The sequence below is a fragment of the Chionomys nivalis genome, chromosome 10 (genome assembly GCF_950005125.1).
Source record: "Chionomys nivalis chromosome 10, mChiNiv1.1, whole genome shotgun sequence".
Lineage (NCBI taxonomy): Eukaryota > Metazoa > Chordata > Mammalia > Rodentia > Cricetidae > Chionomys > Chionomys nivalis.
In genome coordinates this window covers 25,315,304-25,459,482 of record NC_080095.1, presented here as the reverse complement: position 1 = coordinate 25,459,482, position 144,179 = coordinate 25,315,304, and the positions used below count along the sequence as shown (strand labels likewise).

The following is a 144,179-nucleotide window of genomic DNA, read 5'->3' as shown; positions in this document are numbered from 1 at the left end:
CAAGAGGCCTTGAAATCGTGGGGTAGTTGGAAGCTGGTACTGGTGGAGCAGCTGCTGGGTATGGGCCTGAGTAGGATGTGGAGTAGGGATTCGAGTAGGGCCCTCGATACACGGGGTTGGTTCGAGGGATGCACAAATACCCGCCATTCTGGTTGACACACATCATGTCCCCACGGCAAGCCTCAGGGATGGTCCGGCATTCATCGATATCTGCAAAGGACGCAGAAAAGACAAGTGTCAGTGGCCTCCTGCATGATCTGGAGCTTGTGCATACTGAAGCAGAACAGACAGAGGGGGATGACCCTCCAGAGCGTCACCCAACTCCTTACAATCTGATGCTCCCACGTCAGCTAACCTGACTGAAAGTGACCTGTGCTACCAAACATTCTCTTTAAGCCCCATCCACAGAAACCTGGACTACTGTTGACTTCATTTTTTATTGAAAGAATACATTTGTAACCCAGAAAAAAATGTGCTCTTTAACATATAGGAATATAGTAAATAAAAACACCCTTGAATTAATCAAAGAAAGTCACAGTAAAAGTAGAGACGAGTGTTTGTGCATATAAAATTATTCCAGGTACTATCCTGTGTGTTTCCTAAAGTCTGAAAAGAAGAGAGCAGGCCTAAGAATCATTCCCATTTCTATTCAAAGTAATAGCTGGGCAAGAGGGAAAGAGACTTTTGCGCCCAGAAAGACAAGACTTGGCTCAGACCTAGTACTTGCTGAGAAAGTAGAACATTGCTTTCAAGTCGGTTCACGCGGTGCCAGCAAACAGGACCACAACTAGCCCTGCTGGAGAACAGCTCACGCTGGAAGAAGAGTGGTGGTCTGTCTAGAAAAACCAGGCTTGCTAGGGCGGAGTCAAAAGAGGCCCCAACTCTGGCTCCAGTGGGCAGCAGACCTGGCTTTGGGTGCTGGACCCTGTCACTAGCTCTGGAGCCTGCTCTGTGTGGACCTGGATCCAGGCAGCTCGCCCATGTCATCTGAGAAACCCATGCCAGCTCCCATCTTGAGAACGGAGAATACTGTGATTCAGAATGCAATGGTCTGTTCTCTAGTTAGAGTGATGGGCTGGACGAGAAGGCCCCTGCCCTCTTTGTGAATCCTTGAAGCGGAGTACTTCATACGGTAAATGCAAGCCTGAGTCTGGGTGTCCCAATTCATTCTGCCAAGCCATTTGACACCCCTCTTATTCTCAGTTGATGCGACTCAGGAAAAACAAAGGATTTGACCTAAATCAAATCTAATTAAAAAGCCAACTATTCTCCCAGTATAGAGGGCTACACCTTACCCTCTCTACATTCTCTGTGTTCCGTCCACAACATGCCATACCTGAGCTTCCTTTTCATGCCTGGTCATTGTGCTGTTCCTTCCCCTGTAGATTGAGATTTCTTGGGTTCTATTCATCCTTCAGTACCCAGTTCAAACTGGATCTTCACCACTCCTTGCTGAGTCTGGGCATAAGGCACCCCCCTTGCCCCTGCTTTTCAGGGTCCATTGCTGTTACCACCACTCAGTAATGATGTTGTCCACCAGCACGTCATTACAGTCACTGAGTCTAAGCTTCTCTCCACTAGATGTCATGGGAGAGAATGCCCTTCTTCAAAGTACTTCCTCGTTCCTGGGACCTGAGAATCCATTAAGCCGCAGGGCTGATTCTATTCAGGTTACTATTGATCAGCCGGCTTTGAGATGGGAGCATTCATCCTAGATTACGTACAGAATGCCCAGTGTAATTGTGTGAGTGGTTAAAAGCAAAAGCAAGAGACTTGGTCAGAGATGCTACAGTCAAAGAAGGGACCCATAAATGTGAAAGACTCTTGACTGCTGAGGGTTGGGAGACAGGCTACAACCACAGAACAAATGCAGTTTCTAGAGTTCTAAGAAGGGCCTCCCCAGACAACCAATAAGGATGAAGGACATAAAACCTAAAATTTCAGGAGGGCGGCTCCCACCAACCACTCCCACGAGCAAAAAGGTGCTCTTTCTCCTTGAGTCCCAGAGGAACACAGGCCCACCAATACTTTGATATTAGCATGGTAGACGGATGTTGGGCCTCTAGAGGACTCTAGGATCTGAAACGTGCACCATTTAAGCTAATACGCTTATGAAACCATGTGGAGGCAGCACTGGGGAAAAGATCCAACAGAAATGCTTGTTGAAAACATAGGCCAATGCCTAGCACAAGCACACGAGCAACAAGGATGCTATTGGCTTATTCCTTCCATCACTGTGTTCTTCCAGACAACAGCTGTGGCAGAAACGTCATGGCAATTGGGTGCTCACCAAACATCCCCACTGAACCAAGGACTGTCAGTATCACATACCTAAGCACTGTCCTGTCTGGCGGTCCAGGTCAAAGCCATTTGTGCACTGTTGCTGTAGAGAGGGAGAGAGAAGAAACAGGCCAGGTCACTTGATGTGCGTTCTTTGTCCCTATGAAAGCATCGCAGAGCATTTGGGAAGAGGAGTAGAGGGGAGAGGCATACATGACACCCACACAGGTCTCTATTTGGAAGTGTGTTCTTAAAGTCACTGCATACTTAGAGATGTTTCTCAAACCCCTATACCAGTGCCTCATGAACCCTGCTTTCATCCTTGTAGATTTTGTCGTGCCTGAGTGATGAGTCATGAGTCATGGCCACATATGAAGCCACAATGCAACAGCCCTAATTCCAGGGACGGAGACACCCCCGTGCTGTCCACCTACCTCTCCTCAGAATCCCAAAATAACTCTTTGTTCCCTATGAAATTCTCCCCAAGTCTCAGCTGTATTTATAAACCAAAAGCTACATAGATGTGACCACTTTTCTAAGCAAAGATGATGGGGACATTCCTTTATTTCAATTTCAGCAAGGCAGTGGCTCAAAGGACACACATTGGCAGTCCCAGAGAGTTGTAATTTTACCTGTAACCTGAGCTAGAACTGTATACACAATTTTTATTTAGTTTACTTTTATTTTCAAGACAAAAATTTTATTGTGTAGCCCAAGCTGGCCTTGAACTCATGGTCTTCCTGTCTGCTTCCCAAGTGCTGGGAACATTTGTGCTTTGGGTTGTGGGCTGAGCCGCCTTTCCAGCCTTGACTATAAACTTTTCAAAAGCTGAACCGGGAAGAGTTCGAGGGCCCCTAGCAGGTGCCTGGCGTCTGATACAGGTACTCCTATCTCTAATCATGCCGCTAGCCTCAAGGTCAGGTTTCCCTGGGCTGCGGGGTGATTGTGAGGCTGCTGAGCTTGGCCTGGGCTACGGCTGAGGGTTCCAAGCCTTAGAGCCAGGGCAAAGGACCCAGAAGAGCCTGGAGTCTGTACCACAGAACCGATGAGACCAGACTCCAGCCCTGCTCTCCGACTCAGTGCTGGGGTAGAATGGGCTCAAGCCTCCCGTTTAGTTGGTTTCTTATTCTCACTGGGCCCTTACTCTCTTCACCCCTTCCCTCTGCCTCAGTTTCTCTCTCTAAAAAATAGGGTACTGTTATTTACTTTAAGTGGTTACAAAGAAAAAATATGTTATTATATATGTCTAGACTAATTTACATGATCTTGTGACCACTGTCTTCTTCAGGCCAAGATGTTCTTGTATATAACCCTTGGGGCTAGATTGACAAGGTTCCTCTGAGATCTAAAATTCTAAGATATTCTTCTCAAGCCCTTACTATCTTCAATGGCCTGTGTGTGTCTAATGGGCTTTGCATGTACTTCATAATTCTTCCCCTTGCCTCACCCCAACATATTTTTTCAGTGCTAGGCATCAACCCTTGAGCATTCTGGAGAGTTTCTCCGCCCTGCCCCACCTGCAGCCCCTCAGCCTTAGATGGGGCTGACTTTATTTCATCTCTAAGACTGCACACAGAAGGTCACTCTGCGTCATCTAGTCCAGTGGTTCTCAACCTTCCTAACACTGCAACCCTTTAATACAGTTCCTCACGTTGTGGTGACCTCCAGTCAGAAGATTATCTTTGTTGCTACTTCATAGCTGTAATTTTGCTACTGTTATAAATCTTTGTGTAAATATCGGTATTTTTCTGTGGTCTTGGGTGACTGTTGTGAAACCCTCTTCCAATGGGTTTGCCACCCACAGGTTGGGAACCGCTGATCTAGGGAACTCTCCCATATTGCTTAGGACTGACACACCTGGTTCAGCCCTCTGTGTAGCTTCACAAATGAGACACTACAGCTTCTCTCAGACCTTCACCTTGAACCCAACCATACTGTCCCTTTCACACTCCTCCCAGGAGAAGGGATAGCCCCCAATCCAGGTAGCTAAATTATTTAACCACACACACTGTATGTTGGGATGTTTGGATAGCCTCCACGTCTCCCTGTCCTCCCCACCTTTTCCACTAGGTATTGTATGGATGGAGACACACACAGACTCACCCCTGGGGGGCCTTTGCAACATTCTGGGGGCATCCTGACCAAAAAACAAAACAAAACAAACAAAAAAACCCACCACATTGAACTGTCAAATATTTAAGTTAAAATGAATCTCCCTGAAGGACACAAATAAGGTGGCAAGATTTGATTTAAACAGACTTGGATTAGGAGCCAGGATGCTGAGACCCAAGACCAGCTTTACCACTTGGAGCCTACATCACCTTGGGCCAACCTCAGCCTCCCGGTGCCTGGGCTATAATCTGTGAACCATGGAGTGTCTCCTGTTCCTGTGTCCTGGGATTCTAAAACACATCGCTGGCCTCCCTTCCCCTAGTTTTGTGACATGCTTCGGGACAATTTGAAACTTTACCTGTGCATTCCCATGGTGTGGAAGCCATAGCGCCAAGATGGCAACTGTGAGTATCCTGTGGGAGGCGAGAAACCAAGAGTGAGTTCCAAGGGATGTTTAAGTCCGGAAAGCCTGGGTCTCCTGCTGCCCGGGCATTTAGACAGTGGCTTTACCTTGTGCTTGCAAACAGAGAGGACACACTCAGCAGAGCCCAAGGGAGAACCCAGTCCCTAATCACACCACAAGAACAAGCCCCTTAGGCTTTGTGTGTTGGAATCGTGAGTTAGGTCACATGCTGAATACAAGAGTTTGCTACTTAGGAGCAAAGGGCCAAAGACCCAGTTGTCTAGGTCTTTCATCATTCTGCATAGAATCTGCACGAGTTAAGCATTATTTAGACATGATTGCAGAGTCAAGAGCCACTGTGTCTTTAATCATAAAAACTAGAATGTGAGGTGCTTTGTGTTCACAAGAAGTCACTCAACCAGAACTTGGAGCCCTCAGTTCACATATGTGAGGACCAGGTTTGAGTGGTCCAGCAACCCAGGGTCCACCCTAGCAGGTAACTTATGAGAACCTCCATCCTAAGGGTAAAAGACTGAGCAACCCATGCAATCCCCAGAAGAAGAAAGACAGTGGGAAACAGCAGGAAATGCCATAACACCATGGCTCAGCCAACATGGCCACCCACAAGCCAGTAAACAGCTCTGCCTGTGGGTAATTTGGTTCTTTGCTGTGGCTAAGCTTTTGTCTGGTGAAACTGTGGTCACCAGTATGCTTTAAAACTTCAAAGTCTGTGTCACTCACACCCAGTAAGATGCCTATTTGTGCATCGTGTTCATATCAGTGTGTGTGAGTGTTGGCTTGTCTGGTACAAGTGCATATGTGTGTGTGTGTTCTTATGGAGGCCAGAGGCTGGCATCCGATACCCTCCGGTCACTCTTTACTGAAGCAGGGCCTTTCACTTGCACCCAGAGAAATCAAACACTCATATACATAAAGTAATGTTTTTAATCTTAAAAAGAATCACAGAACAGAAAACAGCCAATGCAGGAGGATGTGGATAGAGCATAGCTCTTGTGCATTGCTGATGGGAATGTAAAACTGGTGACCCAGCAGGCCCAGAGCATAGTCCCCAGAGAACCGAGCACAGGACCAGACAGACACATGTACTATGGTGTTCACAGCAGCACTTTGAACAATAACCAAAAGGTGGACACAGTGCCATCGTCCATGCAGTAAACAAAATGCAAACACACACACACATACACAAGCACAAATATTATTCAGACCTAAACTAACTGGAACATGATACAATATGAAAAGCTGGGCACATTGCTATGTGCCTGTAGTCCTAACTGTTCCCGAAGGCCAAAGTGGGAAGGTCACTGAAGCCCAGGAGTTCAAGGCTAGCCTGGGCAATATAGTGAGATCCTATCTTAAAAAAAAAGAATGAAAAGAAATTAAACAGTACAAGAAGGCAGATGAGATGGCTCAGCCGGCAAGGGAACTTGCCTTCAAACCAGATGATCAGGACTCACATAGCGGAAGGAGAGAACCACGTCTTGAAAGTTATCCTTTGACCTCAACGCAGGCACCATATGCTCCCCCCCCCCATAGCTATAAATAAATAAATAAATAAATAACATGTAACTAAAAGAAAAGGAAGAAAAGGTGTAACAGCCGGGCTGACCGTGAGGACAGCATGCTGTGGAGTGAGTAGGTCTCACACAAAACCACACAGAATTCAGCTTGTGTCACATACCCAGAGTTTTCAGACTGGGAACAGAAAGCAACATGGTGGCTCCCAGGGCCAGGAGAGTGTTTAATAGGTACAGAGTTTCTTTCATTTTTTTCCTTCTTTCTTCTGTTAGTTTGTTTTGTTGCTTAGGCTGCTTTTTTTGCTTTTGAAACAAGGTCTTACTCTGTAGCCCAGGATAGCCTACAACTCACAATATGGCCCAGGCTGTCCTAAATCTGTAGCAGCTGTACCTCAGCTTCCTGAGTGTTGGGGTTACAAGCCACAAATCATTACAGCCAGTGTTTTCTTTTTTTTTTTTCTTTTTAAGACAGGGTTTCAAATGTAGCCCAGGCTAGCCTCAAACTGGCTCTGAAGTCCTGATTCTCCTGCCTCCACCTCCCAGATGCTGGGGTTACAGATGTGCACCACAACACAGGGCAGGGTGCAAGAGCTGTTTTGCAGAATAAAGAGTCATGGAGCCATCTCGTAGCACAACGCAAAAGGTCTGCAGATGCGGGGATCTAGTGTTGTTCAGTCTGATAGCATATATCGGACAGCCGCTGCTTGAGCCCAGTTAAGGGGCAGGAGCTACGGAGCTGCCACCCACCTGAGCTAGATGCTTTGCAGCACGGGCCAGGAAGGAGGGTTGACTTTGATGAAAGTGTTAGAAAACTCAATGTGTGCTGAGAGTCAGGCTGGGGGAGGGGCAGGATAGTCAGAGAAGGCGTCCTGGAGGAGGTGCTCTTGAATGTCTCTCTCAGCATGGCTGTGAACTTGGAGACCTGGTTGACCTGGTTGGAGGCTGAGGCTTGTAGCCTCCCTACACCATGGCTCTATAGTCCCCGCCTTCTCAGAATGAGTGCTCAGAGATTACAAACTCATTGACATCCCTGTCACATGGCTCAGGAGAAACAGCAGTGGGTGCATAGGGGATCCAAAATTAAAGCGGCATCCTGATAAAACTGAGCCTGATGTGCTGGAAGCTTCAAACCCACTTCCTTCATGTCCTCCTGCATCCAGTCCTGAGCAGACGTGTTTCCGTTTCGTCTAACCACCTATGCGAGCCAGGTTCTCCAACACTGGAGACAGCTCTGACCTTATAAAGTGCACAGCCAAATCCCGGGACTTTTTGATATTTGCAAGAGCCAGACTTTATATCTGGAAGGAATGAGAGAACAATAACAAATTTATTTTCCAGTCTGTATATTATGAATTTCAATGTTTTCCTGTTTCTTCACATGAAGTTTCCTTTCAGGGGGTTATAAAATCCTGTCTCGTTTATGTTGGAGTCAGGACAGCCTGACTGTATGCAGTGGAGTTCAAGAGCAACTGGAAAAGGCACGCTAATCCTACCGGCTTCTCCCCCTACCCCACTCCCCATTCCTTTAGACTAGAGCCAACCCAGGGCCAGCCAGCCTCAAGCCCAGCCTCCTGGAAGAGCTGTGGCTGGGTCCTGGGGGCAAAATAAGCTGCAGGCTAATGGAGAGGCTTTCCAGAAGGAAATAGTACCCAGCTCTGCTGCACTCACATCAATAATAGCTGTACTTTGTCATGAAAACCCTAAAGAAAACCTCCAAAAATGAAGAATAATTAATACCGGAGAATGGAATCTGCGTTTCAAGCTTTCCTTTGGAATCTGGGTCCGCCATCCCCCTCCCCCGCCCCCGCAGTACCCACCCTCCCAAAAGGAAAGTGAATGAAGACAGAACCTCCAACTCTCAGAATTGTCTGTCATTGATAATGCATTGCTGGTCTGGGAAGCAGGGTGACAATACTGCTATGGCTTACCATAATATGGCTCAGTTTGTATTAGCATGCATGCACCCATCCCACATGGAAATACACGCAGAAAAAGTGTGCAGATCTGTACAGGGCAGCTATGTTTTCAAGAGATGCTGGAGAAAGGCAGAACAGATGTCATCCTTAAAGTTCCTCAAGGCTCAAGGATTACTTGACTGGAATTGCAATTTCCGCAAAGAACAGCAAAGCATTTGCTTACGTGCGTCTCTGTCTGCAGTGTCCACTGTTCCTTGGCTCGAAAGTTCTAGGTCCCATGCCCTCTGTGAATCGCACACATAGAGCAAACGCAGCCAGGAGTGTTCTGAGACTCCCTGGGCTTCGGCTTCTCTCGCAGCCTTTGCAGCAAAGCGATTGCTGGTGCCTGGTGCCTTAGCCAGCGGTTTCCCAAATTTAAAAAATATGTAGTGTGATATTTTGTAAAGTGCGCAAAAAGTTGCTACCCTTTCCAAAAAGAAAGAGGAATGACACAGAAAGGTTGTCTGCAGCCCTCTCGCGATGCTGGCTCCTGACACTGTTAGAAAAATCCCCACTCCCAAACGAAGCCTTCGAGATGGAACCTTGAGCGAGCGGCGCAGCTTTTTGTAATTAACAGTGTCATTGCATCACTAGCTAAACTCTTTCCCAGTGCCCTGACACGGGCGGAATCTCAGCCATAGCCATTTTCCACCCATCAGGTCTGGAGTTAGGTTTCCCGAGCTTGGAGAAAGACAATCTCTGGAGCCTCCGGACCTACCTTTTTAATCCTGGCATATCCAAGATGCGCGGGAGGAGAGGCGACCCAAGGAAGGCAGGCTCTGCGGGAGGACCCGGGCGGTTTGATTCCGGAGGGGCTGAGGGCTGGGGCAGTGCTGGGTGCTGGGAGCCACTGCAGAGCCCTCGCCGCCGGCACCTGGTTTCGCTTAACCCCCTTCAGTAATTCAGCATTAAACCAATTGGAGGAGGAATGTTAAAAATGAACACTTCATTTTCTAAGTATGTTAAACAATGCAAATGGGGCCTCGGTCTGGACACAGCTGGTTCAGATTACAGCGCTCACCAACTGGCTAGACTCCTCACAACAATCTTGGGGCGTCTGCCAGGGCCAAGTGCTCAGCGCTGGGAGGGGGGCCCAGCAGAGCGCGGTCCTGGGGGGCGCCAGGCCTCCCCTAGGCGGAGCAGGGCGCGTGAGGGGGAGTGTCGTCAGGCCCTGTAGAAGCAGGAACTTGAACTCACTACCAGGGACGTGCAGGATGCCCCCAAGCAAGGATGTGGAGCAAGAGCAGATTGGAAAGAGGAAAAGAAGGGAGGCTGTATGAGATCAGAACCTCATTGGGGACGGCTCTCCTTGGCGGCCCTCACCTCATTCTCCTTGGCTTTTTCTTGCTTTGATTTGAATTAGTGTCTCTGGTCTTCAAAGTAAGTAAGAATGGTAGACTTCACATGGGCCCTGAAGTCCTCTTTCCTCTCTTCCCCTCTCTTCTCCAGGCTTCTTCTCTCCTCTCTTCTACCTTCCCTCCTTTTTGTTTTCTAGCACAGGAACCCGCTCTATAAAGCGTAAAAGTGCCAAGGACACTACTCTCCAAAAGACATGACCAGATTGCTGCCCTGCAAGCTCTTCCGCGCCTGCTTCTTTTGGGCCCCTCGAAAACTCACTCTAAAGAGGGCCCCTCTCCTTCCCACAGCTCTGAGTAGTAGGAACTGGTTGTTTCCTTGGAGATGGGGGTAAGAGAGGTCGGGTGACTTCTCTACCATACAGCTATCAGAGATGCCAGCGAGCCTCCCAAGTCCACATCTTTATTTAGCCTTTTCTAAGGATACTTGCTGTTTTAAGGAAATGGAATCCCACTCTAAAACCTCACTAGGCTAAACAAGGGCAGCTGGACGTGATGCTGTTGAAACTCGGCATCCAACTGGCGTGATCGTGTGTGTGTGTGTGTGTGTGTGTGTGTGTGTGTGAACGTCTAAGAAGAAACCACTTTTAGGTCCATCTCATTCACAAGGTTGTGCATCCTTCCCATGGTTCCAATAGCCAGGATTATAAACAACCTAAGGTCCATCAGTATGGCACCAAGGGAGTTAAATAAAGAAAATTCCAGGATTGGAAGATAAATGAGTCATTGATCAAAACGGCTAGACAGCCAAGCATGCACACTGACCAGCTCCATCTATGTAAAATCCCAAGTCAGGCAGGGACTGGGAGGGACAAGGAAGCCTCTCAGGTGCTCCTGGTGGTAACTTCTGACCAAGGTGCAGACTCAGCCTTCATGAAGTTGTGCTGTAACAGTTTTTCAAATGCTAAAGAGGCTCCTTATACACTAATATTGGATAATTTCCAATATATTTTATATTTCAAATAGTAGAATGTTGACAGTCACATAGATCAATGTAATAGATTAATATAAAAAGTCTGACTGTGGGGCTGGAGGGATGGTTCAGCAGTTAAGAGCACTGCCTGTCTTGCAGAGGACCCTGGTTCACTTCCTAGGACCCACATGGGTTCAGGGGATCTGATGCCCTCTTCTGACCTCCAGGGGCACTGTGCATGTGCTGTGCACAGACAAGCAGGCAAAACACCCCTACACATACTATAAAACTTTAAAAAATAAAAATAAACAAATATACGTAATCTAAAGCTTTGTAAGAGTATGATGTGGAAGGAAGAAGTCAATAAGCCCAAAGTATCCAAAGTTGTGGAGCTGCGGGTGAACCACACCACGTCAGGGTTACCGAGCTCTCCTTGCACACAGTTTGTAAGTAAACAGTGTCACAGGTATATAAAGACAGGCAAAAGCATGGTGTATAAGGGATATTACTGACTTTGGTTTCAAACCTCCACGCTGTTTATTTCAAATCCTGACCACAGTTTTCTCCCCTTCTCTCCTCCCATTCCCTCCAATTACTTCCCCCACCTACCCTCCCCTCAACCCACTTTTCTGTTTCCATTCAGAAAGCGGCAGGCCTCCCATAGGTATCAACACAGCATGGGGTTCCTCTTCCTCCCCAGTGTGTAAGTGGGTGCTTGAGCATGCTAGGTAAGAGCGCTACATCCCCAGCCCACGTCCTGGGTTCTTTCAGCTGGTCAGCAAGTATCACGTGACTCCAGGGCAACCTTGTCCATCTTCCCCCCAGGCTGCAGCCACCACCTGGTTGGTACTGAAGCTGCACCAATGAAGACCAGCTGTGCCTGACCCTAACCCTAACCCTCTAACCCTAACTGACGGCCCTCCTCCATCCTCTCAACTATAGAGTGTCTTACATACGTGCCCCTATTACATTTTAATCTACTATTAAAACTCTTTTTCTTCACAAATTCTGTTATCAAAAGCAAGAAGTGTGACCCTCAGCTGTGCTGGCACAAGGTGACTTCTTCGACACGGTCAGTTCCCTGTTGTGGGATATTAGTTGAAGATGTGTTACATTTGTTTATGCTGTGGAATATTTGTTTAATGATACAAAGATGTGTTTTATGCTGCATTTGTTTAACTCTGTGAAGCCGCATTACTTTGCCTGCCTAAAACACCTGGTTGGTCTAATAAAGAGCTGAACGGCCAAACGGAGAGGGAAATCAACAGGGCTGCCAGGCAGAGAGAATAAATAGGAGACATGAGTACGAAAAGGAGCCAAAAAAGGAGACAGAGAGGAGGATGCCAGGGGCCAGCCATACAGTCACACCATCACACAGCCAGCCACAAGTAAGAAGAAAAAAGTATTATAGAATAAAAAAGATAAAGGCCCAGAGGCAAAAGGTAGACGGAATAATTTAAGAAAAGCTGGTTAAAAATAAGTTAAATCAAGGTCGAGCATCCATAATTAAAAATGTCTCTGTGTATTTATCTGGGAGTTGAGTTGGGTGGTGGGTGCCCAAAGGGGGAAAAAAAACTGAAGTTCTCCATGAAGCTGTTGGAAGGGCCAGGTTCCAGAGTGGAATTCTCTGTCGCTGGCCTCTTCTCTTTTCCCACAGCTTGAAGCAGCATGTGAGCAGGCGCCACATCCTCACCTCACTGCTAGGTTGTTCAAGCACCACCTCAACTTTCCTACGTGTGTGCCAGTCTCCACAATCCTGACTCTCCACCCGCTGCAGTCCATGCCAACCTACTCCTTCTACCTCACAAGCGTCGCGCTTCCACGGGGCGGTCATCTGGTCCACAGACTGAGAGATTCTGTCAAACATCTGATAACATCAAAGAACATCACCCCAGCGCTCACTGCTCACCCTAATCTATTTTTAACAAGAAAAAGAGGATGTAGGTGTAGCAGCTCATGCCCTTGACCCCAGCAATAGAAGACTGAGCAGGAGGACCCCTGGGAGTTGGAGCCAAGCCTGGGCTACACGGGGAGTTCCAGGTCCATCTTGGGCTACAGAGTGAAAGCTTGCTTCAACTGTCACCTCCTGTCTTACAGAAGGGGAGGGGAGGCAAGAGAGAGAGACAACAGAGACAGAGAGACATGGAAATTAGGTCTTTGTGTGTGAAGAGCTTAGTGACCCTTGGTGACCCTAGCTGGCCTCTCAGATCACTTCCTTCACTTGGTGTTTTTCTTCTTCCGTTGTAAAGTGGGGTCCCCCACACCTTCCCACTTCCCACCATCAGAATCAAATACCATTCTAACTATAAACCGTGGCCCAAACAGAAGAGCTGGCCATCTGCAAAAGGGGCCCTTCTTATCCTGCTTCAGTTGAATTTGTCTCCATGGTGAGGCTGCAAGACAGATGAGTAACTTTTCTTGGATTTGTTTTTGAAGTGGCGTGGCAAATTTGGGGAAGCTCAGTTACATGTTTGACAGTATAGATCATTATCAATGTAAAACATTACCTCCCCGCCCCCCATGAAAATGAATTCCATCAAAATGCCTACCTAGGAGTAAGTGTAGAAAGGGAGCTTACTGAATGTCTGTCTCTATTTTGTCTCCACCCCCTCTTCTCTGGTCTCCACAACTGCTTCAAGTGAAGATTCATTTGCAGATGAAGAAGCAAGTCATTGGGTAAGGATGTAGAGCAATGGTAGAATCTTGGCCTAGCTGCTCAATGCCCTGGGTTCCAGCCCAGAAGAAGGGAGAGAGGGAGGGAGTGGTGGAGGGAGGAGGAAAGGTGAGCACCTGAGCAATGAGGGCTCACAGATACAGCCACAGACCTGTTGGCGCTGGAGCTCTCTCTCCTCCCGAGTTTACCAAGCGTGGGTTTCTCCAAGATAGACAGCCCAGCTGGTAAAAGTGCCTGCTGCCAAGACTGATGGCCAGAATTTGATTCCCAGACACTTGTGGTAGAAGGAGAGATGGGATACCTCCTTCAAACTGTCCTCTGACCTCCAAACACATCCTGGCCTGGGTTTGTCCACATATATGCACACAAACCACTGAGCTAATTAATGAAAGGGGTATATATAAAAAAATAGATGTCATAGGCCTTTGTTCCAAAAGATTCCTTGGAAAAAGCAAGTGTGTTAGGGGGATGTTTCATTTCTTCCAAAGACTAATGACTTAGTAACCTGACAGGCTACTGGATAGGGTGCAGATTCCTAGACTGTGCCTCAAGACATGCCAGAGACATGCCACATCAAATTAGTAGGTCGGCCTGATACAGCATCCGTAGGTCCAGTTTTACTTATCTCTTTCTTTAGTTTTAGTTATATGTATGTATGTGTATCTGCATGTGTGCACGAGAGAATGTCAGCAGAAGCCAGAGGTGCTGGGTCATGTGGAAATGGAGTTGAAGGCAGTTGTAGGAGCTGGGAACCAAACCCGGGTTGTCTGGAAAGCAGTGAGGCCTCTTTCCTGCTGAGCTGTCTCTCCACCCCTAGAGTTTCATTTTCTCTCTAATCTCTAGCTCTCCTGGAGCATTGAGACATTGCTATTGAACATAGGAATGCCATCTACTTACTTTTAAAACAGTACCATCATCAATCAATTATCCCTGTCTTCCTGCTGTAGGCATTTTTTAGGAACTGGATATGGGGGTGGGTCCCGATCCCCTGATTCGTTAGTTTGCCTGCTCCTGTGCCAGGCCAGTTTTATTTACTGCCACGCAGAACAAGGTGATGTGGGATTCCCCTCTGTGAGCTGTGAATATGTTTTACTATTATTGGTTAATAAAGAAGTTGGTTTGGCCTATGGCAGGCCAGAATATAGACGGTGGGATAACTAAACTGAATGCAGGGGAAAAGGAGGAGGAGTCAGGCCGATGCCATGCAGCTGCTGAAAGAAGACACCAGACCTCATGAAAATACACAGATTAATAGAAGTTGATTAAATTAAGATATAAGAGCTAGCTAGGAATACAACTGAGCCATTGGCCAGTGTTGTGATTAATATGGTTTCTGTGTAATTATTCGGGTCTAGGTAGCCAGGAAATGAAAGCACAGTTTCCTTTTACAACCAGGCGCTACTCTTGCACAAGACTCAGATTCAATTCTCAGTGCCCACAAGGTGACTTACAACTGTCTCCAGGTCCAGAGGTCCAATGCCCTCTTCTGGTGTTCATGGTACTAGGTATGCATGTGGTACACAGACACACATTCCAACAAAATACTCATACACGTAAGAAAAGAGTTTTAAAAACCTTTTAAATGGCATTCTGCTATCTGATTACTTTTTTTCCTGAGTATTGATCTGTTTATGAGAATCTTGTGAATTGTCTACAGGTATTTATTTATTCTTCCCACTTTCCAAAAACACTATATTGGATGCTAGAATTCTATTTATTTTTTTGAAAAAGTAGTCTTTTGGGGTGAATTGTCCTCAAGAGGCCTCCCAACAGAAACATGCTGTAGTTCTCCAGTTCCTAAGACTTTTCAACATCCTTCATATGAAGTTTCATGAATTCTTTTATGGAGTTGGCCATTCACATACCTGTCCATTTGCTCACCTGTCCATTCGCTTACCTGTCTATTCACTCACCTGTCCGTTACACACCTGTCCATTCGCTCACCTGTCCATTCACTCACCTGTCCATTACACACCTGTCCATTCGCTCACCTGTCCATTACACACCTGTCCATTACACACCTGCCCATTCACTCACCTGTCCATTACACACCTGTCTATTCGCTCACCTGTCCATTAGCTCACCTGTCCATTCACTCACCTGTCCATTTGTACACCTGTCCATTCACACACCTGCCCATTCACTCACCTGTCCATTCACACACCTGTCCATTCACCCACCTGTCCATTCGCTCACCTGTCCATTCTCTCACCTGTCCCTTCGCTCACCTGTCCATTCGCTCACCTGTCCATTAGCTCTCTTGTCCATTTGTTGTCTTGTGAATTTGCTTACCTGTCCATTTGTTTACCTGTTCATTTGCCCTCTTGCCCATTCACTCACCCAAGTGCTTCCTAAGTGCAGTTACCCATGAGCTCATGAGCTTTCCATGTCAGACCAATTTGGTTTGTTTTGTTCATTATTTATTCTCTGTGTGACCACAAGATAGTTCTTTAAGTTCACTGAGCTTCATCTTTCTGCTATAAAATGGGGCAAAAATTTATCAGTGATCAATAGTTAGTGCTTATTAGCGTACACCAGTGCACATGGCCCTCAGCAAAACCAACACACACAGCCCTCAGCAAGGATTAGGTCCCACTCTTTTTATTCCTTCCTTCCTTTTTTCCCTCCTTTCTTCTTTCCTCTCTTCCTTCCTTTCTTTCCCTTCCTTTCTTCCTTTCTTTTCTCCTTCCTTCCTTCCTTCCTTCCTTCCTTCCTTCCTTCCTTCCTTCCTTCCTGTCTCTCTCTCTTCCTTTCTTTCCTTCTTCCTTCTAGCTTTATTTTATTTATGTGTGTGAGTGCTTTTCCTACATGTCTGTGTGTCCTGTGTCTGCCTGGTACCCCTAGAATTCAAAAGAAGGTGTCATGTCATTGGAGCTGGAGTTACAGACACTAGTGAGTAGCCCGATATGGGTGCTGAGACCCAAACTTAGCCCTCTGTAAAAGCAGCAAGTGCTCTTAACTGCTGAGCCATCTCTCCAGCCCCTGCTTTCTTTTTAAAATACAGGTGCTGGTTGATTGAAAGTTCAAATAGAGGTGGACAGGTTCTCAGGGTGTTAAGAGAGGGAGGCATATGCAAGGAATTGGTACCAAAACCAATGCAAAAACTAACGTACAGAGGGGCTATTTACCCCAAAGCATGGAGGCAAAAGCTGTCAGAACCAGGGCTTCCTACCTTCTGACCCAGGATCCTTCTCCCACTATTACTTTTGGGCTTTACGTGTGTTCGTGTGTGTGTGTGTGTGTGTGTGTGTGTTAATTCTGTTTATTTTTCTGATGCTAGAGATTGAACCCAGAGGCTCCAAGCATGGTAAACATGAGTAGGATGTTGGGATATTCTGCTCATGCCTGGAATTTACTGGTAATTTGGCAGACCATGAACACACCTGGGCTTTTTCTATATTTTGTTGACTGTGATTTTAACATATAGTTCTGTAAAACAAAGAAGTTTCCATGGAGTTCCAGAAATGGGATGCCTAAGAAGCCCGGTCAGACACCACACCAGGCAGCCCCAGCCTGGAGGCTAGAGGGACACTGGAGACCGTGCCACAGAACTCAGGAGCCAGGGACACTGGAGACTGTGCCACAGAACTCAGGAGCCAGGGAAACTGGAGACCGTGCCACAGAACTCAGGAGCCAGCCCACCACAGGCACTGGGATTGAAGTGAGAGTCAGTTGGCCAGGGAGTCTGAGGAAGAATGTCTGTGGGACACAAGAGTGAGCACATTGAAAAGAAAAGGCAAGGGGCAGCTACAGAAACCAAGCAGAGTGGCATTTGGATCCTGACCTGAGCTTGCCACGGTGTGAAAAGGAAGACCTTTGACACTGTCAGAAGGCATGGCTGCCCAGTGAGTGCTGGACAACCATAAGGAATCACTCAAGATGCACGCTAAAAATTAGCGGGAAATTAGTGGTTAAGGTTTAGTCATGCATACAGGTTTGTGGAAGTTCTGCCATTTTTAGTTTTCTGTTTGTGAAGGACAATTTATTTTTAATTAAAAATTTGTTTTACATTTAGTTTGTGTGTTTGAGTGCACACGTGCATGTGGGGGGGGTGCGTGCATGCCACACAGTACCCATGTGGACATCAGAGGACAATTAGTGGGTACAGCTCTCTCCTTCCACTATGTGGGTTGCAGAGATCAATCTCAGCACCAGGCTTGGCAATAAGCACCTTTACCTGCTAAACCGTCCCTCCTGGCAAGGATTGTACTTCGGTGAACCAGGCATGGTAGGGTAGCAGAGGTTAGGCAGGAGATTGGCCACTAAGACTGAGGTTAGCCTGGGGTAAGTAGTGAGTTCCAGGAGAGAGAAATTCTTCAATTTTTCACTTATTTGTGGCGAAGTATGGTCTTTTTCATCTCTCACCGTGCGTGTACATGTGTGTGTGGGGGGGGGGTCAGCAGACGGTACTGTGAAGTTAGTACTCTCTGCCCGCTTTTCCTTGGGTTCTAGAGTTTACCTTAGGTAGCCAGACTTGCACAAGTGCCTTCACTGGCTGAGCCACCTCACGGGCTCCCCCTTTTAAGTATCCATCTGCGTGTGCACACTTGTGTTTCAGAAAGTCTGTCAGGCAGAGGTCAGCAGAGGAGGCAGGGTATCCTCTATTGCGCTCACATTTTCCTCTGAAGCAGGGTTGTTTCCCAGGCCCTGGGACCTATGTTATGGATACCAACAGTCCCAGCGATCCTTCTGACTTGCATCCACTCAAGCTGGGGTTACGACATACAGTGGCTACCGGCTTGTTCCATGGATCCTGGGATGTGCACTCCACTCCTTGGGGCGGCGCCATTGAGCCATCTTGTCAGGCCAAAGTATGACTTTTTCTTTTTCTCCTCTCCCCGGATCCATTCTCCTTTGCTTTGATAACGTGATTCAGACTTATCGGCAATGTCCATGGACCTCTGGATGTTTTGTCGACATGGTAATCTGTGGATCTGATGCCCGATTACTCTGCCTGGACCACTCGAAGGAACATTCCATTCTAAAATGTCCATCTGAAACTGCACTGGAAGCTTGCTGAGTGTGAAAACTTATGACCACAAAAGGAGACTCGACATTTAATTTCATCTTAGACTGTTTAGATGTAAGAGTCTTAAGGCAAGCTTTGCTGTGCTAAATCTTCCAGGGCCATAGCAAGATGTTGATACTGGGGCTAGTCTTCTGTGCCTGGGATAACAGACGTGGAACAACAGGAAATGGGATCAGATTATGAAATTCTAGTAAGAAGTCACCTGGGTTCAACCCAAGTGATAAGGGTTGCGAATCTGGGACTGGAACTGAAACTCTAGAGAAGCTGAGGGACAATGCACACCTGGCTACGTTCTGCAGCGTTCAACAGTTGCAGAAGCGAGTGGAGTTTCCTCATTTTTAGACTCAGACATGGCCCGTGTGACCTCTATTTCCACTGCTCCAGTTTGTTGTGACGTGCGCACACATCCCTGCTTCTTCCTGTGAGCGAAGGATACTGTTGGGCTTTAGAAGATCACATTCAAGCAAAGAAGATGCCAAGCATAGAGGCTTCTGGTCCAGGTCACACCTACAGGTGATAAAACAGGAAGCCCCATGCCTCTGTAGCCTGGGTCTGTGTAGGCATCTCTGTAAATCCAGACACGATGGAGTTGTAGTTACAATCGTAGCACTCCTGGAGATGTCAGGACTGGGCGAGACACTTACTGTTTGATGTCTACATCATCCTACACAGACTAACTCCAAGACTGCCTCCTTATTTGGTGTGGTTTTAAGATGTGCTGCTGTAAAAATGCTTAAAAAAATGTAGATGGGAGTTCGAGCTGAAACAAGAACTGGTGGGCTTGGATTGATGTTGGTACAGCTGGTGGCAGGCACAGAGTTTGCTGTTATTCACTATGTATGTCTGTGTTCAAAGCTCTTATTTCAAGCCTTTGCTAACACGGCACAGCTTACCCTGTAATGAGGCCCAGAAGCAAAGGCTCATCTCTATGCTCTGCATTCTTTGGACACTCCTGAGGTTTCCAAACTTGCAATCGCAGTTCCAAGTTTTTGTGGGCCAAATGCAGCATCTTGGCCCACTTTTTTTCTCTCCTTTTGCTAAACATGAGCCATACTTTCTTCTTCACATTTCTCATTATTTCTGGTTGAAAACCAGGCAATTCTGGATATAGTATAGTAACTACTGACTCTTGACTAAACTATCTAAGCCAGCAGTTTTTCTCACCACAGGAAAGCACAGCTGCTCCTTCAGCTCTGTTTTGCTGTAGGAAGTCTTACAGCTAGTGGCTACCTGTCCACTGGGGCGTGGCCTCTTATACTATATTTTCTCGAGAGAGTATTGAGCACCGAAGACACTCCACTTGGAGCTTGTTTTCTTCTTGGCAAAACTGGTCTTTGGGCAAAGAAATGCCCATGCCTCAACCACTGACAAGATACATGATATTTGAAAATGGATAAGCAGGGCTGTCAAATCTTGCCAAGACAGGGTAAGATGGTTTTAAAATTTTTCCTGCCTCTGAAAATGGTACGTCAGTTATTCTAGGCCTTAGCCAAAGTTGGTTGCTTCAGCGTTGCAAATGAGACTTTGGGTGATTGCCCAGGTAGCCAGTTGTCTCTGTCATTTGTTGCACATTTTTGAAAGTTGCTTGACAGCACTTCCTGTTTACTCAAGTAATATTATTTCCCTTCTCAGATCTTCAATGGAGTTAAAGACTAGATAGTTGTAGTTACTTTCCTTTCATGACTTGGTCAAGTTATTTATTATACAAGACTTAAACTAGTTAGGATAGGATAATTTTTAAATATATTTTCTCTTATTGTATATCATTTTGTATTAGGCTTAGAACTCTTATTTAAAGAAAAGGGGGAGGTGCTGTAGGAAGGTTTACAGCCAGCGGTTACCCACCCACTGGGGTGTGGCCTTTTATACCATATATGCTGATGTAGAGCATGCATCTGGCCTCTTTTCCAGCCTCTCTATTTGGGTTGTGGGATTCATTTTCTGATCTCCGTTCAAAGAGAGAATTCTGATTTGTGAGTCTACCCCTAAATAAATAACTGTCTCTTTCTCAATTCTGAGCTCGTGTGGGATTTCTTTTAAGCATCCATTCACACAGTTTTATATTCTTGTTTGAATTTCTAGTCTGACTTCCCAGGGCTAATCCTGCCGAGACCAGTACTCACCCATGCTTGTTCTTGCTCAACCTGCAGAGTCTGAGGCTTCCACACATAGTAGAGGGCTGTTTGGAAGCAAGGCAGCCCATCAGGTCCTCATCTCCCTCCCAGTCACACTGTGGCTTCCCCCACCCAGGATCTCATCACCCCAGACGAGCTACAAGGCTGCAATGGATTCCCACTGGCCCACCACCCACCATCCTTCTCCTGCCTTCATCCCCAGCCCTGAGCCTAGGCCGTTCTGCCACAAAGCTGCTGCTTTTCATGACTGACTCAGAGGTATGGGTGAGAGGAGCCATAGCAGGAAGGCACCATATTCCAAGAATTGCACACAAAGTGCAAGAAGCTTTGAAGGAACTGTTTTCAACTTCTTGATTGCCCTGGTAACCTTCCCCCGTCAACTCCCAGAGCCTCCAATGGCTGCTTTCTTGACAAGTTAGTTCGCTTTCTGCAGGAAGGACTGGTTGATCTCTCCATAATGGGCCATCCAGGTCCCCCTAATAGCTACATCGCGGTATTTCACACACACTGAAGAGTGACAGCAAGGTAAATCTCAGCAAGCAAATCTGAAGCCCAAAGTAGGAAATAAACTGGATATTGTGACCTAGACTCGTGACCACAGCACTGTGGAGACAAGAACAGGAGGATCTATGCAAGGTGCTGTTTCAAAAACAACAAAACAACACAAAGGCTGCCTCCATGGTTAGGGGTGCTGAGCTGAGTGTTCTTCCAGCGGATTCAAGCTCAGGTCCCAGCACTCACCAACCACCTGTAACTCTAGCTCCAAGGGATCCAACACCCTCTTTTGGCAACACACACACACACACATACGGGAATAAAACCTTTTAAAAATGATCAGGTAACAGGAGCAAAGAGAACCAGAGGCAGACCGAGTGGAAAGCGGATGTCTTCATTCTGTGAAGAGCGGGCTCAGCAGCCGCATTGCTTCCCCCACAGGTGCCAACTACTAAGCACCTCCCTGGCAGAAAACACAGCTGAACAAATGTATCTAAGACTCTGCTGGCAGCAAATTTACGAGGTGTGGCAGTGCTCTGAGGAGAAAAACAAACTTCCTAATGATTTTTTTTCAAAAATTCAAAGGACTAAACACCCCATGAAAGCTTTAAAGATAAACAATTAACTTGTCCATTTAGAATCTGATAAACCAGTATGGTGGCTCAGGAGAGGAGGTTGCCTGACAACTTCAGTTTGATCCTTGGAACCCACATGATGGAAAAAGAGCTCCCACCTGCTGCCCTGACATTCACACACACACAAAATACGCTGAACTGTAATAAAAACAATTTATAATTTTATCCTGATGGTCCCTGTTATTCGAGAAAGTACCTGAGTACAGACTTGGCTAAGGGCCCACGGATGATGTCAGAGTTCCTTCCACCCTAACAGCCCGCACAGGAAACACAAGGTTTCTTGCTTTTTCAAAGAAATGATGCCCCTTCCCCAGCTTCAGGGGCTGTGCTCTCTGGAAGCAACACGCCAGTCACAGTGAGCCAGGCCTGGGGGAGAACTCACAGGCTTTGTGTTCCGGGGTGACGACAAAACAATGCACCTTGAATTTCTGGGCTATCTAGAAGTAAATTTAACAAACTCGGTATGAAATTCAGCCAAATACTTCAAATCACTGAGATTTAGCTGAGGGCCAGAATAGTGAACTGAAGTTAAAGGTTGTTGGAGCTGAAGAATGCATAGAGAGACAGCTGGACATTCTCAGTTAGGCATCATTACAGGAAATGACTGATATCAACCCCAGCAGGCCCGAAAGGAAGACTCCATGGTAGAAACCAGTGCAGAAAACCAACTAAGGGTTCAAATGTTTGCCTCAAGTGAGCATTTTTAAACAGCCCCGTCTCCAAGATAAAAATTGCTGCAATTATAAAGAATTATTAATTTATAGGATGTGCCAAGTTTTGGCAATCTGCTTGATACTGTTACATCTTAATTCACATTGCCTGAGCAAGGAAGAACAAGGCTCAGTTGCTAACGTTCTATACACCACTAGAACTGGTCACGGTGACAACCACTGTCTGCTGTCATTCACTAGCTAGCTGCCAAGATATGCTCCTCCCATTGGACTGCCGGCCCCAAATCAGGGCCCTCTAGCACTCAGCAGTGTGACCCCACGGATGTTCCTCACACTGTTCACTCACCTGTACACGTCTGTCTCACCTGAGGACAGACATCACTCCTTCCTTCTCAGACTTCCCACAACACAGCTGCGTACAATCCACCCGCTAGCTGCGCCTCTTTCACTCCTGTTCAGGGAAGGGAGTCTGCCATCTGAGAACTCCTCCACCGAGGTTCTCACGGCCTTCCCAGTCTCACAAGGCCCCTTCACCCCTCCTGTCAGCAGAGCTACCTCCCAACAGTCCTCTCCCTGCCACTCCCCACCAGCAGAGTTTGTTCTCACCATTCCATCCGCACCACTCTACTCAAACCCCCAAGAGCAGGAAAATTACATGTAATACACATATGAACAAACTTGTCACTGTTCTTTATCAATTACAAGGCTAGCAAGGTGGGTATACTTCAGATGTGAGCAAAATGAGGCCCTCAAAGTAATTCTGTTAACGGTCACACAAGATGGGTGAAAGTCACAACTCCGATTTGGCTGTCAAAAAAAAAAAAATTCTCCAATAATGCTATCACACGAAGAATTAAAAACAGGTTCTACCGGGGCTGGAGAGATGGCTCAGCAGTTAAGAGCACTGGCTGATCTTCCAGAGGACCCAGGTTCAGTTAATCTCAGCACCCACATGGCAGCTCACAACTGTCTAACTTCCAGTTCCAGGGGATCTGACACCTTCACACCAAAGCACATAAAATAAATTTAAACAATTCATTTAAAAATAGGTCTATGTCTAAGAGAAAATGAAAATGCATTAACTACCTTGGAGAAAGACTAAGCAACCAGTGATCCACACTCTTTCCTCTGAAGGGAAGCGAGGAAAAGTCCAGCTAAATCCTCAGACTCCTCCTTGCACACACAATCCTGAAGAGTCTAAAGTAGTCCGTACTTAACATCTCCAGGGCTCAAACTGAATCCCAGCAGCAGACATCCTCAGTCAGCAGAGGCAATACATGGAAGTCAATTCTCCTCCTAAAGAGACGCCAACAGCTGTTTCCCAAGTGTTTTTATTATGGATGAAGATACAGCCAACTTAAGTCATTTTTATTTGAAGAAATTTTTTTTTTTTTGCCTTGCAATGCTCCTGAGAAATTCAAGAGTGCATTGGCTTTAACTCTATATAAAACACAACCGAATCTCATGATACAGTTGGAAATTGCTCACATTGCTATTTTCCTATAAAGACAATGCATCAATTTTAAGTGATTAAATCATAATAAGTTAAGATGTAAAGATTGGCAAATCATCACAAATGTCAACATTACAATGATCATTATTTTTACATAGGAATATATAAAATAAATATTACCTAACTTAACTGATATTTACAGAAGATAAATTTTTGTTGCTAGATGATGCTTTAAATGCTTCAATATATGAAAATTTCTTTAATTTAAAAACCCAGTCCAAATGCAGTACTTTCTATGGTTTTCATCTCTTTGCCTGGGCCTGGGCCTGCCCCTCCTCCCCATAGCTGACTGAGTAAGCTGAAGGCTCTTGAGTCCTTGGAAGGTTAAAAGAACTAAAGGCTTTTCTTGGGTGATACTTGATGTTTAGCTGGCTAGCTGCGTGCCATCTCTTTTTGCTTATGTGCTTTGGTTTCCCCCTTTTAAAAAACAAACGAGAATGCCAGGAAGGAAAACTCACAGACATACATGATTACATTCAATCAGCTCCAATGGCAGAGTGAATGCTTGACTGTGTATTTCGTTGTACTTGAAAACCATTAGGAATGTTGTGAAGAAATGTGCCTTCCAAAGCAAAACTCAACCATAAAACACTGCTAGGTATACAGAGATATCAACAGTGAACTTACTGCAGTTCCAACAGTGCGGTAAACCTGTGGCAGCTGCAAATTCTACCGAGTGCTGGAAGCTGTCAAGAGCAGACTTACTGCAGTTACCGGTTACCGCTAGCGGGGTCCTGTGGGTAAGACAAAGTGCATGCTTCTCGCTTTCTCTGCTAAGAAGTTTCCTTGAGCAGATGGTTCATCTCTGACACAACTTAGTTCAAAAAAGCTGATGAGTCATGTCTGGTTTAGATCAATGAACACTTAGCATGCATACAACACAGACATTAGGTACTGCAGCTTTCAGACAAAGTCATATATTTCAATAGCAGCCATGTAATACCATGTTCTTTGATGCCTGGGTGTGGAGCCCATCATGACAGCTTCCAAACTGAGGCCAAGTGAATGGGTGGGGAGGGCAGGTTGTTTCAGTCAAGGAACTTCAATGTCATAAAATGTATTTTAAATATAAAACACATTGTTTACATAATAAAACATTTTACATCTTCCTTTTCTTAATATAAAAACTAGCTTTTCGGCTGCCTCATGTGGAACTTAATTTTCTCATCACACAATAAATGACCCAACTAGTGAGCAAGAGTAAAGGAACATACAAATACCTGTATCAGTAGGTCCTCAACTTACCGTTGAGGCTTAACTGCTTCAATTTTGGGGTGTGCTGAAATGATACACATTAAGCAGAAATCATGCTTCAGATTTAGAATTTCTCTTTTCTCAATGCTGGAAGCATTAGAAGCTGTGGCTCCCAGTCAGCCCCGTGGTCCTGAGAGGAAGCAGCCTTGCTAAGTCAGGTTGGCTGACAGCTTAATTCAAGATGTTTTAATTACAATGGGTTTACTGGGCTGTGAGCCCACTCTAAGTTGAGAGGTATCTATAACGTTGGTGAAACTGGTGGGAGCAGCTTAACATCTCTCTGATGGCAATTTTTTCTAACATAGCGGAGAAGTGGACTATAAAGTTAGTTAAGGCCACAGGCGACACGAGGAAGCAGCGTTATCTCGGTTACTCAAGTTTTCAGAAAAAAAAGGTATTTTAAACATCAACACACCATTAAAACTGAAACCTCCACTCTTTGAAACACACAGCTTATCAGATGGAAAATTCACAAACAACCCAGCTGAGCTCTGACGGGTGCCAGGGCTGTGGACATTTCTGAATTAGTCTGCTTCCCACCCTTCCTTGCTATACAGGCTCTTCTGTTTTAAGGGCTTATCTGGACTTACAAAATATGCAAGAAATGGCTTTTCAATGCACAACGTCAACAACTAATATAAATATGAACATCCTGGTACAAGAGCTGTGAGTCAGGACTCTTTTCTTTCATAATGGCTTTGTGAAAAAGGACAGAAGCACTTGCTTTCAGTTCCAAACACCTGGTGCTGGAGTACGGCAGGGAGTGCCACATCCCAGACAGCCGCAGCTCAGAACGGGGACAGGAGGTGATAGGTCTCCAGGTATTGCTGGTGTAATAAATACTATGGTGTAAGGGTTATGTGGATGCAGCCATACAGTGTAACACTTACAAAGAGTTACATGATTTTGTGCAGTTTGCAAGAAAACCTTTAGGTCTCATTTGTTTTTTGGTGTGTGTCCGTGTTTTGAGGCACGGTCTCACTATGTTTGTTGCTCTGGCTAGCCTGAAACTCATTGTGTAGAACAGGCTGGCCTCAAACTCCTAAAAATCTGCATGCTTCTGCCTCCCAAGTGTTGGGGCTAACCACACGCCCTAGGAACTGCTAGAAACCTGTAGTTTTAGGTGGTACTTAAAAAAGGACAGTTCAGCTTTTAAAACTAAATGATACCATGAGTTACTCATAGCATGTACTCCACAATAAAAGGAAGCAAACTACCGGTCCATGAAACAACATGGATGGATCTCAGAGACTATGCTATGTGCAAACACCCAACTCAAGAGGATGCACTAACATGTGATTTCATTTCAATAGCCCTCACGGAATAACAGAACTACAGAAGGTTAAGCGGGGCAGCAAGAACTATTAAAAGGCAGCTCAGGGGACCCTTTGGACGAAGAGTTGGGTATTAACTGTGGTGGCCAGATGAATCTACACACATGCTAGAATTGCATAGAACTACGCACCCACTTTGCCTCAGGACAGCCACAACCTCCCAGGAACAGCTCTGTTTTCTCCCTACACAAGGTCTCTAGAGGTGGCTGACGCACACCGCAGAGCATCTTCTGCTCTGTGCTGAGAAGCCTTTATTAGGCACCTTTGGGGGTGGTGGTGGAATAAATTCCTTATTTGAGAAAATGAATAGCATGCCCTATATGAAATGAGCTTGAAAGTCCGAGGAGACAGCAGACAGTTACGCTTGCCTCTCCTTTTTAGAGTTTTGTAAATTAAAAAAAAGTAAACCAAATGTTTCTAGTTTTAAATTAGGTAAAATGACAAAATGAATAAAAAAGCAAATTACATAGCAGTTCTTACTCTTCTGACACCTGCAATTTCTAAAAGCATTATGAATAATTTTATTAACAGACAAATTACAAATTACAACTACAACTCTTTCCAGAAGGCCACTTTGTGATAAAGTTCACACATACAGTGTTCATGGTTTCCTTAAAGTGCTGTACAGTCTGGCGTGGAAGCGCCCTACTGCTTTAGAAGGTCTTTGAGTATAACGCCAGCGCTGTTGTCAGGTGACACTGGCAAAGGTGTAAACGTGGGGAGAACATCCGACATAGGCTTCAAAAGAAGATGCCCAGGCCCACCAGGTCCATGTCCAGCTGGGTTAATAAGGGGCACAGCTGCTGAGCGGGGCGCCAAGAATGGACTCAGATCTGTTCTTCTTCCTGTCCTGGGTTCTGTTATATCTAAAAGATAAGATAAAGATGATTTGGCTTCTACCCTTCACAAAGAGGTTAAATGAAATGACCCTGAACACATTAATATTAAGAAACGTGTTCCAATAATTTTATAAAACTCACCAACATGGTTGTTGGTGTCTGTTGCTGGGACAGGGGTCTACTCAGGCTGGCCATAAACCTAACAGCAGAGGATGCTCCTCCTGTCTCTCCTTTGAGAGCTGGACTGTGCTACCATGCTCAGTTTTCACATGTGAGTAAGCAATTTAGCACTACTATCAATTTTAAAATTCACCCTGCTGATCATAACACTACTATTTAGCACAGGTTCTGGGCCATTCTTTATTCAAGAACACCAACAGATCCTCAAATCCTAAGCAGAAAATACAAACTATGGGCCAGCAAGATAACTCAGCAGGTAAAGCACCTGCTGTGAAACCTCTAACCCTGATGACCTGAGTTCAACCCCAGAATCCATGTGGTAGGAGAGAATCCAACCCCCAAAAGTTGCTCTGACTTCCAAGAGTATACAGGAGTACACGTACTTACACACATATAGACACATGTACATACAATAAACAAATAACATTTTAAGAATACCAATGTGTATTATAAAAACCTCATCAAAGTTCATTTCTAGTCATTCAAAACATTTTCTGATATTTAAAAAAAAATGCCACATGTACTTTAGGCTTCCATATTTGGCTACCTATTAATTAAATTAATATGCCACTGAGTTCTGGATCCTACAGCAGACTCTATCTATGAAAAGGAGATGTGGGAAGACAGAGATTCTTGTGCTCATAGATAAGCAGGGGGGAACCAGAAATGCTAAACACATGTGGTCCTTCCTTCAAATGGGAGTGGGGGCGTTTAACCTGCTTCTGCCCAAAGGCTGGGGATTGGTGTAGTTAATATCTTAGTAACCTTTGTAACTTCTGCGTGGCCAAGACCCCACTGGATCCTCCCACAGTTCCTTATAGTGTGCTTCTCAATCTACAGATCCTGTCTTTATAGGAGCTACAGGATACGGTCAATCTACAGAGCCCATCTGTGTGGAAGATGTCATATGGACTTTACAAAGAGCTTTGATGTAATCATGTCTTAAGCTTTATTGTGCACAGGGACTTAGTCATTTATCGCCAGAAAAAAATGTCACCAAATTGTGCTCTGCTTAAATATGCCTAAAAAAACTACTCAGAGTCAGAGAACTAATCTGGCTTCTTGCCTCCTGCTGAGGCACTGCAGGTCATGGTGGTCCCAGAGACCCCAGCATAAAGGAGAAGAAGTAAAGAGAAAGGAGTGAGAAAAGAGGACAGAGGGCATGTGTATGTGCAACGATACCGACAGAAGAATTTGACCCTCAGACTCTGCTGGATAACGGAAAGCTTCACTGGCTGTAATAGTTTTGTAATAATGGTGTCTTGTTGCAAGGCTACTTTCCATACCTACCTGAAAGACGATGGACTTGTGAACTTGAGTTCCTAGTGATTATGATAGCTATGGAAAGGCTGGCATACCATACTATAGTGATACAGAAGTAATTAAGATTAATTTGCCAGAAAAACAAACAATATATGCATACATGACTCATTCATCTTTTTAGACATTCAAAGGCTGGAGACCATTCTCAGTGGCAGGATTTCTCTATCGGCTTGGAAAGCTATAATTCATTTTCACTAGAATAGGCTTACGACTGGTTTTAGTGGCTAGAATTCTGGTTTATGACCTAAGAACACTAACAAATCCATTGGTGAGAGCTAAGAAAACCCTGCGAGGTCCCTTCTTATGCAATGGGAAACTAAAAAAGTGGACACCAAAGACAAAGATAGAGACAGAGACAAACTCATCATATGCATCAGTAGCAGAGCACAGCTGGAGTCCCCTGCTGGACTTCCTGTGACACAGCTCTCCACACTGGAAGAGCTCCTAACAGTGTAAACACTGGACACTACTCTCTACACACTGTGAACACAGGTGGACACTAATCTCTACACTGTGAACACAGGTGGACACTAATCTCTACACTGTGAACACAGCTGGACACTAATCTCTACACTGTGAACACAGCTGGACATTAATCTCTACACTGTGAACACAGGTGGACACTAATCTCTACACTGTGAACACAGCTGGACATTAATCTCTACACTGTGAACACAGCTGGACACTAATCTCTACACTATGAACACAGCTGGACACTAATCTCTACACTGTGAACACAGCTGGACACTAATCTCTACACTGTGAACACAGGTGGACACTAATCTCTACACTATGAACACAGCTGGACACTAATCTCTACACTGTGAACACAGCTGGACATTAATCTCTACACTGTGAACACAGCTGGACACTAATCTCTACAGCAGTGAACACAGCTGGACACTAATCTCTACACTGTGAACACAGGTGGACACTAATCTCTACACTGTGAACACAGCTGGACACTAATCTCTACACTGTGAACACAGGTGGACACTAATCTCTACACTGTGAACACAGCTGGACACTAATCTCTACACTGTGAACACAGGTGGACACTAATCTCTACACTGTGAACACAGCTGGACACTAATCTCTACACTGTGAACAGTGTAGACACAGTTCTTCACAATGATGAACATAGCGCGGTGAATACAGCAGGAACACTAAGCTTGTGTCCTCCATGCAAACTCTGCCACAACACAGTTCACCTCTGACTGATACATACACTCAAGCTGAGTTCAACTGAGGAAGGAAAGGGAGATGGTGAGAAAGAAAGCAAGAGAAAGAGACGGTGGGAGAGAAGAAGGGACGTCGGGGGGGAGGGAAAAAAAGGGAGAGAGAATGATAGGAAATGCAGATAAATGAGCAGACTTTTCGCTGAAGAACGTGAGAATCTCTCTTAAGAAACTACGACCTAGTACAACATGAAAAGACAAATGTCCTCAGCAGTCTGTACCTCCTAAGTGACTTTTTATTGAATTCAGCAGCCAAACCTTTTATCTTAATGAGAGATAAACTTTATTACCTCACCTTCATATAAAAGTTCAAAAAACCAGAAACATCTGTCTAAATAACTAAAGAAGTTTTAAAAATTATAAAACAGAATTTATCTAATATTTTATTCAAATTTAACTACGGTAAGTGATATGAACTATAAAGCATATGATATATACCTTAACTCTATACTAAAATATGAGTCCAAATTAAAATATGTAAATTTAAATTATATGGAAAAAAAAGAGAATTGGTTCACAGTCTTGTGGATAATTCAATTTCAACTCCAGAAATTTTACTATATGCCAATATCATCAGTATGAAATAAGAACTTTACAACTCAGCGGGACCAAAACTATATACATATGCAGCCACCAACCACTTCCTTCCAGACAGATCTTTCCACGTAAGGGCACTTGTCCACAGTCTTTGGATTAGGTCAGTTAACTGAACCAACCTTACATTTATTATTTATGTGACAAGGTTTGGTTACTGAATACAAGAAGTCCAAAGCTGAAAATGATTTTCAAACTATGTGCATCTAACTTTGATTAGTAATGACTGCCATCAAAGAGAAATGAAAACCGGCGACAAAGCAAAGATGTAACCAGTTCACCACCATTTCCAGGAGAGTAATTCAAACTGACTTACACTGATAAAGGGAATAAAATCAAATGCCTATAAGCACACTACAATATATACGATCTGGAGCTGAGTGGAAGTCACCAATGAAAGGTTTCTCCTGTAGACAAAAATGATTCTCACAAAAAATTATTTTGACATAAAAGTGAAAGCATTTTATACTATTGACATTAATTAAAGCACGTAAGAACCAAATTTGGTGACGTTAGAATTTTGGAAGCAGTATTACATATTTAAAGAACACTGAAAACTTAGTGTCACCATAAATCTAAGTCATAAGTTAAACGTTTGGCTTTCAGCACTGAGGTTCACCTTTGGCACTTCCGGGCATGCTAGTGTGAACGTTCCTTCTCCCTGGAGAATCCAGTGGTTTCAAGTCATGAACAGACAGCTTTGGAGGTGGGGCAGATGGATGAGATTCTGTTTCCAGAAATTTAACAAAAAGTTCTGAAAAGGACTGAAAGAAAATATTTGGTTATATTACTATGATTGTATTAGATGATGTAAAAAGAAATCTGTCACTATGCAAATGAATGTGATATTTAACCATTTCATTATTCGTGCTCAGCAAGAGCACAACTGGGTCTTACACTATTAAACACAGACTGCTGATTTGGTCTCAAAGGTGTATTGGGCACACTTTTCGATCCTCCTCCAAGCCATCCTGTCATCCACCGAGTAACACCTCCTTGATCTTCAGCAAACAACTGCACAAACATTTTCAAACAGAAAAATATTACCATATAAGACAAGAAAAATAAGAACCTCTCTTATGTGATTTCAGGGAACAGTAAATCATGCTTTATAGTTCAAATTCTAGTAAATGTTTCCTACTACTGACAGAAGATATAGAGAAAATATAATGCCTCCTAGGCACAATCTGAAATAAATGTTCTGGGCACAATTACATCTCAAAAATGTCAACAATCTGATGTGAGAATTAGTTTGTAAGTTGTAAACTAAAATAACATCAATACACACTGAACAAATCTATCTCTTTGATTAAGAAAATTGTATTAAACCTGTTATATATACATTAAAAAGAGATCTTCTACTATGCCCCTAGTAAAAGTAATTGTGAGAACAGGATGCAGCTCAGTGGTGGAATGCTTCCTCAACATGTGAAATACATGCTAGGTTCCATGCCCAGTGAAAGAGAGAAAAAGAGAAGAAAGGTGGGGTGGGGGAGACCAGAGAAGGAGAGAACTAAAGAGAAAGGGGAGTTAGAGTGGTTTTGCTGTCTAGTTACCTGCTCCATTTCCTCCCTTTTAACACCCAGGATGCTCCCCATCAGTTGTAGCACTTCATGACGCTGATTTTTAGGTGCATGGAAATGACCAATGAAGAGGTTTCTCATAAGGACTCTAGGAAAATCAAGGCAGAAACAGCTTAGGCCTACCTAACATGGCCTACCTTACTAACACAAGTATACCCAAACTTAAACATTTACTTAAACAATGAGCGGCTTAATTATAAAAACTGAATAATATGGTATTCTAAAGAGGCTTGTTAAAGAAGTCTAACTAGGAATATTTCAGACAATCCAAAATGCATACTTTTTTAAAAATCATTTATTAGCCCACCAAGTCTTCAGACTCATAATCAACTGAGGAGGTATCTCATAAGCAATTTTCAACACCTGACTAGGTGATTCTCACATGCAACAGAAATGAAAATGGAGATGTTACATGTCCCCAACCATATTTACTAAAAATTTTAAATAAAACCTTAAATTTTAAAATATTAAGTGAGATATTATTGCATGGATAACTAGATTTTAGACCTAATCTGATGTGGGAGTTCCCTTTGTGTGCTGTGATTACCATTAATGAACAAAGAAACTGCTTTGGAACTAAAGCAAGGCAGAACTTAGGTAGGGAGGGAAAGCTAGGCTGAATGCTGGGAACACAGAAGGGCAGAGTCAGAGGAGAAGCAATGGAGCAGCCACCAGAGTCAGACATGCCAAAACTTTGCCGGTAAGCCACTCCCACATGGCTCTACACAGATTCATAGAAATGGGTTAAATTAAGATATAGGAGTTAACCAATAAGAAGTTATAGCTAAGGGGCCAAGCAATGATTTAATTAATACAGTTTCTGTGTGATTATTCTGGGTCTAAGCTAGCTAGGCGGCCAGGAACCAACAAGTGGCCTCTTCCAACCTTTAAACATTTAAACATGCTAGATATGTTTACTTAAGGGTAGTAAAGAGGAAAAAATATGCCAGGTGGAGGTGGCACACGCCTTTAATCCCAGCACTTGGGAGGCAGAAGCAGGCAGATCTCTGAATTTGAGGCCAGCCTGATCTACAAAGTGAGTTCCAGGACAGCCAGAGCTATACAGAGAAGCCATGTCTCAAAAAAAAAAAAAGAGAGAGGGGAAAATATTAAAAATAAACCTTTTACTTTCTAAGTATTTCATGTATAAGCAATAATTTTTTTTCTAGACAGGGTTTCTCTGTGTAGCCTTGGCTATCCTGGAACTCGATCTATAGACCAGGCTAGTCTTGATCATACCTGCTGGGATTAAAGGCATGTGACACCACTCTGCAGGAGTGATTTTTCTTTTAACTCTTGAATATGGTTTTTAGAAAAGAAATGAATTGGGAGAAACAGACTTTAAAAATAAAAGTAGGTAAGTTACTCTACTGACTGTCGTGACAACTATCTACACCTCACTATGTAAGAAAAGCAAACTGTTTCTTGAAAACGTGGTCAGGTGTACACCTCTATGGTAGCTCCACTGTTCTCTGACAGCAATTCCTGTAACCCAGGAGGAGTCAAAAGACAAAGCTCACTTGTCTACTTTTCCTTCTGTGCTGCTCACTAAGTTCATCAGTTTCTTCTGTGCATCGTCCAGCATCTCTTGGTGGAGCGCAACTGTTTACAAGGAAGTGGATAAAGACAGCATTAGCCAACCAACCTGGACAAACATGCAGCAAGACCTATTTAGAAATGTATGTGCCCTATTCTACTAGGAAATGGCCAATCACGGTCATCTTTTCTTTGGTTCAGGAAACCTGGGCAGAAATTACCTAGAAGGCAAGGGATGCAGTATCCCACGTCTTGTCTCCAGTAAAACGATCAGTTCCTTAACAGAAGTGTAAAATCACAACAGGTTTCCACCCACTCAGAAATGCACAAGTCAAGAGCAAACTGTCACCACTGCCTTCTCACACGATGTATTTCCAGAACAACTCTCACTTAATGGGAAACAATGGAAAGGAGAACTTTAGGTTTTCCATGCTCTGTCTTCCTGGCTGGGCTCTGTTGTTGGTGAGCCAAAAGAGTCTCTAACCAGCTAACACCATGGCTTAGGACAGCTGACAGAGCAAAGCACTCTGGGGGAAAAAAACGGCAATTCATGAGCGCTAACATGTGAATCATGTTACAATGCTGTTGGCCGACTTAAAAGTATGTTTAGGTGATTTCTAAATTTATACTTTAAAATAAGCAAAACCTGTAAAATGGTTGGAATTTTTAAAAGCAAAGTTTAAAACGAAATCAAGAGATGTCCTATGCACAAGCTAATCATGCCAAGGATCAAGAGCTCTTGGCTGAAGAGGCTCTCCATCCAATAGTCTCCACCTTCCACTTTGAAGCGGGCAGCAGAGCTGAAAGAGGTGCTCAATGGCTTTAAGGGGAAGCACAAGACATCATCCTAGAAGAAAGCAGAGGAGACTGCATGTAAGGTCCAATAAGGGAGCACATGCCTACTCCGTCCCTGACAGGAGCTGGTTAGCTGAGTCCCTGGCCAGGCACCAGGCCTGGCAGTTACTTTTCCTATTCTGTGTGCCATTTCTCTTTATGAAGTCTATCTAATTTATCTTCTTTTTGTTTTTTTCACACAGTACAATGAAGATTTACTCCTACCTCTTCTAAGAGCTTTTATGGTTTTGAATACAAAATTTAGGGCCATGATCCTTACCAAGTTCATTTTTGTGTGTGGTATGAGACAGGTGTTCAATACGGCAGGCACCCAATTCTCTTCATGGGAAAGCAGTTGCTCCAGTTTCATGGTGAAGTCCCATGCTTTTGGCACCATTTTGAAAAGTCAACTGACCATCAACGTCTGGTATATTTCCTGCTCTTGCTTCCTACAGAATCCTGCTTGTTTTTCTCCCTCTGATGAAGAGTTCTCACTGACAGCTCTACTGACTCATAACCACTCCTCATTCTGAAGTTCCTAACTTCCTTCCTCTCGTGACTTTCCTCCAATACACATTAGGTCTCTCCGTTGTCTCCATTCTGTCCTATATAATGACTAGAATGCTAACTTACAGTACTAAATGAAAATATAAAGCATTCATTCACGTTAAAGGTTTGCAATGGCTTGTGGTTCTCTAAATTGCAAATTTCTGAAATACAAAATGACATTCATATAATAGGCTAACTTTACCAAAATAGAGATGCTTGCCATATTATAAAAACAAAGGTTTGTTTTTGGATTTTTATATTTTTATATAAAAGTTTTATATTTATTTAAAACTTTCCTATCTTTCCAAGAAGGAATTTAAATTGTATATAAAAGGTGGAGGAGGGACCTATTACTGAAGTCTGACTCAATAAAAGACATTGTTCTAGATTCTTCAAGTACTTTACACTATGGGCATGTGTCGCTTACCTAGCAAAATTCTAGATGTGACAGAACTCTTGGCCACAGGAAAAACACCAGATCAGCAAGCTGGAGCAGGAGTCAGTGTAAATCACCTCCTCCAGCACTACAGATGGCAGCCGAGAAACAGCCCAGCCTTCCCCACTGGATGCACTTGTGCCTGTACACTCATGTAGAGGCTGACGGGGACGTCAGGTATCACTTATCACTCTCGCCTTAGTCCCTGGAGACAGGGTCTCTCACTGAAGTGAGAAGGCCTTGTGCTCTCCAGCCCCACAGTGCTGGGGTTATGGGAACAAGTGTAACCATAAGGCCTGGTTACATGGGTTCTAGGATCTAAACACAGGTCTTTATGCTTGCATAGCAAGCCCTCTTACCCATGAGCCACCTCTCTAGCCCTGCTACCTTCTCTTTTTCAGTGTGTCTATTACTATTAATTTTATACTGATTATACTTCAAAGTGATAATAATTTGAGGTCCTATTATTAAAAATATATTATAAAAATTAATTTAATGGGGTTCAGTGGTTAAGAGCACTTGCTGCTCTTGCAGAGGAGTTGAGTTTAATTCATGGAGCCTACATGATGTCTTACAACCATATGGAATTCTAGGCTAGGGAATCTGGTGCCCTAACGGACATGTACTCACATGTTGTGTATAAACCCATGGAGACACACACATATAAAAATAATACTCTTATTAAGATTTTGCCTTTAACGGGGGCTGGAGAGATGGCTCAGTGGTTAAGAGCATTGCCTGCTCTTCCAAAGGTCCTGAGTTCAATTCCTGGCAACCACATGGTGGCTCACAACCATCTGTAATGGGGTCTGGTGCCCTTTTCTGGTCTGCAGACATACACACAGATAGAATATTGTATACTGTATACATAATAAATAAATAATTTAAAAAAAAGATTTTGCCTTTAAGTGGGTAAGTATTTTACCTGCATGCATGTCTGTGTACCACATGCATGTAGTGCATATGGAGGCCAGAAGAAGGCAACAGATCCCCTGGGACTGGAGAAGAGATGGTTGTGAGCTTCCATGTGGGTGCTAGGAATCAAACACAGGTCCTTTGGAAGAGCAAATGCTGAGCCATCTCTGCAGCTCCAATAAGTAATCTTAACAGAAAATGATTTTTTATTCTTTTTTTTTTTTGCTATTTCAAGGTAGTCATTAAAAACAAAAAATTACATTAGGCACAGAAGTACATGTTTGCAACCCCAAGAACTTAAGAACCTAGGGCAGAAGGACCCTGAGCTACACACAATGAAGCTTGTCTATGCTTTCCCAAGAGAGATGAAAAGAGGGAAGAAGGGGAGAATTACATGGGACTCACCGTTTATATGTTTTACCACAGAAACCATATATAAAGCTACATTACACTATCTCCAGTTGAAACAAACAGGAAAAACAGAAAGTGAGCCACTAAGCCAGATGGTCCAGCAGGTGAAAGTGCTGCTCTGTAAGCCAACGACTTCTCTGGAATCCACACAAAGGTGGAGAGAGAACTGAGTCCACAAAGCTGACTTCAGGCCCCTATATGCACCATGGCAGGCCTGTGGACACACCCAGTGTACATCATATGTACACAGAATAGCAACAAATTAAAGTGCTTTTTTTCTAATAAGTTGGGCACTGTAGTTTGCACCTGTGGTTCCAGATGCTAAGGAGGCCAAGGCAGGAGGATCAGTTGAGCCTGGGAATTTGAAGCCAACATGAGCAGCATAGTGAGACCTTATCTCAAAGAATCCAACCAAACAAAAGGCTTGCATGATGAATAAACAGTTTCAGAGTAAAACTCATAAAGCAAAGATTCTAATAAAGTTATTTTTATATAGTAAGTCAAAAAGCCAAGGCATTGTTTAGGTCAATTGACAAGATAAAATTGTCTTGAACTCACTATTAGTCCCTGACCTAATGCAATAGGGGATGCACATGGCTTTTTCAAACTCACAGGCTTAAATGTACTTTGACATTTGAGTAGAGAAAGGAAAAGGGACCTTAGAACTTAGCAGACAACACGGGAAGAAATGTATTAACTTTGAGAAGTTAGAAGAAAAGGAAGTTACACACCCATTCCAAGTCCCCAAAGACTCATCTTTTTCTCCAGCAATACTTGCTCTCCTCTCCTCAGAAATTCTGAATATTTCTCTACAAAAACTGGGCTCAAACCACAATTTGAAATCAGAACTTTCTTTATATGGGCAGGCAAAATATTATTATTCAGAAATGGGTTCTAGTCCAAATACAATAGTCCTGTGAATAATCACACACACCCAAATAATTCTTTGGAAATGCAAGCTGGGCTGGGAAGCATTTTCAGGCTAAGCAATGAATCAGCTGAGATGGAGCCTGGTCTGCAGAAAGCATGACACGGAGTGCATGACACAGTAAATGTCTCACAGAATTTCTTACAATCAAAATCGAATGTGCAAGAGTGAGTGCATCCTAACTTTACATTTCACTTGTGATTAATGACAGTGCCTGTGACAGCATCTTCAGAGAACATCTTAAAGCCTATCATACTCGCATGCTCCTCTGCTTATCTCATGACTGAGTACCTATGAGCAGGTTTACTCAACAGTCAGCTGAATGAGATAACTGGGAAGACCAGAACGAGAACCCAGAAACCCAGACATGAACCAGGCATGGTTTGCCTCTTTTAAAATGTGTTTCTTGCAAAGGATTCTGAGAGAATGGAATAAATGACCAAATGTTAATTTTCTAAATAGTAAAGTGCTATATACAATGGAAGTGTTCTTTCGTCTGATTTCTTTTCTTCCTTCCTTCCTTTCTTGAGACAGGACATTGCTACAGAGCCCCAGCTGATCTGGAACTGTTCTGTAAACCCAGGTTCACCTCAAACTAAGAGATCTACGAACCTCTGTCTTGGCTGCTAGGATTAAAAGCATGCATCACCATGTCCAGTGTTCATCTGGTTTCTTAAAATAACAAAATCATTGTTAAATTTTGCTTAATCAACAACAACACATCTCACATTGGTTGATATTGATATTCTGTGACTTTTTTTTTCCTTATTTTGCATTTTTCTCATTTTTAAGAGTCAAGGCAAAGGAGAGAACAGGAGAAAGAAAACAATGTTTGAAAGATGATTTTATTTCTTTGTGTAATTATCAGTAAGTAAATTAGGTATTGCTGTGGAATAATCTTTCTGTATATTGCGAAGATATATCATTCTGATTGGTTTAATAAAAAATTGAATGGCCAATCGCTAGCAGTATTTTCAGAACACAGGAAAGAAGGCAGAGTCACCAACGGATATAAAGGAAACAGACCTGCAGTAAAAAAGGTTAAAGCCACGAGTCATGTGGCACCAGGTAGATGACAGAAATGGGTTAATTTAAGTTATGAGGTATAGTCAGAAGCAAGCCTAAGCTAACAGCTCAGCTTTCATAATTAATAATAAATCTCTGTGTCATGATTTGAGAGCTGACTATATATATATATATATATATATATATATATATATATATATCCACATTAACCCTTGAGGAAGCTTAAAAAGGTCATAAACACACAACAATGGAGCCAAACACAGCTTCCCAGTCCCATGTCTCTCACACTGACCACTGCACAGACGTGTCTCCCAGCAGCTGCCTGGGAGCCTGAGTGGCCAGTGCACCAGGAGGTTATCAGCCTTGGCGGATTTATGATTTTCTTCATGAAGACAGAAAAAGTTAGATACACAATAAAGTAGGTTCAGACAGGAAAACATAAAAAACCTCTAAACAGGCTACAGTTTAATAATTTGCATAGGCTTAAGGAAAAATGGGTAGATTCAGACAGAAATAAATAAATGGCTGAAAATAATAATGTCTTTACAGAATGAGTGAAGTAGTAAGAAAAAAAGAATAAGCCAGGGCTGGAGAGATGGCTCAGTGGTTAAGAGCACTGCCTGCTCTTTCAAAGGTCCTGAGTTCAATTCCCAGCAACCACATGGTGGCTCACAACCATCTGTAATGAGGTCTGGCGCCCTCTTCTGGCCTGCAGGCATACATGCAGAAAGAATATTGTATACATAATAAATAAATATTTTAAAAAAAAAAGAATAAGCCATGTAGAGATGGGAAATACAAAGGGAGTTTGGATCCTGTATGTTATTGTGTTGTCTTTTAATTTTTTGATCGCTGATGAACAAACAGCTGCTAAGAGACATTGGATTGCGGAAACTATTAAATTAAACCAACCTATATATTTTTAAAATATCTTAACTTCAAACTGGAACAAAAATATGTTGTGTTGGAGAAAAGGTTATGCTTTTGTTTTCACAGCAAACAAAAGGCTGTGGATTTGTTCAAGATTAAAAAGGATCAGATTTGATTTGGGGAAAAACCCCTGAAAATCGTGGCTATAGACATAAAGAAATAAACCTAAAAAAAAAAAAAAAACCCACAAGATAGGTAGTGTATATTTTACCTGCTCAAACATAAAATAAAAAGCCATCTTTAACTGACTTGTGCACACTGCACATTTCATACTTGTGTTAATGGAGGTATTAACCTTTGAAAGCATGTGGTTTTTCAGAACCAGGGGCCCAGACACCAATGAAAACAGGTGGTTCAGGTGATCCAGCCTCTCAGAATGACTCTGTTGCAGTTTCCTTAAAGTTCTGCACCCAGAACAGTTTCAAGATTGCTGACTGAGATAGTCCAGCCTCATAGACTATTCTAGAAAAGACCTGACTATTGCCCTAGTTTTCTCTGGGTCCCCCAAAGATTCCCACATTCCCAGACAACAGGAAGTAGTGTAGAGAAGACAACACCCACCAGATTCCCAAGGTGTGAAATGGATGGTTTTGGTCATTTGGTTGGTTATGGATGATTATTATTGCTTAAGGGGTTGGTTACAAGCTGTTATTGGTAATGGTGGAAAAAAATTTAACAAAGGAAACTAGATTCAAGGATCTCATTCTGAAAAGAAAAAGGGGGAATTTAGAAATGATAGGATAAAAGGGTAGATTACTGAATCTACTCTTAAACTAAAAAAGCAACTACCAGTCTTAAGTATTTTACATTAGTATGGATTTTGTATATTGGTACAAATTTAAGGTTTTTGTTATACTGCATATATGTTTCTATTCATGTTTAAGGTATTGAACATATGTAGCTCATTTAAAAGGTTATATAAAGTTTTAGTCTTTGAAAGCTATTTAGGACAATAAATACTGGTTAATAGTCATCTACTAACTATCAAACTTATAGTCATTTTAGGTATGTTTTCAAAGTCATGCAGAGATATATTTTAGATAGATAGGTGATCTTTAAATATTTCAAAGACCTACAGAATATAGCACTTAAAATGTTTTGATTTAATATTCTTTCTTTATAATATAAGACTTTTCATGCCAGTGAGACATGGCTACTTGTGGCAGCACCAATCTACTTTAAAAGAAAGATGGGCATAGAAGAATCTCCATATGAAGTTTGTTTTCTTTATGGCACAGGCTAGCCATTTGGGCAAGGGGCTGCCCTTGCTTTGACTGCTGACAGTATGATGTCCAAATTGGACTAGCAGGACACAAAGAAAAGCAACTATCAACCTTTGCCAAAACAAGGTAATACAGTGCTTCAAAAATTCCTGCTTTGGCCGGGTGGTGGTGGTGGTGGTGCACACCTTTAATCCCAGCGCTTGGGAGGCAGAGGCAGGCGGATCTCTGTGAGTTCGAGACCAGCCTGGTCTACAAGAGCTAGTTCCAGGACAGGCTCCAAAACCACAGAGAAACCCTGTCTCGAAAAACCAAAAAAAAAAAAAAAAAAAAAAAAATCCTGCTTCACAAAGAAGCCTGTCAGATATTCTAGGCCTGTGAATCGAAAGATGCTTGCCCCAATGCCGCAGAGGAAAACTGGGTGACTGTACAGGCAATCAGTCAGCTGTTTCTGTCATTTCTTTTAGTTTTGGAAGTTGCTTGCTCTGTACTTCCTGTTTGCTAAAGTAATATATCCTTCTCAGGTCTTTGATAGAGTTGAAGACTAGATAGTAGTAGTTATAGTTTTCCTTAGTTATAATAAAAGATAAATTAGGTACAGAACTTGAAACTCACCAAGGCAAGAAAAATAATAAAGTTATTTCCCCCAAATTGCCAAATACAAATGAACTATACATTGGAAATTCTTTTTTTTTTTTTTTTAGTTTTTCGAGACAGGGTTTCTCTGTGTAACAGCCCTGGCTTTCCTGGAATTAGCTCTTGTAGACCAGTCTGGCCTCAAACTCACAGAGATCCACCTGCCTCTGCCAGCGGAAATGTAATTCTTACCTGAAAATTGTTCTCAATATATATAGCTTTACCGTGTAAGAGTTAAACACTTTCCTTTTTACTTAGACAAAAAGGGGAAAATGTTGTAAAATTATTTTTTGTATACTATGAAAATATGTCATTCTCATTGGTTTAATAAAAAGGTGAATGGCCAATTGCTAGGCAGGATTTTCACACAGGATGCTAGGAAGAAGGCAGAGATGCCATAAAATGCAGAGTGAGCATGATCCAGTGTGTAGATGAGGTAAATGAGCCTTGGGGCAGCACATAGATTAACAGAAATGGGTTAATTTAAGTTACAAGAGCAAGCTAAAAATAAGTCTATGCTATTGGGTGAGCTTTTATAATTAATAAGAAGACTCCATGTGGTTATTTGGGAGCTGGCAGATGAGACAGAAAAGTCTGACTACAAGTATTAGATCCTACTTGCATTGGTAACCTTAACAGTAATTAATTTTATTTGATTTTTAAATATGTGGTTGTGTGGGGGTATTATATGTCTTAGTTAGGGTTTGTGTAGTTGTGAGAAAATACCATGAACAAAAACAACTTAGGGAAGGATTTATTATAGCTTGTAGTTTCACAACAGAGTCCATCACTGAGGAAAATCAGGGCAGAAACTGAAGGTAGAAACCATGGAAGAATGCTGTTTACCAGCTTGCTCCTCATGGCTTACTCAGCCTACTTTCTTATAGCATCCATCCACAACCACAAGGCCTGGGGGGCACCACCCACAGTGAGCTGGGTTCTCCCACATCAAACAAGAAAATGCACTATAGGCTTGCCCACAGTTCAATTGGGTCATGACATTTTTCTCAATTGAGGTTCTTTTTTCCCAAATAACTCTAGCTCATATCAAGTTGACATAAAACTAGCCATCACAGTGTACATGAGTAGAAGTGCCCAATGGAAGCCAGAAGAGTATGTCTGGTACCCTGAAACCAGAATTAGTTGTATAAGTGTGGGTACTGGGAACCAAACTTGAGTCCTCTACAAAAGCAGTACATGCTCTTAACCAGTGAGCCATCTCTCTAGTCGCCAAAATAAACTTAAAGTTGATACAGTATTAAACTTTATTTGGATTCTTCATTTAACCAAAGCAAAAATTAGAAACTAGATGGTCTTTGTGTGTACATGGGTGTTTACAGAAGGCCAGAGCTTGACATAGGGTTTCTTCTTTGACTGCTCTCTGTCTTATATTTTGAGTCAGGGTCTCTCATTCTGAACCAAGAGCTGACTGATTCGGCTAGTCCAACTATACACATTGCTCTGGAAATCCCTTGTCTACCTACCTCCTAAGCACCGAATTACTGCCTCTCAGCATTCATATGGGTGCATTGCAAATGCTTTACCTGCTAAGCCATCTCCAAAACTCTAGACAGTCTTTCAGTTTTGACTTTTGTTTGTTTGTTCTTGAGACAGGGTTTCTCTGTGTAGCTCTGGCTGTCCTGGAACTCACTCCCGTAGATCAGGCTGACCTCAAACTCAGAGATCCACCTCCTCTGACTCCTGAGTACTGGGATTACAGGTGTGTACCACCCCCAAACCCACCAGTCTTTTTATTACAGAATTTCAACTCGTACAAAATGACTTTTAACACTAAATGTTTTTTAAAAATAATACCACATCTATTTGTAATTTGAAACTGCTTTGTCTTTTAAGCATTTCTTTCTTTCTTTTTCCTTTTCTTCCCCTGGTTTTTCAAGACAGGGTTTCACTGTTTGGCTCTAGCTGTCCTGGAACTCACTCTGTAGACCAGGCTGGCCTCAAACTCACAGAGACCCACCTGTCTCTGCCCCCTCCCCCCAGTGCTGGACATTAAAGGTGTGCACCACCACCACCTGGCTTCTTTTAAGTATTTTCAACCTATCAACCTATCAGGGAGAATTTTAAGGTCTATACAACATGGTAAATTTTGCTGTTTTGTTTTGCTTTTTTGTCTCATCATAATTATTAACTGCTGAGTAAAAGTTAACTTTATGATTTTTCCCCAACAGGGTCTCATCATGTATCCTAGGCTGACTCTAAACTTGCTTTAGACAAAGATGAATTTGACCTTCCAATCCTCTGGCCTATCCCTCCTGAGTGCTGAGATTTTAGGCATGTGCAACTACACTTGGTCTAGTCAGTGCTGCGGACTATACCCAGGGGCTTATGTGTGCTGGGCAAGTATTCTTCCAAGTGAGGTATGTCCCCAGTTCCCAACATAACTCTTAAAATTCTGCTTGTTGGAAATAAATTCAATTCATTACTACAGTAAAATTAATGAGTTCCTCTACACCATAATTGATTGGAATTACTATGTATGTTTGGGAGAAAGAAGACAGAGAGGCAGTGGAGAAAATAGGAGGGGAAAGTGAGGGAGGAAAACATTACTAAGATTTTTCAGCAGTGGGAATTAATCCTACTAAGAGTTAAGTATTCTACCACTGGGCCACCCAGAGATTTTATATAATTATATGTGTGTGTGTGTGTGTGTGTTCATGTGTGTATGGCAGGTGGGAGGTATGCATACATGTATGTGAAGGTCAGAAGCAACTGTTGGATGTTTTCTTGAAATTACTTAACACCTCATTTTTTACAGACAGTGTCCTACTGAACCCCGAATTCACTGACTCAGCTATACTGGCTGGCCAACAGAAGTCCTTCTGCCAGAATTGAGGTCTGACTCACAGGTCCTTCTGCCAGGACCTCCCCAGCACTGACATTACAGGTGAGCCAGCATGCCTGGCTTTTATGTGGGTGTGGTGATTGAACTCAGGTCCTCATGCTCACAGGATAAGCACTTTATCAACTGAGCCTTCTCTCTATCCCCCAAGCACATAATAACATTTTTGTTTGTTTGTTTTTTGAGATAGGGTTTCTCTGTGTAACAGTTCTGGCTGTCCTGGAACCAGTTCTAGTGAACCAGCCTGGCCTTGAACTCACAGAGATCCTCCTGCCTCTGCCTACAGAGTGCTGGGATTAAAGGCATGTGCCACCATCGCCTGGCTATATAATATTTTTAATGCCAGCAAATCAAATATGCATTCCCTCTCTATTAGTTCCCCTCAACCTTTCATTATTGATTCAAATAACTTATAGTTTCCATATAGAAAGTTTTAAAAACATCCTTATAGAGTATATGCTTTATAAAAAAAATTTGCATAGACAAGACATATCCCAAAAGAGGACTAAATTTATCACTGAAAAGGAAAGCTGTAATGCTTCCTCCTGTTAGTGAATGCTACTACTGCGTCAAACTCCAAGAACACAAGGTTTTCTAGACCTCAGCACCAACCTCATTTCCTACTGCAAATCACCATGGATGGTGTCCCCCAAGGAGGGACCTGCCCTGCCCACACAGGGGTTTTGTTCTTACTAAATGCCTTTATTTTCATTGCTACTCTATAAAGCTTAGTATTTTTCTAAAAGGAAAGACTATTTACATGTAGAAAAGTTACAGATAATACTAGGAAAGGGCAGAGCCCCAAACCATGAAAACAGAGCAGTAAGCAGCAACAAAATTAACACCTACAAAAACCAAGCAGTGCAAGGTAAACAGCATACTTGAACCTACCACACAGGGCCTTTACAAAGCTCTAGAAAGGAAGCCAGGACCTATTATATGAAAATCCAGATTTCACCATCCCTTGCGAGACCTAACATCTTCAGCACTCAGCTCACAAGCCTGTGCAGAAATAATGGGGTTGAGCTGAAACTCTGCCACCCATATAAGAAACATTTCAATTCACCAGTTTTTACCAGACCTGTCCAATCTGTGGCCTAACATAAAACTGTTACCTTACTTAAAACACGAGATTATTTTGGGGGGGTTGGAGGGAAGGTAAACCAACCATACTGTTCCCCCTGTGTGATTACGATGTCATACTGTAAAGTCAACAGGTTGGACCCACTTGTGTCCTTCTCCCTTGCTGTTTTGGTATTAACAGTTGACGACCTGCTTGTGATTCATGACTGTTTCATCTTCCTACACAGTTATCACTTCCACTCCACCTTCCCAGTCCTGCATACCAACCAACCCACCACACCACACCACACCACACAATCAAATGTATGCCACCTTTCAACATTTTCAGAGTATGCCACCTCATTTCATGTGAATTCCCCGTCTAGAAAGATTTTCCCTAGCTACCAATCTACTTAGCCTGTACATATCCATCACTTAAGAAAAGTCAAGTCACTCTTAACTTTGCTTACCTTCCCATACCACTATTACCAAGTAGAATGGATAACTCTTTCAAAACAATTTTAAATTTTGTTATTATTTCGGATAATTTTGTTCAGTGTGCTTTATTTTACAATGTGGAATCCTCTAGATCCACTTCCCCTTCTCTACCCAAATAAATTACATACTGAACAACTCAGCCATTACTCAAAAAAAAGGAGAAAAAGTATATAAAAATATTTTCATCAGTATATAATTTCTCCTTTCTGCTTATAGAAATTAGTTTTCAATTGCAACTTCTAAAACATTGTTCAGTTACATATTAGTATCAAATATCAAACACATTTAAAATGTAACTAGAAATACAAAATAGCTTATTTACCTAATACACTTTTTCCCTTAATTTAAATGTTGGCATTGTCTAGCATACCCAGATGTTTATACTATTACAAATAACTTTTAACCATTTACGGCAACCCAGAAAATTGCATTTGGTGCTTCTTATATGTTTCCTCTAAAACTGTCACTTCTGCCAAAAACATCTATAAAGAACTCTCTCACAAGATTTGGGTAACAAAGCGTCTGGGAATGTATTTGGCTTATGTTCAACAGGACATTATATGTTTTCTTGTATAAATCATGTCCTGGAAAATGGAATGTCTTTATTTAAAATAATAACTCAGGCACACTCAGCATTGTAAAGGTAGTTCCTTGTGAAACATTTTAAGCTCCTTTTGTACCTGTGACTTTAAAACATGTTTTTATGCCTCATCTAGCACAGTGACTGTTACTGCTCATTTTATATGTACTTCTAGACTTTCTAAAATATTCTGAGGGAAAATTTCCATTTCAACTCATACAGATATTTTAAAAAGTAGTCACTATTTTTAAAAAATTAGTTACAAAAAGCCTTTAAGGTACAAGTATAGGACTTGGGATACAGCTGACTTTCCCAGCATGCACAAGACCTTGGGTTCCATCCCCAGCACAAAAAACAGTGAAGATGCCAGGCAGTGGTGGCACACACCTTTAATCCCAGCACTCAGGAGGCAGGGGCAGGCAGATCTCGGTAAATTCAAGGCCAGTCTGGTCCACAAAGCAAGTTCCAGGACAACTAGAGCTGTTACAGAGAAACCTGTCTTGAAAAAACCAAAAACCAAAATAAAGCCCTGAAAATATACGGATAAACTGGCCAGGTAGAGCAAAAGATGTTCCTCGTGCTAAGATTAAATTTCTACTGCCTACGAAAACTTACTTTTCTTTGCATACCACAAAACTCAATTATTTTTAGTATTAATTACCCAATCAAAAACTATCATACTTTTCAATTTCATTTTCATTCAAGAAGAAGTTTGAGAGCAGTTAAGGAAATGGAGCAGGGGCAATGTTAAGAGCAATTAAGGAAATGGAGAAAGGAAAACACGCACCTACATAAATGACAATGTATGCATCTTTTAATGTCTCAGCTGTACTAGGTTTAAACAGATGCTATTTTCTCATCAATAACAAGTCCACAGGAATCCTCAACTCTGGTGAACTAAGGATAAAGATACCATCCTACTCAGTTCACAGACAGGTGGTGCACTGACTAAAAAGAGCAGGGCAGCATGGGAAAGAAGTTTTTGCAACTGTGTTAAAGAGTGTTCCAGGTGAAATGCTGAAAGACTAATCTCCAAAAGGAAGGACAACAGTAATCCCTCTACCAGTCAACACTGCCTATTAAAACAGAGCATCTACAGGATGCTAGGGTTTCTCGTTTTGGGGGAATGAGTTAGCTTAACTAGTTCCTATGGTTTAAATAGTTTTCACACTTGCTAGGTAAAAACCTACTAGTGGCTTAATACTTTCTTCAAGTCTCCGTCCCTTAACAAGAGAACTAAATACACCACATATGGCCACTGTTGTGCACAACTGTCTTAAATTACTACCTTATGATATTCGTCACGTGCCATTTCCTTTGCTCCTTGAAAAGGGGCCTGTCTAGTGTTCTACACAGCAGCCAACATGAAGTCAAGCAGCTGGTCTTTATTAGGTGCTTACTGACCAGTAAAGCGCCAGGCATCTGTCTTTATGTTTCTCATAAAGGGCCCATAAATGCCCTCAGTTCATAAGCATGGTTGCACGTACCTGACATTAACAATCACATACTCTCAGAGGGACTGACGTCATCCAGGCTGTACTGCTTTAATACTGGGGTCATATGTAACCACACTTTTCTTATGTTTGGACAGACTGAATCATATCTTGGTAGTAGTGATATAATCAACCATTTTGAATAAAACACCACTTTTTAAAGTAAATTTCCTAATATTGTCTAAATGTTGAAACAGCAGATCGACTAATCGTTAGTCTACAGAGGCTTAGAAATAAAACAATACTTTGCCTTTACAATTCAAGTCTGTGTATTTTCTTGCAACAAAAACCAATTTGTCTTTTTCAAAATTGTTTCTCCTGGCAAAAACTTACGTTGTCTGGCCAACTTTTGTGTTAAAAATAAAATACAGTATTACAACATCAATCAACATGTAAAGTACTTAATGACTTATAAAAATATACAGGGATGCTTTTTGAAATAAGTAAGCCAATAAAGAATTTACTTATATTATCAAATCAAAAATACAACATTGAGAAAATAAAACTGCATTTGTGTTTAGAGATATAAACGTGGCACTAAACACTTTGATAGTGTGAGAAAAACATTATTAGGAGAAGCTGTAAAAGGCAAGGATGATTTGAAGACATAACAACCGTCTCAGTGTTCCCCTTCCTGTCTGTGCCACACTAGCTCCCTCAGCCTTTCCAAATACCAGGTGTACAAGCTGAAGCAAGCAGCACTTTCTCGCTAAGACTTACTCCCTAGAATGAGCCCAAAGTTCCTACTTACTAATAGTGAATATTAATTATACATTATATATTAGACAAAAATAAGAACCCAGGTGACCTACACTGCCAGCTACAGTGAAGAAAAACAGAATTATTTCTACTCCTAGAAGTTTAACTAGGGGCCTGGGCAAACACCAAATGCAGTTAAGTCACAGACTCTCACATCTGACCATGGCCTACTGGAAATGACTCAGGTGACTTCTAAAAGGGGATGTAGCCGTAGACATGAGGGCACACAGCATCAGGCTGTCAGAGCCCAATGACGTACTACAGAACTCACCTTTTTTCCTTCCACTGATCTAGCTCAGCTCTAAGACATGGCACCATGGTTAACCCTCTGCTGCTCAGTGTTCTTTTTGGTTCACCATGTCTTCCAACTAATGTAGTTGCACTGGCTTTCTATCTGACTAGGCTGTGTTCCCAATACACAGTTCTCATTAAGAAGCCATTTCAGCAGTGAGAGTTCAGTATGAAGGGTGTCACAGAGAACAAAAGACAAGTTGGACATTTTATAAACACTGGAATACAGAACATGGGAAGATCAAAGCTTTGGTACAAATAAAGAGACCTGCGAGGAAAGCTCAATTTCTGTGTCTGTAAGAGCAGGCTGACGCTACACACTTAAAGTTCTTCATAAATGGCAAATGAGTGAAGAAATGACTAAGCACTCTAGTCTATGTTAGGTCAGCTATTACAGGTACTGACTGGTTCCTTGCTGCCTATTTTCCAGTCTCAAATTCAGAGCTCCTATGCTGATCCATTCTCTTGAAACAAAACCTCAGAATGAAGTCTCAGAGTGAAGTTATCCCAGTGATGCCAACTCCCTTGCACCTATTACTATTTTGCTGTGTCCACTTGGGATCCCCTGGTCTAGGCCAGGTTATTTAGGTTGTACCTATGGGCCAGTGATTCCTGTGGGCTCATGTGCTAAGTATCCATGTCACTGTTCTTGTTTTAACAGTATCTTTGTTCCATCTACTTCTACGTGTGCTTTCTAACTTCTATTTTGTGACACATGGTATCTATTTCTTAACTGCTGTGAGAACAGAGACATCTACAGCCAATGTATTCCTAGGCTCCATTACAACTTCCTAATCACTTCAAATCATTACCAATTAAACATAGCCCCAGAGGAACTTCAAGTCCCTGGCTACTCCTAAATGAGAGAATAAATTTAATGATATGCTACCACTGTTGGCTGTTAGGCTCAGCACAGCACTGTGAACTACCCTACCACATGAGGTTCAAAGATAATCCTAAGTACAGGAGATCAGTTAGAGAACTGACACAACTGAGACACTTTACGAGCACCAAACCCAAACACGCTGAGTGCCTGGTGTAAAGCCCGTCCACAACAAAATCTAGTAAGTTACACTCAGCCAGTCACGTCACAAACAGTGACCTAGTATTTTTACTTGAGAATATGCCCCCTCTAGCAGATCAGATGGCTTTGGGTGTAGCATGAACTATCAGAAGACAAAATCATAAAAATTGCACCTGTCAAATCAGTCTTCTTGATCAACAGAACAACAACCAAAATACAGTCATAGCACCATACCCAGGAGAACTAACCAGGGCTATCCTAATGACTGGTTTCATTAGATTTAGACTCAAACAGAAGCAAATCGTACATGGGAATGGGAAGTGGAAGTCACATATCATTAGCCTTACTCAGCTGTGCCAATGAATGGCAGAGACCACACTTGATTCAACATAAGCACTGTTGCAGAGAACAAAAAAAGACCTACTTTGCTTTTTAAGTTCTTCAATATGTTCCTCTTTTAGATCTAACTGTTCTGTCAGTCTTGAGGCCGAATCCAAAGCAGCATTTGCTTCATCCAAATGTTCCTGGGAGTAAAGGGGAAAAGGAGGTTATTAAAAAGTAGTGTATGCAAACTACGGGGCTGGAAGACACTTCAGCATCGTCAACAGCTCAGCCAGTGATGACACTGCACCTCTGTGACCAAGGCAGCTCTGTACAACCTACCGACCTCATGCTCTTACAACACATCACTGCCCTTTTAGAGAAACTAAGGAAAGCTGCTACTAAAAAATAACATAACAAAAAACTTTAAAGTAAAAATAACAAGATAAAAAAATTAAAAAGATATAAAAAGTCAGTGGTGGCTTATGCTTTTAATTCCAGCACTCAGGAGGCAGAGGTAGGTGGATCTCTGTGAGTTACGAGAGCTAGTTCAAGGACAGCTAATACTGTTACTCAGAAAAACCCTGTCTCAAAACCAAAAAAAAAAAGTCAAGAAATACAGTAACAAATGTTTTATTCTTTTAAATCTTTGTAAGTTAACATATATAATGGGATGTTTCATTATAACTATCATTGCACATCTTTGTTCTGTTTCTACAAAAGTTGGATCTACTCTTATAAGAAAACCTCATGGCATACTGTTTGTGTATTTCTCCTGTACTGTCTTGCTATCAGTTTGTGTGAGCACCTTGGATAGTTAGACAGGAATCCTTTGCTCTCTGAGCAATGAAAATGAGGTCAATCGTTGTTCTACTGACTAGCCTTTAACTCCTTTTTAGTGATATACAAAGAGGTTTTCCTTTACTCTTATAGCTTCTTGAGTTTAATCTTAATTAAGATCCTCCTAATTTCTAGACTGTGCACTCAGTCTAGAATTTATTGTAAGAGTTTATTTTCTGTATTTAAATTTTTTTTTTTTTTTTTTTTTTTTTTTGGTTTTTCGAGACAGGGTTTCTCTGTAGCTTTGGTGCCCGTCCGGAACTAGCTCTTGTAGACCAGAGATCCATCTGCCTCTGCCTCCTGAGTGCTGGGATTAAAGGCGTGCGCCACCACCGCCCAGCCTGTATTTAAATTTTTAATATAGCATTTCTCAATGAATATATTTTGACAATTCCTAGCCTATTAAATGTCAGAAGAGCCACCCAGTCTCTACACCATCAAAATCAAGCATTCTCATATCCAGATGTGGTAGCATAGTCTTGTACCCCAGATGCAGGAGTGTTCTGCCACCCTGAGCACAGCAAGATCCTGTCTCAAAACAAAACAAAACAAAAATTACTCTCATAAGCCAAGGCTCCTAACAGGTATGGATTCTTGTTTTGATATAACTAGAATTTATTTCTATATATGGTGTAAGATGCAACACAACTTAATTTTGTCTGAATGGACAGTTTGCCAATATCACTCATTTTTAATTTTTATGTTTACTTTGAGAAAGAGCTTTAAGATACAGCCCTACTTGGCCTAGAACACCCTACACAGACCAAACAGGCCTTGAACTTACAGAGATGTGCCTGCCCCTGCCTTCTAAGTGCTGCACTTACAGCCCTGCCCATCCAATATCTCCTGGAGTTAAAAGTAGTTCAAATCAGGGTCTTTCCATCTCTGGCCACCATCGGGGGAGGAGCTGCTCCCTTGTCCATGCTTCTGTAATGAATAGTCCTGCAAAAGTGCTCCAGATTCCTGAACAAGAGGAATGAGCAGATGTACAGCACCAAGACCAATAATCTCAAATCCTGCAACTTTTTCCACTACAAGCTAGTTCACCACAAGACAGAGGTCATGTAGTCATGAAACACAGATATGGTCAGCGAAAACCAGCTACTTCTTACGTAAGGACAACCACCAACAAGAATGCACGGGCACACTCAGCAGCATCAGGCACAGGATCTGCAGAAACAAGTACTGCCCTGATATGGGCATGGAGCCATCTACAGGGCCAGTGCCATTCTGTGAAGCCAGAAGCCTGGGGTGGTGAAGGGGAAGCTAACCCGTACCACCAAGAGGTCCTGAGCCCCACAACCCAGAAGCAGTAAAAAATCCACTGACTTTTTCAACAACAACAACAACAAAAATAAAATAAACAAAACAGCTCAAATCCGTTTCATTTTAAATTCTCAAATATATTCTGGGCTCCACCTCTGGATTCCTCCTTTGTTCCATTGATCTAGACCATACTGTACTGGCTCTATTTTGATACAGTCCTTCCTCACAGCTTTTCTTTGTTCTAATTTTCCTTGTTATCCTGAAGAATTTACCTCTAAATTCCAGGCCACAGTTTTGGTCTGAGACTTGTCTGGTGTGTTACCTTGGATAGGTTACAGTACCTAGTTATTCATCAGTTACTATGAAGGTCATTTTGCAAGCATGTGTCAAGTCCTTAAGGAAAGCTCATTCCCTGAGTAATCTGGAGATCTGTGGCTGGACCAATCATAAATTCTTAAAGACAGAGACTAGGCTTCCCCCAAAATGACAAAATCCCTTTGATGGACAGCAGCTTCTTCCTAAGCTCACAGAACTCCCTCCAGCTGTGACGGCCCTAACTGCCTGAACTCAAAAGCTCTGTACTATGCCTGTGAGTTCCAGTCAGGCCTTTGATGTGGTCATCCCATCTTGACTGCCAGCCCTCCAAACTCAACCAATCATGACCAATTTCCTGTAATCAAGTTCACGTGTGTCTACATATTATACATATTAATGTATGGACACATATACTCCTTATTGATTCTGCTTCCTAGGGTTTGAACGCTGATGGGGTCTGAAACAAAAAAAAATTAAATAGAAATATATTATTCCAAATCAATAAATCTAAATTTGGTATTAAAAAATTTAAATAATTTTTTTAAAAAATCTAAACATTAAAGAAAAACCCAAAGCACAACTTCATAGTGTTTATATGTACACAGTGGGTTTGCTGTGGTGGAAGTGGAACCCAGGGTATCACAGGTGCTATGCAAGTAATCTATCATTGCACCCCCGTCCCAGACCTCTACAAAGTCAGCAAAAAAAAAAAAAAAAAAAAAAAAAAGCCTCTTTGGACATCAGCACTTATATTTTGTTGTTTTGACATTTGTTTGGATTTTTATTTTGCTTATTCATCTTTTATCTTTATTAATTTCTTCTTAAGTTTCTTCTGGCATATTTTGATTTTCTAAAATTAATAAATTATATTTTAAATTAAGAAAAAAAAACTAGTTTTGTAAAAAAAAAAAAATCCAGACTTCTACTTTAAGAATCTAATAGACAAGCTATTCTAATACCACTGGTCACAATTAAAAGTATGATCTCTGAGAGTTTGAGGCCTGCCTGGTCTACAAATCAAGCTCTAGGAAATCAAGTACTACATAAAGAACCCTGTCTCAAAAAACAAAACAAAAAAATAAAATATGCCTTTGTAGATACATTGATAACTTTAATAAGGCAAATGGAACATAGGAAAGCAGGGCCTATGGAAGGTGTTTGGGTCACTAGAGCACTGTCCTTCAGGAAGAATGAATGCCACTGCTGCAGGAGTGGGTCCTTATAAGAAGGACAAGTTCAGGCCCCTCCTGCTGCATCTCTTTAGTTCTACAATGGGACGATGCAACAAGAAGGCCCTTGTCAGATACAAGTCCCTCAATATTGGAGTTCCCAACCCCCAGAACCATCAGCTAACAAAATTATTTTTCACAGGAAATGAGAAGCTGTGGATTCATTCTGAGTTAAGAAAAAGTAGGTTTGATCAAAGAAGACCCCCTGAGAAATATCCAATAGGAGTGGATGGCCCAGATGTCTAGGTTCTACATCCAGAACAGTTTCAAGACTGCTGGCTGAGATGATCGAGCATCACAGAAAACTCCAGTTAGGACATGATCATAATTCTAAATTTTCTTTAGGTCCCATAAGATCAGCATCCCCAATCAGCAGGAAGTAGCCTAGAAAACTATACCCACATTCCCAAAAACTGGATTATGGATGTTTGTCTTTGTTTAGAGTGTTAGTTATAAGTCATTATGGATAATAGGCAGGTAAAAAACTAAACAAAGGAGATTAGATTCAGAGGTCTTGTATTCAGAAAAAAAAAGGAAGTGCTGTGGAACAATGGTCTTGTACCCTGTAAAGATTTGTCAGTTGTATTGGTTTAATAAAATGCTGATTGGCCAGCAGCCAGGCAGGAAGTAGAGGTGGGGCAACAAGAACAGGAGAATGCTGGGAAGAGAAAAGGCACAGTCTGCAGTCATCACAGAGGAAGTAAGATGAGACTGCCTCGCTGATAAAAGGTACCAAGCCACATGGCTAACACAGACAAGAATTAAGGGTTGATGAAGGATATAAGAGTTAATAGGAATCTTGAGCTAATGGGCCAACCAGTTTATAATTAATGTAGACCTCTGTGTGTTTCCTTGGGGCTGAATGACTGCAGGATTGAGCAGTATAAAAATCTCAGGCAACAGAAGTCACTTTGGTGTCATATCTCTGCAGCAGGGTTGAGTTCACCCATACCTTCCATATGACTTTTATATATAAAATAGAAAATAATGAGAAAAAAATTCAAGAGGCTTTAAAAGAAAAGACTGTGCATGGTGAGTCACTCCTGTAATCAGCATCTGGAAGGCTGAGGCAAGAACCAATCACTGAGAGCTCAAATACAGTCTGAGCTACAAAATGAAACCCTGATGCAAAAAACAAAAACAAAACAAACTCGCTCAAATTGCTAGAATCAGTAATAAGGGAAGGAACACTTCTTGTTCTAAAAGATCAAACAATATATAATATTAATACATAACAAATACAGCATACAAAATATTTTATTCAAAAGAGAAAAATTCAACTTAATCTTGTAGATGAATTAATTTTCATTTTGCAGAGTCCCCAAGATACTGAGGCATGCTAAAGCATCCAAAGTTCCTTTTATCTCACGTTCGCTTATGTCACCTGTGAGATGCTGAGCCTGACAGTTCATTGTTAAACCCAGTAGAAGGCTGAATACAATCACTCAAACATTAAATAGTAAATGAATGGTTTATGAGAATATTTCCAAGACACAGCTCTTAAAAGAAAGCATTTTGCCTACCTGCAGGGATAACACTTTTCCTTCCAGAGTCTCTGCTTTCTTCTTCCATTCAGCTAAGATATGGTTTTGCTTTTCTAATTCAGCAGAATACATAGCTTTTTCCTCTAAGAACAAAGGAAAGTTACAGTAATATTTTCCAACAGTGTATAAAGCTGGAATTTTACATCACTTGGGCTTTTAATAATTAAAAAAAACATTTAAACATCTCAAAAGGGAAGTACAAATGTCTCACTAAGACATATCAAGTGGCACTGACACCAGGAGCCGTTAGCCTCGTAGGCTCTTCTCCCCATGTGATGACCCCATTCTGCCTCCCCTTTAGCAACACTCTCTACAGCCTCTTTGTCTATGCCTTTGTTCTCATAGTCAGTCTAGAAATTACATTAAAAATAGTCTTTTTATTTTTCAGTCCCACTCCGTAGCCCTGGCTGATGTGTAACTCAGAGATCAGCCTACCTTTGCCTCCAGAATGCTCGGATTAAAGGTGTGAACTACCCACCTGGAAATCATATATTGGATTTCAACTAGAAGGACAGCCCTAAGGGGTCACACAATTACAAATTTAAAGATTTTCTTAGGCACAAAAATATCCTCTATCCCCCCTATCAAACTAACAGTTAACCCAATCAATAATTACCAGATGTACTGAGTCAACAAATTGATGGGTCAGTGACTTAAAGTGGGTAAACTTAATGATGGTAGGGAGAATGTAACGAAGCAAACTTTTTTCTTAGAATAAAAATGTTCTGTTTGAGTGTCTCTAAAACAGTACTTTTCCATTTGGGATAGAAAATGTAGCCACCTCAAAGCACAAATGAACAGCTAAGAACAAGCTAGTACTTCAAAGGTTAGTTATTACAATTATTAACACTTAAGAGGGGCTTCAAACTCTAGCATCTCAAACCTAATCATTCTGAGTGTCATTCTCCTCTTATATGCGCTTCTTTTACATTCTGTGTGTGTGTGTGTGTGTGTGTGTGTGTGTGTATGTATTTTTGAATTTTTTCTTTTTGTGGGGTTGGGGGTATTTCAAGACAGGGTTTCTTGTGTAGCTGTGGTGCCTGTCCTGGAACTAGCTCTTGCAGACCAGGCTGGCCTTAAACTCACAGAGATCCGCCTGCCTCTGCCTCCTGAGTGTTGGGATTAAAGGCGTGCGCCACCACTGCCCAGCTGGTTTTTGAAATTTTTGAGTCAGGGTCTTCTCTACGTACCCTGGCTGTCCTCGAACTCATTATGTAGATCAGGCTTGTCTCAGACTCACAGACACCGGCCTGCCTTTGTCACCCTAGTTTGGGTGTTCATGGTGTTGTCCCCACATCCAGCCCCTTATTTATTTATTTGCGTGCATGTCTGAGTGCACTTGGACAACAGTGTGTGTGCAGGTCAGGAGAACTTGCAAGAATGGGTTCTCTCCTTCCACCACGTGGGTCCTGGGGAATCAAACTCAGGTCCTCATACTTAGCAGCAAACACCTGTTCACTGAGACAACTCAGCAGTCCTGAATAATCTCCTTTATCACCTGATTTTCTTTCTTCATTTTATTTACCTTTCTAACTCCTCAACTTTTGGCTCAGCATTGTGCACTGGCTGCTCTTCCAGAGGACACAGGATCAATTCCTAACACCCATATGGCAGCTTACAAATGTCTGTACACTCCAGTTCCAGGGATCCAACACCCTCATATAGACAAAAGTGCAGGCAAAACACCAACACACATAAAATAAATACAGAAAATAGTTTTTTTTTTGATTTTTCGAGACAGGGTTTCTCTGTAGCTTTTTGTTTCCTGTCCTGGTTGGATGGCAGTGATGCACACCTTTAATCCCAGCACTTAGGAAGCAGAGGCAGGCAGATCTCTATGAGTTTGAAGCCAGCCTGATCTACAGAGTGCATTCTAGGATAGCCACGGCTACACAGAGAAACCCTGTCTCAAAAAAGCAAAAACAAACAAAAACAACAAAAAACAGTTATACTCGTCAACTTTCACCTTAATTAGTAATGATATATTAAACTTTTTTATTTTTTTTTATTTTTATTTTTTTTTATTTATTTATTTATTATGTATACAATATTCTGTCTGTGTGTATGCCTGAAGGCCAGAAGAGGGCACCAGACCCCATTACAGATGGTTGTGAGCCACCATGTGGTTGCTGGGAATTGAACTCAGGACCTTTGGAAGAGCAGGCAATGCTCTTAACCTCTGAGCCATCTCTCCAGCCCCCATATTAAACTTTTTTAAAAAATCAAAATAGCTTTAGTCATAAAAGAAGTGTGAATTTACTTGGTGGTGGTGACAATTAAGGACTTCCTATATCTAACTTCATATTCAAATAAGGCAAAATTACCATAACCAAAATTTTTCTTTACTAAGACATCGGCCAACTAGGTGACATACCTTGTTGGAAGTGCTCGAGGACCATCTGCAGATTGGCTAGTGACAGAGCATACTGCTTTACTTGTTCCTGAGAGACAGAAAGCTGCAGGGCAGTCTCGTCCCTCTGCTTGGAGACCGTGCTCAATTGTTCTTGCAACGATTCTACTTGCACACTGGCTTGATGGCTTCAAATAAAAGAATACACGCAAACTGCTTCATCTACTTAAGTAATTTAACAAAAAAATACTCTCCTTACATCTTAATACATTAAATTCCAGTTAGATTGCAAGGTATTTAGTGAGCATGTAGCAAAACAAACAAAAGTTTCTCAGGCACGGAGTCTAATCACACCTTTCTGTGCCTCATACAAGAAATTATGGTGAACCCAGAACTTTCGGATGGTCATCCCACTGACAAGTTGTTCTGATTGCTTATCTTTTTCTATTAACTTTCTTCTGTCTATATTACACACACATATGGAAGCCCTTCATTTCTCTAAATAGGAATCTAAAGATTCCCTAAGAGATTTATTTATGCAGCAACTGTCTTTGTTGCTTTTCTCCTTACTGTGACCAAATACATGAAAAGAAGTAATTTAAGAGAGCTTATATGGCTCAGTCTGCGGGTATAGTCCATCATGGCAGAGAAGTTACAGTGGCAAGAGTTTGTGTAAGCTGCTGGCCAGGCTGCATCCACAGTCAAAAGGCAGTCAACAGTGCATGATTGTGTTTAGCTTGCATTCATTCTCCTTTCTATCCCGTCCAGGACCTCAGATCATAGGAAGGTGCTGCCCACAGTAGAGATGGGTCTTCTCAGCTCAATCAGCCTCTCTGGATAATTCACAGGCATGGGCAAGGATTTGTCTGCTGGATTCTAAATCTCCTGTCAAACTGGCAATACTAACATCATAGCACCTATTCAGGCTTACATCTTATTTTGTTTGTGTTTGCTTGTTTGTTTACTTATTTATTTATATTATTTTTTGAGACACGGTCTCACCATGTAGCCCTTGACTGGCCTGTAACTCACTAAGTACTGGCCTCAAGCTCTTAAAGACCCAACTGTCTAGAAAGTGCTTAAAGGCATTACAAGGATTAAGGGCATGCACTACCACACTTGGCCTGGTTTATATATTATCTTTGAGTGTATCTTTGATGAACGAAGGTTATTTTCAAAATATCACAATGGTCTTCATTGTATTTAATATCCAGTTAAACCCTACTCAAGAGTAACTAATAAAACCAATTAAAAGTAACTCAAATTGGAAGATATTTTACCCAACAGCACCCTCTTGTGGAAACAGAGGTAAACTAAGACCTAAATTGTCCCCAAATGCTCCTGGGATTTATTCATTCCGATGACTGGTATAACTCTAAGGATAAACGAGCTTTTAAAATACTCAGCTAACAGACAGTAGGCATTACTTTGTTAAATCTATATGGCCTATAGATTGTATTTACTCATATAACAAATATTTACTATTAGTTTATGTTTAAGATATGTTGTGGGAAGGATAAAAGATGAAACATTTTTAGATACAGGCAAACTTACACTTTCTTTGATATGAGAGAGGTTAAGACATGCAACAATTTGTTATTAAGACATGCAACAATTACTAAAAGTAAATATAAGGGTCATCAAAGACTCAAAGCTCTCTATACAGTTCAGAAAAAAGGCATTACTACAGGGTTTGGGTTTAGAAATGAGGGATGGGGCACTAAATAATAATCCTTTGTGAAGAAAACATAATTTGAAAAATAGGTGAGAATCACAAAAAAAAACACTTAAAAAAGTCAAGTCCATCCTTCAGTCAACATGAAAAGAAAAAGTAGGGGAAAAAAGAAATAGGAAAACAGTATTGGGGAAATGAGTAATACAGATTGGTCAGAGAAGGCCAAAACTCTACTTGAGGCTGCTTATCTCAGAAGTTATAGGGAAGGACAGAGAGACCTGAGGGTGTTTGGGCATTTTAATAATACAAATGTACAAACAACCACTCATTGTTTCCATTTCACATTAAACAAGCTTTCTCATCTAAATCAGAAAGCACAACAACATACTATGTAAGTAGGGGAAAGGAATCACTTTTAGTGCTGTCTCTACTTACAACCTCTTTGAAGACAGAACTATCTACTGTCTCCTCATATCACCCCCAGCACTGTACACAGTAAAAAGAGGGGAAAATGTAATATAGAATTTAGAAATATAGTTGTTGTAGAATATTATTTTAAGATGTGTTACATTTGTTTATGCTGTGGAAGATTTGTTTTAACGATACACAGATGTGTTGCATTCTTTTATGCTGCATTTGTTTAACTCTGTGAAGCTGTGTTACTCTGCCTGTCTAAAACACCTGATGGTCTAATAAAGAGTTGAAAAGCCAATAGGGAGGCAGGAGAAAGGTTATGTGGGGCTGGCAGGCAGAGAGAATAAATAGGAGAAATCTGGGAGGAATAGAAGGCGTGAGAAAAGAAGGGGCCAGACACAAAGAGCGAAAGTCAGATACACAGAAGAAAACAAAAAAGCCCAGAGGCAGAAGGTGATGGGATAATTTAAGAAAAGCTGGCAAGAAATGAGCCAAGCTAAGGCCAGGCATTTATAAGAATAAGACCCTGTGTGATTTATTTGGGAGCTGGATGGTGCCACCCCACCTCAAAAAAGTCAAATGTGTGAAATAACCAACAAATAGTCATAATTTTCCTATAAGTTCATTAACAGCACGATCTCAAAAGTTTTAACATGCCCCTTGACCTACAAGTTTCATTTTTTCAATATTTACACTAAGGAAATATTCTGACATCAACACAGAAAGCATATTTTCAGGTTTCATGGCAATATTCTTAGGTATCTTCAAAAGTTAAAACACCGTAGAGAGATGGCTCAGTGACTAAGAATGCTTTCAGCTCTTCCAGAAGCCAAGTTTGATTCCTAGCAGCCCCATCAGGTAGCTCACAATCCAGCTCCAATGGGAATCAGTGCCCTTTTAGGGTTCCTACATAGGTACCTGCATGCACATGGTACACATAAATATTTAAAAAATGCTCTAAGTGTCCAGTAAATAAATTAATGGTATACTATGCAGTCATAAAATATTGCTGTAGAAATATACATTTTACTGTATAATGACATATTACTAAATGCTAAAAAAGAGGTCACAAAACAGTAGCAATTATATGATCTCATTTTTGCTCTTAAAAGACAAAATACAATACAAAGATGTAAAATGGTACAAAGGATGATTTGGGGTGAATGGAGCTGTACTTTCTGTCTTTTTAGCTTGTGTGATTTTCTAACATGTAATATTCTTGTAGGGTGCAGTTACGTACACCAGTAATCCTAGCACTTGGGCAACAGAAGCAGGAGGATTTCAGATCTGAGGCCAGTGTAAGTTAATGAGACCCTGTCTCAAATCAAAACCAAGTACTAAGAATAAAATCTTTCTACTGAGAAAATGAAAATGTAGAGTATTTAAGAAGGGACTCAGTCACTCAAAACTTCTAATAAGCCACAGGGTGGTTCCCCAAGCTGGCCAGGTCTCGACCGGCCACTTCTGCCACACTTTTGTCTCTAACATCCACACGCGGTCAGCTTCTAATCGCCTGCTGAAAAGTAATGCCAGATGAATTAAATTAGCTCCTGCGGGATGGACAGAACCCAGCAAGACCTGCCAACATCTCAGGACCAGTCCCCTAAAATGACAAGTGACATGAGTGTGGGGAGGGGCGTAGTTAAGCAGCAGGAAGTCTGAGAGCTAGATCCTCATGTGTGCCTATCTTGATTGAGTATTTACACCACTTTACCCTAAGATTCTGCAACTATAAAATGGAGACAATGACTTTTGTGAAAATGAATTTAAACCAATGTAAGCAAAATGTTTACTCAGCACGACACTCAACAAGTGACCAGTTAAAAGTCGTGCAAAAAGTGCTGGAGAGATGGCTCAGAGGTTAAGAGGTTAAGGCTGATCTTCTGGAGGTCCTGAGTTCAATTCCCAGCAACCACATGGTGGCTCACAACCATCTGTAGTGAGATCTGGTGCCCTCTTCTGGCCTTCAGGCATACAAGGAGGCTGAACACTGTGTACACAATAAATAAATAAATCTTTTTTTAAAAAAAAAAGTAGTGCAAAAAGAAAAACAAAAATTTACCTTGCATTTTCCATTGCATTCGAAGATGAAACTAGCTTTTCTTCCAACATTGCCACTTTCTTCCTTAGTTTGGTCTCTCTGTCTTCTGCAGCCAAAGCTTCCCGGGTATAAGAATCTTCAGACTCTAAGAGGTGGTCGCGCAATCTCTGGAGCTCCTGATTTAACCGGGACTCTTTGTCACGTAAGTGTTGAACCTGGGCAGAGGACCTTTCTTTACTTTTCTTTCATGCAATGTCCCTTCCCATAAAACATTATATCATCAAATTATTCCATATTATGGAAATGTATTAATACATTAATATTAATTATACATATGTACCAATATGTAATTATAACAGCTAATTATAACATTTATTTTAAATAATTATTAATTATAATATAAATTAATATATTTTAATTAACTATATAAATAACAATTTTTACTTAGCTATAACCAGTATAATTATTATTATAAATATCAATTACATTATGTATTATATATAAAACAATATATTAGTACACTAATGTCTCACATTTACCAGGAAAACTTCTCCCCAAATTACATTTTAAAAGACTCAAATGGAAGCTTTACATTTGTAAGGACTCATCTGCACGGTTATAACAGAAATAGAATACAGAGGTAATGGGCTCTTAAGGCAGAGTAAGTTTTAGTAAATCTCATAAAGTGAGATAATTTTCTGATGCACAAGGTATGTATCAGAGTTAATCTTTCAAAAACTAAATTATAGTGTCCCCCCATACAGCATATCAGAGGAAGAGAAAAATCACAAGATGATCATTTGCCTTAAATAACAGTTACTAAACAGTCAGCGTGTGTCACTGTCCATTATTGTGCAATACCTCACTCTGTAGGGTACTGTTTTCCATTTGCTTCTGTTTCAGGGCCAACATAACTTGGTCTCTCTCCTGCTGGAATATAACTGTCTTCTCCTGCATTGATTTAACTGTATTTAAAAGTTGATTTAACTCCCCAGCCTTGCCCTTTTGGAAAGAAACAATTTTAGCTTTAAAGAATAATAGATTTTTCAAAATGACATTTTCTTCATTAAATAATTTTAAAATATAGTTAATAATAACATCAACAAAATCCAAAAATGTCCTTAGAAAGACGATCTGAAGGAGTTTAAGGAGACATGACATCTAATGTGGTATCCTACACAGCCCTGCACCAGAAGGACACACGGCGAGGACTGAAGGGTTCAATAAGCATGAACTTGCACTGCTGCAATGTTGGCTCAGCATCTTAATAACTCCTGAAATACACAAGACAGGACCAATAAGAGAAGCTGTGTGTGAGGTAGATGAAAACTCTCTTCACAATCTCTACAGCTCATCTATAAACCCAAAGCTGTACTAAAGGAAACATTTATTAGACATGTTTTATAGAGGTTTGGTGCTGCTTCAACTTGATGTGCTAGGCGTTGTTGACTCTCCATTGGAGGCCTTACCCTTTCTGAAGAGTGGGTGGGGATGAGCGGAGGAGAAAGAGGGGGAACTGTGGTTGGTATGTAAAATGAATAAAAATATTTAAAAATTAAAAAAAATAATATTAAACAAGCAAACAAAAATATTTTAAAGAGAGCCAGGTGTGGTGGTACATGCCTTTAATTTCATCAGAGATTACTGGATCTCTGTCAGTTTAAGGCCATCCTGGTCTGCACAGTAAGCTCTAGACAAGTCAGAATTACATAAGACTCTATCTCAAGACCTTTCCCCTTACACACACACACACACACACACACACACACACACACACACACACATGTTTTCAAGGGCTCCAGGAATCTATCTTATTGGTAGAGGACTTTCCTAGCACATTTGAAGAGGCCAAAGTTTCAATCACTAGTACTTAAAAAACAAAATACAGAAAAAGGAAAGAAACATTTTAAGATAGTAGGACATAGGAGATATGAAGGGGAAAATGAGAAAAATCAGAGGAGACTTTTACTTTGGGAGTATAACACAGAAGAAGAGAGAAGGAGGAAGGAAGCAAAGAAACAACACTAAATGCATTTGAAAACACTATAGAGAAATATTATTTTGTTTACTTAAAAAATATAGGGATGTATGTGCACATACATACACAGTTTAAAGGAAGTCATACTATTTGGAGTTACACTACAATGTCCCCTACAAGAGCCACAGCCTACCCTACAAAAACCCCAGTGCTAGGTGTTGGACAGCTTCCTTTGAATTGCTGGTCAAGAGAGTCCAGGAGACCCCAAACAGCACTGACATTGCACTTGGTTGCCTTCCAGAACTTGAAGATAAACCCACCGCTGAAGACACCACACACTTCGGACATAGGACTGGGGGAACTGAACTGGCACTGACCTGGAAGCCTCTTCCTTGAGCACTAGGCTCTCAGAGTGTCTAAAAGTGGATGCAAGAGGCATAAGGAGAAAAACAAGCTAGGATATCATCAACTCAGGAAGTTATAAAGAATTAATCTACTACTAAAAATATTTGAAAATATCTTGTAATTTGGGGGTGAAGAAACTGCACATGAACCCAAAATACCTTTAAATAAATATTCCTAAGTGAGCAACGTCAGACTTTCTCAGAAACAGTAGCAATAAAGTAACTAACACATTAAAAAGGCTCCTTGGTCATCAACATTTGTCTGCATACTCCACTGAGAACATACCTGTTCTTTTTCTTTCAAGAGCTGTTCAAAAGCAAGCGCCTTCTCTCTCATCGAATGGCATTCAAACTCTTTTTCTCGCAACATGACGGAAAACTTCATGTTGGTCTCTTGTAGTGCCTGGTATTCTGTTTCCTTCCCCCTGGAAGTTTCCATTATTTTTTCATTTTCCCCCTTCAATTTAGAAATGTCCATTTCTAAAATCAATATCCTCTCCTTCAAATTTGTCACAGCTTGTCTCAGAAGCTCATTTTCATTCACTTTGTTAGTGAAATTTTCATTTGAAGAATGCAATTGGTCACTTTTGGCTTTGATTAAGAGGTCTTTTTCCTTAAGTAAGTTTTGTAAAACCTCTTGTTTCTCCTTCAGCTGCTTCATTTCCAAATCGGTTTGCTTGTGTTCTCTTCTCCCTACCTCTGAGGAGGCAGCCACAGACTCTGACAGTCTCTGGTTGTTTTCCTGGAGTGTTCTGATCGTGGCATCTTTTTCCTGTAGTGACCTTCTCAGGTCATCCAGTTCTTGTTGAAGCAACTGAGAGGACTCACACGGCCCAGCAGACTGGCTTGTCTTCAGAGGCTCTGCTGACTGAGTGGTAAGTGATGAGCCAGAAGAGAGCTGGGGTGACATAATATCAAGTTTTCCTAAAAGAAGGTCCTTGGTGTTACAAAGCTGCCCTATGCTTTGCTGAACTTGTGCCAATTCCTGCCCAAAATTCTTCAATTTGGTTTCATTCTGCTCATAACTGTGAATCAGCCCCGTGTAGTCTACTTGTAATTTAGAATTGTTATCACTATCAACCAAAACTTGGGCCTGAAGTTGGTGGAGCTCTTCCTGAAGCTGGGCTGACTCATGCTGCATATTTTGGACGGTGGTCATCACCTGCTGTTTCCACTCTTCCATTTTCTTCACTTGCTGTTTTAGCTTGTCACGTTCCTGTAAGAGCTCCTCAAACTGGTTACTATTGACTCCTCCAACCTCGTTACCTGTGCCAGAAGTTTGCAACACCGTCAGCAGGGTCTGGCACTTCTGACTCAGTGCATCTATTTCAATGTCTTTTTCTCGAATAATCCGTGATAAATTCTGAATAGTTTCTTTAAACATATCTTGACCACTACTTTCAAATCTAGCAGACATTTTTTTATTCTCATCTTGCAGCTTAATAAGGGCTGCTTCTTTGGCACTAATAATATCTATCATTTTGTGATAGTCTGTTTTCAGCTGGCTATTTTCCCTTGTCTTCTCATTTAAGACAACCATTACTTTCTCTCTTTCCATAGCGTAGGCATGCAGCTGCTGCTGGAGGTATGCAACATCCTGAGAATAGGAGACTGAGGAAATCCTGGCATGAAGCGCTTGTATCTCCAAGTCTTTCTGCTGGATAATCTCAGTGAGCTTGCCAACTTCATCTTTGGACAGCTGATCTATCTGTTTAGTTAAAGACAGATTCTTTTCATTCAGAAGCTTAATCTCCAGCTCCCGATCTTTTATCCCCTTCACTAACCTTTCCATTTCAGCTTTGGATAAATCATGCTTTTCACTTTCATTTTCTAGATTAAGGCTCTGAACTTCTGTTTCTTGAAAAATATCAGAATTCTCTGTTGGAATGTCCCGTCTTTTTTCATGCAATTGGGCTTTTATTTGTTCAACTGTTTTTTGCAAGTTCTTAATTTCCTCATCTTTTTCTAAAAAGAGCTGGGTGTGTGTGATACTCATTTGTTCATGCTGGTATCTTAACTCATCCATTTCTTTCTTCTGCTCCTGTAGAGACTGGAGCAGTTGCATTTTATTCTGGTTTTGATCTTCAATCATCTTCCGGTGCTGTTTAATTTCTTCTTCCAAATTATCCTTGATGGTGTGGAGCTCAGACAGCTCAGACTCTAGCTCTGTGGTGCTGTCAAGGGTTCTACGCTCAAGCACGGGCACAGTCCGACTCTGCTGTTCCCTGAGCCGCTCCAGTTCTTCTTGCAAGTGGTTGTTCTCTTCTTTCATGGATCCAAGACTTCTATCCTTTTCCTCTACCATCTGCCTGAGAGCCTCATTGTTTCTTAAGGCCTGCGCACATTTGTCCAACTCCTCCTGCAGTTCTGAACTTTTTTCTTTAAGTTTCACAATACAATTTTCTTTTTCGTTTATAAGTCGTGTCAATTGTTTCTGCTCTTCTAAACTAGACAATAAAGTTTCCTTCATTTGTTGATGATCAGTATCCATTTGCTCAATACTCTTTTTGAGCCCTGCTATTTCAGAGTCTTTTTGCTGGCTGAGCCGAATTAAGCGCTCATGTTCCATCTGTAAGGCAGAGGTACTCAGGCTGCGTGTGCTGGACAGTTCCTCAATAGTTTGCTTGTATTTGTTTGCTTCCTCCAACAGCCTCTTTTCAGCTCCACACAATTCTGCTTCTAGCTGCGCCTTTTCGCATTTCAGAGTCTCCAGCAAGGCAGTTTTTTCCAGAGAAATTTGGTTGTTGCCAGCAATAGATTCTTCCAACTGATTTCTTACATCCTCACATGCTACAACCAACTTTTCATTTTCTGTTCTGAGATCAAAAGCAACTTGCTTCAAATGTTCATTCAGCTCTTCTATTTCTAAAAGATTCTGCTTTAAGTTTCTAACTTCATTTTCCCTTTCCTTAAGTAAATCATCCTTCAAATTACTGTCAGAGCCTTGGGTTTGAGACCGTGTCAACTCATTCCTGACTGTGGACAGCTCCTCCTCATTCTGCCTGATGTGTTCCCTCAGTTCACGGTTCTCCTTCTGGATGCTGAAATTATTTTTCTCTGATTTACTTAGTTGCTCTACTAAATCTTCTACTTTATCTTCGAGCTTCTGTCTGGTTAACTGTAAATCACTTAGGGCCCGTTCACTGTCAGTCAGCTTTTCTTTCTGCAAGTCTAACTCTTTGGTAATGTTCATTTTATCATCCTCGAGTTGATGGATTTTCTGTTTTTCATCATCTAGATCTTCTTTTAGTTTCTTGATGACACTATCTCCTTCACTTTGCTGTTTTGATAGCTGATCTTTTATCAAAATCACACGCTGAAAGAAAAATTAATTTGCACAGTAACTTTGTGACATTTTCTCATGTCAGTATCTAAAGAAAATTTTGTAAAATTTCATACATCATATAATAATAAAATGAGTATTTCTAATCCTTCTTTAAAAATAACTTTCTAACCCATTATGTCTCACAAAATATTTACAAAAGTTTTTCATTTTAGGCTGGGTGGTGGTGGTGCACGCTTCTAATCCAGCACTTGGGAGGCAGAGGCAGGAAGATCTCAATGAGCTCAAGGCCAGCCTGGTCTACCAGGCGAGTTCCAGGACAGCCAGGACTGTCACACAGAGAAACCTCATCTTGAAAAATCAAAAAAAAACAAACAAACAAACAAAAAAAACCAAAGTTTATCATTTTAGGAGTAAAAATCTAAAATCAGAAAAGGTTAATCACATGTTCTCTTTCTAACACCAAAGCAAGCATCAACAAACAGTAGCCCACAAGCTGCTAACTATCTCTGTACATAGTTACCAAGCAAACTTATGCTTGCTTGTTCACATATCATTCAGTGAGATGAGTATGTTCCAAAATATGTTCTACAAATTTAAAACATACTTTACTAACTAGTACTTTAGAGACAAAGTCGCATCTCTGATTATATCAAAAACAAACTAAAATATGAAACCACCAAAGTATACCCAGATGACTGGATGTAGTGTGCTCCTCATGCCTCATCATATTTAATGCAGTTTTACCTTAGTAGCCTCTTGGTTCTGCTTGTCCAGTTCTTCCAACTCAGCCGTGAGTATTTCATTTTCATGAATACTCTGATTCAGTTCTTGTTCCTTCACCTCCAAGTTAAGTTTCAAATCACGAACTTGAGAAAACAAATCTATGTCCCTTGTAGCTGTACTTTTAATGGCTTCATATTCATTGTTCAGTTTGGAAAGTGATAGCTGAAGTTCTTCCTTAAATGACAAGAAGACAGGGAAAGCAGGACAAGCCATCCATCATTCAAGAAGAGACATCAAAAGGTGAACCTTACAGGCATGAATAACCTATAATAACAGGGGTCTCTATTTTAAATCCTTTGCATCGGAACAAGTCACAGCCTTCAGTCACACACAGTTTACATAGAGCTCCAAGCAGAGCTTTTCTACAGCTCTGCGCTCACCTTCTAGCCCTACCTTTCTGCAGAGGACCATTCCTAGGGCAGAGAGCCTTTTCTATTCTATTCCCATAAATACCAACCTTATCCTTATACCTACCAAACACACGCTTAATAAAAGCCCCCAACCTCATCTCTTCCATTCACTCCCTAACACCCAAAGTAAATAAAAATGAAGAAAATTGGTACTCATTCAGACTGTAAGCTCTAATTAGAAAATAAAAAGTCCATTTTTTTCATTAAAGGAACTTACTTATTATATGATTCGATTAGTATACAAAACCTTCTCTTAATTGAAGAATGAACCTGTTTCCTTTACCTTCTGAGCAAGACCACCAGGCTCACTTCTCAAAAACCCAACATTACTAAACACAGACCTACACATGTTTTTAATAATCTAATATGTAATAACATTTTCTTAAAAAACCTAGGAAGTTAAATAGTCCTCTATGATTCAACATCATTTTCTCATGATTATGTTTGTTATAAGGTACATAAAGTCTTCTTCCCCAAGCTTTTTAAAACTCAATTTTTCTGAGATCAACTTTGAAATAAATAATATCAATTTCCTTTAAAGAACCTAATAGTTCCATATAAAAGAGGCCTATAAAACTGTATGAGAGTATCGCCACCATCTCTCTTTCTCATTTCCTTTCAATTCAAACACTTATTCTGAACTGTCCCAGAAAGATGGAGCCAGGTGTAGGGGTTTATGACTGTTGTCCCAGCACTTGTGGGGCTGAAGCAAGAGGACTGCTATAATTTTGAGGCCAGCCCGAGGCTATATAATGAATAACAGGCCAGGTCAGTCTAGGATACAGAGTGAGACCCTATCTCAAAAAAACAATAACAAAAAAAAAAAAAAAAAGTAGGTGAAAGGTGAACAGACAGCTTAGTAGTTAAGAACCCTTACTCTCATAAAAGACTCAAGTTTGGTTCCCAATGTGAGGCTCACAACAGCCTGTAACTGTAGTTCCAAGGAATCTGATAATCTCTTTTGGCCTCGACAGACACCAGGCATACATGTGGTCCATATACTTCATGCAGGAAAAAGACTCGTATACATAAAATAAAAATAAATAAATTGTAAAAAAGGAAGAAAGAAGAAAAAGAAAAGAAAGCAAGCATTATTTCCTTAAGTCTTTCTAAAGTTATCTGACCATTTAGGAGAACTGCAGATAACCTTTTTCGGGCTGATCTGAGGAGTACATCTGGCATTAAGTGGGAAACAAATACAATTCAGCGAAGAGTTACAGAGACTCCTAACGGTGGCCAGAAAATTGAAAATATAAGAAAAGCTGGGAGGTCCTACAGGGTTTGGGAAGAGAGGCCTACAACTAAAAAGCGTAGTTAGGTCAGTTAGATAAAGAGGAGGATTCCGTGGGAGCAGAACCAGGAGCAGCACACACATGGCAATAAGAACAGTGATGTGAGTCACTACCAGTACTCTGTGGAAAACAGCAGCAACCATCTCATGTCCAGGGCTGTACACTACAACCTAGAACTCAAAACCATCATGCCTCTCTGACAACACTGCCTATATTCTGATGTAGAAAGAAGCTGAAATGAAAATCTTAAGGGACATAGAGTAGCATGTTGACACTGCTATTTCTTAAGGATATATATGCAGAGACAGACATGTATTGACATACCCAGGAACAGTGGTATTCTAGAAATATGAAACACAGACTGTCTTTGGGTAGGAGGCCACGTAACAGAGGCATGAAGTTTTTCAGTATGTATTTACAAGGCAAACATAATGCTCCTTCCTATATTAAATAGTGTATCATAGCACTCTATGCCATCTTTGCTACTAACGCATAAAAAAATAAGGTTCTAATAGCAAAGCTATCCATCTTCACTGTTCAACAATAAGAAATTTATACCTACCACCACGGGGACTGTGGGGGACATCAGCCAGACATTTCCCCTACCTGTAGGTGCTGCTGTCAGGGGCCCATCAGAATCACATCTCTTCTGCTCAGACCTAAATGCCTACTGGTTTGTTTGCACATACTATACTCTGACCAGCCTCTCACACTCTGAACCTTGCCCAGCTACTCCAAGCTGGCTGGGCAAGCTACCAATGAGCTCAGACTTACTGCGAGGTCTCTATCGTTAAGCATTCCACTGATATGAACTAATCCTTAACCATGACCTATGACACACACCATTTTAATTCTACCCCATTTTAACAGCACCTACCTTTTCTTGACTCAATAATGACTTCTCTCTTTCTAAAATTTGGACACATGTTTGAAGTTTCTGATTGTCTTCAGCAAGACTGTTATCCTATAAAAATGTTAAAGTAGTATTTTCAGATAACACAGAATTTTCGGTTTACAAGAAAGCAGTCTAGCTACATATTTGTATAGTTATACTCAGAATATTTTTAGTAACATATAAAGGTTAAAATAATCCAATGTTGGACAGTTTAGAATCATTCACTCATTTTAGACATTCTTATAGAGTATTTATTATATTTAAAGGATATAAAAGTGTCTTCAAAAAGTAACTTGTAATTAATACACAGGAGCCGGCTAAACGGCTCAGCATGTAAAGGCACGTGCTACGCAAACCTGGCCATCTTAATTTGGAACCAGGAACCCACGTAAAGTTGGAAGGAAAGAACCGACTCCATAAAATTATTCTCTGACCTCCATACATATGGGTACACACACACACACAACCACATATACAAGAACACAGACATTAAAATAAAAAAAAAACTTTGGCCAGGTGGTGGTGGTGCACACCTTTAATCCCAGCACTCAGGAGGTAGAGGCAGGTGGATCTCTGTGAGTTCAAAGACAGCCTAGTCTATAGAGCAAGTTCCAAAACAGGCTCCAAAGCTACAAAGAAACTCTATCTCAAAAAAACTTTGATTTTTTTCTTTTTTTTTTTTTTAGGAAAAATCAAAATGCATTCCTTACTTTGATATAGGATCAGTTCCTATCTATACTGTCAAGTCACCAATTACACACCCAACATATCAATTTATAATGCAAAAAACTTTGTTAGTGATCATTAAGCACAGATTACTAAAATTCCTGGGGAAAATTTACATGAATTTATGAGAAAACAAAGATAAGCAAAAACAATAAATCAAAACTCTCTTAGGGAGGCAGAGGCAGGCGGATCTCTGGGAGTTTGAGGCCAGCCTGATCTACAAGAGCTAGTTCCGGGACAGGCACCAAAGCTACAGAGAAACCCAGTCTCGAAAAACCAAAAAAAAAAAAAAAAAAAAAAAAAAAAAAAAAAAAAAAAAAAAAACCTCTCTTAGTAAAATAATGCCCAAAACTTTCTCCCATAACAAGAAGTTACCTGGTTTAAACTACTTAGTCTCATTATTTCATTTTCAGCATCTGTAAAAACAATAAATGAACCTGACATTACTTAAAATATTTTAATAATTGCCTCTCACATTAAACTCAGAGGTGCAGTCCATTAAAACAAAGTATATTTATCACTAGCAAGTAGGTTGACAGTTTGAAATAAAAAAAAACATTTCTGCCATTTTTCATTTCATAACTATATGAAGTAAAAGCTTAAAACCATGTTAAAATCCAATGTTTGGAAAAGTGTAAGAATTATCACTGTAAGTTACTGTTCTTATAAAAATAGTAATGATGTGTTTCAAAATATAATCCATTAGTTTGAATAGCTAAAAACATATCAAGTCTAAGACTGTTATTTAAAAGAAAAACTTGAAAACCAATAAATAAAAATTTACACTGCAACAGTATAATTATCTCTCACATATCTAAAGTGACTTAGAAATGAATGTACTACATACAGATCCATAGAGAAAAAGGTTCTGGAAAAGGAATCCAGAGACAGAATATCATGAGATCAACTATAAAGCACTTCATTTAATGCTCATTTCAGGACAATCGAGCATTTACGACAAAGACAGTGTTAGACAGACAGAAAAATGCAACTCTTGCTCTTTATGAGCTTACAATTCAGAATAGAATTGTGATAGAAACAAACAATGATTACAGTACAGTGTGACATAGCAAGTACAGCACTGTGAGGGCAAAAGTGGCCAATATCTAGTCCAAACCAGGTGGGAACAAAGGGCCCAGGAAGTGGCAGCGCAGTTCTCCTTCTCCTCAGGGAGGGGGGGGTGAGACCTCACTGAGTCAATGTGCTAACAGTGGCCCAAAAAAAAAAAAAAACCAGGAACACGCTGTCCGGACAATACAGTAAATATAATGGAGAGAGAACTAGAGACTACTAGAGATTACTGAAGAAAGCACAGAGCCCACTATGACTAAAACTTACAAAGCTGGGCAATGAGAATAAACTGAGAAAGCAGATAGGGACCAAATGAAGAGATATGACATCCAACTAAGTAAGTTCGGATTTCATCTTCCAGGCCCTACTAGAAAGTAGGGGCCTAACTGGCTTTGCACTTCTGAATATTTATTCCCGCTTCAGAACTGAAGGGAAAAAAGATGGACTGAAGAATAATGGAAAGCAGAGAATAAAAAGGCAACACTCTCTAACACGCACTTTGGACCAGATGCTATTAAAAATGAAAGCCTGCAGATAGCAACTCACGTAGCACACTGGACTACTTCAGACCTAAAAGGAAGATAATACTCTTACCCAATCGTCTTTTTTAAAGCTTGATTTACATGTGTGAGCTCATCTGTGTGGTGGCTCACAAGCCAAAAGAGGGTGTTGTTTCCTCTTCTGTCTCTCTCCATCTATCTAGTAGTCCTTTGAAGCAGGGTCTCTTCTTTCACCTGGGACTCATGTTTTCTAGGCCAGCCTAGTACAGCAATTCTATTTCTGCCCCCTCAGAGCTGAAGTGACAGGTACATACAGATGCTCAGCTTGACACATGGATGGTGTCAAGACTAGTCTTCATGAATGTGCAGCAAGCACTCTGAACAACTGAGCCCTCTCCAGACCCAACTCTCTTGTTCTTTAACCATTTTTCTACTTACTCTATTAAGAGCTATGTAACAGCAATTATGACTGATTGAGGTCAGTCCATGGCTATAGAAATGGGAAAAGTGGGAAGGACTACAGTAATGGCTCCATTGTTAGACAAACTTAAGTGTCTCCCTCAATATGATACTTTTTTGTTTGTTTGTTTTTGTTTTTGTTTTTCGAGACAGGGTTTCTCTGTGGTTTTGGAGCCTGTCCTGGAACTAGCTCTTGTAGACCAGGCTGGTCTCGAACTCACAGAGATCTGCCTGCCTTGCCTCCCAAGTGCTGGGATTAAAGGCGTGCGCCACCACTGCCCGGCCTCAATATGATACTCTTATTTTATAAACAAGTACAGCTAAAAAAAAAACAAGTACAGCTACTTGGGGGTGCAGATCCCCACTGAACTGCCTTCCTTTAGGCTAAGTGGCAGCTCCTGGTGCTTATGCACCCAAGAAACCCTGATTTTTCAGATGCAATCCTGAAATATCACTTATTCAGAAAAAAAAATTTAATGAAGAAAATAAAGGAAATAAAAACTACAAGCCTTGGTCGAGTTTGAGTTCTAGAATTCTGTTTCCCAAAGGTTGGGGAAGCAATATGAGGAAGGGAGAGAAGAGATGATCTTACTCTGAATTTAATTTTAGGTTGAAAATCCATGTTATATGACCGTTCTGGACAGGAGATCATGATAGAGTGGCAGGGAGGAGAGAGAGATGGGTGTACCCAAGCACACAAGAGCTGAACATTTTCAGAGCAGGGATAAATGAGTTCATATAGAGTCTATACTATATAAAGAAGACAAATGCAAAATAAAATGATTATTTCCTGCTGAAGAGTTCCCTCCCACTATTTTCCTCCTATCTATGAATACCGATGTTTTACCTATTTCCTCAATACTAATATTTTATACTAGTATTTAAAATTCAAAGTATCAGCTGGAGCATGGAAAATAACAGACTATTTATCCATGGCTATTATCACTCAAACCTTTGCTTCTATATAGATCACTTCAAAGGGTAACAATGGAATGCTACATTCCCTAACTGGAGAATCTGGGCTCTTATTAGTTACAGACAATGATCTGTTCTGTCTACATTAAAGAAACAGACCAATACCTATGAATAACAACTCCAATGCCCATAAACATTTCTCAGAAATCTATCTGGCTTCCAAAACCACTTAGTTCTACATAAATACCTAAGAGAATAAGGAAGGGAGGCTAAGAGACAACCTGCTAAGCCTTAACCCTTATTAGCAGACAATTCCTGTTTGGTACTCAATTCTAACCCCACAATTCTACTCAAATGACAAAGTCATTTACATAGAATATGCAATGTTCTATGCAATGTTTAAAGTGCATGTTTTTAAAAAGACCTAGTGTGCCAAGAAACACCAATGTAAGTTCCAAACATATACCAGTCAAAGCTTGCTGCAATCTCAAGACCTCTGCAACTGAGGAACTCTGTGGGAGAGTCCGCTCCTCCTCTGTAACAATGTCCCTCTGCCCCAGAGCAAGAGGCTGCAATTTGCTGACTTCCAGCTTCAGGCGCTCACACTGCTCAGTCATCTGCCGCTTTTCCACTTCCAGTCGTTCCTGTTCTCTCTTCCAGACTTCTTGGTCATGCTCTGCAGAAGATAATCTTTCATATATCTCTTTTATTTTATCCTCAAGTTCTTCAATTTTTTTTGTAGATTCTACTTTTTCCATCTGTAGACTATGAATGGTGTTTTGCATATCATACATTTTAGAGTGATCAGTTACTGTAACTCCTGAGCCACCTAAAACATTAAACAAACAAAACAAGAGGAAAAAAATGTCAAGTTCCAAAAAGTAAATTGCTTGCTATATAGAATATAGAGACTTAAGAGACTTTAGAACTTGGGACAACTTAAAAAGTCAAATTACTAGCTTATAATTTTAAATAAATAAAAAGTCAAATACTTCATTAGAACCAACTACTAAAAAGTCTATATATTTAAGTTTGAAACAAAATAATTTTTTTTGCTGGAGTGTCATCAGTAAACAGTGTAAAGCAACCCATTACATAAGTGCAGAAGGCCTTTCCATATCTATAGACCAAGGGAGTATCACCACAGACTTAGCAATGAGCAGAATGAGTCACTTCTTAGTCCATGGAACTTGGTCTGAGTTTACAACAGTATTCTGATATTCTGATCTGTGAATCACCTAAGACTTGCTATTTAACAATGCCGTCTAGTCTGTGAAGTCAGTAAACTCATAACCTTGCTGTAATAGCTTTTCCAGTTCTTCAATTCGTTCCTCATAGTCACTTAGCTCCTCTCGATGCCGATGAGCTATCTCTGTCAGTTTCTGTTGATGCACATTCTGCAATGCTGAAATTTCTTGCTGATGGTCATCAATTTCTTGACTTCGATTCTGTTTAAGTTCCTTTAAACAAAAAAAAAAAAATTTAACCACTTTTATGATCAATAAATAATCAAGTACAAAGTGATTCATCTCACTGCTGTTTAAAAGTCTGTGTTATTGAAATTAATTATTTGAACATATTTAAGCTGAAAAGCATTCAACCACAGTCCCCAAATTAGGGCAACTCAGACAGATCCATGACTTCTTAAGGTTTTAAAAAGTTGTCTTTTTAACGGAGAAACATCAAGAACACAATGAAACAAAAAATAGGTAAGATATTTTTTTCCCTTATTCCAGTGGCAGAGAACACCTTCTTTTGATAATAACATAGTTTCTCAATACTAGACTTAAGAACCTGGCTTTATCCCAGCACTCGGGAGGCAGAGGCAGGCGGATCTCTGTGAGTTCAAGACCAGCCTGGTCTACAAGAGCTAGTTCCAGGACAGGCTCCAAAACCACAGAGAAACCCTGTCTCGAAAAACCAAAAAAAAAAAAAAAAAAAAAAGAACCTGGCTTTGTTTTGTTGTTGCTGTTGAGTCGGGTCTTTCTTGTTATGCAGCCCTGCTTGGTCAGAAACTCAATCTACAGCTCAGGCTCGACTTGAGCATGTGATAATCCTGCCACAGCCTCCCTAGCAGTGGGATTACAGATGCATACAGCCACATCCAGCTCTCTGACTAATCTTGGATGGTGAAAGCAGTGAGGTCACTGCAAACCTCTGATGACGAGCACAGCTAGTCACGTTCCCATTCTAAGGAATGCAGTCCATGCTGCCAGCACAGCCTAAGTTTAGGGTGCTGGATGTATCATTTAGTTATGTCATCTAATCTATGAGACTAACGTTGCTCTAACACATCTGAGTTCTTTGGTCCATACAGGATTTCCCTTCTGCTGCTGTTCTCTTGCTCAATCATGCTTTGTCAGTCTTGAACTCCCAAACTGCCAAGAGCAGTGCCTCCACCCAAGCTAACAGACTTCTCCAGGTCCTGATCTGGAGAACCACCATGAGAGCTGCATCTTCAAGTCTGCCTAGCATGTTCTGAGAGGGTCACAGAGCTGCTCCTACTCCTGTCCCTCCTAACAAAGATGACTTTGGGTCCAGTTAGTAAACCTTTTGCTTTACCAAGTCAAAAAGGTTCACCAAGGATCCTAAAAGTAAGTAGCTGCTACTTCCTGACAAGAAAATAATTCTGGAATCCTACAGATCCATGTACCAGCACTGATCTTTACATTGACATCTCTGAACAACCCTGAAAGATGGCTGTTCTGACTGATGAACAGACAATGGGGAAGGTTATGTAGCATGCTCAAGCAGCACAGTTGATAGTGGGTGCAGCTAGAACTCTGGTTCTGGGACCGACCTACACTTGCAATGTAATACTAAGCCAAGACTAAAGGTTCTGTCCCTGACTACAATTAAAAACAATTCACTGCCATGATGAATAGATGTAACCAAAACTTTTCTCACAAAGGAAAAACTGATAAAAGCCAACAAAATTCTATCACTGATGTTAAATAATTATTTACAGTGAATATTAGCATTTTAGCCAATATTCTTTAAGCTCAAACCCTTAAAATGTCATCAACCTAGGAATAGGAGGAACAGAAAAACACAGATTTAGATTACTGAAAAAACATTTAAAACCAAATGTTCTTGGGCATATTTTATTGTAAAGAACAAAACAGTTGAGTATCATAAGAGGTCTACTAATTTGGCTTATATCTTTAATATACAGATGTTAAATGAATAGAAGACATTGGCAATTGCAGTTTGATTTACCTTAATAATGTTTTGCAGCTTGCAGATTTCGATCTGATCAGAGCTTTGTGTTCCCTGCACCTTAGTTTAGAAAGAAAGAATTACAAAACAATTACACTGATTTTTTTTCTATAAAACGAAAAGTCACAGCCGGGTGGTGGTGGCGCACACCTTTAATCCCAGCACTCGGGAGGCAGAGGCAGGCGAATCTCTGTGAGTTCGAGGCCAGCCTGGTCTACAAGAGCTAGTTCCAGGACAGGCACCAAAAACTACAGAGAAACCCTGTCTCGAAAATCCAAAAAAAAAAAAAAAAAAGTCACAAACTAACTTTATTAAAAAGTTATTGTTTTGTAAAACAAGAGCATTTCCCAGACATATTCTGATAAAGAATGCCATATACTTTACAAAGTCTTTAGTCTATTAGTACATAGTAAATAAAAGACATCATAGTCAAGAACTTTTCAGCTAGTTAAGATAATAGTTTTACAAAATAAAGCTACTATAGAAAAAAGAATATTTTATTAGCTAGCCAAAATATGAGTATGAGGATAACTGAATAGCTTCCTAAGATAATCAAAAGTTACCCAATATCAATGCCAGTACAAGTTTTATTAAAATGATTTTATGCCTGGCATAGTGGTGCATGCCTTTAACCCCAAAACTTGGGAGGCAGGTGGATTTTTGTGAGTTCAATGCCAACCTCGTCTACATAGTGAATTCCAGAATAGTGAGAGCTACGTATTATTTGAAAAACAAAACAAAACAAAAAAAAAACAATAAATAAATAAATAAATATGATTTTATACAGGACTGTGGATGTAGTTTCGTTAGTAGAGTGATTTAGGAGTCCCTGATATAAAAACTATAATGCCAGCCCTTAGAGCCAGGAGGATCAGAAGTTCAAGTTCATCCTTGACTACACAGACGTTTAAGACCAGCCTAATTGATATAAGATTCTGTCTCAAATAAACTAAAGACAAAATGACTTTACCCATAAGGTCTCTATCTTAATACAGAATAATTTTTGTTTGACCAAAAAACTTTAGATTCCTTTCAATGTTATATACTGTCAGAGCTAGAGAGATGGCTTAATGGTTAAGAACACATGCTGTTCTTCCAGGATTTGCACCCAATTCCCAGTATCCATGTCAGACAGCCCAGAACTGCCTGTAAACTTGACCTCCAGGAGATATGACGCCTCTGGCCTTCACAAGTATCTGCACTCACATGCACATGTCTATGCACATGGACACACACAGACACACACACAATTAAATTTTTAAATTTCATACATTGTTCATAATCTTTAAATTTTTTAATTGATATCTAGTAATTCTGCATACTTATGAGATATACTGTGGTGTTTCAATTTATGTACATACTATGCTGTAGCACCAATAATAAAAACCCAGAGACAGATATTGGGGTTCAACCTGAAGATCAGAAAAGCAAAGCAGCCAACCACTAAAGAGGTCTTACCTCTATGAAATCTTCAGACTAAAAGAGAGCGAGTTCCTGTCTCATCCGCCCTATATTCCTCTCTAGTGCTGGGATTAAAGGCGTGCACTACCATTGCCTAGCCTCTATGGCTGACTAGTGTGGTTGTTTTGCATCCTGATCTTCAGGCAAGCTTTATGTGTTAAAATGTAAATGAAATATCACTACACCATACAATATTCAAAACAGAGTGGTTAGAATCATCATCTCAAATGTTTATTGTAATGACAGTATCCAAAATCCTCTCTTCTAGTTATTTTGAAATATATATTATTACTTTTATCCATAGTCACCCTAATATACAAAGAACTTCAGAACTAATTTCTGTCATGTATAGGTATTTTTGTTTTGATCAACATCTATCCATTACCTCTCTCCACTACCGAACCAAACCTCTAGTATCCACTCATTTATCATTATTAACATTTATTATATGACATGTTATTGAACCAAACCTGCTATAGAATTGAAAATATATATATAATGGTAAGACTTCAAAGCTCCAGTCAAGATATCTATCTGGGCCGGTGCACGCCTTTAATCCCAGCACTTGGGAGGCAGAAGCAAGCGGATCTCTGTGAGTTCGAGGTCAGACAAATTCTACAAAGTGAATTCCAGCCGGGCGGTGGTGGCACGCCTTTAATCCCAGCACTTGGGAGGCAGAGGCAGGCGGATCTCTGTGAGTTCGAGACCAGCCTGGTCTACAGAGCTAGTTCCAGGACAGGCTCCAAAACCACAGAGAAACCCTGTCTCGAAAAACCAAAAAAAAAAAAAAAAAAAAAAAGTGAATTTCAGAGCTAAAAAGTGAAACTCTGTCTCAAAAAACTAAGAAAAAAATGTCTATCTGAGCAAGTGCAGTTGTGTACACCAACAACCTCACTAGGCAAAGAGGCTATGAAAGGAAAATGACAAGTTCATGCCAGTTTGGGCAACATAAGACATTCAGGGGGGACACAGGAAGTGAGAAGATTTAGGGAGCCTTAAGAGTTTTCACCTTTAAGATTCCCTTTCAGGGTTCAACTAAAGACACCATGGATAGCTACAAGGAGGTTAGAAATCTGACGGTAAAGATCTGAGAGGTAAGAAATCTACTCACGATGGGAATTGTCTGTACAAGTTTCTTTATTCTCTCTCTTCTCTTTTTTCTCATTTCTACTAATTCTCCCTTGCTCTCTCTTGCTCTTTCTTCTACATCGTTCTACACTGTTCCTCATTCCCAGCCATATATACTCTTGAAATGAGTAATTCCCCAGCCCTAACAGATAGCAGGGCTGGAATTATTTTGTCCCACAGCAAATCATGTAAGAGTTTTCACACACTCACACCACACACACACACAGATCCACGGAGTGGCTAGTTCATATCTGGTGTACTCTTTACTGGAGAAAGTTAATTAAGAATGGGAATTAAATCATCAGAAAATTCTAGAGGGGAAGGTTAGTGTGCTATGCTATAAGTTAGGTGGTAGATAAAAGGTTACAAGGTTTATTTTCAGTAAAATTATGAATAGGGCACGGATTGTTTAAATCAGCGCACCACTTCTTTTCTCCCCAGTATGCACAGAGGTTTCATGGTAACTAGGCAACCTAGGGGAAGCTGATGGCTCTTGATCAGATAGCATATGCACCAGATGCTGCAGTGAGACTTATTGCTCTAGGCGGTAGAAATGAAGAAGGAATCCAGGCCTCTAAATTGTTAGTTCCGGCCTTTGCTACTATCAGCCGAATGCTGCATAGAAAACAAATATACCTTTTCTACTTTTGTAGTCAAGAATTTCCGGTTCCAGATGCTCTGCCTAAGCATTTTATATCAATTCATAGTTTTCACAAATTCACCCAAATTTTACCAACCTGAGCAATATGTTTCCAGTGTCCCAGTTCAGATTCAAGTCGTGAAACTTCATTTGATAATCTATTTATTTCTTGTTGTGATGAAATCATATCACCAAAGTCCATGTCATCTTCACGGAAAGCTGGCACATGAGGACTGACGCCGTAACTGAATGAAGGCGATGCAGCGGCTGCTGGTACCCCGCCAGATCCTGAATGTACAGACTGGGCAGCAGACTGCAGTCTGCGCAATTCATCCTGTAGTGCGATCTGTCTTGCTTTAAGGTGACTGACTTCTTCCTATGTATTTACAATCCATGTTTTAGAGAACTTATATTTATTTAACACTGCTTATTGGCCTTTTTATAGATTCATGTGTGGAAAGGCATGAAGATCCAATAATAGCAATTAAGTGAATCCAGATATTCCACCATACCCTAACCACAAGACTGTTATTTGAAATCTTGAAATTTGAAAGACAAACATAATTCCTATAAAGTTAGGATAATGTTCAAATAGTATGAAGATTAGAATTTTACTCATATGTTAACTAAAGTAATGAATTTCTTTTTTTTTTTTTTTTGGTTTTTCGAGACAGGGTTTCTCTGTGGCTTTGGAGCCTGTCCTGGAACTAGCTCTGTAGACCAGGCTGGTCTCGAACTCACAGAGATCCGCCTGCCTCTGCCTCCCGAGTGCTGGGATTAAAGGCGTGCGCCACCATCGCCCGGCTAAAGTAATGAATTTCTAAGTGGAACATTAAGTTTCCTATCATCGAAATATAGGTAATTTCTCAGAGCTCTGTTTATCATTATTAGACATGACGTAAAACAAAAGCTGTGCAATTTATACATTCAAAAGTTTTCTTAGGGGAGCTAGAGAGATGGCTCAGTGGTTAAGAGTATTGCCTGCTCTTCCAAAGATCCTGAGTTCAATTCACAGCAACCACATGGTGGCTCACAACCATCTATAATGAGGTATGGCGCCCTCTTCTGGCCTGCAGGCATACATGCAGACAGAATATTGTATACATAATAAATAAATAAACAAACAAAAGTTTTCTTAGAACTCTCCTGCCTTAGGTAATTTAGGTAATCCAGAGAATGGCTCGATTTAAGCCCAAAAGGTCCATGACTGTTCTGCAACACAGGACTGAAAAACTGCCTTGATTTATTAACCCAATCTTTCTAGATAAGATAACACAGTCAGACTACGATGATCAACCCATGAGTCTTAGAAAAAAATTCAAAATCCCAGAGATGATTGTGGTAGAAAAGAATAGTTAACAAACTAAAGAGTATCCAAATGATCTGGATAATAAAATAAGAAGTGATTCAACTTAATGTAAGCGTTCACTGGATTCTACATATGTAATAAACAAAAAAATTTACAACAGAAATCAGGGTAACATTGGTTAAATTATATAATACCTACATATTATCAATTATTAAGACTTCAAAGAAAAAATAAAATAATGCTAAAGCAATCATTTTAGTCAAACTAAACGAAAATAGAAATATTTGTAAAAAAAATTAAATTGAAAAACATTTAATATATTTTTATGTGGAAAATCAAGTACATGCCAATACAAAATATATTAACATGTACAGTCAAAATGTATTTTTACAAAATATCACTAGCAAAAATCATACTAACTTTAAAGTCAACTTAAAAAATATATCTAGCATATGCAGGGTCCTGGGTTCACTTCTAAGCATTGCAAAAGAATTTAAATAAACGATTTTAAAAACCTAAGAAAACATACATTAAATTCTATTTCATAAATATCAGAAATTATAAGCAACAAATCATTATATAAAAGACTCAGAAGCTAGAATTTACTCTTCCTGAAAGTAAGCTTATGAAATAAAATAGGAATTTCCCCAATTTTATTAAATTTGGTATTTTTAATACTTTCATGACTATAAGACAGCCATGAAGTAAGAATGAAGGAATGAGGATGAGCTCTTGCCTCTTTCTGCTGCAGTTGAGTGCGGTAACTTGCAGACTGCTGCTTTATCTGCAGTTCTGATGCTTCGTGCTTTTCCTCTAGGTCAGTGTAAAGCTTTTTAAGTCTTTCATTCTAGAAGCAAAGAGAAGAAAGATTTCAAGTCAAGCATGTTAACAATCATTACATGCATGCATCATAAAAAAATTACACAAAAATAACATAAAATATCAAAGATCTTAGACTGAATTCTGGCCTTTAATATACACCTTTAAATTAAAATCCTAATTTTAGCCCTATTTTATCTTCAACAAACTCAAAAGTTGGTAAAGTCCCCAAAATATTTATCAGTTTTAAAGAAACAGGGAGAAGCAGAGGTAAGGCTAGGGAGATGACCAGTTGGTGAAGAAAGTGATTGCTATGGCAACTCAGCATCATCTGGTCCGGAGCACATGGTGCTGTTGTACAGTACCCAAATTTGGTTCCCAGTGAGAAGAACATTAAACATTAGGGTCTTTTTTTCTTTCCACCAAACACTGTAAAACTTATGTTTATGACAAGGAATTCAAAGACTTTTATGCAGATGTTTTAACCCCATACACAACCAGTAAAACCTTGCTTTACACAAAGGCCCTGCTGTGAGTTAAGTGGCTTTCTTTCATTTCCTTTGAGACCAATCTTCAAAGACTGTGAGGTCAGACCCCAGGCGATAGAGAAGAGACCCAGTCACCAGCTATTAGAATAAAAACCAAGTTCACGTCCTATCCAGATGTGCTCACTCTTCTGAGCACACCCTCTTGATCAAGAATAAAGCTGTGCTTCTTCAGGTCACTTCAGTTGAGGACAGTCTCGGTGTGCAGGCTTTTCAAGCCAGCACTTGTGAGGAAAAAGGCAGGTGGATCTCTGCAAGTCTGGGACCAGTCTGGTCTACATAGTGCATTCCAGGACAGTGAGGACTACATGGAAAGACATTGTCTCAAGATAAAAAAGGGCACTTTAATTGTAGTGGTCTCTTTGTGATCCTGAACGTAAGTTCTAACACCAGTACCCATATCAGGCAGCTCACAACCAACCACCTTGTAACCCTAGCTCCAGGAGAGGCTAACAGCACTGGCTTTCTCAGACACTGGCACGAACACGCACATACATGCATAAATTAAAAATAATGTTTCTTAAAATAAGTGGGGGCTGAGGAGATGGCTCTTCCAGAAGATCCAGCTTCAATTCCCAGCATCCATATGGAGACTCACAACTATAACTACAGCTTGAGGGAGATATAGTGCCCTCTTCTGGCCTCCAAGGGCACTGCACACATGTGGTGCACAGACATTCAGAAATCTACATACACATAAAATAAACAATAATTTGAATATTACATGACTGGGTGCAATACATGTCTTTAATCCCAGCACTCAAGAACAATGGCAAGCAGATCTCTGTGAGCTGGAGACCAGCCTGATCTACAGTCCCTGGCTAGTCAGGGCTCAATAAGACACTATCTCAAACTAAGTCCTTGTCATGGCATGGTGGTGAGGGTGGTGGTAATGTGATCCCAGCAAGGGGAAGGCAGAACAGGAGCTTGCTGTCCAGACAGCCAAGCCTAACCTATAAACCTCAGGTTCCAGTGAGAGACAGTGTCTCAAAAACAAGAGGCCTGGGGTTGGAGAGATGGCAGTTAATAGCACTGACTGTTCTTCCAGAGGATCTGGGTTCAATTCCCAACAACATCACAACTGTTTCTAACACTAATTCCAGAGGATCTAACACCTTCTTCTGGCCTTCCTGGGCACTGCATACAAATGGTGCTCAGTCACACATACATATTAAATGCCCATATACACTTTGGGGAAAAAAAACAAAGATACAAAGTAGATGGCTCCTCAAGAATCACATCCAAAGTTGGCGGCTGGCCTCCACATGCACACAAATGTTCAGAAAAGAAAAGAGAAAAAGGAAGGAAGAAGTAACACCAAAAGTCTACATAGAAGGCAGCTGAACTCTATAATCAATAATTACAAGATAATTAGGTTCCTGCTTATACATGAGTTAGTAAGCAGTCAGATGAATCCAAAGAACATTGCCTATTTTGTGTTTGTTTTGAGACAAGGTTTTATTGTCTCATCCTGACTGGCCTGAATCCCAGCCTAAATCTTCTGCTTTAACGTTCTGAGTACAGTTGGGATCACAGGCATGTACCATCAATCACACCCAGCTCTCCATGCTTTCAAAGCCATAAAATGGGAGGCTGGAAATGGCTCAGCATTTAAGAGCATTGGTGGTTCTTCCTTTCAGATGATCCAGGTTTGATTCCCAGCACCAACATGGAAGTTCAGAACCATCTATAACTCCAGTCCAGGGATCTGATACCACCTTCTTTACTCCACAGGCACTGTACCCATGTGGTACACAGACATGTGTAAGCAAAATACACACACACACATGAAAATTGGAGCATGCTATTATATTAAAATGTCTGGTAAAGTCAGAAATGTTGGTGCAAACCTTTAATTCGAACACTGGAAGGCAGAGACAGGCATATATCTCTGTGAGTTCAAGGCCCATCTAATCTATAGCAAGTCTGAGAATAGCCAAGGATACAAAGAAAGACCCTGTCTGAAAGAAAGAAAGAAAGAAAGAAAGAAAGAAAGAAAGAAAGAAACCAAAAAACTAAAAAACAAAAACAAAAAAGTTCTTCACTGTCATTTTATTCACACTTCTGAAAAATGATAACATAAAAAAGGTTAGAAGAGTCTACTAGACACAAATAATGAATGCAATAACTATTTCCTTGGCAAAAAGAGGGAAAGGTAGCTAAGGTGAATTCATACGGTTTGCAATTAAAGACTCCTAACTAGAACTTGAAATAGGTTAGACAGTGACACAGCAAGACCCTGTCTCCAAAAACCAAAAAGAAAACGAACAAGCAACAACAAACAGAACAAAGCTAGGGAGGTGGGTCAGTGGGTACAATGCTTGCTGCCTAAGTGTGAGGACCAGAGCTTAGAACACCAGGACATGCATGTAAAGCCAGACAAATCTATAATCCCACTATTCTTACTTTTAGTTATAAGATGGATTCAGGAAAATCCGTGGAAGCCTGTGGCCAGGTAGCCTGGCATATGAAGCAGCAAACCACAAGAGACCCTGTCTCGAGGTGAAAGGCAAGGACTAACAACTGAGGCCCCCCATCCCCCATGTGCTGTGGCACACATAATCTGACCCGCACACACAAAACAATGAAGGAAAAAACCAAAAGGAATCCTAAGGAATTCAATCAACTACTCACAGGCAAATCTAATTTCCCCTGGAAACACACTGCCTGTCTTCTAGACTAACACTTGCTACCATCACCTTATTCTTGGGCATCAGTGAGTATTGAACAAGAGATCACAAGATGCTAGACAAGACCAAAGCAAAAGCATGACATAGGCACATGTAGGCATATACATGTGCAGCAAGAACCACTTTTATTTACAGTACCACAACAATAGAGCCCTTGTCTTCCTCTGGTATTTGAGTAGCATCAAATGAGGAAGTGGCTTACAGGGGGTGAATGTGTCTCCCCAAATAAATATTTCTAAACTCCAGAACCATGCTTACCATAGGTGATAAGGACATAGGTCATAAGGAGGATTAAAAGGACCGAAATCTACAGAAGGACAGAAAACTTCTATTTTCTTTCCAGATTCAGCACAAATCAGACATTATTCAAGTAGATTAGTCTTTACTTTCCCCCCAAATACTAGAAAATTCCCTTAGGTTACACGAGCGTGCACCCTCTGCTGCTAACATTTTTGGTGGGTCTGTACCAGTGAAGGGCTCCTCAAGGATTTTCTAGCTCAGTCTTACTATGAACTCATGAGCCGCTACCACACTCGTGTTCCTTATCAAGTGACTGTGCTAAGGTCTCAAAGAGCCACCACAATGCCATCTTCTACAGGCTCAGTGCTAACGTCCCTCTCTCGCAAGCCCCTCCTCTACTTTCAAATTCCACACCTTACCTTGATATCCTAGACCAGAGTTCAACAAACTTGTTAGGAAATACTGTCTTGGCATCTAGATTCAGTGTTGTCTTTTTATAGGCTTAGAATTGAGGGGATCATCCTTACCACAGCCCTCTAAGAACATCTCTCGCTACAACACTAAGTGGTTTTTTTTTTTTTTTTGATGTTCTTTTCTTTTTTTATAAAGATTTATTTATTTATTATATATACAGTGTTCTGGTTGTATGTCTGCCTGCAGTCCAGAAGAGGGCACCAGATCTTATGGTTGTGAGCCACCACATGGTTGCTGAGAACTGAACTCAGGAGCTCTGGAAGAGCAGCCAGTGCTCTTAACTGCTGAGCCAGTTCTCCAGCCCCTCTTTAGTTGTTCTCTTCCCAAGGCTCAATTGTTGAGCTCTGGTAGTCCTTTACAATAGCTCCCACTCTTAAATCCTTTTAATTTCTTTAGGGCTTCCCTCTGAACTTTTTCAAGCTTTTCTCATTCCTACTAAGTATAATATAATGTCCAGAATTAGTCACAACTACACATTGACTCATAAGGAACAAAACAGTAAAGTTAGCTTATTATTCCTATATTCTTAACTTCATTGCTCCAAATATTACACTATTGTTCTAATGTTAGAAAATGTAAAACTCTAGAATAAACAGAATTCCATTCTTCATATTATATTTAAATACACCACTAACTGATGTGGGATTCCCCTCTGTATGCTGTGAATGTTTTATTACCACTGGTAAATAAAGAAACTGCTTGGGGCCTATGGCAGTGCAGAATAGAGCAAAGCAGGAATTGCAAGTAGAGATAGAGGAGAAAAGTAGGTGGAGTCAGAGGGACACCATGTAGTCTCAGATGGAGATAGACACCCACCAGAAACTTGGCGGTAAACCACAAAACAATAGAAATGGGTTAATTTAAGATGTAAGAGTTACTGAGAATTGGCCAAACAGTATTGTGATTAATACAGTTTCTGTGTGGTTATTTTGGGTCTGGGAAGCCAGGAAATGAAAAGCAATCTCCACCTACAACTAGCTAGGTGTGATGGTTCAGGCCTTGTGATGGTTTAAATACAGATATTCTTCCCCCATATGCTCACATATTTGAATGCTTAGCCATCAGGGAGTGGCACTATCTGAAAAGGATTAGGAGGTGCGGCCTTGTTGTAAGAACTGTGTCAATGGGTGTAGGATTTGAGGTTTCAAAAACTCACACTACCTTGTATGTCTCTCTTTCTCTCTGCCTGTAGATTAGGATATTGCTCTCAATTACTTCTCCAGCACCATGCAGGCTATGCTTGCTAACATGCTTCCCACCATGGTGATGATAATGGACTAAGCCTCTGAAACTGCAAGATAGCTTCCAATCAAATGCTTTCCTTCATAAGAGGAAATAACTTGGCCATGATAGCTCTTCATAGTAATAGAACACTGACTAAGATAGGCCTGTTAGCCCAACATTCATGAGTCTGAGGCAAGACCATCAATTCAAGGATAGTCTGGGCTACAAAGGAAGCCTTAGCTTGAAAAGCAAAGCAAACAAAATAACAGATAATAAGTACAAACAAATGTACCACTACAATGTAGCACATTGCTGGATAATGTCAATAATAAACTTCTACCACAACTATTTCTACATTTGGTAGTTCCTACAACTGTGGCAAATATAAACATTCTTCACTTCAGGGAGATCTGTAAAAGACAAGACAAAACCCTGACAACAGGAAAGGCTGAAAGACCAGGCAGTACATTTATAAATTCTGAAAGTTTCAGTAACTTTCAAGGCTTTAAAAGAGAAAAGCCTGAAGTTTGACAGCTGTCTTTAGTTGTCCTTACCTCTGATCTTAAGACTGAATGAGTAGCTTCATTTTCCTCTCTCCCAGAGCTGGAGAAATCCACTACAAAACAAACAGTATATGCTGAGTGTTTGATGAACACCATATGAAGTAATAAACAGTTGGTTTTTGGCGGTCGGACTGGTGCTAAGGGACAGTCCTAGGCCTAGTCCACGTCAGTCATGTGCCCACCACTGGGCTGTATCTTAAAGGAAATGCATTTCACTGAGATTAAAGGCATGAGCCACCACCACACTGCAAAAGAGAAGTTTATTTAAAACTTCAAATGTTAGCTGAACTGTGGTGGCACAGACCTTTAGTCCCAGTACTTGGGAGACAGAGGCAGGCAGATCTATGTGAAGTTAAGGCCAGCCTGGTTTACAAAGTGAGTTCCAGAACAATCAGGGCTGTTACACAGAGAAATCCTGTATGGAAAAACCAAATACGTAAATAGATAAACTTCTCTATAATTTTAGATGAAACTTACTCAACTGGAGCTTATAGTTTACTTTTACCTTCTAGGCCTAAGACTATAAAATAATTAGTGACCTATAATTAAAACACAAATATAGTCTGAGAATACTTAGAGTAACACAAACATAATTTATTAAAAATAGTGATGAGGGGCCAAAAAGATGTCTCAATGAATAAACATGCCTGTTCCCAAGCCTAACCCCTTGAGCCAATCCTTAAATCTACATAAAAAGCCAGATGGGGTACCAGAAATCTGTAATTCAACATTCCTGTGTCAAGACAGGAGAGAAAGAGGGGAGAATTCGCAGAATCCCATTTATACAGTGCAAGAGCAGAAACAAGAGACCCTGATTCAGAAACAAGGTGGATGGAAAATTACTCCTAAAAAGTTATCCTCTGACCTCTGTACACACCAGGGCATTCAAATGCACATATGGGCTCTTTTCTCCCTCTCCCCTCCCTTCTCCCTCCGTGCGTGGGTCTCTCACCTATGCTCATGCACACATACACAATAAATCTTAAAAACAAAACAAAACAGGGATGTACTCATTCTGACTTGTTCTCACTTGAAAGTAGCCAAAGGGTGTTGGCAGAGGTTTCTGCCCTCCCAGTCCTGCAGCTGTTCAGTCCCAAAGAAACACTCCGAGGCTTACATTAATTATAAACTGGTTGTCCTATTCGCTCAGGCTTCTTATTAACTAATTCTTACATTGTACATTAACCCATTATAGTCTGTGTTAGGCACATGGCTTGGTACCTTTTATCAGTGAGGCAGTCTCCTTTTGCTTCCTCTGTGTCTGGGTGACAACTGTAGACTCAGCCTTTCCTCTTCCCAGAATTCTCCTGTTCTGGTCACCCCGCCTCTACTTCCTGCCTGGCTACTGGCCAATCAGCATTTTATTAAACCAGTACAAGTGACAAATCTTTACAGGGTACAAGACCATTGTCCCACAGCAATAGGACTGAGAGATATGGCTCAGTTGGTACAATATCTATCTGGTATATGCCAAGTCCTTACTAAATACTCAGTACAGAAGAATGAATGAATCTGGGGTGGAGGGGAAGTATGTATCTGTAATCCCAAAACTTTAAAAGTATGTAGTAAAAGGATTTGAGATGGAGGCCAGCCTGCACTATAGAGCAAAATCCTGTTTCAAACAAATAAGTGGATAAAAATTAAAACAAATAAATTAGTAAACACAGAAAGGGTTCAACAATGCCAAAAGGGCAGCACTAATTCTGCTGGAAATTGTTACCTACTCGGTTACCATTTTTCCTGTGACGACTAGTGTTTTCTCATTACCACATCTGAACATTATAAATGCACGGCAGAAGGGGTTGGAGAGATGGCTCAGAGGCCACGAGCACTGGCTGCAATTCCAGAAGACCTGGGTTCAATTCCCAACACCCTCATGGCAACTCACAACCATCTGTAAGTCTAGTTCCAGGGGATCTAACATCTTTATACCAAAGCACAAAAAATAAAATTAATTAAAAAAAAAAAACAGGGCAGAAGATAGAGCTTTGCAGTAGAGATATTTGCTTAGTCAAGGTCCTGAGCTTGAGCCTACAATAAAAAGTAAACAAAAGGCCCAGGCTAGAGAGATGGCTCAAAAATTGAGACCACTTCCTTCTCTTCCAGAGGACCTGAGTTCTGTTCCCAGCACTCACAACCACCTATGATTCCAATTCCAGGGGTCCAATACCGTCTTCTGACCTCCAACACACATGTGGCACACACACACACACACACACACACACATATACAATAAATAAAAATTTCCATTTAGAAGAACACTAACAGCACTTTAAAAAAAAAAATTAAGCTCTGTAAGTTCGAGGCTAGCCTGGTCTACAGAGTGAGTTCCAGAATAGCCAGGGCTACACAGAGAAACTGTCTTGAAAAACCAAAAACAAAACAAAACAAAACAAACTAAGCCTGGTGGTGGTGGCACATGCCTTTAATCCCAGCACTTGAGATGCAGAGGTAGATGATCTCTGTGTTTGAGACCAACCAGATCTATGGAGTTCCAGGTCAGCCAGGGCTACAAAGAGAACCCTGTCTTGAAAACAAGACAAAACAACAACAATAATAATAGACATTATAAACAAAACTTCCCAGAACTGCCACTTACAAAAAAAAAAAAAAAAAAAAAAAAAAGGCAAGTGGCTTATGAATTGGAGTGACATTCTAGCGAAAGTCACCGAGCAGGATTGCTTTTAGATGCAGTCTAAAAAGAACGCCTAATTATTATTCTCAAGAGGACAAAGTAAAATCTAATTTGTTTAGGAAAGCAGTTGCTAAAAGCAGCAATTGTACCAAAAAAGGACTTTAAAAGACAGCCGGGCGGTGGTGGCGCACGCCTTTAATCCCAGCACTCGGGAGGCAGAGGCAGGCGGATCTCTGTGAGTTCGAGACCAGCCTGGTCTACAAGAGCTAGTTCCAGGACAGGCTCCAAAACCACAGAGAAACCCTGTCTCGAAAAATCAAAAAAAAAAAAAAAAAAAAAAGGACTTTAAAAGTTTCTGCAGACTACCTTAGCTACCCATGTAACTCACCCTCCCTCAACCAGCTTTATAAAAACTCCCCAACATTTCTCTTTTTAGTGCTGGGGATACAACCCAGGGCCTGATGTGCTATGTTCCCAGCTCCAAGATCATGCCCATTGAGAAGTTTTATGACAGGTAAAACAAATAACAACGAATCCCCGGCCTTCTCAGTAAGGGAAAACCTGACACTTGTTTTTAGTAATTGCTATTTGCTGGGCACGGTTCTAGACAACACATTCACAATTTCATTTAATTCTCTGACTTACAAATGATGTGCTTATTCTTTTTGAACAGAGAAGGAAATTCCCTTTTGGAAATGTATAAATGTGGGCCTGAGTGTATGTGTGCATACTTTGTACATGCAGGAGCCCTGGATGTCCTTAGGTAATTGAGATCCCCTGGAACTAGAATTAAAAGTAGTTGTAAGGTGACACATGAGTGCTGGAACCAAACCTGGGTCAAAAGCAGTAAGTAACCTTAATCACTGAGTCATCTCTGCAGCCCCAGAAACTGCATCAGAGATTAAGTATTTAATAATTTATCAAAGATCCCACAACTTATAGTGTATGGAAAAAGAACTGAACCTACTGCAATCTAATTTAAAAGTTCTCTGTGCTTATCGTACACAAGACCCTTGATTCCAATACTTAGTACCACTGAGGGAAAAAAATTAATAAATAAAACCGCAAACACAGCTAAAAGTCCAAGCTCTCAACCTTGACTACAGAAAATGGTAAAAAAAAAAAAAAAAAAGCAACCTTCTAACAGTATAAATATGAATGGTTTTCAAAATATAATTAAAGTGCTATTTGGAGGAGTTATTTTCTTATTTATTTCTGACATAGGGTTGACACTAAATATCTGAATACCTTAATAAACTAGACTTCAAACTAACATTTTTAAAAGTTACAACAAATACCAATCAAATTCTATGTAATATGGAGGGAAAATTTTCTATTAAACAGCTACAATGAACATACAAAGGAAGATGTCCTATACTTGTAATACATGTAAGAAGGAAAAAAGAAATCCCCTTGTGGTGGTTTTAACGAGAACGGCCCCAAAGGCCCACACATTTGAATGTTTGGTTCCTAGGTGGAACGATCTGTGCAGGATGAGGAGGTGTGGCATGGTTGGAGGAGTATGTCACTCCAGGCAGGCTTGGAGGCTTCAAAAGCCCATGGCATTCCCAGCTAGCTCTCCCTCTTTCTGCCTTGTGCTTGTGGATCAGATGTAAGCTCTCAGCTACTGCTCTGGCACCATGGCTGCCTACATGCTGCCACGCTCCCTGCCATGATGGCCACGGACTTCACCCATCTGGAACCATGAGTCCTCAAATTAAAGGCTTTTTTTTTTTTTTTTTTTTTTTTTTTTGAGACAGGGTTTCTCTGTGGTTTTGGAGTCTGTCCTGGAACTAGCTCTTGTAGACCAGGCTGGTCTCGAACTCACAGAGATCCGCCTGTCTCTGCCTCCCGAGTGCTGGGATTAAAGGCGTGCGCCACCACCGCCCGGCCAAAGGCTTTTTTTTTATAAGTTGCCTTGGACATGGTATTTTGTTACAGCAATAGAAAAGTAACTAAGATATCCCATATGACTAAAACTGAGACTATAAACCAGGCTTGGTGGTATACACCTGTAATCCCAGGCACATGCAGGCAGATCTGTGAGTTCTGGGCCTGCCAAGGCTACAGAATCAAAAATAAAAATAAAAATAAAAAATTAAACTAAAATTCAGACTATATGAAGGCAGGAAAGATGCTATTTGAAATCAACCTTGGGCTATAATGCAAGTGCCAAGACAGCATGGGCTACAGAATAAGACCTTATCTCAAAAATAAATAAATAAATAAAAATTTTTATAAAGTGGGGGTTTTGTGGTTTTGAGACTACAGGAAGCTCTCTGGTGAGAAAAACAAACTCTACATAAGGTTGAGGGGTACCTATTGTCCAGCTTAAAGTCAAAGAAATACTGTTATTCCCTATCTGTAATAGTGAAAATCTAGTCTTTCCCATAGATATTAGCCTTGTCCCATGACCTTTCACTGGACACATGAAAACCTTTCATTCTCACCATCCCAGTCATGAGCCTTCCACTCAAGGGAAGCCCAAGCCATGAGCCTTCCTCCCTTCAAGGAAGTCCAAGCAGTAAAATGGGGTTGGGCAGTGACCCAGTTTTCCTTCTAAATTTAAGAACTTTTCCTATCAAAACATTTTACTGTTTCCAGCAAAAGCACATGGCTATTAAACCATGATAGAAAAAAAAATTGGGGAGTTGAGAGTATAATTCAGTAGAGTGTACTTACAAGTCAGGAGACCTTGAGAGTTCAATCTCTAGCCATCCTTCCCTATAGATTAAACAAGAACAGTAAGCTGTTCATTTATAAAGAAATAAAACTGGGGCTGGAGAGATGGCTCAGAGGTTAAGAGCACTGGCTGCTCTTCCAGAGTTCCTGAGTTCAATTCCCAGCAACTACATGGTGGTTCACAACCATCTATAATGAGGTCTGGTGCCCTCTTCTGGCCTACAGGCACACATGGAGGCTGAACATAATCTTTAAAAAAAAAAAGAAAGAAAAAAAAATAAAACTGTCATAGTGTAGTGGCATGCGGCTGTAACGCCAGCAGTGAGAGGCTGAGGCAGGAAGACACCACTAGGCCAGCCTGAGATGCACAGCAAACACTGGTTAGAACTTTAAAAAGGTTTTATTTTATGAATATGGCTGTTTTGTCTGCACATGTCTGTGCACCATTTGGGTACGTAGTGCCTGGTGAGTCCCTTCTAAGAAGGTATTGGATCTCCTGGAACTGAATGACATTAAGGGACAGTTGTGAGATACTACTGTCTAAGAAGTGCTAAGAATCAAACCTGCGTCCTCTGGGCGAGCAGCCAGCAATCCTAACTAACCTCTGGATTATCTACCCTTCCCCTTGACTAAAACTTTTAAAACCCCTACCTACACAAAGCAATGTCAAGAACACTAATAGTAATTAACCTAATCACCGACTACAATTTAATTCTAGGTCACCATTCATTAGGACAGTAAGATGATGACTTCAAAAATGACTGAAGGAGGCTGGCTAGATGAATCCGTGAGTAAAGACACTTGCCATGCCAGCCTAGAGAACTAAGTTACATGCCCAGAACCCACTAAAGGTGGAAAAAGAACTCCACCAAGTTCTCTTCTGACCTCTCCACATGTGGGCGCTGTGTCACAGACGCCGGTACACACACATTACACACACACACACTAATAATAATGATAATAATAATTTTTAAATAATTTTAAGTTTGTGAAGTAGATAAGAATATTCAAAAGGACAAAGTATAAAGTATTTCACTGGTTCTGTCAAAAATATGAGATAAATGTGCAATCCAACACAAAAATATTATTTTTAGCTGCAATGTGTCTTCACCATGAGCAAAATCAAAACATAGTTGAAGAGATAAACAGCCCTATTCACCTGACACCTTGCTAAAGACAAGGCAAGGGTCACCTTATGTTTAATTATGAGTATTGAAGAAAAAAAATTAAGGAACAGAATCAAAATCAGATCCGCCCCCAAAAAATAAGGGCGTATGAAATAAGCATGGACCGCCCAATTAAGTTCCTATTCGCGTAAAAGTACCATCTCCACTTTACTGAGCTATCCAGGGTTTTCAATGGGGTTGGGGACTGGGCACCCAGATGTCTCCACGGGTGGTCCCGCAGACTGGAAAAGCGGCTGTGGAGGGCAAAGGAAAACGTGCGGGGCGACGCCTTAGCGACCCGTCCGCGGCTGCCGATGGATCGGCAACCAACCCAGAACCAAGAGGACTTTCTCAGGGTCCAGCCGAGCCCTCCCGCCTCGCTCCAGCTGTTACCTGGCACATCCTCCGTGCCCTCCATCAACATATCCTTCGTGAAGTTTGAAATCTGGTCAGTGAGGGACGCCAGGCTACCCCCTACTTGACCCAGAGACTGGCCCAAGCCGGAGCCGAGGCCCCCGAACCAGGAGGACATCGCTGCGGGTGGAGAGCACGGTGTCCGCTCCAAATGTCCCCGAACGCCCGCGGCTGGTGCGGATCCAGACACCAGGACTCGCAGGACGCGGCACTCCCACCACCGGCCGCGTCAAAGCCGAGGCCCGGCCGGGCGCTTCGCCAAGAGCTCGCCGCAGTGGGCGCCGAACGGGGCCTCTGCCCCTTCCCACGACTTCCCACCCAACGACTGGAGCACTCTTTGTCAACTTTAGTGACTTTCATCAGTTTCCTGGGACAGTCCTGCCAACTCAACGCCGGCCGCCACAACAGCGCCGGCAAAGTGGCAGCGACTGTTGAGATCCTCGGTGACGGCTGGCGTCAAACGGCCGCTGTCTGACGCGTCCTAGGCGCGAAGGACTGTGGGATGGCGGAGGTCCGCCTGTGGGCGGGCAAGACGGTAGTTTCTGCTCAACCAGCGGGAGGTGGAGACGGAAGAGGCGGTGGAAGCCAGGCGCTTTCCACCAGCACAGCTACGTTTGTTTGTAGGTGGAGGCAGCCCCTGGGGGGACGCCTCCTTAATCCTACCTACAGGAGCTGTTGCGTGGCTGCGAGACAATTCGACAGGGTCCTCCCACCACGCGGGGAAGCCCACCCACATTACTCTATTTTCCAGCCTTTGTGAGTCGGCTCCGTGCCAGAGCCTTGGAAACAGCTACAGAGCTGCAAAAGCGGCTTGCAATTCAAGAGTCCAAGCAGAAAGCACGTTTTTGTTTTGTTTTTAGTTTTCCGAGACAGGGTTTCTCTGTGTCGCCTTGTCTGTCCTGGAACTCTTAGATCCACCTGCCTCTGCCTGCCTCCCGAGTGCTGGCATTAAAAACTTGTGCCACCACTGTCCAGCCCCACCCTCCCATCCCCCACCTCCGCCCCGCCAGTTACCTTGTACAGAAAGGAACATTAGGAATATCCCCAGTATGTGGAATCTGATTACCCCTTACCGAATTATCTGTTGCTGGAATCTGAATAATCTCACCAGATATCTATTTGAGTGCCTCCAAGGGGTTTTCAAACTTCCGTGTCCCAGAACAAGGAATTGGACAGGGACATGTGGATAGTAGTAAGGAAGGCGAGAAAATGCATTGAGAAAAAGCACAAACCAAAGGAAAAAAAAACAGAACATTGTAGTGGTGGGGTTGATGAGCTACATCTTCAACTTGATTTGATGAACGTTTTTGGTGCTGAGGATTAAGTCCGGAGACTTGTGCACACCATGCATATAGGTTTAGCTAGTCTCAGCCTTTGTTTAAGACAGGAACTCCTGTAACCCAAGTGGGCTTCAAACTGATGATCTTTCTACTTCCACCTCCTGAGTACTGGAATTACACGTTCCATCATATACGACATTTGGGGGGAGGTGGGGTTTGGTGGTGCTGTGTGCGTGCATGCGTGTGTGTGTGCGTGCGTGCGTGTGTGTGTGTGTTTGGTCCTCAATAGCTATGGAGCCAGGCCTGGAAGTCTCTCTGTAGACAAGGCTGGCCTCGAATTCACAGAGATCCGCCTGCCTCTGCCTTCCGTGTTAAAGGCGGGCGCCACCGCCGCCTGGCACAACATTGTTTAAATGTAGTGTGCATCATGCTCACATGACTAACATGTCTACTGTTATTCTGGGCACTGGGGATGGAGCAGGATAAGATGCAAGGTCTGTGAGTTTATAAAGACTGCGTCTGGATGGGAGGGCACAACTAGACAAAATGTAGTGTTAGATAGGTGCTGATGACTGGTTAGGGGGGAAAGGAAACAGTGGCATGGGATGGTAAGTGAGGCACTGGTTATGCAGAGGATGGTTAAGGCCTCAATGATAAGGGAGTCTTGGGTAGAGACAAGTGAGGTATACAGATACAGGGGGTCTAGACAGGAAGAGACAACTGAATACAAAGTCCTTTAGGCAGGATATCCTGGCCAGCTTTGAGAATTTATTTATAAGAAGGCGAGACCGTCTTGAGCAGAATGGATTGGGAAGATTTGTAATCGAGGGCCTAGAAAGTATGAAGTAGGCAAGTCACAGGGACTGGTAGGCCATTAACAGGACTCTGACTTATATTCCGTGTACAATGATGAGTGACATGAACTCAGGACTTAGTTGGGTTCCTGAATGATTGAAATGTTCAGCAACTGTAATTAAGCTCATGTTTTCTGTAGGTTTAAACTCTCTGGAGCTCCATGTCTGTTGGAACACTGTCCAAGAACGGAACTGTATGAGAATTCTGAGTGTTTGTGAATAAACAAAACAAGCATCTTGTGACCTCCTTTTCTTCAAAAAACAGGGAATTTTTCTTGGAATGTGCTTTTGTGCCCCTCCCAGATGTGGCGGATACATACAAATGAGATACAAATGGGTTTACTTCAGATTATCCATTACAAGTGGCTATAGATGCCACTAAGGGAAAAACATGTTTTTGCCACGTACAAGTTTCTTTCCCATCACCTCTGACTTGCCCTTGTGATTTACACACTTTACCCATGTGACTCCTCTTAACCTTCAGAGTATAACTGTCTCATTCTCTGAATAAAATTAGCTATCACAGGGCTGGAGAGATGGCTCCATAATTAAGAGCACTTATTGTCTTCCAGAGGGCCCGAGTTCAATTCCCAGCAACCATATGGTGGCTGCCAATCCATAATGAGATCTGGTGCCCTCTTCTGGTCTGCAGACAGACATACAGGCAGAACACTGTCTACATAGTAAATAAACCTTTTTAAAGAATAAATAAAATTGGCTATTGTATGAGGCTTTAGTCCACCTTACTTCTCAGCTCCATTCTCTCAGGTCCCCCCACCTCTAGAGAGGTAAACACGTGTTCATAAATTCACACTGTGCTACAAAATTAACATAATGAATGAAGAAAATGCGCAGTAAGCTTTTGTACCATTTATTAGTCCAAATGTTACATCCTAAAACAGTGGTTCTCAACCTTCCTAATGCTGCAGCCCTTCAATACAGTTCCTCATGTTGTGGTGACCCCACAACCATAAAATTATTTCATTCGAGCCAGGCACACACCTTTAATCCCAGCACTCAGAAGGCAGAGGCAGGCAGATCTCTGTGAGTTCGAGACCAGCCTGGTCTACAGAGCAAGTTTCAGGACAGCCAGGGCTACACATAGAAACCTTGTCTTGAAAAGGATTTTTCATTATTAGATCATATCTGTAATTTTGCTACTGTTATGAGCCATAATGTAAATATATAGGATATCTGATATTAGACCCCCAGGGGTCGTGACCCACATGTTGAGAAACACTGCTCTACAACTTCCTTTGGGGGGATTTTTTTCCCATATAATGCCCAAGTGCTTTAACGTATTACCCTGATAAGTAGCATGATATGGTCTCTTGATGTACTTCAAAAAGATGGAGGGAACATGAGACAAGAATTGTCAGAAACCAGTTAAGCAAAGTGAATATTTCACAGACATAACAACCTGAGTTCAATCACCAGACCCATATAAGGCGTGGTAGCACATGTATGTGCCACAACGCTGGGCAGAGACAGGAAGATCACCGGGGCTTTTTGACTAGCCAGGCTAGCCTAATTAGTGACTTCTAGGTCAGTGAGAGACCCTGTCTCAAAGAAATGTACGACTTTCCTGAGGGTGACACCCGAAGTTGTCTTCTGGCCTACACACACACACAGACACACACACACATGCATGCACACACATACATTAAAAGAATTGCCAGAGCCAGATGGTGGTGGCGCACACTTTTAATCCCAGCACTCAGGAGGCAGAGGCAGGCAGATCTTTGTGAGTCTGAGGACAGTGCGGTCTACAGAGTGACTCTTCCGGTACAGCCAGGGCTACAAGAGAAACGCTGTCTTGAACAACAAAAAACAAAAAAAAACTTCCACTTTGGCAGCACATATACTAAAACTGGAACGATACAGAGAGGATGAGCATGGTCTCTGCACAAGGATGACACACAAATTCGTGAAGAATTCCAAAAAAAAAAAAAAAAAAAAATGTCAGAGGCCAGGCAGGGTAAGGTGATCTCTATGAGCCCCAGGCCAGCCTGGTCTACATAGTAAGGTCAAAGCCAGCCAGAGTAACATGGTGAGACCCTGTCTCAAAAAATAAAATAAGTAGGGAAAAAAAATAAAATGATAAGATACTGTCAGATATTAGTCATGATTGAAATTGGGTGGAGTACACAGCTGTTCATTATATTAATCTTGTTTAAATGAATTTTTTTTCTAGTAAGCTTAAAAACATACATTTGTTAACATTTGACTTTAAAATGCTGTTCTAGTTTGGTTTTCTGTTGCTGTACAAAAAAAAAACAAAAAAAACAAAAAAAAACACCATAGCCAAAAGCAAGTTGGAGGGGAACTCCCGAGTTACAATCTATCACTGAGGGGGGCTGGAGAGATGGCTCAGCGGTTAAGAGCACTGGCTGCTCTTCCAGAGGTCCTGAGTTCAATTCCCAGCAACCACATGGTGGCTCACAACCATCTATAGTGAGACCTGATGCCCTCTACTGGCATAAAATCATGCAGATAGAGCATTCATATACATAAAATAAATAAAATTAAAAAAAAAACTATAACTGAGGAAAATCTCGGCAGGAACGCCCAGAATTTGTATAGTAGAGGCCCACCTGCGTAGGGATGGTCCCACCCACAGTGGCTGATCCTCCTGCATCAAATAAAATAAATAATAGTACCCACAGACACGTCCACAGGCCACTCTGATGGAGGCAATTCTTCAATTGAACCTCCCTCTTCCCAGGCAGCCAAGTTGACATCCAAGATAAATCATCACAGATGTCTCTTCCCTTTCCTCCCAAACACCCCAATAGTTAGCTAGAGTGTTTCTGATCCTCACAAACACCCCAATAGTTAGCCTGAGTGTTCTTGATCACCATTCAGGAAGTTGCAAGACCAACACAGCACAATTAAACACATCAGAGAAGCCCCAAGCCTCAGTGGTTCCAAGTAGTAAACCCCTAAGTCAGGAAAATACCATCAGCTGTACCTTCCCCCTTCCTGCCACCCCCATCTCACTATGTAGCCTGGCTACTTGGATCTGCTACATAGACCAGGCTGGCCTCAAACTCCATAGAGATCTACCTATCTCTGCCTCCCAAGTGCTAGGATTAAAGATATATGCTTCCACTCCCAACGTTTCCTCATTAATACTAAATTCTACCCATTGCCTTTAAGAAAAACATGTCCCTATTCCCTTTCCTTCTGGGCTCTAAATAGTGTTATAATATATAAACACTGAGAAGTCATCAATGTTTACATTGCATGGTTTGGTGTGGTTTGAGTGAGATGTTCTGAAGCATTGTTTGACTACTTCATCCCTAGCTGGTGGCACTGTTTGGGGAGCTTATGGAACTCTTTAAGTGAGGCCTAGCTGTAGTACAAGGGGCAGGTCTTGGAAGGTTACAGGACAGCCTCAAAACCTGTCTAGTCTTGTTTCCTGACCTGCCAAGATGGAAGATGTGGTTGTAGGGGAATACTATTTAAGGTATGTTCCTTTTGTTTATGCTGCATTTGTTTAATTGTGTGAAGCTATGTTACTGTGCCTGTCTAAAACACCTGATGGTCTAATAAAGAGCTGAACAGCCAATAGGGAGGCAGAAAAGAGAAACAGGCGGGGCTGGCAGGCAAAGAGGATGATTATGAGAACTCTGGGGAAAAGGGATCTGGAAACTAGAAAGGAAAGAGGAAGACTTCAGAGGCCAGTCACCCAGCTATACAGCCAGGCAGGGAGTAAGAAGGAAAGAAAAGATATAGAGAAATAGAGGAAGGTAAAAGCCCTGAGGCCAGAGATAGATGGGATAAGAAAAGCTGGCACGTAAACAAGGCAAGCCAAGGCCAAGCATTCATAACTAAGAATAAGTCTCCATGTGAGATTTATTTGGGAGCTGGGTAGTGGGCCCCCCAAAAGAGTAAAATACCAACATGTTCATCGCTACTGAGTCATGTAGTGTATTAAACAGTCCTCGTACAGCACAGGCCTTGAGAACATTCACATTCTGAATGAGTAGTAGTACTCAAGCCTGTTTCTAAGAACCTAGAACAATCCATGGCCAAGGGTAAGCACACAGATGGTTCACTTTCTCTGTGGTGACCCGAGAGACAAAGGGTGGCTCAGGTCCGTGGCACAGTGTAGAGAATGGTCCAGAGGAAACAATGCTAGCCAGGCACAATAGCACAAACCTGCAAACCCAGCACTCAGGAGCCTGAGGCAAGAGACCAAATGCTCCTAATCAGTTAAGGCTATATAGAAAATGCCTCAGATTTATAAAAACCAGTTATTAATGTGCTTTGTCCCTCAAGGTTAAGAAGTGAACAAACATTTAAACCAGATTTCAAGGAAGAATGTGGCGAGGAGACGGTACAGGTGTAAAGGCCTTGCAAGCAATTAAAGTTGTGGAAGGCTTGTGTCTCTGGGATCAGGTGGTAATATATTTTCTGAGAGGAATCTGCTTCATGCACCACTGCAGTTGCATAAAAACACGCAACTCCACAGACAGATTCCCCAAGTTCCAGCTACATGGGTCTGACTGTGACCTGAAACTGACATTGGGAAGCACTCCCACAAGACAGACATGCAGCTGTGTCTCCAGAGACTCTCAATAGCAAGGCCACGAATTAACAATGAACACAGAAAGGTTAATAGAAAAGCAACCATTCTCTTTATTTAATAATCTCTTATATTTAAAATACAACTCATTAACATCCACACCAACAGAACCTTCTGTGTTCAACAGTGCTTTGGGAAGCCCAGCTTTGGAAGGAACAAACAGACGGAAGACCTGTGGAGTGGCAGCCCATAACTCGAGGAGACCGGAACATGATAAGGGCTGCAGACTTGGGTCCTGAGCGAACTGCACTTTCACGGCTTTTGTACTTAAGTTTCAAATATTTTATTTATACAGAACAGTCATTGTTTTAAAAAGTTATTCCTATTTAGTCCAGTGTTGTAAAAATTAGATAATCGCATTTCAAATGTCTGTCATCCTCTAAAAAAAAGAAATTTAAAAAAAATCCAGGAAACATACCACCTTTAAACTATGCAAGAGACACTGAGTATTTCTTAAATAACTGCATTTTCCATACTTTCCACTACAACTTTGTCTATGACTGAAACCTTAAAATGTGTACTGGTATTGTTAAACATCCATAATAACCTACATAAATTTAGGGAGTACATTGTTTTAATTATTAAAATGACTGACCATTATAGAAATAAAAAATACCCTCAAATTTCATTCATGAAAGACTACAACAAAACTTTTTATTATATTTAACACTTTGGAAAAAAATACAAACCAAATTTGTTCCTTTAGCTCATTATAAACTAATTAGGAATGAAGGGAGAATTTTTGTTTTAAATCTGAAAAACAAAAATTATCTACACTACTGATTAGTTAATCCAATCTGGTGTTTCTTGACTAAGGTCACATCACCACAGCTCTACAGGTGGGCTAAAGCACAGCCAACACTCCACTTTCAAAGTACTCCCTCAAGGCTCTCTAGATGCAGATTACGGGTCGAACTTTGTTCTTTGCATTGGTAAGGACTGAACGCAAGACCTGGGCCAGTAGGCAGCCGCTCCACTGCTGCTGAATCCACAGCTGGAGTTAAAGGACTCCATATTAACCACTCAGTCCTCTTAGTACTTCAAAACATCAGGATTTCCCAACTTAAAAATCTCAGATAGCACAGTTTGGTCCTGCGCTACCCACTTTGGACTTGTGCAGGTCATAGGGGTCAGTTGCAAGAATTTATTAACTGTTGGCACTGGCATGATTTAAAAATAGTATCAAACATGCACATATTCAAAATATGTGGTTTAGACTCTGATATGAATAAAACTTAATTTTAATCAACTTGATATTAAATAAAACAATCCATACTACTCAATTTGAGCATTCTTCCTCATTAACTTTGGCTTCATCAAGAAAAATTCAAGTTTGCAGGGGGAAAAAAAGCACCAACTAAAATACTATCTGTGAACTGTAAATGAATTTATCTTAAAATGTTAATGCAGAATTTACCTACACTACTGTATCAAACAATTTATATCAGTGGAATATCTGCATATTGCTGTCTTTTGTTTGTTTGCTTGTTTTGTTTTTGTAATTTATGGTTTAGGCCACAGGGCAGCTATTCTGAATTTTAAATATAAGTAAGTCCATGACTTCCCAAAAGGAAAAGTGGTCTTTCCAAAGTTGTTTTTTTTTTTCCTTTTTTTAAGAAAGGTCTCACTGTGCAGCTCTAACAAGTTTAGAACTCACTATGTAGACCAGGCTGGCCATGAACTCAGAGAGCTCTACAGGCCTCTGCCTCCTGAGTGCTGGGGTTAAAGGTGAGTATTACCATGGCTGGCTTCCCAAAGTGTTCTCACAGTTGCTTACTGACACTAGAATTACAACTGTACATATTTGATCTGGTAGTACAAGCTACACATTAGAAAAAATTAGAAAAAAGTGATACCAGTAGTTTAGAAATGAAACATCAGGCACTCCCAATTGGTAAAAACAGAAAGTCAAGTCAAGTCCGTACACAACTGTGATGGTGGATTCCCTTGCCCCCGACTGTCCTTCAGTGATGTCCAGCAAACAGCAGCTCCTGGTGTATGTGCAGAGCTTCATGAACTTTTGTATACTGCAGTTATAATAAGCATTGGCATTTTTCATACTGGCTACTCATTAATAATTAAATCTAAAGATTCAGGTAAGCCTAGGTCAATCCAAAAGAAATGGCAGTTCAAGGGTGATTTGGATTGGCTTTGCCAAATACAACAATTCATAACAAACTAAAAAAAAAAAATACATTCAAAAGAAATTCAGTGTATGCTCAGTTTCTCTTTAAAATGTCTCCAATAAAATATCAACATGATGTATTTCATAAGTGATTTAATTAACTAGGATGTTATATGAGTATTTTATAAACTCTAAAGTTAAAAGTGAAATGCATATTGGCTTTCTCACTTTTTTTTTTTAACCAGGTTGCTTATCAACCTAACTGTATAGAAAGTTCACTGTGATTTTTCAGAGAAAAAGGAAAGGCCAATGTTCAGACAATGTGACTGGCACACTGGGGTAGGTACATACTTCAGTTTAACACTTACTGTGAACCGTAAGAAAGGTTTTCATTCCAACACCCTAAAGTTGCACAATTCTTCTGAACCTCTGTAATTACTAAAAGAGAACTTGATAGATTTTAAAATAAGACTGACTAATTTTTCATAAAATGAACTCCAAAGAAACTTTACTTGGCACAAAATGACTAAGAAAAAAACCCACTCGTTTTTGGAACTGGGGCTATAGCTCAGAGGTAAAGTGCCTGCCCAATACACATGAGGCCCTGGGTTCAATCCCCAGCACAGCCAAATAAAACAATCTGTCCTATCCAAGAGGAAACTATTTCATCATCACAAATAAAAATATTTGTATTTTTTTTTTGCAGTTAGACAACAATAAATCCTATATCAAAAAACTTTCCCTGATAAAACGTGTGCAGAACACACACCAGTAGAGCAACACATCTTTCTTCACCTTCCTAAGCTGTTGGCTAAAATTTCTTCTTGGATTTTACTTATGTACAAGTCAATGCTCCAAAGAGGATAGAGAGAGAGGAAGGGAGGGAGGGAGCAAAGGAGGGAAGAAGGGAGAGCAGATATCAGGATCCATAACACCCATGAGACACATTTTTACCCAAATTAATTTTTACCCAAATCATACCAATGTACTGACCCAGAAAGACTCTGTGCATCTCAATTAAAGAATGTTTATCAAAACTAAGGCCTTTTTAAATCTACAGACAGGACCACTGTGACTTCTGTAATTCTTGACAGTTTAAACATGATTGGAAGGGTCAACCCACAGTACATTTGTATATTTTCATTAGTAGATAACTTTCACATTCTAGACCACCATTCTGGCAGGCTATATTATACTTTTTTTAAAAAATGAGGCAGGCATCTATATTCCAGGACTTATTGTAAATAGAACACAAAGCTCCTGTCACAAAAGAAAAAACTAAAACAAAGCTGCCACCAACACTGAAGGCCAAGTTTCTCCTGCAGTCCATTCATGGCGTCACTTCTAAGTAAGAAGGAAATGTGCTTGCACCCTACGCTTCTCCTTTCCTCAACCAAAACAGAAAGGAAATATGGTGCAGGTGCAGGAAGGACTCCAGATGTCAGCCAGGACACAACTGAAAACTTCACAAAGCATCCAGAAAGCACATGCTCACACAAAACCCAGCTCATCTAGACTCAATACTCGAGCAGTGTTGACTTCAGAGTATAAAAACAAACTGAAGTGAGAGGCCTTAAAAAGACGAAGCTCAGCCGGGCGGTGATGGCGCACGCCTTTAATCCCAGCACTCGGGAGGCAGAGGCAGGTGGATCTCTGGGAGTTCGAGACCAGCCTGGTCTACAAGAGCTAGTTCCAGGACAGGCTCCAAAACCACAGAGAAACCCTGTCTCGGAAAAAAAAAAAAGAGAGAGAAAGCTCAGGACAGACTGCCATGTTGAGTTGTGGGGGAACAACCAAAACCAGAATACCCCAAGGAAGCATCCACGTGCCCTACACACACACACACACACACAGAAGATGACAGGGTTAGCTTTCTGTAACAAGACAGACAAGAGACATTTCCATAGAAAGTTGGTCTAATATGAAACAGAAGTTCAAGTGAGCCAAGCCACTTCCAATGCAGAGAGAAAATTAAAACAAAATTCAAGATCAAGTCCAATGCAAGAGCTAATTAGTTGGTCCACAAAGAGCCAAGAAAAACTCCCTAATTTCAGTTAGATATTGCACATTTGAAAACCAAAAAGGGACATTTAGAAAACTACCTTATTTCTTTAGCTGCTGACTGCCTCTTTGGCTAGTATCTGATCAGTACTCAGTCCTATGACACGTTTCTGGCTTTCTATCATTTGCTTGTAAACCACCGAAGGGTCGCATCTCTTCCAGGGACCCGCTGCCAAAATGGACCTTACATTGTAATCACACAGACAATGTTAGAAAGCAAGAGTAGCAAAATGATTTTAAAGGTATTATTTTTTTCTTTCCGCTTTCAAATTATCCTTAGTTTCTAAAGACATGGTCACAGCTGCCTGAAGCATGTCTTCTTCACTCGCATCATCACCTGCTGGGAAGAAAACAGAGTTCTCAGAAACACTGCTGGAAGATTCTCAATCATTAAAAGGCAAACTTTTGAATTAGAGGTGTAGCTAATTGGCAGAGTGCTTGCGCAGCATGAACAAGGCCCTGGGTTCAATCCGTAGCATGGTATAAAAGAAGGCATGGAGACATACTCCTCTCATCCTAGTACTCAAGAAAGAGGCAGGAGAATCACAAGTTCAAGGTTGTCCTTGACTATATAACATTTGAATCCAGTCGGAGCTACATGAAACTTAGCCAAAATGAAGGAAAAAAAGCATACGCTTAGGAAATACATTTCTACTTGAATACTAATTTTTCTTTTTTTTCATTTTTTTTTTTAAGAATTAACTTCATAAATCTGCCGGCATGGTGTGTCATACATGACCTGTGTAAAGGTCAGAGGACAGAAGGACGAGTGCCCTCCTTCCAGCAAGTGGGTTCTGATGACTGGACCCAGGTAGTCAGGTTTGGCAGCAAGCATCTTTCCCTGCTAAGCCGTCTTGCTGGCCCTAGTTTCCTTTTATTGACTTTGTAATTCACATGCTATTTGAGTGGTACTTTAAAACCCACAAATGGATAGAGAACAAAATACCATACGACATATACTTATTGCTCCTCCTTGTCCAGTAACTTTGTGGCTAATCCAAACTCCAGCCAGATGTCTGTTTACAGTTCAGCCTGTCTGGCAAATCATGGTCTCACATGGTATATGTAGCCTTCTGAATGTAGAACTTTTCATTTACCATAACACATTTGAAATTTATTGTGTTTATTAACAAGTCAGACCTTTTAGAAAACCTTTTTATTTGTAAACAATTAAATTCATAGGAAGTTGCCCTGTGGACCTGTCAGCTCAATTTCTCCCAACAGTTACATCTTCTATAACTAAAGCTCAAACTGAAACACAATAGCACAACGTTGGTGGTTCTACGTAACTTTAAAATATCTTTTCCATTTGTTGGTTATTTGTTTTGTTTGGTTAAATGCCTAATATGGCATTTTATCACACATGCAAACTCCTACCACCATCACCACCACTACCAAGACTAGAGGGCCAGGGGCATGACTAAGTTGTAGGGAAAGGATGACATCCAGTGTGAATGTGTATTATTGATACCAACACAACCATATCCGGAACCCTAATGTTTCAGACACATGGGAATGGCAAAGCCTTCCCTGGGTTAGGCTCAGAGGAATGTTCTTCTGATCCAAGAGAAACATTAAAGCCTTATCCTGGTTCTAGTAGGGATGTTAATGATGAATGGCTGGCTAATCACTAGCTAAAACCAGTGTGAGCAGAAACTATCAATGCAATTCCTTTTAGATGACTGCAACCTGGGACTGATCCCCTACAGAGATCACCTAATCAACATTAGCTAACTAAACCACCCTATCCCACCCTGACATGTATGCACATGCCTCCTCCTCTTTTGTGCTGTATTTAATAAATATAGTTTCCAGGCTGCTGGTGGTGCATCTTCATCAGAGTACATGGCCTACCCAATCCCAGCTTTTCTGTGTCTATTAGAGAACTTCATTCCCCAGCATTCTGTTTAGGGTAATCCTTAAACTGTCTAAATTGAAGCACTCGGGTATAATCCTTGCCTAGCATGCACCAAGCCCCAAGTTTAATTCTAGGTACTACAAAAACCCGATAAAACTATAAAGCACCACAAATCTCTCCCTCCTGTATTACTTTCTATTCATGCCCAACTTTCCACCATCTTGTCTATATTGCTGCCCACAGTATCTTGTTCTCTATCTGAATACATCTGGAGTTTTAAAATGCTACACAAAAGGCACCTCAGTGTGAAACCTTTCCAGACTGTCTTCAACCTGGCATAATGGTCCTGAGGTGCAGCCCAGATGCTGCATGCATCAAGAGTGCTTCTTTTTAATCCTGAAAGTAGCACTCTATGGCATGAAGCACTACAGACTATTTAACCATTTATGCAGAGAATGTATGGCATACTGGCTGTCTCCAAATTTTGATTAAAATCAATAAAATAGCTATGGATATTTGTATATATACTTTTGTGTGAACATACATTTTTAAATCTATGGCATACATACCTACGAGTATAACTGTTGAGTCATATGATCATTATGTATTCAGCTTGCTTATTTTCTTGAGACAGGGTCTTAGTCTATAGCCCTGGCTGGCCTGGAACTCACTGTGTAGACTAGGGCGGCCTTGAACTCAAAGAAATCCACCTGCTTCTGCCTCTGGAGTGCCAGGATTAAAGGTATCCTGGTGTATATTCAGGTTTTTAGGAAACATTCTAATTACTTTCTGAAGTCGCTATTCCCAGTTAAAATGCAACAGAAAGAGCTCACCCTCAAAAGGAGGGAAATGCATTTAATATCATCCACTCTTCCTGTCCTTGCCTCAACATCATCATTTCTTTTCTGTTTTGAGAACTTTCTTTACATTTTTAATTGAAAATATTCTTTTTTATACAATATAGTCTGTTTGTGGTTTCTCCTCCCTTACCTCCTCAGAAATCCTCCCCACCTTCCCATCCACCCAACTTCAAGCTCCCCCCCCCTCTCTCTCAAGAAAAGAAACAGGAAAATTTAAAAAACAAAACAAGAACATAGTTGAACAAATGCTTTTGTAGTATGATTGGGCATCTCTTGGGTATATTCCCAAGAGTGGAATTGTTGGATCCTGAAGTACGTTGACTCCCAGTTTCCTGAGAAACCGCCACACTGATTTCCAAAGTGGTTGCACAAGTTTGCATTCCCACCAACAATGGATGAGTGTGCCCCTTACTCCACATCCTCTCAAGCAAAGGCTATCATTGGTGGTTTTGATTTTAGCCATTCTGACAGGTGTAAGATGGTATCGCAAAGCTGTTTTGATTTGCATTTCCCTGATCACTAAGGAGGTTGAGCACGACCTTAAGTGTCTTTTGGCCATTTGAACGTCTTCTGTTGAGAATTCTCTGTTCAGTTCAGTACCCCATTTTTTAATTGGGTTAATTAGAGTTTTAATGTCTAGTTTCCTGAGTTCTTTATATATTTTGGAGATCAGACCTTTGTCTGATGCGGAGTTGGTGAAGATCTTCTCCCATTCAGTAGACTGCCTTTTTGTCTTAATGACAGTGTCCTTTGCATTACAGAAGCTTCTGTTTCAGGAGGTCCCATTTATTCATTGTTGCTCTCAATAGAAGAATGGATAAAGAAGGTGTGGCACATATACACTTCAGAGTTCTACTCAGCGGTAAAAAACAATGACATCTTGAATTTTGCATGCAAATGGATGGAAATAAAAAACACTTTACTGAGTGAGATAACCCAGACCCAAAAAGAGGAATATGGTATGTACTCAGTCATAAGTGGATTCTAGCCATAAACAAAGGATATTGAGCCTATAGTTCGTGATCCTAGAGAAGCTAAATAAGAAGGTGAACTCAAAGAAATACATATAGTTATCCTCCTGGATACTGGAAGTAGACAAGATCGCCGGGCAAAAGTTGGGAGCAGGGAGATGGGAGTGGGTTGGAGGAAGGGGAGATGGGGAGAGAGAAGGGAGAAGGGGAGGATTGGGGAGAGCTTGAGGGAATGGGATAATTGAGATGGAAGAAGGGTGGATATGGGAGCAGGGAAGAAGATATCTTAACTAAGGGAGCCATTTTAGGGTTGGCTAGAGTCTTGGCTCTAGAGGGGTTCCCAGGTGTCCAAGGGGATTTCCCCAACCAGGTCCATGGGCAGCAGAGGAGAGGGTGCTTGAACTGGCCTTCTCCCATAGACACACTGATGAATATCTTGCATATCACCATTGAACCTTCATCTGGCAAGGGATGGAGATAGAGAGAGAAACCCACATTGGAGCACTGGACTGAGCTCCCAAAGCCCAGATGAAGAGCAGGAGGGAGAACATGAGCAAGGAAGTCAGGGCCGAGAGGGATGTGTCCACGTACAGAGATGGTGGGACTGATCTAATGGGAGCTCACCAAGGCCAGCTGGACTGGGTCTGAATGAGCATGTGATCAAACTGGACTCTCTGAATGTGGTTGACAATGAGGGCGGACTGAGAAGCCAATGATAATGACACTGGATTTTGATTCTACTGCATGTACTGGCTTTTTGGAGCATAGTCTGTTTGGATGCACACCTTCCTAGGATGGAGGGGGGGGGCCTTGGACTTCCCACAAGGCAGGGCACCCTGACTTCTCTTAGGACTAGAGAGCGAGGGGGAGGGGGAGGAAAATGGGAGGATGGGAGGAGGTGGAAATTTTAAATAAATAAATAAATACAAGAACAAAGCCAGGCAGTGGTGGTGCGTGCCTTTATTCCAGGACAGGCTCCAAAGCTACAGAGAAACCCAGTCTCAAAAAACCAAAAGAAAAAGAAAAGAAAAACAAGCAAACAAACAAAAAACTTCACAGAACAAAGGAAACACACACACAAAAGCACACTAGACATACATACACATGCAGAGACAAACATGCACACATAAAACCCATAAAAAACACAAAATCAGAAACCGTAATACAGAAGCAAAAGACTAGTAAAGTTTAAAAAAAAAAAAAGCCAGTTTTAAGAGACAAAACTTTTTTTTTTTTTTTTTTGGTTTTTCGAGACAGGGTTTCTCTGTGGTGAGACAAAACTTTTTCAAAAGAGCATTTAGCTTGTTTTGAATGGCCTGTTCTTGAATGTGATTGGTGTACCCAATGAGACTCTAATGGAGAAAACTAGCTTTTCTTCTGTGAGTGGTGTCCATTGGAGACAGTTTCTGAGTTAGGGATGGGAGATCACATTCACTTCCCCATCTCAGTGCTGAGACCCCACAAAGCTTGTACTTGTAGAGACCCTGTGCATGCTGCCACCATCTCTCTGAGTTTGTTTGCGTATCAGTTCTGTTGTATCTGGAAGGCAGTGTTTTCCTGGTATCTTCCATCCCCACTGGTTCTTACCATCTTTCTGTCACCCCTCCTCAAAGTTCTCTGGGTCCTAAGGGGCAGAATTTGATGGAGACATCCCATTTAGCGCTGGGTACTCCAAGGTCTCTCATTCTCTGCACACTGCCCAGTTGTGGGTCTCTGTAACTGATGGCTAGTCCTGGTTCTGCTAATAGCTCATCTTCCTAGGCCACTCTATTCTTTAGCTTTTTGTTTTGTTTTTTGAGACAGGGTTTCTCTGTGTAGTGCTGGCTGTCCTGGAACTCACCTCCCAGGTGCTGGAACTAAAGGCATGTGCCATCACGTTAGTCTCCCTTTCTTTAGTCTTTAAGAACTGTTGGACACTTTTCCCAATTCTAAAGAGTATGGGTTTTGTTTTGTTTTGTTTTTTGTTTTTCGAGACAGGGTTTCTCTGTGGCTTTGGAGCCTGTTCCTGGAACTAGCTCTTGTAGACCAGGCTGGTCTCGAACTCACAGAGATTCACCTGCCTCTGCCTCCCAAGTGCTGGGATTAAAGGCGTGCGTATGTAATTACTGCATAGGTAACCCTGGGTTTAAATTTTTCTTTCAACATTTTAAAACACACTATCTGCTCCTTCATTCATAAGGAAGCCTTTGTCTCAAACTGCTGTGGGGAAGGTTATTTCTTATGAATCTGGGATAGCGTCTTCAGTTTTCAGAAGTCTATGAGTCTTGGTATGTATTTCTTTGGGTTTATACTAATTTGAAGTTCATTCAACTTCTTCAGTTCGTAGCTTTCTGGTTTTCAGTATTTTTCTGCTCTCAACTGTGTATGTGGAGTCAAGGTGTGGCAGAGTATGACTATAATCTCAGCACTCAGAAGTAGGACAATGGTGAATTTGAGGCTTGTCTGAGCTAGCTAGTGAGACTCCGCCTCAAAAAAAAAAAGGTTAAAATTGTTCATGTAGCTCCTCCTTTTATGGTCCTGGTATGACAGTGGTTTTCAGCTGAACCCTGGGTACTTGGGCATTGTCAAACTGCAAATCTTACTAAAGTCTGTATTTTGTGAGCCTTGAAAGGTGTCTGTGTGGGGGTATGTGTACATCGACTGCAGGTACCCACTGCAGCTGGAGACAGGAGTTTTTATAATGTACTCTCTAGGGGAAGACATATCAACAATCCTTTAACAATTTATTAATAGTACAATTCTGAGAGTTCTCCATAGATTCTCTGTGAAGTCCTCTCACAGACAGAGTTTCTTTTCCATTCAACTTCTACCAAGACTTGGCTCAACTTAAGACCTATTAAATCAAGGCCTCTTAAGTAACCCCAAATTCCAGTTACTATCTAGATTGCACTAAAGCATGTTTTCCATTATTAGGTGGGGAAAGGTATTTATTTTCCACTTACTAATATTTATCATCTCTAGAGGATTTTTAAAGAATGTGCTGTGAAGTTCAAGTAATATGTGTGTGATTCAAAAACCAACCAGGGCATGCTGGTGCCAGAGTAGACAACACAGAATGTTCCACACTAGCCTTAGGCACATAGTGAAATTGTTAAACAGATAGATAGATAGATAGATAGATAGATAGATAGATAGATAGATAGATAGATAGACAGACAGACAGACAGACAGACAGACAGACAGACAGATATTTACCAAGTGTTTTAGTCTGTCTACGTCTTCCTTGAGAGGAACTCAGTAGATTACAAATCCATTTAAGAGTTTCAATACAATTAAAGAAGGAAGAAAATATAAAGTATTTGATATGAACCTTGGATGTCAAGTAAAGCATCTGAGTAACAATCATGGTAGATACTCAGAGTAATTCATACCTTGGTTGTTTCCAAGTCCTCCTGAACTTGTGGTCGGTCTTTCACAAGGGTAAGAAAGCTGCCTAGGTCGGTCTGTCTCCTGCTGATGTTGATGCTGTTGTTGCCTGAAATATTCAAAAGTGATTATCTGTTAAAACAATACCCAAGAAATAAATATTCCATGAGAGTACCTATTCATGTAGGCTGTTCCATAAATCAAAATGGCACTGGCCTGAACACTCAGAACATGAGAATTAGTTTGACAATTACAAGTATAAAAGTTTCAAAATTTTTATTCTAAAAACCCTACATATTTGAGTTATCAGACACGTAGGTATTTTCATTTCCTGTATAAGGCTCACTAGTATTTATTCATATGCAAATGAATAAGGTTTATGCATCTTTAATATTATTTGGAGTCACTGAAGACAAACTATCTCAATTTAATATGCTCTTTTCTGCCTGGCTCTCTCTAGTCTTTCAAGTCTGAATTTAGTAAACATCTCCCTGAAGGCTGTCCTGGCCATCCCACTTCAGGCCTTCTCCTGGCCTTCTCACTATTTCACTTGCATTCTCAGTATAAACATATTGCCACCTTGATGCCTGTGTTTGGGCTGCAACCTAACCAGAGCACAACCTTCTGATGCTTAGCTGTGTCCCCAGTACCTGAGACTGTGTCCCTCACACAGCAGCTACATCACATACTTGATGAATTAAAGAAATAGAAGCAGTTGTATGATGACAGCAATGTTGCTGTGTATTGGAAGTATGTGATCTGCGACTTGATTTTGATTTTACAAATCTTACAGTTAAGAGATTACATGAATCTCAGAAGATACTTTTGAAGCATAAGACTGAAAGACTTATTATTATGACATAGCTACAAGCTTATGGGGGCCAGGGAGTAAAATGTGGTAGTTTGAATATGAATGGCCCCCATAGGCTCACACAGATATGGCCTTACTGGAGAAAGAGTACCACTGGGCAGTGGGCTCTGAGGTTTCAAATGCCCATGCCAGGCCAGTCTCTCGCTTTCTGCCTGTAGATTCAGATGTAGAATTCTCAGCTACTTCTCCAGTACCATGACTGCTTATATGCTACCATGCTCCCCATCATGATGGTAATAGACGAACCTCTGAAAGTAAGCCAGCACCAATTAAATGCCTTCTTTTTAAGGACTGTCGTGATCATGTTGGTCTCTTCATCGCAAAAGAATACTAATACAATCTCTCAAAAAAGACTGTGATGACTTGTGCCTGTAGTATAAGTTGCTCAGGAGGCCAAGGGAAAAGGTCACCCAAGCCCAGGATTTCAATACCAGGCTGGGTAATATATATCACTATCTCAAAAACAAAACAAACATGCAGGAGTATATCCTTGTATTTAGAATATGTACGCTGAAATACTAAGCTGCAACAAGAAAGAATATGTTACTCCCAGACACTTATGATCTGTCAACAATCTGGGGAAAGAACATGGGGCTCCAAGGAGCTCTGCACACTAGTTCTACTGTTTTATAAGAAACATACACGGAAAACTACAAGGAAAAAACAAAAACAAGGAAAGTCTAAAAATGATTGAGATTAAGAAGCCAGATTACAAAGTTGTGTCTGATTTTAAAAGGGCCAAAATCCAATAATACACAGCATGATTTTTTCTAGTGTTCCTCTCAATTTTGAAAAAGGCTTCTGGTCAGGTTGCTAGCTTAGGATGATCTTGAACTCTAGATCTGCTGGCCTAAGTTCACCAGGCAACATCATACCCAGCTTGTCCTTCTCAGTTCTGAGCTTTATAAGTGAGCAACAAGACAACTCGGAGAGTAGAACTCCATCTTCTCTCTGTTGGCCTTCTGCTGTTGTGTGCCTTCCTTCACACATGGCCAGTCTGGAGCATGGCCTGAGTTCTGGGGATCCTGGAACACCATGGAGGCTCCCCCATGCCCTCGTCTTCCTCCACTTAAGAATCTAAGTCTGATAGAGGGAAAACTTTTAATCTACTTTAATTTTTCATTAACTGACATATTTATTGTACATATTCATGGAGTTATTATAATTTTAAATTATGTAAAATGGGAAGAAAATCAGCTGCCACCCTTGAAATGACTACTCTGAAGCACTGAGGACGCTGCTATGGAACAAGGTCCTCAGCGCCCTACCCACCATGCATCAGTCTACAGAGGCTGCAGAAAGAGCCTGGTTTCTGGTCACAGAGTAAGTAGTCACATGAGCTACAAAGGGCAGAAATGAGTCAATGAGGCACAGCTATTTTCCTGATAAGCAAAGGCAAGGAGATTTCAGCCCTGACTCCTATATCTCATGGCTGTTTCAGTGAGACCAGAAAGTCTTGATAACTACAACATGACTTTCTGATTCCAGGATCACAGTTATATCTGTTTATTTTTATTTTCTGTTTGTTTGTTTTAAGATTCAGTTAGGGAGTTACATGTGATGATGCACACCTTTAAACCCAGCACTCCAAAAGGCAAAGGCAAGCCTCTGTGAGTTTGGGGTCAGCCTGGTTTACATAGTGAGTTCTAAGACAGCCAGGGCTACAAAAAGAAACCATTCCTCAAAAAAAAAAAAAAAAGAAAGAAAGAAAAAAAAAATCAAAACCCCAAAAGAAGAAGATTTAGTTAGGGGCCAGAGAGATGATTCAGCAGTTGAGGGCACTGGCTACTCTTCAGACGACTTGGGTTCAACTCCCAGCATCTACAAGGCAGTTCACAACTGTCTGTAAACCCCAGCCCCAGGTTCAGGGGTTCTAATACTCTCTTCTGGCCTCCGCAGGCACTGCATGCACATGGTACACATATATACATGCAGGTAAAATACCCACACATATAAATTAAAATTGAAGAAAATGTTTTTTTTCTAAGTTAATATATTTATATCTAAAACATAGAAATGTTTTAGATTATGTATGGGTAGGTGCCCTCAGAGTGAGAACAGAGTATATAGTCCTCTGAATCTTGATGTCAGTCATGTGTCGTGGGGTTATCTGATCCCTGTCATCCCAGTCAGGAGCGGTCACAGCCCTTCTCACAAACTGCTCTACACTTCAGAAGCCTGGCTCAGAACTCCCTAACACTACAAGCCTCTAATTTCATTATTAATTAGTGTTTTGTTTAAGCACTCTTACCTGTTTCTCTTTCTTTTTTGGTTTTTAGAGACAAAAATCTCTCTGTGTAACAATTCTATCCTGGAACCCGCTTTGTAGACCAGGGGGGTTTGAACTCAGAGATCCCACTGCCTCTGCCTCCCAAGGGCCGGGATTAAAGCCACTTCTAGTTTTTGTTTGTTTGTTTGTTTGTTTGTCTTAATCAAGACAGAGTTTGTCTGTAGCTTTGGAGCCTGTCCTGGAACTAACTCTTGTAAATCAGGCTGGCCTCAAACTCACAAAGATCCACCTGCTTCTGCCTCCTGAGTGTGCCACCACCTCCCAGCTCCATTTTTGCTTCTTAAACTGAACTGTCTGATAAACTAAGTCAAGCCATTAAAGTGACTGCATAAGTATTAAGCAATCAAAACATCATGACATTCCTTGGCTATGAATGTTTGTATCTGTCCTACTGGGAAACACTATTTCTTGTAACAGGCAGACTATAGCATTCAAAGCTATACATAAAGAAGACATTAATGATGTTAACAAATATCTGTAGAACACATAACAGCTGATAGCCTTCAGAACCATCACTTAATTCTGTGCTCCCAACGGCAGGCATTAATGGTGCTGGTATGGACTCTAGCTTGGGGTTTTATGACTGATAAACAGATATACAGATCATTGCTAGAAAAAATGTCATGCCAAGGAGATATTACTTACTAACCCTTACTCATAAACTATGAATTCATAATAGGCTATTTTTAGTAGTGTTTTTTACACAAAAACAGAAATCCTATAATATGTTTTACTTGATATCTACATTAAGTATGAGGCTTTTAACACTCAATAGTGACAGACAAGGATGAACTGTGAATAACTGGAGAAGGAAAGAAGGCCAAGAACAGAATAATCTAGAGAGACAGGGAACTATTCCAGCTAAGCAACCAAGGGTATGAGTAATGGCAAGTTCAGCATGCACGTTTAAGCAATGAGCCATCCTCAGGCCCTTGGCACCGTTCTTAAACTTTAGTAAACTAGCACTTTTAAACACTAGTCGATGTTAAAAATAAACATCATAAAGTTAACCCTTAATTCATCTCAGTACTACGTGACTAACTAGAACAGTGCCTGGCTGTCTTTAAGTTCTCAACAGAGGATAAAAGACTAAAGCTAGAAACAACTTCAACACACAATCAACCACTAGAAAGAGGCATGCTCATACCCAAAATGCTTTTTAAAAAGGTGCATGGTTGACCAAAATCTTTATCATCTCAAAAGCATTAGTTATGGTTTTTAAGTTGTGATTGTTATGGCTTAATATTCATCATGGGATGTTACTGAATTACCTTTACTGCTACTCAAAGTTCAAACCTACTGGAAGTTTCAAATTTTTATTTCAAGGAAGTTAACAAAATGTCTAAATAAAAGAAAAGGGTTGGTAACAAGGCTTAGCAAGTAAAGACTCTTACTGCTAAGACTGACAACCTGAGTTTAAGTCATAGGACCCACACAGTGGTCCTGCCAAATGATCTGTATGCCATGTATAGTGCGCTCTCTCTCATACACACACACACATACACAGAAAGTCAATATAAATATACATATGATAAGAGGGGGATATATGCAGTCACTAACATCATGTATTGAAGGAAGGTATAGTGGAAACATTTTTAAAAAACAAATTTCTAGAATACTAATTTTGCCTACTTAAGTAGCTTTAAATTTTTTTTTTTTTTTTTTTTTTTTTGGTTTTTCGAGACAGGGTTTCTCTGTGGTTTTGGAGCCTGTCCTGGAACTAGCTCTTGTAGACCAGGCTGGTCTCGAACTCACAGAGATCCGCCTGCCTCTGCCTCCCGAGTGCTGGGATTAAAACAAAATATTTGTATAAAATTGTTGACTACCAATATTATTTTGTGAAAACAGCATTTATTAGGGGAAGACAGACAACCCAGGTGTGGTATGCAGACTGGCAATCCACCACTGGGCAATGAGAGTCGGGATGAGTGGGAGCTTAGGACTAACCTAGGCAGTGAGTGAGACCAATCAAAAACCAACACAGCAACAAAAACAAAGCAACCTTATAGAAAACAAACAAACAACTCCAAATATTTTGGAGGCACATACTAAAACAGCAATGACATGATGACTATGACTTGTTATAAGTCCAAGCCTGTGGGAGAAGGGAAAAAATGGGAGTCAGAGGCATAATACCTGGGCCATGTGCTGGTACTTACCAACTGAGTAATTGATTATATTTATATTTAGATGGGTGTATTATGCATAAGTCTAAGGCTTATCATAATTTAAAAAGTAATAGTTAATGCTAAAATTCAAAAGGACATGAAAAGCACTAATAAGTACTATTTTAAAATGTAAATATAATTAAATCTATGAATCAGTCACTGAATAAAGACTAGAAATATCTCACATTAAGAGGATGTCAGCTGTTCAGAACTTTCCTTCATATACTTCTGAGTTGTGACTTAAAAAAACAGAAAACAGAAAAGGGTAAACATTATCTTCACAATACCAGCAGAGGCAAAATGGTCCAAACTTTATACCACTAATTGGCCAACTATGAGTCTAAAATGTGGCTGCTCAAGTTCAGAGGTGCTGATTGATGTGTGGCTGCTGTTGTGCTGGGGTGAAGCCCTAGCCTTACACAGGCTGGGTGAGCACTCTCCACCAAGCTGCGTCCCAGACATTCAAAGGACTTAAAATGTGAAAACAAATGCTTCATGGATTGATGAGACGAGATATATAACTGTAGAGTCCATCTCTTGCCTTATCTTTCTGACCTGAGATCAGAGGGTTCAATTATCTATTATTGATCATAATTATTGATCATATTATCTATCACTTTTAAGGTCGAGTTTGGTTTAAAAATAATAAGAAAAGCTAAATATGATGACATATATCTGTAATCCTAGCACAAGGGAAGCTGAAGTAGAAAGACAGCCAGGAGTTTAAGGCCAGCCAGACCACATAAGAAAACTCTATCCAAAAAATAAAAGTTTTGTGAACAGCAATTACTAGAAAGAAAGACACTATAAAAGTAAATAGCTAAGCAGTGGTGGCCCATGCCTTTAATCCCAGCACTCACGAGGCGGAGGCAGGAGGATCTCTGTGACTTCGAGGCCAGCCTGGTCTATAAGAGTTAGTTCCAGGACAAGCTCCAAAGTTTCAGTGAAATCCTGTCTCAAAAAACAAAACAACAAAAACCCAAAAAACCAAAAAGTATAAACATTTATTTTTAGTACTTACAAACTGAGTATACCATGTGGTTTGGGGAGGTTATGGTTCAGATTGATGGTTTCTATGCTCCTGGTGCTAATGGGTCTTGGGCCTCCTAAAGTGACAACCAGCAGGACTACAAAGCACCTACTGCCTGTACTTGGGAAGATACCCCCATCCCTCAAATGCTGTTTCCCTGTTAACTGATGGAAGGATTAGCAGGGCCAATAGATCAATATGCAGTAACTCTTTCCTGTCCTAAGTCCATTTTCCTTCTGATAAGCAAAATCCCACAAGGTTCCCTTTATCCAAGTCCATGTAAATTTATCCAAGATTGGGCAAAGGTTTTTCTCTAAAACTGTTAAATACTTCACACTTTATTTGCTGCAAAACTTTATACACACACACACACACACACACACATTCATAGGTTCAGGCAGTAAACAGTAACTTAGAAACAGACAAAATAAGCAAGTATTAAATATGTAACTTTAATCTGTACTAACTACTTTACTTTTCAAAGTAGGCTTCTCTCCTCTTCCGCAGCTCTTCTGAAGTAAGATTGGTACTTGACGTCTGTGGACTATCTTGAGACATATTTCTGGAACTACCTAAAAAAGCCAATCATTTTATAGACCTGTTCAAGCAGCAGTAGATTTGTTCTTCCCGAGGAAGACAGAAGAAGGCACCAGATTTCATTATAGATGATTATGAGCTACTATGTGGCTGCTGGGATTGAACTCAGGACCTCTGGAAGAGCAATTAATACTCTTAACCTCTGAGCCATCTCTCCAGCCCAAAAGTTTTCTTCTTAAGAACATCCCACTACTGTTCTGAAAATGTAAGAAGGCTATGGAAGTCTCAGGGAAAACCTAATGTGTTACTGCAACCGTGGATGAGGCCATCTGCAATGCAGACGTGAGAATACAAGTCCACAGTCCACCCGGTATGAGAAGTCTTGAAGAGCACATCTGTGTGCCCTTTAACTTCCCCAAACTGCATCTACACTTTCAACAGCATGGCATTCCTCAAAGCAGCCTGTGAGGACAACCATGGCACACCCTTCCTCTGTTCTCGACAACTTGTTTCTACGTTCTCACCAGTAACTGTATCAAACACAGATTGCATATAAATTGTGACAATGGCAAGATGATTTTCTGTGCATTACTGCAATAACCCAGCAGGCCCATGCTAATAAAACATGGAACTCCACACTCCATGGAATATGCAGAGGTAGGCTTGGAGGTGAAGAGTCTAGAGTAACAGTAATAACTTTATTAACGAATCCTCAATGCACTAAGACGTTTAAGGAATTCAGATGATGAACAATCTCATTAAAAGTAGAAGTAGCTTCATATAAATTAATTTTTTGGTTTTTTTTTTTGGTTTTTCGAGACAGGGTTTCTCTGTAGTTTTGGTGCCCATCCCGGAACTAGCTCTTGTAGACCAGGCTGGCCTCGAACTCCCAGAGATCCGCCTGCCTCTGCCTCCCGAGTGCTGGGATTAAAGGCATGCGCCACCACCGCCCGGCCATATAAATTAAATTAAAAGAAAATGCTTTCAGTAAACTGCTTTGTGTGTCAACACTTTTTCTCTGCCGACATTCCCAAAGGGTTTATCATCTCTCCTCCACTGATGGACTTACATCAGTGAAAAAGGTGTATCCCTCAAAAGAGGGCTTAAGTACTAAGTTGTCCAGCCGGGAAGTACGGGTTGTCCACTGGCATGCATTTGTTAAAACAGCTGGCTTGGCTAAGGATCATCTAGCCACTGGAAGATTAATTTATTTAGTTGTTGTATCAGTTCAATATTGTAATCAAATAACATAACCAGAAGTAAAATTACAGCTGTATTAAACACAACAAATAACAGTCCTAGTATAAGTTATAAAAGTGATTCAAGATCAGGGAAATCTAAAAGAAATACTGAAATTCTAGAACTATTGCTTTTGCAGGAACTCTTAAAGAACTTCCAAAAGCACAATAATTTTCTGAAAAGCTAAGAACAACTTGAACCAGTTCTCCAAAGATGACTGAAGTACACCCCAAATGCTCATACCTTGCATACTGAGCTGAATGGCCCTGCGGAGATCAGCTTCTTCATCCTCCATGTCGATTTCCTGGCGACTTATCGCTAGAGCCCTTTGCAAATCATCCTCATCTTCATCCAACACCCCAGCCCCGTCAGCCGCCTCTAGGACTCGTTCCAGATCTGCTTTAAGAACACTAAGCAACAAATGCATTCATAGAAATTATAGCCTGCTCCTCGATTTTATTTTTCATTAAAAAAATTTTCTGTGTATGTGTATTTTGTTTGCATGTTTATCTTGCACATTGTGTGCAGTGCCTGAGGAGGCCAGAAGAGGGTGTTGGATACCCTGAGACTAGAGTTATAGAAAGTTGTGAGCTACCAGGTAAGACCTGAGGATCAAACCTAAGACATCTGGAAAAGCAGCCAGTGCTCTTAGCCACTGAGCCATCTCTTCAGTCCATAGTCTTCAACTTTAGATAAAATTAAAGGCACTTACAAACTAAAGATTTTAGACAAAAAAAAACACACTCTAGAAAATAAAGTTCACTAACAGAACAACCAAGTTGTAATATGAATCTAAGCCAAGATATTTAAGTAATTTGTTTATGCTCATTCCATAAACTTCACTAAAACACAGCCTTGCTTATGCCCTTATGCCTGTTTATCAGCTACTTGTGAGGTGAAGACAAAAGGATGTCAAAGTTGACAACTGGGCAACTTAATGACACCTGCCACTAGAAACAGGGGTGGGGAATGGGATGACCATGACCCGGATGATGTTCAATGGTAGAGTATATGCATGAAACTTAGGATTTGAGCACAAACACTACAAATAATAATAGTAATAATAATTAATAATTGTAACAACTCATTTTCGGATGGGGGAGGTATATTCAAAAGATGTAGCACAGGAAGTAGAAATTTGCCTAGGATACACAAAACCCCTGGATTTGACCTCCTGCATCACAAACGAAAGAGCATGGCAGCGCACACATTTTTAATCCTAGTCAGCCAGAGCTACTTAAGATCTTATTTCTTTTTTGCTCTTTCCATTTTTTTGTTTGTTTTGCTTTGCTTTGCTTTGTTTTGTTTTTCAAGACAGGGTTTCTCTGTGTTATAGCCTTGGCTGTCCTGGAACTTGTTTTGTAGACCAGGCTGGCCTAAAACTCAAGAGATCCACTTGCCTCTGCCTCCCGAATGCTGAGATTAAAGGCCTGAGCCACCACTACCTGGAGAGATCTTATTTCAAAAATCATATCAGGGCTGGAGAGATGGCTCAGCGGTTAAGAGCATTGCCTGCTCTTCCAAAGGTCCTGAGTTCAATTCCCAGCAACCACATGGTGGCTCACAACCATCTGTAAAGAGGTCTGGCGCCCTCTTCTGGCCTGCAGGCATACACGCAGACAGAATATTGTATACATAATAAATAAATAAATATTTTAAAAAAAATCATATCAATACAGAGGCTCCTCCAATAATATGTGGACATATCAAACTGCCTTATAAACATATTTAGGTCTATAGATTAATAGAGGTAAATAGTAAGATCTAATTGGTAGAGACATAACACACTTTGGTTACATAACAGAGAGAAATCAAGCAGGAACTGAGCTGGAAGCTTCCACTTTGCTGACCAGCTTTCATAGTGTTGGAAGGTGCTACGGAGGCTGCTGGAAGAGAAAAACCATTACCAATCTTAATCAGGCCCTGTCATGCTATGCTGTAATATATTGCCAGACAAGATGACATGACTATTTTAGAGGGAAACCAACCACTTTTTTTTTCCTTCCTCATCCACTTTATTTTATTTTATTTTATTTGAGACAGGATCTCACTATGTAGGTGACTCTGGCTGTCCTAGAACTCAATATATAGACCCGGATGGTCTCAAACTCAGAGAACTCCACTTGTGTCTGCCTCCCGAGTGCTGGTATAAAAGGCATGTGCCACCATGCCTGGCCCAACCATTTTTTGATGGGATCTGAGGGTCACACCACAGAAAGTAATTCATGCCTGGTACCATAAACCTGTCAAAAGCCCATAGGCCATACGGCTGAGGAGGTCATAGGCCCTAGGTAGGGGCAAAACTACTATTGTTTTACTAAATGGACAGGTCAAACACCCTTCCAAATACATTTAGACCTACAGATTTGTTCTTCATCAGAAAAACTGTTTTGGGGGAGGATTGGGTAGCAGATAGCAGCTACGGCAAAGACTCAGAAGCCTTCAAAGTGCTTGAGAAGAAGTGACTGTTAAGTGCTCAGACTTAAAGAGGATCTCTTTATCAACCCTCAAGGAACTTCAGAGCAGGGGCAGAAAGAATGTTAAGACCAGGAGATTAGGATGGGATGCTGAGAAATGCTGTCTTCTGACCGTGACATGGCTGCTATACTCTTACATAGCAGTGATGGTTACCAGCACAAAACCTTCACAAAGTTCAAGCGATCAACATCCCTGCATGGATAGGGAAGCACTCATGAGGCCCCCCACCCCTAACTAAAGAGCTCCATGGCACTTATCGCTGTTAAGGTAGAGGGAGTACAGACACTTAAGAAAAATTACTATACCGCAGTAGTATAGTGGTACAGGGTCATCCACGAGAGCAACACTAGTTCACACTCAGTGAGCAATAAAACAAAATAAAAACAGAAGAGAACAGGAAGGGGACATGCTGGAAAGGTAAAGAGATTCAAAGGGGACAGGAAGGGGTTAGGAGAGGGTAATGAGTGATGAACATAATAAAAATAATTATATTCAATTATAAAATTGCTAAATAAATAATACTTTAAGATAAAGTAAAATTATATAAGCACATCAAAGTTCTGAATTCCCTGTTCCCCATCAAAGTATGTCCATATAATTTTTAAAAATTTTTAAAGATTTAATGAATAAATGAAATGAAAATAGGGGATTGGGCATAACTGAATAGAACACTTGCCTAATATGAACATGAGGCTGATTCCTAGCAATATAAAAACAAATACACAAAATAAGATTAAAAAAAAAATTAACCTTTGGCAGTCTATGACCACACATTAACTACAAGCAGTATATGCAGTATATGGAGCGATGGCTCCGTAGTTAGTATCACTTCCTGCTCTCCAAAGGGCAAGTTCAGATCCCAGCACCCACTTCCTGCAGCTTACAATCACCTGTAACTCTAGCTCTACCGGATCCAATCCCAATACTGGCCTTGGTGGGCACTCACACAGACACAAAAGTGTAAGGATGGACATTTAATTCTTCTGAGGGCATGCTACATCATATATCACACAACAGCACTAAAATCTACCTCTGCTCTTTCAGTTGCGCCAATTCTTCTCCAATAAGTTTTGGTCGATGCATCTGTTGGACCTTGATCATCTGCAAAAGTTGGTCAGCTTCGCAGTCTGGCAGATCACCCTTAACAACAAATATAGAATAACCTAAAAAGAGGCAAAAACAAACTAAAACAACTAGTAGGAGGTTCAAACTTCATCTGAAATGATAGTTGACAGAAAGGTAACAGAGCACAGGAGGAAAAACATGAGGTGAAATCCAGAAAGGCCTAACTTATGTGATGACTGTCACCTGGATCAGGATCGAGCCTCACTGCTCCCATGGGTCAGACTCGGTGGCCACAAAGACAAAAGCAGTCCTGTCTACAAGGGCCCCAGAGAAGCAGCGTCTGACCACATGACTACTTGCTAAAAGTTAACAGGCAGGCAGGTAAAGGAGAATCAGAGAAAAGGACCTTGACCCAATGGCTTTTGTTCAATCCCAGCTCTGCCACTTCCCAGTGCCATAGGGTCTGTCAATCATTCGCCCATCTGTGTTGGTATCTCTAATTACTAAACAGTGATAAAGGAACCTTCCTCAAATAGCAGGTGTGAAGTCACTTTTGGTGAATATATCCAATGACTGGTAACATGGATAAAATAAGTCACTGGAATATGTGCTGGAAATGGCAGCTCTCCACCCTGCTCCCTGCCCCATCCACAGAGCTGGGAAGCCAGAACCTCAAATATAGTCAGTGTGCCAATATGCTCCACGGTTTGGGAAACAATACACTGGTACAATGCAAGTTTTAATAAACACTCACCTAATAAGACAGGTTTTCTCAGCTACAACTAAGTCCAACTTAATAAATGTTTTCTACCATTGATTTTCTTGAACTTCAATGAAATAAAGATTGAGAGGGCTGTTCACTAAAAAGAGTATGTTCAACACAATTTCTTTTGGTAAGGACAAGCTTATTCAGAGTTCAGATGTCTTGATGTGTTTTCTGCTAATAAACCTGTTTCTAAACTCCTAGAATCAGTATGTCAGCTCACTATGAAGAGAAGATATTCTGCCAATGCAGACACCATACTAATTCTCGATTTTATTTAAGACTCTTAATTTTCAGTGTGTTAGAAAACCATTAATTTGTAAAGTAAGTGTGTGATTATAATATACATTAAGTTTTTATAAAAGCACTCTGGCTGCTTTATCAACATATTATATAGAAACTAATGTCCAAGAAGAAGGATTCTTCCTCAAATGGAAGCCTGAAAGAAAGAACATATGGGTAAGCAAGCAAAAGCAATCAACCAAACAACAACCATGGAAGTCAAGTCTTTTGGGGATGGACAGACAGTTCAGCAGTTAAAAGTACTTGCTGCTTTTCCAGAGGATTCAGATTTGATTCCTAGCACTTACATGGAGGCTCACAGCTAGTTCCACAGATGCCCTCTTCAGGCCTCCACGGGCACCAGGCACACACATGGTGCATAGACATACATTTAAATAAAATTCTCATACACATAAAATACTAAAATAATTTTGAAAAAAGTCTTCTTGGACATGTCTGACTTGAAATCTTCCTGGACTGCCAAACCCAGGACTGGTGTTCAGAGGAATGTCTAAGCTAAAGCTAAAAGTCTGGAATTATGAGTGTACAGATCATAGACTGTGATTAAAACAATGGAAAGCCACATAAGGAAGAAGATGAGATGGGAAAGGGTGTGACGATCCACAAGAGGAACCTGACAGAAGCGGTAGGTGAGACAGGCAGATGCCAACATGTAAGTCCACTGTGTCATATTTAAGGACATAAGGAATCTAAGCACTGTTTGTTAACAGAGGCTAAGATGACATCAATCACCATACCATCCCCAAATCAGCTCGAACCTAGTTAAAGTACCTAGGTTCCATTCACTTGAACACCCAGGGGTCAAGTAGATTTAGGGGGGAAAAGTTAACCAAGTCCAATTATTGATCCTGATTTCAATTCGGATTGAAGTGTGAAGAAAGCATCAGGGATGAGAGATAAGAGGCTTAAACACGGGTTAGCTGACATCACAATAGCACTGGGGTTCGCTAGCTAGAGATACAGGTCAGAGTAGAGTTCTACCCCACATGCACACAGCAATGGGTTTTCAATCCCCATCACCACAAAGCCCAGCATTTTTAAAGCAAGATTATAGTGCCACTGTGAATATTTTAGTAAAAAAAAATTACTTTTAAAGATTTCATCATGAAAATAGTTACAGAAAAAACAGTAGGGCAAACAGGAAGTAGGCAAGGTGTAAAGAAATAAGCCATGTAGAGGTACAGGACAATCAAGAAATCATTTTCTTTCCTTTTACATTTCACATATGTATATGAAATTTGGGAGGCCTAGTGAGAGTGAGAAGAGAGACTCACGGGTTTATGGCAACCAACTGGAAGGGCTCAATAGGTGACAATGCACCAGAAATAGTTCTAATGAGGAAATTACAAATGGGCAAGCAGCTAGAGCTTCATAGGTAAGAGAAGCTCATTTTAATCAATGGAAGCAGAGAGCTTTTACCCTGAGTTGAACACTTACACTGTAAGGGTGACTCACTGCTATTGTCAGAGATCACATTCTATTACACACACAAATAATGACTCGGTTTCGTTTAAGCTACTTTCAAAGATAAAATTTTTGGTATCTATTTACCTTCTTGCTGTAACTGAGCCAAGAATAGTGCGAGGTACGTATCTGATATTAATTCTGGACCCGTCAGGAGAGAATTCAAGTTAAACCACTAAAAAAATAAAATATTAAAGTTAATGAACAAAGTTATATGCAAAAATAATTTCTCATGTTAAACATATAACCTACCAAAATTTAGAATGACTGTCTAAATAAATATATCAAACTAAGATTCTTCTAACCTACTGACTACTGTGATTAGAAAAAAATGCTGCACAACAAATTAAGGCATAAACTTGAACTCCTTCTAAAAGGACAGAAGCTGATAGTACCTTAAAATGCCTTTATTGATAGCTATAATTATGTGGTTTCAAACTATCAGGCCAACACCTACTCATGTCATGGTGACATGGGGAAAAATGATAGCTACACACTTTTTCACTTGGCCAAAAGACTACAATTTTTAAAAGGTAAAAATTCTGGGGAAAGAATTTATAATCACCATTTCATTTTAACAAGACCTCTAAGCTACCACTGAATGTGATTAACAGCATGAAGTCACAACCTCAGAGGTGCCCTTACTTAAACAGAAAAATGCAAAAATGTTCCTAAGTCATGCTCAATTCCACGCACAACTAATGACTCTTCCTGGATTTTGATATAAGCCACAGAGTTCTTTTACCAATCATTTCTTTCTTTACACAGGGATCAGTGGCTTGCCTCAGAACAGATACACCAAGTCTCTGCCTCTTCAGCGTTGGTTAAGGGTCTGTACCATCACACCTAGCTAAAAATCTGTTCCTAAACAAGAACATAAATCAGAACCAAGGACCAATAGACCAATACTAGCCATCTTCCATAACTGTCAAAGATAAAATAGTTCAAAATGTAAAAAACCCAAAAAGAGATAAATTTAAAAAGTTCAAAACAATGTTTCCTACAAATCACTACAAAGTTGCATACGAGTTTTACATTTCTAGGCCTTAAAAATGCAGTGGTTACTTTATTCAGAAAAATAACACTGGGTCTTAATTTTCTAAAGGCACAAATAAGCCCTCAATGACTACAAGGAGGAGGGCAGAGAAGTCACACGGAATTGACCTGGCTCTTTGCAGAGGTGATTCTGTCCCAGTTCACATCTCCTTACCTGCTCTCCACACACCTTACAGAGAACATAAATATTGCTTTTTCCTTAGCTTTTGGAATAGGAGATTGAACCTAGAACCTTGTGATCATCATAAGCACCCACTCTGCTCATGATGAACAGTACCGAGCAATCACCGAAGACTGGGCTACTTCCAGATGGCCCAGTTAAAAGCTAACAGTACAGTTTACTTAAAAATAAATAGATAAATATGTATATATACACACACATATATCACACAGTGCCCTTTCCTTTGAAATACTTAATTTTGTGTATATGTATGTATGTGCACCATGTGTGTGCTCGGTGCCCACAGAGGTCAGGGCCACTGGCTTCTATGGAACTGGAGTTAGAGTCAGTTGTGAGGCACCCCATGGGTGGCAGGAACCAAATTCAGATCCTCTGCAAGAGCAGTAAGGTCATACTCACTGAGCTATATCTCCAGGTTTAATGTATTATTTCTTTTCTTTTCGCATTTAATGTAATTTAATTTATTTATTCTTGGATTTTTTAAGGCAGGGTCTCACAGATTTGAATGGCCAAAAACTCAGAGATCTCCCTGTCTCTGCTGGAAGCAAAGATGAACATCTCCACACTCAGCATTTTTGCTTTTTATTTTAAAAAACAGCTATTGAAGCAAAACTGACTTGAAATAAACTGTTGTCCCTCTCCTCCTATCTATCTTGAGGGTTTCACTATGTAGTCCAGGCTGGCCTTAAGGTCTCCCAAGGTCAGTCTCCTGAGAGTTGGGTCACAAGGCATGGGCCCCTGCACTTGGATAAACTGCACAGACTTCTATTACAACCTGGGATTTCTGTTTTGCTTTGTTTAGTTTGATTCTTTGAGACAGGGTTTCTCAGTGTAGCCTTGGCTGTCCTGGAACTCACTCTGTAGACCAGAGTGGCCTTGAACTCACAAAGAACTGCCTGCCTCAGCCTCCAGAGTGCTGGGATTAAAGGCGTGTACCACCACTGCCTGACATCATTTGCAAAAATGTTTGTATTACCCCCCCATTAAACCATCAACATCACCAAGAGAGTGAACACACTCTTCAGGGTCCAGTCTCTCGTGTTCCTTCTCTCCATCCCCAGTCCTACACAAGTACCGGTCAGTCTACTGTCATCACTGTATCTACTACTCATTTCTGAGATTCATCCACGCTGCTTGTGTATAAGCAGTTCATTCCCTTTGACTGCATGAGCTGCTTTCCAGTAACCCTTACCCAAACTGAACATTCTAAGAAGGCCGTTGCATGACTGCAGCTCTCAAAAGCACGGTAGTGGCGACTTTATGCAGATGTATCCCCAGCAGTGGGACTGCCTGACTAATCCTGCCCCACTAATGCCAACTGCTGTTTCATTTGCTCCTGACATTTCAGGCTTTCTTACAGTACTATGCTAAACACAAATCGTCACACAAAAACATATTTAATGGTAAACACATGTGCCATATTTTAAATACAGAATTTTTATACAAGTGATATAACCTGTATGTTTTTTTTTTCTTGAAAAACTGATTATCTTCTCTTAAGATATCCATTTTCTTATCTGTTAAACTGAGTCCAGGCTCAGGTAAAAGTGCACAGGATCCTGGGCTTCAGCCTAAAGACACCAGTCACTTGCATTTTAGTTCTAAATGGAGGGTAGACTGTGACTAAAGGACAAGAAAGGAGAAGAAATATTACCTGTTTTCCTAATTTTCTAACTGTAAACCAGTGTTCTTTATAATTGCATATAAAGGATCTTTCATTTCTAGAAAAGACAAAACATATACTGTTAATACTGTTATGTTGGGATATTAGGAGATATATACTAGCAAGTATAATAAAATTTCTATCAGTTAGAATATAGCTACACTTATGTGTTACTGATTTTAAAAAATAAAAATAATGTAACTCTATGCATTTTCCACAGAAGCTTAGGGATGTTATGCCCCAAAGTTTGCACACCACTCAGGTCAGTGACTTCACTGGCACTGATTAGAAGGCAGCTGCTCAAGGGTACCAAAGGGTGACATGTGAAGTCCAAGGGCTTTAAATGCAGTATCAGTATAAGGCAAAGACATTCACAATGAATTCGTCCTTATTCAGAAACTGTAGCTTTAAAAGTCAAGTTTAAATAAAGAAATGTAGGGAGAAAAGTCTTACATAGGATCAATTCTGAGCCTCTGGTACTCTGGACTGTTGAATAGGATTAGTTCTAAACCCCAAACTTTCAAGGCATTGCTTATAACCTGTCAAAAGAAAAACAGCAACTTTTCATGAGCTAAAACTTCAAGTCCAAATTTAAGTAGCATAGCTACATTAATTATGTAAGCAACTGTACTTTACATATAAACTTTTGAGAATATTGTTTTTAAAAATTATGTCCCCGTGATAACCCACTGAAGCCATAAATAATATATACATGTGAATTTAATTTCATTGTTTTTTTTTATTATTTTTGTTTACGTGTATTAGTGTGTCTGAGTGAGTATAGACCATTGTGTAAGTGCCTGTGGAGGCCAGAAGAGTATGTCAGGTCCCCATACCGTGGAGTTACAGGCTGTTGTAAGTAGCCTAATGTGGGTGCTGGGAACTGAACTAGTCCTCTGAAATACCACTAAGCATTCTTAAATGTGAAGCCATCTCTATAACCCCTACAACAGTGCATGCTGCTCTTATGGGGCTGAAGTTCAGTTCCCAGCACCCATATCAGGGGACTCATAATCACCTGTAATTTCAGCTCCAGAGCTTCATTGCCCTCTTCTGGCCTCCACAGACAGTAGTACTCATGTGCACATACCCACACATATTCATATACATACACAAATAATTTTTAAAATAAAAGTAAATCTTCTTTAAGTCTGATATATTTTAGAATTCTGTAGTCATGAACAAAAAGTCAAACCTGATTATTGCAAACTGAGAAAAAGGGGAGAGACATTTGAGAAAACGTTCTATCTTTCCTCCCATGTGGGCAACAAAGAAACAAGCACACTGTGTAGTAACTCAGTGTAAGGGAGCAGTAAAGCAGTGGGCTGTGCCAACCATAACCCATGATCCTAGCTAAGGGTCAGTAGTCCTCATACTGTCATAGTGAAGTACTGGGAGGAAGTGCTAGAGAATGGGGACTCTACGAGGGTAGCATAGAAAGAATTTATAAAATAAATACTTGCAGAAATAGATCTCTTAAAAGACATTTTGAAAGAAGTTAGACAACCCTCAATCATTAGAATGAAAGATCCATAAGTAAAAGAGCCCCACAAGCACATGAATTTAGACATGGTGGCTCCCAATTGCAACCCCAGCACCTAAGAGACCAAAACATGATTTTGGAAAGTTCAAGACCAGGCGAGGCTACAAAGCAACACCTTGTCTATAGAAGCAAACCAAACATATATACATAAATCACTGGAGGGTTAGAGGTTTTCTCTAGGGCAGAATACTTGTCAGTATGTGACAAGACTTTATATCATCCCTAGCAGTATAAAGAAAAACTACCACAGAATTAAAATGGAGCCTAATGGGTCTTGGCTCTGCAATAGAGTCTGAGCGCCTGTGAGTCTTTGGAACCAATCCCAACCCCACCTCCAAAAGGGCTACAAATTACCATATAGATCAGAAGCCACAGAGGTACTACAGGAATCCAATCCTGTAGGATGATTTAAATGAAGGCTTCAAGGCACTGCAACTTCTCAGATGTACCAGAGATAATAAGTTTGAAGTACTGTAATTTATTAGAATTAAAGCTATTAGCACCTACATGCAAATTAAGCAATCTCAGGAAGCAAGTTTTAAAGGCCCTGTTCTAAACTGAGTACGGTAGCACACACCTGTAATTCCAGTCTGGAGGCACAGATGGGAAGACCCAACCAGCCAGGACTATAGTGAGACCCTGCCTGTTCCCAGAAAGCAAGAGAGCAAAGCCCTGCTCTAAAGTGAAGAGTCTACAGTCCTAATGCTCATCTCTCTCTGCGCTGCACTCCGGAGCAGTCATATCTTCTGCAGACACAGTTTACTGAGGGAATTCCAGAAGGCTCCACCGTTACTTAAAAAGCTATGCCAGACTGTGCACATCAACCACAAACTGAGCATAAGCACAGCAGCACTTCGCAGGGACTACTTACCTGGATAGAGAAAAAGCCGCTGTCGTCCATATTTCCAGAAGGCTGCTGTGGGCAGAGAGGGATGAGAAAAGAATTAAAACTGTCATTAGGGTGCACATTTATAAGAACACACCGTACCAAGTGAGGAGCAGAGTTATAATTAACAAGTCAGACTCCTATGGCGAGAATGGCTCATCCTCCTTTAAAGAGCACCCGTATTTTAAAAATAAAATGGGATTTGAAGAGTCTCAAATCAGTACCTGCAAAAATGTGCGGTAGTCTTCACTGGTAACTCCTCCTTCTGCCATTCTTATCCTTTCTTCTTCATCAAGCTGATGTGCAATAGAGGATAGCTCCACAGGGCTAAAATACTCCCCTTGCAATAGATTATTCAGGCAATGCTGAGCACAAAGTGAGCCTTCTTGCTAGTGTTTCCAAAAGAGTAAATTTAAATGTGATTTATTAAGTGGATCTGTATAGTATATTCTAAAAAATGTAATTACTAACTTTATAATACAGTCAAAACAAACCTCATAAACCTTAGGCAAATCTGATTTCACAAGTATACACATTTTCATTTGTCTATGTTTATTTTACTATGTAACTATAGGAACAAAAATGAAGAGTGATTTACAGTATAACTTCATCCATCCAATCTCATATAAGCCTAAAAATTACCCTATAAAAACATTTAGCCTTTTCAATTTTTCAGTACCTACAAGAATTCCTCTTTGAAGATTCCATGGCAAGTGACTACTACAAAAGGGGAGTGTTATCCCCTGGAACATCCATTCTTCTAAAGTTAGTCACTATCTGACCTGAAAGCCTGTCCTTTTAAACTCAAGAGCTGGTGTAAGTGGGACAGTTCTGTCTCAGGTTAAGACCCATAGTTCTAGAGGCTCTTGGCCAACTCTGCAGACTCATTCCATGTAGCGTAGAGAAAAAAGAACTGTCCCAAACTGAAGACAGTCCACACCCATGAGTGGACAAGCTAGTAAAAGGAGCCAAGTTCAGCTCCCTAAGAGATCCTTAGCATCCTCTCATCGAGAGTAGGTACAACATCCCATGAACCCAGGGGCTTCTAGTACTGGTTAGCTGGCTTTCATACACAACTGGGACCCAACCCAACTCCAAGTCCAGATTGCCTGACTGAGCAGGCTTCGTCACTCTCCTAGTCCTAACCCTGTTGTTTTCCTATGCTACAGGTACAGAAGGGAGACTCCTGAGTAGATGAGTTGGGTGGACACAGACCCTAAGTATGCTTTTCTGGGAGGCAAAGGCAGATGGGAGAACACTTCCTCTGTTAACTCTGGCCTCCCAAACTCAACCTGCCAGGCACCATGCCTCCTGGTCTGAGCTATGTTACATGGCAGATGATGACTCGAAAGAGCACCTTACAAGATGCATTTTCCCATGATGAATCACTGTTAGAGGAACAAAATATAATTGTTGAAGTAGATACAGAATACATGTCTGTTATGGAATAAGAAGGCAGAGTTCAGAGAGCTTGAGTCTGACACAAAGCCAAAGAAAGCTTATCTTCATAGTCCGCTAATAATGTTGCCCCAGAATGGCTTGAAGCTAGTTGCAGTTACATGGTGGCAGAATTCTTTGTCTCTGCCTCTTTTCCCTTCTACTGTTGATCTATTACTAGGAGCAACTTCCACCAAACACTGACTACTCTCAAGTAGAGATATACAGACATTCTACTTAAACCCTAGTGGAAATGCAAGCACTACACAAGGTAGTCAAGAGGCTAAAAACATACAAATTCATGAGTTATCAGGGAAATGTATATCAAAGCCACAACACAGGGCAGGAGGTGGCTCATCAGGTAAAGGTGCCTGATATCAATCCCCAGATACTACTGTAGAAGGAGGGAATGATGCCTGAGTACTTGCCACCCGCATGCCAGCACTCGCATGCATGCCTCATACATACAATGATAAAAAATATTTTTAAATATTACACTTATCGACTGATTGACTGGCTGGAGGGATGCAGAGGACAACTTTTAGGATTCAATTTCTACTTTCACAAAGTGGGTCCCAAGAATCAAACTCATGTTATAAGGCTTGCTGAGCTATGTTAAAAACACTTTTGTTATTGTTGTTGAGACAAGGTCTCACTTTGTAGCCCAGGCTGTACTGGAACTCATTATATAAACCAGTCTGGTCTCGAACTCATAGAAATCTGTTTGCCTCTGACTCCAAGTGCTGGGATTAAAGGTGTGCACCACCACCACCTATCTAAAAAAAAATTACTTTTATAAAAGAAAATTTCACAGTGTGTTACTACTATCCAGTCTCAAGATCAGCTATTACAGTGAAGAGGTTTAGAATCACAGACAACAGTGTTACAGGAGCAAATATAACTTAGCAAAACCATTGTACAACAACCTTTATCTCACCAGAGCTCATAATCTCTATATTCTGTGGTTACGCACATACACTGCAAATGCACTCACCAAAGCACTACTTGTAAGCTTCCAAACTGGAAAGCACCCAAAGACAGTTTAGATCATAGAACTGTATATACATTGTATATGAATAAAAGTAAATTAAATAAAAGTAACCATAACAATATGGATCAATCTCTCAAATACTTTTAAAAAATAAAAAAGCACACAACACTCAAAAGAGTAGACACCAGAGCTAAGGATGTAGCTAGTATGTGCAAGGCCATGGGTTCAATCCCTACTACCACCACCAAACTAAATCAGCAAAGGTACAGGGTGCAGCAAATGAGAGGAGCCCAGTGACCTAAATTTCATCCCTGGAACCTACCTAAAAGTCGAAGAGAACATTCCACAAAGTTTCCCCTGACCTCTATATACATACAGAGGTATGTGTCCATTCGTACAACATATCAAGTAGAAACATAAGAATAATAACTTAAAAAATTAAGAGTTTACAAATAGACAAAATTAATCTCTTAATCCACAATGGCAGAATTGCCTGGCAGAAGTAAGTGAAGGAAGAGCTAGTTCCTGGAAGAGAGGATTAAGGGGATTTAGGATGTAGGCAAACAGTCTATGATTCCATGTGTTTCCTTGACTGCACACTCTCATGACTTGTGTGTTCTTGTGTATGACATACTTAATTTAAAGCATTCAGACTAGGTTAAGCAGTGGTGGCAAACGCCTTTAATCCTAGCACTTGGGAGGCAGGCAGATCTCTGGGAGTTTGAGGCCAGCCTGCTCTATAAAGCAAGTTCCAGGACAACCAGGGTTACACAGAGAAATCCTGTCTCAGAAAACAAACAAAAACAAAACAAACCATTCAAGCAAGAAGGCCAGGCATGGCAGTGCATACCTTTAATCCCAGCACTCAGGAGTCCAAGATAGGTGTATCTCCGTGAGTCACCTACATATTGAGACCCCATCTCAAAAAGAAAAGAAAAGAAATCAAGAAACATCTAGCATGGCAACCAGGCACTCAATTTGGGGAAGCAGTTATGACACAATCTTCAGTCCTATTGCTAGGCAATATGTTTCAGTGTGGCATTCTTGAACTACGATCACCATACTTTTTAAAGATATTTTTGTTTATGTGTGTGTGTGTTGTCTGCATGTATATCTGCACCATACACATGTCTGGCATTCACGGACGCCAGAAGAGTGGGGCTGGATCTTCTGAGACTAGAGTTGCAGAGGGTTGAGTCATCATCATACAGGTCTGGGAATCCTGGGTTCTCTGAAGAGTAGCCAATGCTCATAATCTCTGAGCACTGAGCCACCTCTCTAGCCCCTAGTCGCCATATTTAATATACAGAAATAGTGACATCCAAAATTTTGATAAAAAATTCTTGCTATTAAAGATTGGGGCTTTGGAGGCTGGAGAAATGGTTCAGCAGGTAAAAACAGTTGCTATTCTTGCAGAGGATTTGGGTTCGGTTCCTAGCATGTACGGGGAACTCAAGACCAGCTGTAATTCCAGTCCTAAGGGATCTGATGCCCTCTCCTGGCCTGCTCAGTCACTTTATGAACATGGTACACTTTGACTCATGTAGGTACTCATATACATAAAATAAATGAAGTCTTTAAAAATCCAAGTATATGTCTCATTATGCCCAGTTTATGTGGTACTGAGGATAGATAAAACTCAGGCCTGAGTTACATTCCCAGTCCCTAAAATATTAGTTTTTTATTAAGAAAAATAAGCACTTAAAATCAAACCATGACCAAGTAAAATGGTACTGCTACCAGAAATATGCTCTATACTTCTAATATGATTAGTAGAAGGAAAAAACAAATTGTTTGAAACAATTTAAAAATTGGGCTGGAGAGATGGCTCAGTGGTTAAGAGCAGAGACTGCTCTCCCAAAGGACCAGGGTTCAATTCCCAGCACCCACATGGCAGCTCACAACTGTCTGTAACTCCAGTTCAAGGCCATCTGGCACCCTCATACAGACATGCATTTTTTTCTGTCTTACTGCCACTGCCTGAGTTAGCTTGTTCCCCGTTTCTAATCAGAGTTTTACCCAAGTGGAGAGCTAGCAAGAAGGCTCAACAGGTCAATATCTGCTTGCTGTGATCATGAAGACCTGAGCTCAATTCCCAGGACCCACACGGTGGGAGGAGAGGACCACCTCCCACTAAATTGCCCTCTGACCTCCACATATACACTGTGGCCTGTATGGAGCACCACAATACACACAATGCAACAAAATGTATAAAACACTTTTAAGTATTTCACCCAAGTAAAAGAAAAACTTACTTTGCTACTAAAATCTTATGACTTGGGGTCCATATTTTACTGTATTGGGACCAGAAGATGAACATACTACACTTCCACTTCTACCAAGATGGTCTATAAAATCACAAAAGGGAACTGTAACCAAGTCACTCCCCCAGGTTTTTGGGTCCAACCTCAAACTAGGTAAAACCCCAGTGACAGTAATAACTATAATAGAAAACATACAACGCTAATGGTACTCTCAAAAATAGACCAATAGTGGACTGGTCTTCCTGGGTGAGTAAAGACTGTGTGACTCAGAGCTCACACCACAGCCATAGCTTATTGTCACCACCTCTTTAATGCTTAGAGTTTTCCTATTCCTTCATTTTTGTTTTACGCTTGAGACTGGCCCCTTGCCCATATTGAGTAAGTGCTCTACCACTGAACTACACTACACCCCCATCTCTTCTGTTCCTTATTTAGTATGGGGTTCAGCAAACACAGGACCTAGTAGTACTGTAGCAGTTACCACTTCTGGACAGCGTCTTAGCATGCATGGCTTTGAGGCAGCTAATTTCTGTCATTAACTACAGAGGCAAAAAAAAAAAAGAAAACTACAGAGATAATAAAGAACTTATCCAGAATCCTACAAGCAGCAATTAGCAGAGCTGGAGTTCAAACCCAGGTGAGGTTTCAAGTCTGTGCTGTTACCATTTCCTCAAATCAATTATTTGGAATTAGGCTTCCCATGATCCCCACATATCTTGAATATCACTAAGAGCCTCAACCACAAAAGGGTACAATGGATGTGACAAGGTCAATGCTCAGCCTCTTCTCCATCTTTTGGGTTTCACATTCCAAATTCACACTACACTGAAAGCAGAGATACAGACTGCACCAAACGAAGTCAGTGCTGGAAGCACTAACAAGAGTGGCAGAATACAGGCACTAGAATTAGAGCAACAACAAAACCCAAGAAAGCAGCTGGTATTGGTAATTTACTATTAGTTAGTAGACGGTAAACTCTATAGTTCATGGGTCCAAGTTCAATCTTCCTCAATAAGCCAAAAACTGTATTTTATCTTAAAAAAATAATTTAGAGAGGACTAGAAATACAGTCACATAAATGAAACTTTGTGAAAGAGAGACACACACATGGCCTGAAAGGTTCAAGGTGTTCAGAGACTAGGCGTGGTGGTGCGAGACTTGGACCCAGCTGGGCGGTGGTGGCGCACACATTTAATCACAGCCCTAGGAAGGCAGAGGCAGGCGGATGGACCTCTGTGCACTCAAGACGGGCTCCAAAGCTACGGATAAACCTTTTCTTGGAGGGAGAGAAAAAAAAGGAGACTTGAATACCAACACTTGGGAGGGAAAGGCAGCTGTATCTTTGTGAGTTCAAGGTCTGCCTGGTCTACAAAGCAAGTTCCGAGCCAGACAGGGCTAAACAGTGGAACCCTGTCTTAAAAATAAAATAAATTCAGGACTTGTAGCCTTTAAATAAATAGAACCACATACCTTTTAGAGTAGTGGTTTTCAACCTTCCTAATGCTGCAACTCCTTAACACAATTCCTTCCCCAATCACAAAAGTATCTTCGCTGTTACCTAATAACTGTAATTTGCTAGTGTTATGAATCACAATATAAATATCTGATAAACAGAGAGTCTTAGGTAACCCCTGTGAAAGTGTCATTGGATCCCCAAAAGATTCCCTACAGGTTGAGAATCACTGTTTTAGATGTTCAAGGAACTCTTTACCCCTGCTCATATGCACACGGTCTTCTTACTCAAGCCAAGAATTCTGGTTATTCTACTGTCTCAGCATACTGAATAGCTGACATTATAGCCATATACCATGTGCTTAACTAAATTTATTCACACTGGAGATCTATTAATGAACAACCGCTTTTATTTATTGTTTTTGTTGTTTTGTTTTGTTTTGAAGACAGGATCTCTCTACCCAGCCCTGACTGTCCTGGAACTCACTATGTGTATACAGGTTGGCCATGAACTCAGAGATCTGCCTGCTGCTATCTCCTAAATGCTGGGATTAAAGGCCTGGACCACCACCATGCCTGGCTGATAACTGTTTTTATGTTCTAACTTGTATTCTAATAAATACTCAAAGGGGCAAATGTAAAATTAATTTCTAGAGGAAGTGGTTAAAGCTTCTCTAAATGACCCCCTGATTAAAAGCTATGGCTTTACTAAACGTTCATTTCCTCTGGATATTTAGTTGATGATAAAAACAAATGTACTCTTTAGGGCTGATGACATGCCTCAGTTGGTAAGGTCCTTGTCATACTAGCCTTAGGACCTGAGTTCAAGCCCAGGATGGTGGTACCCATTTTTAACTGCAGTGCTGGGGAAGAGGGAATGGACAAATACCTGGGGTTAGCCACTCTGACACGTTCCAGCCCAGTGAGAAACACCATCAAGGCTGTCCTGCTGCCTCTATATGTATGCATATGCACATGTGCATCCCACCCATGTTTGAGAGTACACGTGCACACAGACACACACGTACACATGTACACACACACACACACACGGTAAAAATACTTTTCAAGTATTCATTAAGTGTACTAATGTGAAAAATGAGTGACTTCTGGATAAGCATGGTTTGTGTGTGTATATGGTCATGCGCAAGTACATGTTTGTATGTGTTCCTGTGGACATGTAAGCACACAGATTCTCAAATACTGGGGATACAAACACACACTGCCCTGTCTGGCTCTACATGGTTGCTGGGCATCTGAACTCAGGTCTGCATGCTTGTACAGCAAGCACTTTACCAGCTGAAGCACTCCCCAGTCTCAGTACGTTTTTGTTAGGCTAGCACTTTGGATATAATGGTTCAGTAGTTACTTTCACTAAAATCTGCTCAAATGAGGAATAATCAATATTATAAGGAAGAGATGGTGGGGGCTGGAGAGACAGCTCAACACTTAAGAGTACTGGGTGCTCCTCCAGAGGCGAGGACCCAGGTTCAATTCCTAACACCCACGTGGCTGTTCACAACCCTCTGCAACTCTAGTTCTGGGGGATCTTCTGGCTTCAGTGGACACCAAACACACAATGCATAAATACAAAGGCAAAACAACCATTCAAAAATATTTTTTTAACACATTAAGTGCCCTAGAGATGATGACTTGATGCGTAAAGGAGCTTGCTGTGAAAGCCAGAGTTAGATCCCTGGAACCCACACCAGGTTGGAAGGAGAGAATGGACTTTATAAAGCTGTCCTGACCTCCACACAGGCACACACATGAATCATACACACATGGCAGTAATGTTTTTTAAAAGAATGCATGAAGCAGTGTATAAAGTGTTCAGAGTCTACCACATTTCAAATGGGTTCTAAGCCAAGGCCTTTGGAAAATTAATTACAAATGTATGGGGGGCGCTGCTAGGAGCATGGCAGGTGACTGTAATTCCAGCGCTCAGGAGGCAGAGACAGGAGGATGGGAAGGTTGGAGAGTCTGGAGCCAGCTTGGGCTGTCACAAACAAACTAGTTCCAGTTCCAAAACTGTCAGAAAAGTCTTCTCAAGAGCACTTCATTTAACAATTTCTTGATTTACATCACTTTTGTTTTTCCTTTGCAGTGCATGAACTTTAAATGCCTTGAATAGATGCTCAATTACAAGTACTCAACAAAACAAAGACGCTTTGCTCCTACTAAATAATAGCACTAGCTTGCAACTCTCGCCAATCCTAAAACGATTACGAAACATGGTATCATATGCCAAAGTTGTCTGAGGAACACCCAAACGACTTGATAATTGTACGCGAGCAAAGACCAGTTTCTCAAGATGTCACAACAATTCTTCTAAGTGTAGTCACTCAGGAAGGTGAGGAAGAAACCACCCGGATCGTAAGGCAGAAAGATTCTAATCTATTCCATAATACCTAAAAACAAAGCTGGCCTCCTAGTCCGGAAATTTGGGGTAGCAAACCAAACCCAAACATCCCGTAATAAAAACTCTTATGACGACTTCCCTTAGGGACTTCCTACTTTACTTCCCAAGTGTCAGGCCCTTCAACGGGAGAGCCACGGTAAAAACTGCTTGAAGGACGAGGGATTGACATCAAGATGTAAATGCACTGGACATTCCATTATAGAACTGAGTTGAAGAGAAAAGTTGATTCTGCCAGAGGATAGGGCGAGGGCGGGGGCGGGGGTGGAGTTGGGAAGGGTCCACCGGGTGTGAAGAGGTGACTCGCTAGACTAGACTCTAGAAGAGAAGACAGAAGAAACCCGAAAAGGTGTGGCAAGTGAAAAAGGAACGCCCACGCTAACCCTCTGGGTGAAGCCCCGAAATGCCAATCGAGCGCTGGTTAACCCGCCCGGTCCTCTGGGGCGAGGGCGCCAGGGGCGCATGTGGGAGGCTTCCCGAGAAGAGCCATGGGGGAGGAGGCAGGAAGCGCCCCTCACCCAGCCAGGTTGGGATGGGGGCGCTCGGGCCCCGCCCTGAGCTCCTGAGGCGGCGACGCTGCTCCCCACACCCGCGGCCGAGCCCCGGACGGCTCCCCACCGAACGCCCACACTCACTTTCTCGTGGAAGATGGACTCCATGTTTATTTGTCTGGAGCCAACGGCCCCGGCGCGGAGCTGCCCCCTCGAGCAGCTCCGCCCCCGGTCCCACCCCTCCGCCCCGCCCCGCCCCTCTCTGCCCACGTGCCTCCCATTAACCAATCACTACTGCGGGCGCGCGTCACGAGGCGCGGGGCACGTGACCTGGGCGGCAGGTTCTCCGGGCGCTTGTTCTCCCGCGGCGTCCGCGGTGCTGCGGCGCCGCCTGCCGTGCGGAGGAGCTTCTCCGCCCTCCGCGGTTCGCTGAACCGTCTTGTGATTCTAGGGTTCGGGATAAGGATCCTCGCGTCCAGATTTTAGGGCTTTTTTCTTTTCCATCTTCTTTGGTACTTTCTGCCTAACTGCATGTAATTAACACCTCTTTCAAGAAAAGCTATTCTCTCAATACCTAGTACTTATGTAAAAAAAAAAAAAAAACTATAGCTAATATTTATTGAGGGTTGACCTAGCCCACTTCTAAATGCAGTTTAATATGTCATCTTTTAATGTGTGTGTCTGTTGTAATATTATACAAATGAGGAAACGGAGACATGAAGAAAGTAGGGACAGCACAGTGTCCAAGATAGTTTTGCTTGTTGGAATGAATATCAGGTCATGGGGTAAGTGCTCTAGTTCTGAAGGAGGAAGCATCGGTGGGGAAGTTAAAAGTCCAACAAAATGTTGGGAAAGATTAAGCGTAGGATGGGCGCAGATCTTGCACCATGAAACCATTTTAGGTTCGTTAAAGTCACAAGGAAACTGGGTACGAAGGCTCTTTGTTTTTCAGGACAGGCTTTCTCTGTATGTAGCTTTGGAACCAACCTGTCCTGGAATTCCCTCTGTAGACCCGGCTAGCCTCAAACTCACAGAGATTCCCCACCTGTCTCTGTTTCCCCGAATGCTGGGATTAAAGTGTGCCACCACCACCCAGCAACGACGGCTCATTCTTACAATGCTTGTACCAGAAAGTAGCGGAAGTGTATACTGAGTTGGAGGACAGAAGGCATATGCCAGACTGTCGCCTGGGTTACATAGAACGACCCTGCCCCCCCCCCACACACACACACAAGAAAAGAGGCAACAAGCCATTAAAGATGTTTAAAACTAGAGATATGGGGTCAAATTAGTATTTCAGAGAGTCATTGAGGAACAGAATACGTGAAGGCATTTTAGGAGAAATGAGATGATGGTGGTCAGAACTCCAATAGTAACTTGAGGGATGGAGAGAGACAATTTGGAAGCCTTAGGAGGCAGACTCAGAAGAATCCAGTGGGAAAGAGGGTGTTGTTAAGAAAGACTTCTGGGTTTCTGCTATAGGCACCACCTATAGCAGGAGTAATGCTATCAGAAATACTTTGCAGAACGAGCAAGGTCTTGGGAAGAGAAAACAAAGGTTTAGTTTGGGGAATAATGAATTTAAATGTCTACACAACATACAGGTGCTTTTGCAAAGTAGTAGACATGAGGTCTGGAGTTTACAGAAACTGGTTTGAGCT

At 41.1% G+C, this 144,179-nt stretch overlaps 3 protein-coding genes, 1 non-coding gene and 1 pseudogene across 16 annotated transcripts in view; 2 read left to right on the top strand and 3 right to left on the bottom strand.

The window, feature by feature from the left end:
• The window catches only part of Fbln5 (fibulin 5), a 71,831-nt gene extending 62,470 nt beyond the window's left edge, over positions 1-9,361 (bottom strand). Inside the window, exons 1-4 of one of the 2 annotated variants that reach the window (XM_057783273.1) lie at positions 9,004-9,361; positions 4,751-4,805; positions 2,332-2,383; positions 1-210 (exon numbers count right to left, since the gene is read on the bottom strand). The exon at positions 1-210 is cut by the window's left edge and continues 45 nt beyond it. In XM_057783273.1, coding sequence (XP_057639256.1) covers positions 1-210; positions 2,332-2,383; positions 4,751-4,805; positions 9,004-9,020 — 334 coding nt within the window. In that variant the 5' untranslated portion in view covers positions 9,021-9,361. Of the gene's footprint in view, positions 211-2,331; positions 2,384-4,750; positions 4,806-8,469; positions 8,791-9,003 lie in introns of those variants that run through there. The other variant, XM_057783272.1, reaches the window with a different exon arrangement.
• A 14,157-nt stretch (positions 9,362-23,518) lies between these two features.
• Positions 23,519-96,411, bottom strand: Trip11 (thyroid hormone receptor interactor 11). The gene is made up of 21 exons (XM_057782241.1): positions 95,941-96,411; positions 89,056-89,117; positions 83,246-83,356; positions 81,298-81,576; positions 77,972-78,031; positions 76,047-76,212; positions 75,219-75,581; positions 72,183-72,223; positions 71,064-71,150; positions 68,446-68,658; positions 64,702-67,731; positions 62,895-63,035; positions 62,055-62,248; positions 57,928-58,091; positions 55,533-55,636; positions 50,463-50,562; positions 33,571-33,652; positions 32,024-32,138; positions 31,365-31,481; positions 31,087-31,231; positions 23,519-27,159 (listed from the first exon to the last, which is right to left on the bottom strand). Exons 1-21 carry the CDS (start codon positions 96,077-96,079, stop codon positions 26,939-26,941), a joined length of 5,934 nt encoding a protein of 1,977 aa, XP_057638224.1. The 5' UTR covers positions 96,080-96,411; the 3' UTR covers positions 23,519-26,938.
• Positions 51,863-52,492, top strand: LOC130882677 (60S ribosomal protein L28-like; annotated as a pseudogene).
• A 3,528-nt stretch (positions 96,412-99,939) lies between the features above and the next one.
• Positions 99,940-100,042, top strand: LOC130883266 (U6 spliceosomal RNA). The gene has a single exon (XR_009057951.1). It is a non-coding gene; the product is annotated as a U6 spliceosomal RNA (small nuclear RNA).
• A 2,679-nt stretch (positions 100,043-102,721) lies between these two features.
• On the bottom strand, positions 102,722-142,741 carry Atxn3 (ataxin 3). Of its 12 annotated transcripts, XM_057782121.1 has the most exons (12): positions 142,663-142,725; positions 136,743-136,812; positions 133,689-133,853; positions 133,450-133,494; positions 131,489-131,574; positions 131,027-131,093; positions 128,223-128,310; positions 125,571-125,703; positions 122,306-122,472; positions 120,762-120,858; positions 113,933-114,036; positions 102,722-107,212 (listed from the first exon to the last, which is right to left on the bottom strand). In XM_057782121.1, exons 3-12 carry the CDS (start codon positions 133,734-133,736, stop codon positions 107,118-107,120), a joined length of 930 nt encoding a protein of 309 aa, XP_057638104.1. In that variant the 5' UTR covers positions 133,737-133,853; positions 136,743-136,812; positions 142,663-142,725; the 3' UTR covers positions 102,722-107,117. The 12 variants fall into 12 exon arrangements, 10 of the variants coding, with proteins under 10 accessions (XP_057638104.1, XP_057638101.1, XP_057638102.1 ...); XM_057782118.1 differs by lacking the exon at positions 136,743-136,812 and having other exon boundaries at positions 142,663-142,717; XM_057782119.1 differs by lacking the exon at positions 136,743-136,812 and having other exon boundaries at positions 102,722-107,209; positions 142,663-142,717.
• Between the last annotated feature and the right edge of the window lie 1,438 nt (positions 142,742-144,179).

What these genes read in the sequence shown, in the direction of transcription:
- Atxn3 (XM_057782118.1), bottom strand. Translation starts at nt 142,686, where the DNA reads ATGGAGTCCATCTTCCACGAGAAA. An exon ending in GCGCAACTGAAAGAGCAGAG is followed by an intron (nt 122,473 to 125,570) that starts GTAGATTTTAGT and finishes TTTGTTGCTTAG; the next exon opens with TGTTCTTAAAGCAGATCTGG. An exon ending in AGGACTTGGAAACAACCAAG is followed by an intron (nt 107,213 to 113,932) that starts GTATGAATTACT and finishes TTTTCTTCCCAG; the next exon opens with CAGGTGATGATGCGAGTGAA.
- Trip11 (XM_057782241.1), bottom strand. Translation starts at nt 96,079, where the DNA reads ATGTCCTCCTGGTTCGGGGGCCTCGGCTCCGGCTTGGGCCAGTCTCTG. An exon ending in ATTCAGTCTTAAGATCAGAG is followed by an intron (nt 83,357 to 89,055) that starts GTAAGGACAACT and finishes CTTTGCTTCTAG; the next exon opens with AATGAAAGACTTAAAAAGCT. An exon ending in ATTGCAGCAAGCTTTGACTG is followed by an intron (nt 72,224 to 75,218) that starts GTATATGTTTGG and finishes TTGTTTTTACAG; the next exon opens with ATGCTGAAAATGAAATAATG.